The sequence below is a fragment of the Cavia porcellus genome, unplaced genomic scaffold (genome assembly GCF_034190915.1).
Source record: "Cavia porcellus strain 051 isolate PalLab524CR breed Dunkin Hartley unplaced genomic scaffold, mCavPor4.1 scaffold_16, whole genome shotgun sequence".
Taxonomy (NCBI): domain Eukaryota; kingdom Metazoa; phylum Chordata; class Mammalia; order Rodentia; family Caviidae; genus Cavia; species Cavia porcellus.
The window spans coordinates 71,674,775-71,818,953 of NW_026947499.1; the positions used below are offsets into that span (position 1 = coordinate 71,674,775).

General features: G+C 38.4%; 2 protein-coding genes across 2 annotated transcripts; one reads left to right on the forward strand and one right to left on the reverse strand.

Annotated features, from left to right (window-relative positions):
* The first annotated feature begins 19,330 nt into the window (after positions 1-19,330).
* LOC106028440 (endogenous retrovirus group K member 24 Gag polyprotein-like) lies at positions 19,331-72,701 on the forward strand. The gene is made up of 4 exons (XM_063227091.1): positions 19,331-19,418; positions 67,377-68,596; positions 68,744-68,924; positions 72,547-72,701. Exons 1-4 carry the CDS (start codon positions 19,331-19,333, stop codon positions 72,699-72,701), a joined length of 1,644 nt encoding a protein of 547 aa, XP_063083161.1.
* Positions 72,702-91,983: 19,282 nt separating this feature from the next.
* LOC134470770 (uncharacterized) lies at positions 91,984-100,853 on the reverse strand. The gene is made up of 2 exons (XM_063227051.1): positions 100,352-100,853; positions 91,984-94,962 (listed from the first exon to the last, which is right to left on the reverse strand). The coding sequence occupies exon 2, from the start codon at positions 94,893-94,895 to the stop codon at positions 93,021-93,023; it is 1,875 nt and encodes a 624-aa protein (XP_063083121.1). The 5' UTR covers positions 94,896-94,962; positions 100,352-100,853; the 3' UTR covers positions 91,984-93,020.
* Positions 100,854-144,179: the final 43,326 nt, after the last annotated feature.

The window sequence follows — 144,179 nt, forward strand, 5'->3', positions numbered from 1 at the left end:
AGTAACATCAGAAAGCCACTGCTTGCTGATCATGTATTTCTGAACATTCAAGCAGGCTTACTTGTTGGAACCGAACACTTGACCTTGGATTGATTTGGCAGGGGTTGCCTGCTCATTGCATAGGGTCTGAGTTTGTTTATCCAAAGCTTCAGCCTCACCCCGGACTTTCAGACTGCAGTCCAAGCCTTTTGTAATCTTGGAAAGGTTACTCTTTTGCCTCTCTTGAGAATTTCATGCAGGGAATCTTATGTCTGCATTTATCCTTTATCCTCTGTCTTAGAAAGCTCAGTATCCTTGGACTTTTTCACAGTGCACTTCAGCCTCAAATGGCGTTTGCTGCTTTAAACGACATGACCTGTGTCTGAGTGTCACTAGGCCTTTGATTGAGGCCAAGCATCCTCTGCATGCTGTGGCTGATCGGAAGCTCCTGCTTCTGTGGGGTCCCTCCTCACCACATCAGCGGCCTGAGAGCCACCTTTGGACTTGGGCACCTTGGCCACATTCTTTCTTCTCTTAAAGAAATGCATGGATGTATTTTCCTCCTGTCTCTTATCCTGAAGATCTCTCCTCATCCTAATTTTCTTCTTGGATTTCAGAAACTGTGGCCTTCTTTTTAACACTGCACTCTTTCATTCACAAGAAAACTATATTCTCTTTCTCCTGTGGAATTCTTAGAAAAGGTGGGAAAAAAAACATGACAACTAGGAAAATGTTTTCCAGGTTTAAAATCATTGCTTTCACCTTAATCCATTCCATTGTTTTCTGTGGTTTTTCTGGTACACAAATACTGAGTTTATCTACCGCTTTAACCTTTTCTCTTTGCCTCTTAAAAGAACAACAGAGGTCTCTGGTCAACCCTGTGCCATAGTTCTGGGTGGCTTCCTCCCCACAGGCAACTAGGAGCCACAGTAACATCCCAAATAAGGGCCTAGATTTTAAATTATATTTTAAGTAACTATTTGTGTCTCTTAGTTTGTAGTGTTGTATACATGGTTCTTTAGGTTACTGATACATTCCTTCTTTCAATAAAGTTACAATATCAGTTATTTTATAATTCACATCTCAAAGGTATTCAGAATTTTGGATAATCCATAACAAATAAATTATAAATTTTCAGGCTATCCGTTAGTTGGAAAGCCTCTTGCCATACTTCTCTGAAAATATTGGAGACATGAAAGAGTCTGAAATACCCTCCTCCCAGAGTGGACCATCTCAAATTTCCCCTTGTCTTAGCTTTTTAAAAAAATTACTTACTTAAAATGGTCAGAAATCAAATGTAATCCCCAAAACATTTCCATTGTTTTGATTGTTTTTGATCTACTCTGGATCCTCCAAGATGGGTGAGTCCAATATTGTTTCATACTATATTCCTTGATAATGCTATTTAATAGCATCATAATAATTTGAAGTGATCATTTTAGTACCATGCTAATTAACATTAATGATATGTGCAGTAGACATCCTGACTGTTTTATGGCACAGTATGGCAAATAACAGCTGCAGCACGATTCTGTACTAGAAACTCAGTTCTAGGTCAGGTAGACGGGATCCGTTAGTTACATTCATAGCCACGGCTGTGCAGCACTGCATGTAAGGTACACCAAGCCCAAAGGCTCTGTCCAGAGTGATCTTCATGTGCATGCCTGTATCTGTGTGTGTATTTTAGGTACTGGATTCCCCAAAAATTCACATTAAGACTTAATCACCATGTTGGTAGTGTTAAGAAGTAGGAATACTTAGATAGAAAGTAACTAAAGCATAGGGCTGTAATTACTCTCATTAATGGGGAAGTCCCTCATAGCGGAGCTGTAAGAAACAAACTTGGACCCTTTCCCTTCTCTTCCACTCTGTCCCCATGTGAGGACACATTCATCACTGAAGATGCAGCCACACAACAGCGACAGAGGGGAGGAGGAACCTTCACTACACACCACACATGCAGGTGCCCTAGGCTCTGTGGCCTCCAGAACTGTGAGGAATGGATTTCTGCTTTTCAAAACTAGTGATTAAATCTGATAATGGATTACCATGGCACAAACAGACTAAGAGATTATCTAAGGATAGTAGAAAACTAGACTCCTAGTGTCTACTCTTAGTAGTGACTGAAATTCTTTATATAAAATTAGCTTCTCAGTGTCTTACTAGCAATGCTTTTGTAATGACGAGACAAGTTATTTTCACTCTACATTTGTATGTAGATGAAAACTGCCCCAGCTAAGTACTAGGCATCTAGGTCATAGTGCACAGTACCTAAAAGATTATGTAAGGTATATGTGGCAATCGTTGCAATGCTTTTTAAAAAATCATTGCATATCTAGTTAACTCGACCACAAATATATTGAATAGATGATTACCTAATGCCAAATATGTAAAATGCATGTACCCAATATGACTTTTCCAAACAAGCTAGCAGATTTTCTTGTATTAATACTGACATACTCAAGCAAAAAATAATTCAATATGATTTCACTGGATCAATGCAGTTGAAATAAGAACAGTTCTAAGAAGCAGAGCAAAATGTTTTTAATTACAAGATGTTAATCGGCAAGAATAATGACAGAATTTGTTTCATGACTGGAATGCATAATTGGTAAGACTTGAGAAAGAGTCAAAATTAGATCTGTTCCCTAAATTGTGCATGCAGTTTTTTTTTTAACTGCTTCTGAATATTGAAATCCTCAAATATCTCTTTTTCATGGAATTGTAGCTCCTCCTAGTTGCTTAAGGTTTATGCTTAAAATTAAAAGCTTGTGTATAGAGCCAAGATAAGTCAAACAAGCATTAAGAAAAATACAACAAGGAGATTGTAAGGAAACAATAAAGATCTACACTTATCTAATACAGATATATCTAGAAAGTTGATAAAAACATAAAGCACACCGACTCCAATAGCATTTATCCAGCGGGAAAAAGTCAGTCAAATAGCCACAGAGTACACAGAAAACAACACCTTAATCGTGTGTGTGTGTGTGTGTGTGTGTGTGTGTGTGTGTGTGTGTGTGTGTAAATGTGAGAAAAGGAAGAGACAGGGAGAATGCACAGTAAACCATGTTGTTGCACGTGATTTACTCCATCAAATTATTTCCAAAGAAGTCAGTTTCTAAAGAAGGAAGGTACAGCTGTTTGGACTTCTCTGATTCTCGAGTACACTGTTCAGCTGCAACTCCACAGCCCGCATAAGCTGAAAAATGTAGAGAACTGGCCACTGTTTGAAGAGTTACTCTGAGGATCTTCTGATCCTGTGTCACTGAGAATGAGAAATTAATGTGGATGTGTTGGGCATCAACATTACACCTGGCTGAAGTGTGTTTACTTTCCTGTTCAGATAATTCAGTTCTCAATCTTTGAGCCTGTCAGTATGAGGTTTATTTCAGTGGGTGCTTGGACTACATACAGGAGCTGATTTCATTTTATCTTCAGCCTGCTCAGAATTGCTTTCCACTGGAACCATCAGGAGTTTAGGGTTGCTCCATTTTTCAACTGTTGCTGTGACAGTGATGTAGTAGTCACTTGAATGGCAGTCATTTAACAAACGATGTTTTAGAGATGGGATTCAAACTGCTGTATCTTAAGACCAGGGATGCATGGAATCTGAGCATTTGTGACCATGGAAAACATATTACCCAAGTCATGGTTTTCTTTCAGGTCAAACAAAGTCCAGGAATACACCTGAAACACAATGAAAGCCATGTCAGAAAAACCATGAAAATGAATTCTTAAATTTGAGTATTTCAAAGAAATATGGGCCTGGGGATTTAGCTCAGCGGCATAAGCGCCTGCCTTGCAAGCAGGCAGTTGTGAGTTCGATCCCTGGTACCAATAAAAATGAAAAAGACAAAAAAAAAAAAAAAAAAAGAAAGAAAGAAAGAAAACAAAGAAATAATTATTCTACAATAATCTTGGTGCAGTTACGGTGCATGTTGAAAACATTACTAAGCAAAATTTAGTAGTATTAGTACTATTGTTGAGACATTTAATTATTTTTCTATTTTTGAATAGCATGCTGAACACTTAAGTGACATCTGAATAGAGAAAATAAAACCTTGTTGCTCAATGCAAAGTGCTACATTGTTTATGTCTTAGTAAATTAGGTCTAAAGTTGTATCAGCATTCAGTTAATAAAGAGGTAAACAGGTGTTAGGATAGTTTCATTGTGTGACAGAAGCTCCATAAAATCATTTATTTATGCAGAATTTCTAAGATGCTCTGTATTTTGTATTTGGAACAAAGATGAACAGCTGAATTAGTTCACTTGAAGGAACTGATGAACACTGGACAGTAGAAACAGGAAGACACAAAGGGAGAAAAGAGGGGGACAAGGGAGAGAGAGAGAAAATGAAAAAGCAAATCATGGCAGACTGTCAGACACAGAGCCAGACAAACCCTAAACAAACACAAGTACCTTGAAATTGACCTCTTGAAAAACAACATTTACTGGAACGGGATCAAAGCAGTTTCAAAACATTTATAAAACATATAAAGCTATTTATAAAACATATAAAGCTAAAAAGCAAAGGAACACTAAAAAAGAAAAGAATTAATAAATATGATTTTAAAGGCCAAATAGTAAAAGTTTGATTCTTTGAAACCAAATTGGCGGACTATAAAGAACATTAGTTTTATTATTTATGTATTTATTTAATTATTGATTTATTTAGGTTGGGTGCTGGGAATTAAACACTGGGTGAATGGTCTATTACCAAGCAATGATAACAGTTCCATTCTACATTATTTTTTAATCAAAGAGGGCAAAAACATCAAAATTTACTTTCTGGCATTAGTAAACAATATATGTGCAAGACAGAAGTACAAAAATAAAAGAGAATCTAAAAGGTACAGACTGTGAGTATCAATGGCCAGAAGTAACTGTAATAGCAGTAGAATGCTATGGAATTATTAAGATACCCTTTACTTCCCTTTATAATCAGTTACATGCAGTGCACTGAATTCACACAAATTAATTTTTATTTATCAATAACATGTTCTTTAACCTCCTCAGGCCATGCATTCATTTTCAACACCATTTGAATAGCTGTCTAAAATTTCATCATGCACATACAAAATAATTAATGAATCTCAAATTTATGCGTCTATATATTTTACAGTTTGTCAGTTTGATGAAAATTCTTGAATAGCCATCTTTCTGGATAATCTTGAAGCACTGTTGTTAATTTCCTTGAGTCAAATTTATAAGCGAAACTTCATGAAAAATACATTTGTGCTTGTTTTTCTTTTACCACATTTTGAGATACTGTTTAAAAGAATTTGGCTAGATTGCCTAGTAAATGTTGTTATTTTTCTAAATCTTGGCTAGATCTTACAGCTTTCAGACCAATCAGGAGTAAAGTTGGAAAACCATTTGGTTGCATGGCCACAATGACTGGATACTGTTATTTTTAAAGTCATTTAAATAGCCAGTTTTAAAAAAAATTATGCCCTACTTTTAATATGCATGACACATGTCACTGCCAGAAAGACATGCATGTGCTAGTGAAGTTAAAAATCCCTTGGATATCATATATTTTCTTAAAGAAAGTACCTCCCTGTATAAATTATCCAAAAAATACAACAGCTTAAAGAGAATCTATGTATGGTGATTATGTATAATGATCTTCATCTATAGGTTGGATTCATTGAAATGTTGAAACAACTGACCAAGATTAAAATGTCAAGAATATCACAACAAATATTCTTCATGAAAAAATGTAACTATGCTGCCTGCATTTTGTGTGTGCCTGTATATGCATATATGTACATAGAAACTAACATACTTATTATACATATTCATGAAAAAAAATGTACATATTATGCAATGATGAAAATGACATAACTAAAGATGTCACTAATTGGAAAAATTTCTTAACATGTTACAGCTGTATAGATAATTTAGTTTTACAGTGAGAACATTGAAAAACTCAAAATTGTCATGCTTCATATGAATAAGCCCATAATGAAAGTGATGATAAAAATTTCAAGATGCTGCTTACCACTTACTGTAGGTTATGTACAGGGATGTTCTGCTATAAAAACTGGTTCAGCTTCAAGGAGTCCACTGAACACATCAGAGAGAACCATTTGGGAAAACCGAACAGACCTACTGCGGGCTCAGCCTGCACTGTGAACTGACATGCTTAGAGCACAAAGTAAATCTTCCTTATCAGAACCAAAAGGAAACTGAAAGACTTCAGCTTTGCAGAACTTTAATTAAAAAAATGAACCAACAAAATTTATAAATATGAAATCAAGCTTATTAGAAGTACCCCTTTTAGGTGAAAGGTCTAAAATTTAAATTTGTTAGATTGATAACTAATTTATTTAGTTCTTTTTATCCTTGATACAGAGCAGCATGAAAACTTGAAAAAAACTTTTAATTAATACAGTTTCCACTGGTTTTCATATGTCCAATTATATACCAACTTTAAAGACTGAGTCAATTTGTTGTATAACTAAAATTCCATAATTCAAAATACCTAATGATCCCATTGATTTCAAATATTTTTAATATTCCAGTGTCAAGAACCTCTCCTGTTTGAAATGAACATTTTAATCTTTTAATCAAGAGAGTGTTTTATTTTCATAAAACATGGACAGCTGTTAATGAGCCACACATTAAATGTTTCCATAAGGTTTAATTTTAAAATAGATTAAAAATAAAATGTTAAGAGGTAATTACAGGGTTTTTTTCCTCTACTGATGTCTATGATTTACAAATAAATTTCAAGTGTATTAACCTGACTGAGGCATTCAATGGCCTGTCAAATTGGTATCATGCACAGGAAATAGAGGAGGCAGGGAGAGAGTTGTTTTGCTGAATGACTTTGTCCAATATCATATCACCCTGACAAAAAACTTTGAATGTATGTCTTCGCATTAAACGTGAGCATGCCAATAGATATTATGTGGGATGGAAGAACTGCAAAGATGTAACGATAGAGAGGTGACTAATAAGTATTTTGCAACTGGCACTCAGAAGAAAAAAAAATAGAGAATTAAGATTTATTGTAATGTTTCCTAATCCCTTCAGTGCAAGCCTACCATCATCTTCTGTTCAACAGACCTGGACTAACTCAAGTAGCTCACAACATTTATAATCATTAATATTCAAGTTTTGTGAACAGTAAAAGCTGGTCCAGTGGTATTATCCTGTGGGTTTCCCTGACTGCTGTTTGTAGCTTGACTGGGACATTAGAGAATTGAAAACATGTGTACCTGAGGGTAGGAAAGAAAAATTCAAGTAGTAAATTGTGAAAGTAGACAGTCATAGGAGGAAATATGTGCTGTGTATGTGTGGGTGTAAGACTGTTTCTCAAAATGTTGTGGAATGGTACACTCAGTAACCTCCATAATGCAGCTTAGCATTGAAAGGCAACATTGGGCAGGATTTTAGTACCACAGTGAATACTAAAATAATAATAAAATTCTTATTGCTATTAGCACTCGTTGAATCTTTTGTACTAGCAAGGCATTGATAAAAACAAGATTCCAGGTTCAGGTATCATTTCTATACACATTTTACCGTAATAAAATTTAGTAACAGGTATAACATATAGCTCTGGTCACCAGACTATTATAAAGTGGTAGAGCTGGAAATCAACTCAAGGAATGATATAGGAAAGTATTCACTACTACATATTTAAATGATTTTGTGCATATTATATGATGTTCAAATTTGATTCTATAAAAAGTTGAAAAAACTCTATTTAATAAAGGTGACAGAGTTAAGATAATAAACAGTAAAATGGCATTATGGTTACTTCACTTGAACAAATATGGTTTATTGGTCAGATTTCTCATGGCTGGGACAAAATACCCAGAAGTTAAAGGAGGGAGGATTAATCTGGCTCATGTTTTCAGGAGGTTTAGTCCATAGTCAGTAACCCCAAGGCAGGAAAATCATGGCGGAAGGGTCTGGAAGAGCCAAGATGCTTAGTTCATGATGGCAGGGGACAGTGACAGAGAGAAAATGGTGAGTGACCACAAGCTCATGTCTCCATGGCCTGTCCATTCATAAACCCAAGTGCACTTACTAAGACCTTGGGAAACTGCCAAGATAATCAAGTTGACATAATTAAATTTAGCCATTATATATTTTGTGAATTAGTGTGAGAACTGCAATAAATTCAAGTAACACATACTGTCAATTCTTTGAACTCATTATATTCAAATGCATCTTCCAATTTTATTTTTGTAATATTATATTAAATTTTTCTCAACATTTGATGAATAAAAAGGAAAATAACTCTCTGTCATAATGTTGTATATTTTCAATATTATCTTCTAACATCTTAATTTTGCCTACATATATTTACCCATAAAAATAATGATAGAATTGCCAAAAATGATACAAATGTTCCCAAATGTCACAAATTTTGTCCATGCCTTAGTACACTGAAAACACAGCTTCAGATGTCAGGTTTCAGTTAGGATTTAATGAGACACTGCACCTTATTTTTTAATTAGCGAAGAAAGATTTGTGGTGCTTAATATGCCTCTGAGAAGAAGTGAATTTATCTAATAATGACAATTAAAGAGGGACTAATACTCACTTGGTCTAATCTGTAGGAAGTTAAAATCTAGTGAGCCTCAAAATATATAAGTAAAGGTACACTCACGGGCATGAGAAACACTTTAAAGTTGATTTGCTATATTCAACTTCAGTGGTGATAAGAAAGTTAATACTATTTGATATCTAATATGACAGTATTCCTGGCCACATACCACTCTACCTGCTGGATCTTACAGAATGCTGGACAGTCACAGGAGAGAGGGTAGAGTGCAGGAGGGACAAGTGGCTAACTTCACTACCACGCTGGCATTTTATACTAGTAATGCTATAATGAAGTCAGTTTTGCATACTGAAATGAAATTGCCCTTGCTTGAATGCTAACTGTATTGAGACATTTTATTTATTTCAATCAAAATCTTCCCACAAAACTATTTTTCTGAAAACCTGCTTTATGGCATACTATTTTATTTTAAACTGGCATAAGTATACATGTTTGTGGGGTATAGTGTGACGCCTTATACATGGGTACAGTAGGTGGTGAGCAAGTTTGAGTAATTAGCATACCCATCTCCTCAAACATTTAGCATTTCACTGTGATGAAAGGTTCAAAATTCTCTCTTCTACCTATTTGGGAATGTAGAATTCAGTTTTGTGACTCAGGTACACCCTCCTGTACAAGGTCAAGTATTATTATTCTTACTCTTTGTAATTTGTTTGTATTCCCAAGCCTCCCTGCATTCACATCACTACCTTTTCTGGTTCTTGGTACAAACATTCTTCTCACCCTCTTGCACATCAGCCTTTTCACATTCCCCAAATGAATGAGATCGTGGGGTACGTGTCTTTCTGCTCGTTTTATTTCATTATATGATGCTTCCCGAGTTCATCTGCATTCCTCAGGGCAGGATATCATTTTTCCTTTTTGATTAATGGTTGAAAGTATTCCACTGTATAAACATACCACAGTTTCTTTATCTGTACATTTGTTGATGCAACTTTAATTAACTTCGTGTCTTGGATATTGTGAGTCGTGCTTCAGTGTGGATGAAAGTGGAGCCATCTCATCACCATACTGATTTAAATTCACTGAATACATATCCAAAAAGAGATTGCTGGATCATTCAATTGTTCTTTTGTAGAGTTTTAGAAAGAATCATACACTTTTGTTCCAGGAACCTTATTATTTTATATCAGCACGGACAAAATTAAGAATTCCCTTTTTTGCAGCACCTCACAATTGTGTATTCTTTCTTCTCATTTGACAGTGTATTCATTCCCTGCTACACAACTATTGTGATTGTTCAGTCGCCCTCTGTTTCCTGCTGATGCATACAGCGTGTGTTCTTCGTTATTATCTGTGCATCGGGAGAAGCAGTCACCTCTTGGCATCACTCTCTGGGCTGTAGACAGGTGCACTAGTGCCGTCTCCATTTTTCTTCTGCAGCAGCATTAGTGATGCCTGCAGAGTGCTCCAGGTGTGCAGCTACTTCAGTTGATGAAAGTTACGTCCCCACCGAAATTGCAAGCACTTTATACTGTGGATTCACAAGGCTGCTCTTTACCAGGCAGCCCCTGCCATGCTGAGCTCATGGCTGTGCTACTGGGCGCAGACTCCAGGAAATAAGGACAGGGCTATTGCAGGCCCTTCTGTGAGCTCTGTACAGTGATGGTGCAACCTCAAGGATCAGAGCACGAAATGGTTAGGGAGCCAAAGAGCAAGGCATACTCCTGCAATTGCTGTGGTACTGGTGGGGCACAGGATAGATGCAGCCTGGGTCACTACAGGAGGAGCAGTGTGAGCTCTTGCTTTGGTGCAATGTAACTGTGTACATTTCACGTCACTCAGTGAGCTCTGCAGTATTCTTCAGAAGGAAACATTTTAGAAGGAAAACATCCACCTTTTTAAGGCAGACTTCTAGATGCCTTGCTCTTAAATCCCCCCTCTGAGAGATGTCGCAGTCAGTTCTAAGCTGTTCCCAGCAGAGGAGGCAGAGAGAGGTGGAGGAATTCTTTTCCACTTCTAGCAGCCAACCTGAAGCTCCTCAGCCACACCTCCCGCAGTCCTGCAGCGTTCCAGCGGGAGTCCTGCCATCCAGGTGGGTGCTGCTGTGGTCTTGTTTTGAGGACGGAGAGGCTGCTGTTGAGCTCCGCTGGGCAGCCGCCTTGCTCCGCCCTCAGCAAGCATGGTGGTTGTCTTTTCAGTGTCATCACATTTTAAAGATTGCTGCATATATGTAGGATGAAACAAGACGCAATGTCGAAATAAAATGTTTAATTTTGCATAATGGCAAAACAGAGTTGCCCTCAGTTTTCCTTGTGTGAAATAAGCCTTTCAGTTAGTTCTAGTCATCTCAACGCTCAGACGTGTGAGCTGGGAGGTGTGTTCTGGCAGGGGCAGGGTTTTAATCACTGCAGTGCACACTCCTGCTACACATGCGGCTGTTTTGCCCTCCCGCAGACTAGTCTAGAACAATAATTTCACAAGCATGCTCACTGGGGTAATTAAAAATCAGAAACAGCATATGGCTACATTTAATCTCATACTAGCCTATGAAACAGAAGATAGTATTTTATGTCTGGCTAATTAAAGTTTGCTTTTAGCTTCATGAGATATAATTGATGTATCAAACTTCATATCCATTAAATATAGTTTTGACATATTCATACCGTCATTGTAGTCAAGAAAATATGTCTTTCACCCCTAAAAATTTCCTTGAGTTTGGTGTATATTTATTACGTTTATAAGAATGTCTAACATTACACTTATTCCTTTTACATATTCAAAGTGTGCCATACCATGTTTTTGACTGCACTATACTACACAGATTTCTAGAACTTATTCATTCTGCAGAACAGAAATTTTATATTATTGACCAAAAACTATCAGTGTCTTAACCTGCAGGTCTGGTAACTAATATATCATTTTGCCTTTTATCAATTTGACTACTTCAAATACATCACACAAGTGGAACCAAGGAATATTTGTTTTGACTATATGTGAAGCTATTAACTTAACAGTACTTTAAATAATGAGTTATTTTATGCATTACATTAGTGAAGGGCCAAGTAAATTGATTGAAGTAAAGCCCTTTGAATTTATTAGCATTAATGTGAGGTAGCAAATTATAAACTACATGTATACATGAAGTTCTTAAACTCTGACAATATTTTAACGTGTTAGTTACAGTTCATATACTGAGTTCTTAGATCATACGTGATCACCCTCTAAAGGAAGAATTTGGTTTACCTAAATTCTATGTTTTAACAATTATTCCTATTGTCTAAAATCTTTCATTTAATCAGCCTTCATGTGTATGCTTCTTTGCCCTTGCATGTATAGTGAATGTATTTCCTTGAGTAATTTTTCATTCACTCTAGTTGCCTAATTGAGGATGTTCTTTATTTTCTACCCTTTTTTGACTCATTCATTTAGTGTAACATAAAAAAAATTCAAGCAGTATATATGAATTAGAATATTGCTTTTGCTTGTGTTAGTGATTGCATAAAGAAATTTTGAATCTCTTCTTCCAAAGATTGTTGCTGAGGTGTAAGGACTATTGTGTGTCCTCTAGTGTCAGGACACACTCTTGCTCTTGTGTTATGAAGTCTGACAGAACAGGTGTCATTTATACATGGCCTAATACTTAGGAGTTGCCTTCATCTTGTGCCTTGCAAAAAACAGAGGTACAGAAGTTGAGGAGAGACAAAACCTATCTGCTTGCTCCTCCTCCTCCTCCTTCTCCTCCTCCTCCTCCTCCTCAGCTTCCTCCTCTGCCTTCTCCTCCTCCTCTTCCTCCTCATCATCTTATCACCAGATACCCACCAGTACTGTATCTAAAGCTCAAGGGCCCAGTAATAAGTTTGGGAAACCTGTGTTCGATCTTGAGATACTTATGTACAAAAAACCACAACATCAGTAAAAGTTCTTTAAAGAAGTTTTGGAAATAAATATATATTACATTTTATAGGTTACATATTCTCCATAAAATATTTCCAAATAATTTGGATATTAGCTGAAGGATTAATCACATGTTTAAATCATGCTTGTTTAAATCAGTGTTTAAAATTTCTGGTGGTTATATAATGTCAATCGTTCTGTTAGTTATGCTTCGATAATATATATTTTATTTACTTTCAACTTTCTTTTACTGCTTCTGACCAAAAATTGAAAAGTATTCACAAAGAAAATGTGTATTTCTTGGGAAGTTTATCATATGGCAGGCTTTGTAAGAGAAAGCCTGAAATTTGTTACTATTCTGTGCATTTTCTTTTCACTTTTTTTGGTGATTTCTTTTCAAGTACAAAATCTTTTTAATAATATGAGATCCAAGTTGTTGATTCTTTGAAGTTTTTCTCATGTGGTTTTCATTTTGTTCATGAATTCTCTGTCTACACCTATGTCTCCAAGATTTCTACCTACCTTGTCTTCCAGTAGATTTAGTGTTTCTGTTTTAATATTTAGGTCCCTGATCCATTTTGACTTTAGTGCGTGGTGCTAGGCATGGGTCTAGTTTCAGTCTTTGGCATGTGGAAAGCCAATTTTTCCAACACCATTTATCAAAGAGGCTATCCTTCTTCCAGTGAAGATGTTTAGCCCCTTTGTCAAATAAAAGCTGCTAAATGTCTTTGTAGTTGTGTTTGAATCTAATAATCTGTTCTATTGATCCTCAGGTCTATTTCTTTTTCTAGTACCATGCTGATTTTATCACTGTGGCTTTGTAATATAGGTTCAAGTAAGGAATTAGATGCCTCCTATCTTGCCTTTGTTGCCCAAAATTGCCTTTGCTATTCTAGGTTTCTTCAATCTCCAAATGAATTTTAAGAATATTTTCTTTAGATCTGTGAGGTATGTTAGTGGTGTTTTGATTGGTATTGCATTAAATCTGTATAACACTTTTGGGACTATGGCCATTTTCCCAATGGCCGGTTCTTCCTAGCCAAGACCAAGGAATATTCTTCCATTTTCTAATATTCTATTCATCTCCTTTTTTAGACTAGTATAATTTTCAGCACATAGGTCCTTTATATCCTTGGTTAATTGATTCCTAAATATTTCATGTTTTGATATTCTATTTTGAAAGGTGGTGTTTTCATAATTTCTCTCTCAGTGATTTTTTTTGTGTACAGAATGCTATTGATTTTTGAGCACTGCTTTTGTATTCAGCTATGCTGCTGAATTTGTTTATTACCTCTTGTAGTCTTTAATGGAGTTTTTTGGGCCTTCTCCATAAAGTGTAATGCCATCTCCAAATAATGATAATTTCACTTCTTCTTTTCCTATCTTTATTTCTTTTATATTTTTCTCTTGTCTGATTGCTCTGACTAATATTTCCAGAACTCTATTGAATAGGTGATGGTGGACATCCTTGTCTTGTTTCTGATTTTAGAGTGAAGGCTTTCAGCTTTTGCTCAGTTAGTAAAATGTTGGCTGTTGGTTTGTCATAAGTGGCCTTTATGAGATTGAGGTACATATCATTTATTCTGAGTTTCTGTAGGGTTTTTATCATGAACATGTGTTGGATTTTATCCAAAGCTTTTTCTGCATCTATTGAGATGATCATGTGATTTTTGTTTTTGACTCTGTTGATGTGGTGTATTACATTTATTGATTTGCATATGTTAAACCATCCCTGCATTCCTGGAATAAATTCCTCTTAGTCATAATGTATAATCTTCTTGATGATTTGCTGCATTCTATTTGCCAGTATTTTACTGAGAATCTTTGCATCAGTGTTCATTAATGAGACTGACCTATGGCTCCCCTTTTGTTCCAGTCTTTCTCTGGTTTTGGTATCAATGTGATACTTTCCTTCAGGAATGAGTTAGGGAGGATTTCTTCTCTTTCAATTTCATTAAAGAGTATAAGGAGTGCTGACATCAAATCACCTCTAAATTTCTTGTAGAATCCAGCTGTGAATCTATCAGGGCCTGGGCTTTTCTTTGTTGGTAAGTTTTTAATCAGGTTTCTTATTTCAGTAGCTGATATTGAGTTATTCAAAATTGTTATATTTTATTGATTGAGCTTTGGTAGTTCATATGTTTCTAGAAATATGTTCCTTTCCTCTGTTTTCCATCCCATCTGAATACAGATTTAGCCAATAATCCATCAAAGGACTTATATCCAGAACATATAAAGAACTGAAAAGCATCAAGCCCCCCCAAATTCAAAGACCTTCTCCAAAAATGGGCATAAAATGAATGGGTATTCTGAGATGAATATATTCCTCAGATGAAGATGTACAAATGGCAAATAAATACATGAAGAGATGTTCACTATCACTGGTCATTAGAGAAATGCAAATTAAAACAATACTGAGATAATATCTCTCCCCAAAGAGAATGGCTGCCATCAAGCTATCAACTGATAATAAATGTTGGTGAGGTTGTGGGGGAAAATGAGCACTTCTCCACTGTTGGTGGGAGTGTAGACTGGTGCAAACAATGTGGAAATCAGTATGGAGATTTCTCAGCAAACTGGGATTAGAAGTTTCATTCATTCCAGCTCTTCCCCTCCTGAATATTTTTGCAGAAAATTTGAAAAGGTCACATCACAGTGATACATGTGTATCCATGTTTTATAGCAACACAATTTGTAATAGCTAAATCTTGGAAACAACCAAAATGTCCATCAATCACAGAGTGAATGAAAAAGATGTGGTACTTTTATACAATGGAATATTACTCAGCTATAAAATGATGATTTGGATGCCTTCATAGGTAACTGGAGGAAATGTAAGGCTATCCTCATAAGTGAAACAAACCAAGATTCATTAGTAAATATCACACAGTCTCTCTAGTGTAAAAAATAATAAAAACTGAAGGAGTAATAAGAGCCAAAATGTATAACAGATATTTTAAAAATGAAAGGGAAGGAAAGTGCTCTAAAGGATATGACTGCATGTATGCTTAGAGTATAAGATAGATGATCATATTACTAAGTTTTTGTTGGATCATTGAAAAGAATGGTTTGCACTGGCAATGTTTGAGTGTCTATCCACTTTTTATTCTTTGATTTTGAACTTGAACAACTATTTCTAAGAGAACAAAATGTTGTGTATCAACCAGTGATTCCTTAGTGTTAAGTTTTTGTTGACTTCTGTACTATTCTACTGTTCTTTTCTATTTTGTTTTTTTCTCTCTTTCTTTAAATAAAAAAGACAGATTCATATGCAAGTGATATATTGATGGTTTTTTTATTTGTTTTTTACAACTATGCCTGTGAAGGAAAAGGAACCAAAAGACTGGGAAAGAAGAGATTAAACTAAAATGTCATTATAGTAGAAGGGTCAGCTGATTCCCCAGGAGACTGAAGTGGGTTGGGACCCTTAAGGGAGAAGCCAAATTGAGCCTCCTCCAAACACACCACCACAGTAGGAAAGGAGGACCAGACCCCAGCCAGCTGCCGTCCTTCAGTCAAAGGCAATGGTATTTATGCGGAACAACTCGTGCTGAGCTGGTAGGACCTATCTCACATCTGGGCAAATGATTGCTGCCTCTAAATAGGGAATGGGTTTGCTGCCAGCCTCACATGCTGCCCAGCAGTCATTTGTGCAACTTGTATCCATCTGCGTCCTAAAATAAAGAGATCTCATCAGGAAACTGTTCGTCCCAATTCTAGGTTTTCCTTTCCTGGGTGAATAGATAAAAGGAAATTTATTGAAAAGGACAGTTTCTGCCACTGAAGCTGGCATACATATGATAATCACATTCTTTCTTTTCTGTGCAATGTATGTAACCCTCATCCTTGGCAAGAAAAGTCTGCTAGTCTGTTGACTATTTCCCAGTAAGGCTGGGATGTCTGGGCACTTTCGGACAATACTGTGCAAAGTATTACTAAGATATGATCCGACTGAGCACATCATTGCCATATATCCTCAGCCCTCAGCCGATCTGTAACACTTCTCTCCTCCCTGCTGATCATCAGCGTTACCTCTGCCCACATCTTCATTGGGACCTTACAACAAGATATCATAGGCTAGGTAGCTTAGGAATCATAAAACTCAATTCTTATAGTGGTGGATTCTGGAGAGTCCATAATAAAGATGGCGATAGAGATTTCATATCTGTTTAGGACTACTTTCTCATTCATAGGTGGTACCTTCCGGTTTTTGATGTCTATTCTGTTTTCCTAATTTTTGTACTTTTCTCTACCATTTTGTATTTGGGCATCTTAACATACATTGGTTCTTTTCTCTATTATAGGAAATCCTTTGACAGGATTATTAAATGAATTTTTCAAGTATAGGTATTATCTTTCTTTCATTTCCATTTAAATATTTTATAATTTTACCTCCCTTTTGATATTCCCATTGATCCATTTAACAATCTACCTTCTCTATTTTATATTCCAATCACATTTTAAGTAAGCACTTATTTTAGATTTCTTCTCTAAAATTTTCAACCTTTACATCATCTGTAGCTTTCATTAGTTTACTGTTGCTGTTATTCTCATTGTATATGTATAATCTCATAGCTTTTAAAAACCTATTTAAAGAAAAAGCTTACATATGTCTCTAGAGCATTTCTTAAACAATAATCATAGCTAGACTGCCTACCTGGAAACATTTTTTATGATTGGTGACATGTTTTCTTATAAAGTATTACAGCATAAAATATTTTGTTACAGATTCTCCTTTTTTGGATTAACAAAGCTCTTATTATTTTGTTATATATTGAAATTCAAATTGAAATTCATTCATGTCCTCATTTCTAAATATTAATATTCAAATTTATTGATTCTTAAGTATATAAATTCTGTGATAATTATATGCCTATATTAATTTAGTTAGGCAATTCACAAGAATTATCTTGTTGATTCAGTTGTAATTATATTCAAAATATTACCACAATTTGAGTGATTTAAAAAGATGAGGAACAAGCTATTTTGACTAGTGGCTGCTTTAAAATTTTTTATTTGGCATCTTTATGATTTAAAACTATGTGCTCAAATAATAATTGAGAATGAAAGATAAAATAATTCAAATACATATACTTAATATCTGATAAATGATGTTATTCTTATAATGCTACAAGTATTTAAAATAAGTTTAGAATTTCAGTGTGATTTTGAAAAAAATTGGCTTCAAAAGACAGAGGTGTGGAGGTGGTAGTCTGTACAGAGCCATGAGAACTGAACACAGATGGCTCAAAACCCAGACAGGGTTTAATTCTCATCTAGTTCATGAAAGTTCTGAGGAATAACCAAGGACCTCGGGCATGATGTTAGGTTGCTCAGGAGAGCAGCTTGTGAGCCTGTCGCATACACTGGTGGCTGAATAGGTAATTTAAAGTAATTATTAAAAGCCCAGATTAGAACATGGTTTGAATCCTGATATGCTCCTTAATTACATGAAAGCTTTACTTAAACTCGACAGTGAGTAGAGATTAATAAGACCTTCTTAGAGGTTTTCGATGAGTTTGATGAGCTCTAACTTAGACGATGAGCCCTCTGGGCAAGGTCTAATGCATCAGCAGATGTTCCATCCATGACCACTCCCATGCCTGCTCCATGGAGAGTCAATGGGAAAAAGCTTCACTCTGAACATTCTATGTCGATTCGCCTCTTTTTCTTAAGACATTCAGTAAATTCACCATGAAACATAGTCTTATATTTCATGTACAAATCTGCTTGCACAGGTCTGCTTACCTCGATTTTTCCTGTCTAGTCTTTCCTCTCTGACAGTTTTCTGTGTTTGTGGATTACCTCCCACACACACTGGGCTTGTGCTGGAGCACAGAAGTGGCAAATAGTTGGTACTAAGAAAATCAATATTCACAGTTTTGTTCTTGCAAAACTTCAGATCTTTAGCCAAATTTAGATTATTTTCAGGCAATCAATAGATTATAGATAAAAAAAAATTAGAAAACTTCAAACTCATTTCCTGAAGTTTTCAAGAATCATTTTGAAAATAGTGTGAATTATTATTCAATAAACAACTTAATATAATCCATTACTTCATTCATGTCCTCAACAAATAACTCCTCACACCGACAATAAATCTACTAAGTTTGTACTTCATTTTTTCATGATTATTAGTGGCCTGAGATTTTACAAACCTAAGCATGCTTAACCTTGAGAACTGTTTTCCTTGCTATTCCGGGTCAAATGAGCCTTTTGAGGAAAGGGTCTGGATATCTTAGGTAATACTTGCTATAATGAACAAACTTAGTTTTGCATTTAACTGTTCGTTTCTTTGTCTTATCTGTTCTTTCTGTCCTTACACAGTCATCGACTGTGAGGTAAATATAGATGCGTGCCTATCACGGCCCTGACTTCATGACTGAGCTTGTATTGATGGCATCAGTCACTGCACCTGCCACTGCAGGACTGGGCGTTTGGGTCCCATTGTGAAATAAATGCAAGAGCTTGTGTCTCAAGTCCTTACTCACAGGGAAGGTGGTTCTATGTATTTCTTCTCTATTATTAACTCTATGGAAGTATATTTACCTCCCAATATTTAAGACTTACTGTCAAGAGAAAGTTGATAAAGATAATTTTAATTATGCTCTTTCATAAAACAAGAGATTAGTACAGCAAAATGACAGATGCTGACTGTTTTTAGCTAATGTAATGTGCTAATACATTATCTTTGCCCTCTTTTATTTCTGTTCATTAGCATAAAGTAATTTTCAATAAATGTAGATTAACTAGACTTTAATATGCTTAAAGGTATCTGTTCGCAGTAACAGAGGTAGCAGATAGGATGATGGTTCATTCTATTATTTGCTCTATGGAGAGATAATGCCACATATTTAGTGTCTGAAATGTTTCTAAGTAGGCTGGTTCTTTCATCCCTATGTGTATGAAAGGCATTTCATGACGCTATGGAGCAGTATAATAACCGACCTGTGCAGGGAGAGAATATTAGTTTATACAAATCTAGATTGGGGATATTTGTGGGGGAAGCAGGTGGTAAGGAAAATCATATCACAGAGATACCATGCTGCTTCTGAAACATTATTTTATTTTTCTCATCTTGCCGCTGACTTGGCCGGGAGGATGAACCTGAGTTGCTCATTGTAATGCAGCGTGGCTGTCGTTCACTTTCCTACCTAAGCCCCAGGTGCACTTTCCATCTCTCAGAACCGTTCCTTCTTTTGCGGGCCAGGAGGGAGACAGCAAAAATGAAAATTGATCAGTGCTTTCAGCTCAGTCACCTTCAAGGATAAGACACTAAGAATAGACTCTAACTCCTCTTCCTCAGGGGAGTGAGTTGTTTTTTTTTTTTTCTTTTTCTCTGAACATGGAAAATTTTAAATGGTGAAAATTTCTTGCCAGTATCGTTTAATGTCTACTAATTCTGGTTCAGTGTTTCAGATCCACGATCTCATTAGTGAGTGTCGATGCTCAGGAGATACAGAATAGACTAGCACAAGGTCCAATTTTAACTACTAAAATTACATGAAAACATCAAATGTAAAAGTGAAACTGCTAGCTACTAGTTTCAGACTCATTTCTTGAATAGATACTGATGACTTAGCTGCTCGCTGGCCTCTCATCTGTGAAATTCCTCAGTTGCTTTAAACGCTACATATCACAGCCTTTTAAACCTCTTCTGTGTAGTTAACATAAATTTCTGCAAAATGGAACTATCTTGGTAACTACGTTTTTTTTTTTTTTTTTTTTTTTTTTTTTTTTTTTTTTTTTTTTTTTTTTTTTTAAATTTAAGAGGAAAAAGAGAAAAACACAAAACAAACCAAAGCGGTGTAAGGGTACACGTAATACAGAACTACAAAAAAACAAAACAAACAAAAAAAAAAAAACAAACAAACAAACAAAAAAAAAACATAACAGTAAGAAATCACCTGTTAGTATATTACATATTATCATCTTGAAAATAGTTCCTCAAATCACAGTATCAAAGAATACAAGGTGGACATTCAAACAGGTAGACTGCAAACAGCTGTGTTCAATGATCCAAAAACATTGATACAGTCAGCTATTTAACACCCCTAAACACACTTGCTGTTATATCCGTTAGAGCTCTTTTTCTTTTTTTTTTTTTTTTCCCCTCTCTTTTTTACAACAAAATTCACACACTTTGGATTTCGTTACTCCTTAGTGCTTATTACTTTTTTTTGTGGGGGGGGGAAGAATACAGTCAAATATGGCAAAACAAAGCTGTCAGTCAATACCAAGGATAGACATAGCACATGGTGTAGAACAGAGTACAAGTTTATCAACAATGGTTATCAACGTTGTCCCTTGTTTCCTTAAAAAGAATTGTCTATCTCATTAGATATTATAAAGTTGGACAAAACAGTAGAGAACAAGACCAATAAAACTTAGGCATTGTAAACATTACAGGACTTCCAAAGAAGACAATAGTCAAACCAGAATGGGTATCTTAGTGAATCTTATTGTCTTCAAAGTAGTTGCCTATGTCTTCAAACTTGATACTACCATATAGAATGGAACAGAGTCTGATCAGTCAAAACAAGATCGTGGGAGTACTACAGGACTCCAAAACAAGTTAATAGGAAATCAAAAAGAGTTACTATTTATATATCCTAATGTTTTGAATTTTTTCTTTAATTAAGACAAACATAAGAAATGACTACATAATTTTTTAAAACAATAAGGGGGAGATTGAGATAAATCAGGACATAACAATATAACAATAGAGGTCACAGCATGACTGTTTCAACAACCTAGTACTTCACCACCATATAACCTGACTTAATAGTAGTTACCATAGTGTCTTTTTCCTTGAAATATTTGGATAAAACTTCATATACTCTAGCTTCAAATATTTTCAAATCAAGAAGCCCAGAATAAAGCCTTTCTAATTAATGAGTGAAAACTTTATAAGGCTCCAAGGCCACCTAATGGGGAATCATGATTACCACATATTTGTATGTATTTGAATCATTACTTACATTAGGGAAACTATTCGGTATTCACACATGCGAGATTGATTTATTTCACTTATGAGTATGGTCTCAAGCTGCGCCCATTTATTGATAAATATCTCAATGTGATCCTTCTTTATAGCTGAATAATACTTCATTGTATAGAAATACCACAACTTTTTTATCCATTCCTCAGTTGATGGACACTTGGGTTGTTTCCAAGATCTGGCGATTACAAATTGTGCTGCTATAAACATAGGTGCACATATATCACTGTGGTATGATGCTTTCAGTTCTTCTGGGAATATGCCTAGAAGTGGAATAGCTGGGATAAATGGGATTTCCAGTCCCAACTTTTTGAGAAATCTCCAGACAGATCTCCACAAAGGCTGTACCAGTCTACACTCCCACCAGCAGTGCAGGAGAGTTCCTTTTTCCCCACAGCCTCTCCAGCATTTGTTGTCGGTTTTCTTGATCCTGGCCATTCTTTCAGGAGTGAGATGGTATCTCAGTGTGGTTTTAATTTGCATTTCTCTAATGATCAATGATGATGAGCATTTTTTCATGTATTTATTTGCCATTTGCATTTCTTCATCTGAGAATTGCGTATTCATCTCAGATGCCCATTTTTGGATTGGATCTTTGAATTTTGGAGGTCTGAGTTTCTTTAATTCTTTATATGTTTTAGACAAGAGGCCCTTGTCTGAGAGAGAGTTCACTAAAATCTTTTCCCAGTTTGTGGGTTTTCTTTTCACTATGCTGGAGATTTCTTTTGACATGCAGAAACTTTTTAATAAGAAGTGGTCCCAGTTATTGATTCTGGGAAGTATTTCCCGTGCGGTTTGAGTCCTGTTCATGAATTCTTTACCTACTCCTATGTCTCCAAGGTTTCTACCTATTTTGTCTTCCAATAGATTTAGTGTTTCTGTTTTAATATTCAGATCTTTGACCCATTTAGATTTTAATTTAGTACATGGTGATAGACATGGGTCTAGCTTTAGTTTTCAGCAAATGGAGAGCCAGTTTTTCCAGCACCATTTATTAAAGAGACTGTCGTTCTTCCAGTGAACCTGCTTGGCTCCTTTATCAAAGATAATGTGGTTGAGTGTGTTCGTAGTTGTGGTTGTATCTTCTAATCTATTCCACTGATCTTCAGCTCTGTTTTGATTCCAATACCATGTTGATTTTACTACTGTTGCTTTGTAGTATAATTTCAAGTCAGGGATTGTGATGCCTCCTGCTTTGTCTTTGCTGCTTAGAATTGCCTTTGCGATTCTAGGTCTCTTCTGGTTCCAGATGAAATTTAGGAGTGATTTCTCTAGATCTACAAGGTATGTTGATGGAATTTCTATTGGGATTGCATTGAATCTGTATAACAGTTTTGGGAGAATGGCCATTTTCACAATGTTTGTTCTTCCTAGCCATAAGCAAGGGATGTCTTTCCATTTTCTGAGATCATCTTCAATTTCCTTTTTCAGTGTATTATAATTTTCACTGTATAAGTCTTTCACTTCTTTCCTAAGAGTAATTCCTAAATATTTCATTTTTTTGCTTGCTAATGTGAATAGTCCAGTTTCTCTTATTTCCCTCTCTGTAATTTTGTTGTTTGTGTATAGGAATGCTATTGATTTCTGAGTATTGATTTTGTATCCAGCCACATTACTGAATTTATTTATTGTATCTAAGAGTATTTCAATGGAGTTTAGGGGGTCTTCTATGTAGAGTATCATGTCATCTGCAAACAATGATAATTTAACTTCTTCTTTTCCTATCTTTACCCATTTTATTTCTCTTTCTTGCCTAATTGCTCTGGCTAGTACTTCCAGTACTATATTAAATAGGAGTGGTGATAAAGGACATCCTTGTCTTGTGCCCGATTTTAAAGTAAAGGCTTTCAATTTTTGGCCATTTAGTATGATGCTGGCTGTTGGTTTGTCATAAATGGCCTTTATTATATTGAGGTAAAGACCATTTATTCCAATTTTCTGTAAAGTTTTTATCATGAATAAGTGTTGGACCTTATCGAAGGCTTTTTCTGCATTTATAGAGATGATCATGTGATTCTTATTTTTGGCTTTATTGATATGGTGGATTACATTTATTGATTTGCGTATGTTGAACCATCCTTGCATTCCTGGGATGAATCCCACTTGGTCATGGTGTATAATCTTCTTGATGATTTGCTGGATCCTATTTGCCAATATTTTATTGAGGATTTTTGCATCTGTGTTCATTAGGGAGATCGGTCTATAGTTCTCTTTTATAGTTGGGTCTTTCTCAGGTTTTGGTACTAGAGTAATATTTGCTTCCAGGAATGACTTAGGAAGGATTGCTTCCCTTTCAATTTCATTGAATAGTTTGAGGAGTGTCGGCATTAGGTCTTCTTTATATTTCTTGTAGAATTCTGCAGTGAATCCATCTGGGCCTGGGCTCTTCTTGGTGGGTAAGGACTTAATTACATTTTCAAGTTCATTAGCAGAGATTGGGTTATTCAACAGTTTTATATCCTCTTGATCTAGCTTTGGTACTTCATATGCTTCTAAGAATCTGTCTATTTCTGCTGTGTTATCAAACTTTTGAGAGTAGAGGTTTTCGAAATAGGTGTTGATGATCCTCTGTATTTCTATTGGGTCTGTAGTGATTTCTCCTTTTTCATTTCTTATTGCATGAATTTGAGCTTTTTCTTCCCTTTTTTTTAATAAGGTTGGCTAGGGGCTTATCGATTTTATTTATTCTTTCAAAGAACCAACTCTTTGATTCGTTGATTCTTTGGATTGTTTTCTTAGTCTCTATTGCATTGATTTCTGCTCTGATTTTTATAATTTCCTCTCTTCTTTTGGCTTTGGGCTTGACTTGCTCTTCTTTTTCTAGCTGTTTGAGGTGTAGCATCAAGTTATTTATTTGTATTCGTTCTGTTTTCCTGATGTGGGAACTCAGTGCAATAAATTTTCCTCTCAGAACGGCTTTCATTGCATCCCACAGATTCCGGTAAGTTGTATCTGCATTTTCATTTTCTTTTAGGTATTGTTTAATTTCTTCTTTAATTTCTTCTGTGACCCACTGATTACTCAAGAGTGTGTTATTTAGTTTCCATGTGTTTGTGGAATTTTTGCAGTATCTTTTGTCATTAATTTCTAATTTCAGAGCGCTATGATCCGATAATATGCAAGGGATGATTTCAACTTTTTTACATTTGCTTAAATATGTTTTGTGAGCTAATATATGGTCTATTTTAGAAAATGATCCATGTACTGCTGAGAAGAATGTGTATTCTGATGTTGTTGGGTGGAACATTCTGTATATGTCTATCAAACCCATTTGTTCACAGGTGTGATTCAGTTCTGTTATTTCTTTGCTCATTTTCTGTCTGGTTGATCTGTCCCTTGGTGTCAGTGGTGTATTAAGGTCTCCTGTTACAATTGTGTTACTGATAATTTGAGTTTTCATTTCTGTTAATAATTGTTTTATATAACTGGGTGCTCTGGAGTTTGGTGCATATATATTTAAGATAGTTATCTCTTCCTCTTGGAATTTTCCCCTTACGAGTATGTAGTGACCTTCTTTGTCCTTTATGGTCATTGTTGGTTTAAAGTTCACGTTGTCTGCAAACAGAATGGCTACTCCTGCCTTTTTTTGGATTCCTGCTGCATGGAGAATTGTTTTCCATCCTTTGACTTTCTGTGAGTATCCTTCTGGGTTAGATGGGTTTCCTGTAAACAGAATATGGTTGGATTTTGTTTCTTGATCCATTCTGCTAGTCTGTTTCTTTTGATTGTGCATTGAGACAATTTACATTAATGGTTATTACTGTTAAATGCTGGTTAATTGTAGGAATGTTATCTCTCTGCTGTTGCATCTTTATCTTTCTGTTCTGTTTAATTATTTGCTTTGCTTAGTGGTTTTTTCCTTTGTGCATCTAAACTGTCTGTCAATATTTTTTGCAGGGTTGGTTTGGTGTTCATGAAGTTCTTCAGCTGTTCTTTGTCATGGAAGTATCATATTGCACCATCTATTTTGAATGATAGTTTTGCAGGATATATCAGTCTCGGTTGGAAATCATTTTGCTTTAGGATCTGGAATACTTCACTCCATGCTCTTCTTGACTTTATCGTTTGTGCTGAGAAGTCTGCTGTGATTCTGATAGGTTTTCCTTTATAAGTGATCTGTCTCTTCTCTCTGACAGCTTTTAATAATCTATTCTTGTGTTGGATTTCTGGGATGGTGATTATTATATGTCTGGGTGTAGTTTTATTTTGGTTATGACTGTTTGGAGTTCTATATGCTTCACTGATCCTGCTGTCAGTTTCTGATCTCATGCTTGGGAAATTTTCAGCTATTACTTCTCTAAATATCCTCCTGACATCCTTCATGTTGTCTCCCTCTCTTTCATTAATCCCTATCATTCTTATGTTATTCTTCTTTGCATCGTCTTGCAGTTGTTGAATTGTTGTTTCCTGGTTCCTTGTTATTTTCAAAAGATCTTTCCTTTCCTGTTCACTAGCTGCAATCCTGTCTTCAAGGTCTGAAATTCTATCTTCACTTTCATTAAGGCAGTTTTTACAACTTTCAGTGGAGTTTTTTATTTCCTGTATATCTCTGTGCATCTGCATTATGTATTCTGTTTGTTTCTTATATTGCTCGTCTAGGGATTCTATCTTTTTGTTTAGTTCCTCCAATTTTTTATCTGTGTTTTCTTTAGATATATTTAGAATCTCTTTCATTTCTTTTATCATTTCTTCTTTTATCTGGGAGATTATTTCGAGTTTGAATTTCTTTAAAGCTTCCTGGAGTTGCTTGTCAATTTCAGTGGCTATTGTGTCCGATATATGAGGAGGATGGGATATATTTTCTTCTATATACTTCGCTCCTAGGGTTTCTTGAGATGGGCTGGAGGTTTGAGGTTGTAATTTGGTCTTTCGTTTTGTCATTTTCCTATATTTCTGTGTTTCAAGTGTTACTTGAAAGCTTCCTCAGGATCTGTTGAAAATCCCCTTCTATGTTTGGAGCTACTGAGACTCTGGCACCGCGCTACCCCAAGTCATTGGGCCTACAGAACCAGTGGCCCTCCTCTGCCTGCTCAGAACTCTGCAGTTCCAGACAAGCTGGGCCTCAGGGACACTGTGCGCCCACCTGCCCCTTGGAAGCTCCACAGTTCTTCAATCACAGCCGGGTTAGGGTACTCACCACAGGCCGCAGTGGTTCAGGAACCTGTGGACCCTCCCTGGTTGCAGAGATATCCAGAGTCCTCCAGTCACGCAGAGAGGCTGGTGAGGGCACCCAGATCTGCCCAGCTCCTCCTCTGCAGACCAATGGCCAGGCGCGGCAGCTAAACAGGCTGGGCTAGGCTGGTAGTGTGGGCCAGCCCACCTATGGGGAGCTTAGCAGGTCTCCAAATGAAGCCAGAATGGGGAGGCTGGTGTGGAAGCCTCAAACCCACCTCTCCCCTTCACTGCACCTGGAAGTCTGGGGGAACTCCAGCAGTCTGGGCGGAGATATCCAGAGTCTGGTAACTACATTTTAGATGTAGTCGTACAGTAACTATACAGTACGTGCTCAGGTGGCCTATATTTTACACCTGCCTCCTCAGTCCTGGTCTTAGGACCCTGAAGTGTCTGTGGATCTGTGGAGAGGAGACAGGATCAAGTTTATCCAGACATCTCAACAAGAAAGAAATACTGAATGAATCAGCCGATAGGTGGCAGCACTTGTAATACACTAAGGATCTGTCTTCGCATCTTCTGGAGTATAGGCGCTCTGGTAGATGCATTGGGTTTTCAGAGGAATGCTTCTTCCTATTTGGAAAAATAAGGTGCCTGAAGATTGTGACTTTTTTTTTTTTTTGAGTCAGGGTCTCGCTATTGATTGTGACTCTTCTTGAAGTGGAAAAGGATAAGTAATTAATAAATTCCCTGTTAAAGAACAGAAGCACCATATATCTTACCTACACTATTGCACATCTTGTCTGTGTGCCCCAATGCCATAATTCTTGGTGTAGGAATATCACATTCTTCACTGAGAATTAAATGCATTACTATATACACATGCATATAGTCCTGATTTACTTTTGTGATAGCCTCAAAGTGTTCCAAATAAATGTTGAAAAGCCACACTTACTTAATGAGCGTAAGACCATACCAGCTTCCCTAGATACTATTAGGGGAAGTTACCTTTTAAAAAAAACACAGGTTGGCTAATTTGATGTGAATAAAGCGCCATGTCATTATTCAAATTCCCAGGTTCCTACTTCAATTAACAACATTTCCATGTGGATATTTGTATTTCTTGGTGCTTTCTTGTCTACTCACACCTTTTGACTCATACTACTTATATTTTGGCTTAGTTGTTCTTTTTTTCTTGATTTATGCTCTTTTAAATTACAAATATGATCCCTATGGCTTGAAATCTTGCTATTCATTTTAAAACTTGGAAACTCTTGCTTTAGACAACTTGGTAATTGTGAGATTTACATGTTTCTCTTTAACTTTCCCATTGTGACTCTGTATTTTTCATCCTGTCCTTTCATAAAACAATATTTAAATATTCTCTATGTTCTCCTTGACTGAACTTTAGGATTAATCGCAACTTTAATTTTTAACTCACAATGAGTCTTTTGTTGTGATTGGAAAGGGGTAGAGACAATGTCCTAAATTAACATTTTTTGCAAAAGAATATTAAAATTTCCCAATATCTTTATCAAACATTTTTTTTTTTTAATTTCTGTTGCTCCACTTTTCATGCAAGTTTGTGATGCAAGTCTGTTTGGAGACTGTTCTGCTTCTCTGCTTTCCATATCATTGTGGACTACAGTTATCTACACTCACTAAAGTGCAACTGAGTTTTAAAAACTTGTCAATTTTCACTAATACATTAAGTGCACTTAGTGTGTAATTTTTGTAATACATTTGGCATCAGCTGGAAGTCCATTTATCTACTTACTGTCACCTGTCTATCATGTTTTTCTGTATCTATTCATCCACCCATCTCATCTATTCATCCTATATATTGGTTGACGTGTTAATTTTAAACTTCTCTTTTTTTTTTTTTTTTTTTATTTAAGAGGAAAAAGAGAAAAACACAAAACAAACCAAAGCGGCGTAAGGGTACACGCAATACAGAACTACAAAACAAAAAAAACAAAACAAAACAAAAAACCATAACAGTAAGAAATTACCTGCTAGTAGATTACACACTATTTTCTTGAAAATAGTTCCTCAAATCAGAGTATCAAAGAACACAAGGTGGACATTCAAAAAGGGAGACTGCAAACAGCTGTGTTCAATGTTCCAAAAACATTGATAAAGTCAGCTATTTAACACCCCCAAACACACTTGCTGTTATATCCATTAGAGCTCCTTTTCTTTTTTTTTTTTCCCTCTCTTTTTTACAACAAAATTTACACATCTTGGATTTTATTACTCCTTAGTGCTTATTACTTTCTTTGGGGGGGGGGGAAGAATACAGTCAAATATGGCAAAACAAAGCTGTCAGTCAATACCAAGGATAGACATAGCACATGGTGTAGAACAGAGTACAAGTTTATCAACAATGGTTATCAACGTTGTCCCTTGTTTCCTTAAAAAGAATTGTCTATCTTATTAGATATTATAAAGTTGGACAAAACAGTAGAGAACAAGACCAATAAAACTTAGGCATTGTAAACATTACAGGACTTCCAAAGAAGACAATAGTCAAACCAGAATGGGTATCTTAGTGAATCTTATTGTCTTCAAAGTAGTTGCCTATGTCTTCAAACTTGATACTATCATATAGAATGGAACAGAGTCTAATCAGTCAAAACAAGATCATGGGAGTACTACAGGACTTCAAAACAAGTTAATAGGAAATCGAAAAGAGTTACTATTTATATATCCTAATTTTTTGAATTTTTTCTTTAATTAAGACAAACATAAGAAATGACTAAATAATTTTTTTTTGAAACAATAAGGGGGAGATTGAGATAAAACAGGACATAACAATATAACAATAGAGGTCACAGCATGACTGTTTCAATAACCTAGTACTTCACCACCTTATAACCTGACTTAATAGTAGTTACCATAGTGTCTTTTTCCTTGAAATATTTGGGTAAAACTTCATATACTCTAGCTTCAAATATTTTCATATCAAGAAGCCCAGAATAAAGCCTTTCTAATTAATGAGTGACAACTTTATAAGGCTTCAAGGCCACCTAATGGGGAATCATGATTACCACATATTTTTATATATTTGAATCATTACTTACATTAGGAAAACTATTCGGTATTCACACATGCGAGATTGATTTATTTCACTTATGAGTATGGTCTCAAGCTGTGCCCATTTATTGATAAATATCTCAATGTGATCCTTCTTTATAGCTGAATAATACTCCATTGTATAGAAATACCACAACTTTTTTATCCATTCCTCAGTTGATGGGCACTTGGGTTGTTTCCAAGATCTGGCGATTACAAATTGTGCTGCTATAAACATAGGTGCACATATATCACTGTGGTATGATGCTTTCAGTTCTTCTGGGAATATGCCTAGAAGTGGAATAGCTGGAATAAATGGGATTTCCAGTCCCAACTTTTTGAGAAATCTCCAGAAAGATCTCCACAAAGGCTGTACCAGTCTACACTCCCACCAGCAGTGCAGGAGAGTTCCTTTTTCCCCACAGCCTCTCCAGCATTTGTTGTCGGTTTTCTTGATCCTGGCCATTCTTTCAGGAGTGAGATGGTATCTCAGTGTGGTTTTAATTTGCATTTCTCTAATGACCAATGATGATGAGCATTTTTTCATGTATTTATTTGCCATTTGCATTTCTTCATCTGAGAATTGCATATTCATCTCAGATGCCCATTTTTGGATTGGATCTTTGAATTTCAGAGGTCTGAGTTTCTTTAATTCTTTGTATGTTTTAGAAAAGAGGCCCTTGTCTGAGAGAGAGTTCACTAAAATCTTTTCCCAGTTTGTGGGTTTTCTTTTCACTATGCTGGAGATTTCTTTTGACATGCAGAAACTTTTTAATAAGAAGTGGTCCCAGTTATTGATTCTGGGAAGTATTTCCCGTGCGGTTTGAGTCCTGTTCATGAATTCTTTACCTACTCCTATGTCTCCAAGGTTTCTACCTATTTTGTCTTCCAATAGATTTAGTGTTTCTGTTTTAATATTCAGTTCTTTCACCCATTTACATTTTAATTTAGTACATGGTGATAGACATGGGTCTAGCTTTAGTTTTCGGCAAATGGAGAGCCAGTTTTTCCAGCACCATTTATTAAAGAGACTGTCGTTCTTCCAGTGAACCTACTTGGCTCCTTTATCAAAAATAAGGTGGTTGAGTGTGTTCGTAGTTGTGGTTGTATCTTCTAATCTATTCCACTGATCTTCAGCTCTGTTTTGATTCCAATACCATGTTGATTTTACTACTGTTGCTTTGTAGTATAACTTCAAGTCAGGGATTGTGATGCCTCCTGCTTTGTCTTTGCTGCTTAGAATTGCCTTTGCGATTCTAGGTCTCTTCTGGTTCCAGATGAAATTTAGGAGTGATTTCTCTAGATCTATAAGGTATGTTGATGGTATTTCTATTGGGATTGCATTGAATCTGTATAACAGTTTTGGGAGAATGGCCATTTTCACAATGTTTGTTCTTCCTATCCATGAGCAAGGGTTGTCTTTCCATTTTCTGAGATCATCTTCAATTTCCTTTTTCAGTGTATTATAATTTTCACTGTATAAGTCTTTCACTTCTTTCGTAAGAGTAATTCCTAAATATTTCATTTTTTTGCTTGCTAATGTGAATAGTCCAGTTTCTCTTATTTCCCTCTCTGTAATTTTGTTGTTCGTGTATAGGAATGCTATTGATTTCTGAGTATTGATTTTGTGTCCAGCTACATTACTGAATTTATTTATTGTATCTAAGAGTATTTCAATGGAGTTTAGGGGGTCTTCTATGTAGAGTATCATGTCATCTGCAAACAATGATAATTTAACTTCTTCTTTTCCTATCTTTACCCCTTTTATTTTTCTTTCTTGCCTAATTGCTCTGGCTAGTACTTCCAGTACTATGTTAAATAGGAGTGGTGATAAAGGACATCCTTGTCTTGTGCCCGATTTTAAAGTAAAGGCTTTCAATTTTTGGCCATTTAGTATGATGCTGACTGTTGGTTTGTCATAAGTGGCCTTTATTATATTGAGGTAAAGACCATTTATTCCAATTTTCTGTAAAGTTCTTATCATGAATAAGTGTTGGACCTTATCGAAGGCTTTTTCTGCATCTATAGAGATGATCATGTGATTCTTATTTTTGGCTTTATTGATATGGTGGATTACATTTATTGATTTGCGTATGTTGAACCATCTTTGCATTCCTGGGATGAATCCCACCTGGTCATGGTGTATAATCTTCTTGATGATTTGCTGGATCCTATTTGCCAATATTTTATTGAGGATTTTTGCATCTGTGTTCATTAGGGAGATCGGTCTATAGTTCTCTTTTATAGTTGGGTCTTTCTCAGGTTTTGGTACTAGAGTAATATTTGCTTCCAGGAATGACTTAGGAAGGATTGCTTCCCTTTCAATTTCATTGAATAGTTTGAGGAGTGTCGGCATTAGGTCTTCTTTATATTTCTTGTAGAATTCTGCAGTGAATCCATCTGGGCCTGGGCTCTTCTTGGTGGGCAAGGACCCAATTACATTCTCAATTTCATTAGCAGAGATTGGGTTATTCAACAGTTTTATATCCTCTTGATCTAGCTGTGGTACTTCATATGCTTCTAAGAATCTGTCTATTTCTTCTGTGTTATCAAACTTTTGAGAGTAGAGGTTTTCGAAATAGGTGTTGATGATCCTCTGTATTTCTATTGGGTCTGTAGTGATTTCTCCTTTTTCATTTCTTATTGCATGAATTTGAGCTTTTTCTTTCCTTTTTTTAATAAGGTTGGCTAGGGGCTTATCGATTTTATTTATTCTTTCAAAGAACCAACTCTTTGATTCGTTGATTCTTTGGATTGTTTTCTTAGTCTCTATTGCATTGATTTCTGCTCTGATTTTTATAATTTCCTCTCTTCTTTTGGCTTTGGGCTTGACTTGCTCTTCTTTTTCTAGCTGTTTGAGGTGTAGCATCAAGTTATTTATTTGTATTCGTTCTGTTTTCCTGATGTGGGAACTCAGTGCAATAAATTTTCCTCTCAGAACGGCTTTCATTGCATCCCACAGATTCCGGTAAGTTGTATCTGCATTTTCATTTTCTTTTAGGTATTGTTTAATTTCTTCTTTAATTTCTTCTGTGACCCACTGATTACTCAAGAGTGTGTTATTTAGTTTCCATGTGTTTGTGGAATTTTTGCAGTATCTTTTGTCATTAATTTCTAATTTCAGAGCGCTATGATCCGATAATATGCAAGGGATGATTTCAACTTTTTTACATTTGCTTAAATATGTTTTGTGAGCTAATATATGGTCTATTTTAGAAAATGATCCATGTACTGCTGAGAAGAATGTGTATTCTGATGTTGTTGGGTGGAACATTCTGTATATGTCTATCAAACCCATTTGTTCACAGGTGTGATTCAGTTCTGTTATTTCTTTGCTCATTTTCTGTCTGGTTGATCTGTCCCTTGGTGTCAGTGGTGTATTAAGGTCTCCTGTTACAATTGTGTTACTGATAATTTGAGTTTTCATTTCTGTTAATAATTGTTTTATATAACTGGGTGCTCTGGAGTTTGGTGCGTATATATTTAAGATAGTTATCTCTTCCTCTTGGAGTTTTCCCATTACGAGTATGTAGTGACCTTCTTTGTCCTTTATGGTCATTGTTGGTTTAAAGTTCACATTGTCTGCAAACAGAATGGCTACTCCTGCCTTTTTTTGGATTCCTGCTGCATGAAGAATTGTTTTCCATCCTTTGACTTTCAGTCTGTGAGTATCTTTCTGGGTTAGATGGGTTTCCTGTAAACAGCATATGGTTGGATTTTGTTTCTTGATCCATTCTGCTAGTCTGTTTCTTTTGATTGGTGCATTGAGACCATTTACATTAATGGTTATTACTGTTAAATGCTGGTTAATTGTAGGAATGTTATCTCTCTGCTGTTGCATCTTTATCTTTCGGTTCTGTTTAATTATTTGCTTTGCTTAGTGGTTTTTTCCTTTTTGTATCTAAACTGTCTTTCAATATTTTTTGCAGGGTTGGTTTGGTGTTCATGAAGTTCTTCAGCTGTTCTTTGTCATGGAAGTATCGTATTGCACCATCTATTTTGAATGATAGTTTTGCAGGATATATCAGTCTTGGTTGGAAATCATTTTGCTTTAGGATCTGGAATACTTCACTCCATGCTCTTCTTGACTTTATCGTTTGTGCTGAGAAGTCTGCTGTGATTCTGATAGGTTTTCCTTTATAAGTGATTTGTCTTTTCTCTCTGACAGCTTTTAATAATCTATTCTTGTGTTGGATTGCTGGGATGGTGACTATTATATGTCTGGGTGTAGTTTTATTTTGGTTATGACTGTTTGGAGTTCTATATGCTTCACTGATCCTGCTGTCAGTTTCTGATCTCATGCTTGGGAAATTTTCAGCTATTACTTCTCTAAATATCCTCCTGACATCCTTCATGTTGTCTCCCTCTCTTTCATTAATCCCTATCATTCTTATGTTATTCTTCTTTGCATCGTCTTGCAGTTGTTGAATTGTTGTTTCCTGGTTCCTTGTTATTTTCAAAAGATCTTTCCTTTCCTGTTCACTAGCTGCAATCCTGTCTTCAAGGTCTGAAATTCTATCTTCACTTTCATTAAGGCGGTTTTTACAACTTTCAGTGGAGTTTTTTATTTCCTGTATATCTCTGTGCATCTGCATTATGTATTGTTTGTTTCTTATATTGCTCGTCTAGGGATTCTATCTTTTTGTTTAGTTCCTCCAATTTTTTATCTGTGTTTTCTTTAGATATATTTAGAATCTCTTTCATTTCTTTTATCATTTCTTCTTTTATCTGGGAGATTATTTCGAGTTTGAATTTCTTTAAAGCTTCCTGGAGTTGCTTGTCAATTTCAGTGGCTATTGTGTCCGATATACGAGGTGGATGGGATATATTTTCTTCTATATACATCGCTCCTAGGGTTTCTTGTGATGGGCTGGAGGTTTGAGGTTGTAATTTGGTCTTTCGTTTTGTCATTTTCCTATATTTCTGTGTTTCAAGTGTTACTTGAAAGCTTCCTCAGGATCTGTTGAAAATCCCCTTCTATGTTTGGAGCTACTGGGACTCTGGCGCCACGCTACTCCAAGCCATTGGGCCTACAGAACCAGTGGTCCTCCTCTGCCTGCTCAGAACTCCGCAGTTCCAGACAAGCTGGGCCTCAGGGACACTGTGCACCCACCTGCCCCTTGGAAGCTCCACAGTTCTTCAATCGCAGCTGGGTTAGGGTACTCACCACAGGCCGCAGTGCTTCAGGAACCTGTGGACCCTCCCTGGTTGCAGAGATATCCACAGTCCTACAGACACGCAGAGAGGCCAGTGAGGGCACCCCAGATCTGCCCAGGTCCTCCTCTGCAGACCAATGGCCAGGCGCGGCAGCTAAACAGGCTGGGCTAGGCTGGTAGTGTGGGCCAGCCCACCTATTGGGAGCTCAGCATGTCTCCAAATGAAGCCGGGAATGGGGGGGCTGATGTGGAAGCCTTAAACCCACCTCTCTCCTTCACTGCACCTGGAAGCCTGAGGGAACTCCAGCAGTCTGGGCGCAGAAATCCAGAGTCCTCCAGACACACAGAGAGGCCAGTGATGGCACCCCAGATCTGCCCAGCTCCTCCTCTGCAGACCTATGGCCAGGCGTGGCTGCTAAACAGGCTGCGCTAGGCTGGTTGTGTGGGCCAGCCCACCTATGGGGAGCTCAGCAGGTCTCCAAATGAAGCCTGGAATGGGGAGGCTGATGTGGAAGCCTTAAACCCACCTCTCTCCTTCACTGCACCTGGAAGCCTGAGGGAACTCCAGCAGTCTGGGCGCAGAAATCCAGAGTCCTCCAGTCACGCAGAGAGGCCAGTGAGGGCACCCCAGGTCTGCCCAGCTCCTCCTCTGCAGACCTGTGGCCAGGCGCGGCAGCTAAACAGGCTGGGCTAGGCTGGTAGTGTGGGCCAGCCCACCTATTGGGAGCTCAGCAGGTCTCCAAATGAAGCCGGGAATGGGGAGGCTGATGTGGAAGCCTTAAACCCACCTCTCTCCTTCACTGCACCTGGAAGCCTGAGGGAACTCCAGCAGTCTGGGCGCAGAAATCCAGAGTCCTCCAGTCACGCAGAGAGGCCAGTGAGGGCACCCCAGATCTGCCCAGCTCCTCCTCTGCAGACCTGTGGCCAGGCGCGGCAGCTAAACAGGCTGGGCTAGGCTGGTAGTGTGGGCCAGCCCACCTATGGGGAGCTCAGCAGGTCTCCAAATGAAGCCTGGAATGGGGAGGCTGATGTGGAAGCCTCAAACCCACCTCTCGCCTTCACTGCACCTGGAAGCCTGAGGGAACTCCAGCAGTCTGGGCGCAGAAATCCAGAGTCCTCCAGACACGCAGAGAGGCCAGTTAGCAATTTTAAACTTCTCCATTCTCTACTCGGAGACAAGAGATCCTGTTTAATGCAACAATGGATTTATGTCTGAGTCTGTCTTTCTAGGCAAAATAGACAAAAGTCTTGGAGAAGTATAGGTGACACTGATTGAAAATAGTCCTCAGATCAACAAAGGGAAGGTTGTTACATATATAGATCATTGTAAAGCAGAAAGGCCAGGAGAAGGCATACAAAGATGGGGATAGATTCTTCTGGCTTTTTGTTGAGTAAATAATTTACGGTGAGTTATAAAAATCGGAACTAATGCTGATGAAAAGAAACCATATGACTGAGTATAGAATGGACATCATGTTTAGTAAAAAGGCACAATTAATATTTGGATATATTTTTATGAACTCACAAACAAACAGGATATACAGAAGAAAATGGGAAGCATAGAAAGGAGATATGTTTGCTTTCATTTTGATGGACCAGAGAAAGATGGCATGTGTCATTCTCTCTGTGATATTTTTGATATCAAATTATAAATATATAAATGCATACAATAGAAGACACTATGATGTGAGAATAAAAGAAGATATTGAAACATTCTTGGGTGAAGGAAAACTAGATAATTTATCAGCTGACTTTATATATAAGAAAGTGCAAAGGGATTCCTCTCCAAATACTCTCAGATAAATAGTCTAGTGGTACACTATAAGATCCTACAAAGACAGAAATAATCCAAATCCATATCGGGAAGAAGGAAAAAAGTCAGTGAAATTGAGAACAATGACAAAAATACGAGTCAATAAATTGAACAGTTGATTCTTTGACAATCTAATAATAAAATCTCAATAGCCACTATTGCAACCAAAATCATTAACAACAACTTTACAAACCTTCATATCAAAAATTGAAGAATTCAAATATAATGTATCAATTCCTAGATATACATAAATTACCAAAAATGAACAAAGAAAGACTTTAAAACTCTGAATATTCAATAGTAGGCAATGAAATTGAAGCTTTAATTAAAAAACCTGCAAACTAAGATAATCCCTGAAATGAATGGATTCACAAAGATTTAGGAAAATATGTAACACCAATACTCCTCGAGCTCTTTAATGAATTTGAAAAGGAAAGAGTACTCCCAAAGTCATTTCTGAAAACTACCCTTACACTGATTCCAAGACCATACAAAGATCCACTGAAAAAAGAAAATTGTAGCCTGAACTCGAATGAACACAAAAATCATCAGCGAGATACTGGCAGACAGAATGCAGGGAATCACACATCACGACCTTCTTCCCAGGGATACAAGGATGGCTCAACTTACACAAATCCATCAATGTAATATATCACATAAATAGATGCAATCACACAATCATCTAAAAAGCACAAAAAAGATATTGGACAAAATTTAACTTGCTTTCAAGATAAAAACACTTAAGAAGATAGATTTTGAATGCATGTTTTTGTACTAATCCATCGAGTTAACACACTAAATAAACCATCACAGATTTCTTCTGCAGCATATTTTAATTTATTGGAGAAAATAGGATCATGTATAAAGTGTGAGTTTCTTTAACAATGCAGTTGAAATTCTATTTTGGCTTTCAAAAAAATCTTGAAGCTTGGATCATGAATTTGACATTGTAGCATTATTCCTGATGTACCATGATTTCCTGTATTGTAATTGTACATTTCAAGATGTTTCTAGGACAGTTATTGTATTTTATATTTCAATAGCTTTTCTTAGAAATGCAGACACATTTTCTGTAAAGAAATCAAAATTAAATCTCTCCAGCAAAAATTCTAAATTTAATAGATAGAATCTTGCTGTATTTGTTGGAAAAGCAAAAGGGGGCTGCATTTTGTTTCCATCGTGTACCAAGCACCAGATCCAACTGGCATCAAACAAAGTCTTCCTTTCTGCTACTTCAGTTCCAACTACAAACAGGTTAAGTCTTGAGGAAAATAAAAGCAGCCAAAGAAAATTATACTGGAAATAAACTTCGCATGCTTTAGATCTTTACTATACGCATTATCGTAAGTACAATTCCATAACTGAAGCACTTCTGTAAAAGTCATCCGTTTTTTGTTCGATGAGTTCTAAATTGAACATTTAGTGGCTGTGGTTTTACTCTGGATTTTTCTATATTGCATTGGTGAGGTTATCCCAATATGCCTCAGATCTTCCCCACGTTTGTCAATCAAATACAACTGTTTACCCTGTTCTAACTACCCAATGCCTGGTCCAGGGTCGTATAGCAGAATCAACAAGGAGTTTGGTAGAAATGGAGAGGCTCAGGTCCTTGACTTACTCCGTTTTACTCTATAAGCTCAGCAAGCTGCCCACAACCAATGGTATTCATAAGTAAATTGAAATCACTGGGCTACACTAGTAGGTTTTGTTAAAAGCTGGAAAAAGTTTGGAAAAATTTGTGAAGCTTAACAGACAATTTCAAAGAAGAGTGAACGTTTAATGGGTATTAAGTGTTGTTCCAATATTCAAATACAGGTTGCATGTGTATCCGGCAATATATTGTTTCTATGAGATCTTATTGAAGAAAATAATTCACTACTCAAATATATCAGTGCTTAATTAAAGTAAAACAGAAGCTGTGAATAGAAAGTTTTATGATAAAAATTGTTTAGGGAAAAAACTTTCTAAGGGCTGAGGAGATAGCTCCGGGGAACAGTGCTAGCTGTGCAAGCACCGGGTCCTGAGTTTAAACCCTGAGCTTTCTATTCCGGAGTGTTCAGAGAGACAGGACATAGTTTAGGATCTAAACCATGTCTTTCAGAGAACACAATCCTGTGAGTCATCAGGGTGGTCGCCGCACTCACTGAAGAGCTTGCACTTTCCTTCCCTGAGGGTCCCCAGTGAGCTCAGGACTGTCCTAGCTCTCATAACCACAAACTGCTACATTTGCTGGCACTGGTTTTCAAGTCCAGGCTGAACGAAGGCAGTGCTGGGCACCAGCTCCACTGCCCACAGTACTCTGGTCTGGAGCTTTCCTTCCCACTCCTATCCTTCCCTCCACACACCCAGGCTTTTGATTTTTGCATTTCCTAAAATTACATTAGTTAATTCTTCTTGAGAATCACTTTATTATCTTAGAATACAACAAAGTAATATAAATAATCATGAACAAAAGGAAAGATAACTTTCTTAATTTATGAACCAAGGAAGATCAAGAATTTTAAATGATGATTTAATTTTCTCTAAAGAAGAAATTGTTTTTGTATTCTCCATTAAGCCTTTTAATTGATTTAGTAAAAGATTGTTTTAAACCCTAGAGACAGAACGCTTGGCAATCTCAAAACAATCCCTTTCCTCCCATGGGAGATACAATTCAATTAGTTTATGTAGTGCTTTCTAATAAATCATTCTATATATATGCAGCCATAGAGCTAAGGGAGAAACAAGTTTCCATATCACTCCCAGTGGAATTCTGCATTTACATTTTATAAAAATAACTGCAACACCTTCAGGAAGTCTGCTAAGTGCCCTTAGTTACCCTTAAAGAATTCTCATTGTCATCAATGGTGAATAAAGATGAGAACAACATTTCTGTATAACAGACACTTGGCCCCATCACTGGGGTGAGTGGAAAAGATCATGCTCTGGGCTCCACGTAACTCTAGTTTTATACCCAAGAGCACAGTCTATTTCCCATCAAAACTATACTAAACTCTTATTAATTTTGACAAATATTTAGTTTTCCGCTTAGGCGCATGATATGAATGTGATACATATTCATTGTTACACAGTTCTTTATTAGTTCTAGATTAGTTCTGTACTATTAACACTCACACTCTGCAAGTCATTTTTTACCATTGGCATCAATTAGTTATAGTTCTAAAAGGTTATATCTTTTCCGGTAAGATGCTAAAAAAAAAAAAATACAACTCTTTTTAATGTTTATACAAGCAATTATCTTTGAGCATGTAATAATTTGGGAACCCATAATGCAAACAGTGCAAATTTGCATGCATTTATTTTGTGCACATAACACATGACAACACATTTTAAAACAACTTTAGTAATCATGTCACAACTTTCTATGAATTATTTATAATAATTACAGATGAAATCTTTTCAGTTAACATTATATTTTCTTGTTATGTTGTTTGTGGTATTTTAATACATTTTTCAAAAAGTGAATATATAAACCTACAATATTAACTAAAGTAGTAAGTAGTATGATATGGTTGAGAGTAAATACATAGAAAAGCACATTTTCTATTTAAGGCAAATTAAAATGATTGAAGTGAATGCTGACATGGATCACCTTTCACGTAAAAGGAGGAGGAGAATGACATTTCCAGAACAAGTCCCAATGATAGTTCCAGTAACAAGTGGCTTTTATTCATTATTTAACTTTCATAGCAACGTGTATATGAGGTTGGTGACATTTCTGGCATTGTACGAATGATGTAGTTAAAATCAGTAAACTGCCCCTTCTGGATAAATGAGTAAACTCAAGAAATATTTAAAATAGTTTAAATATAAGAAATAAAAAATAGATATTATCCAATTTCCTTGCTACTGCAAAACTCTTCAGCTTCTCAGATAATACATATCAGAAATGCTTGATATGTGCTCAGCCGAATGCAATAGAAAACTAAAAGATTATGACTGGATTTGGAACACAGGTATTACAGAGTTTCAGGTTCATTAGAAAGATGCAAGATGATTGTGAGATGTATATCTTATGTGATCTGAGAGTGAACAGAAGCGATGCTAACCATCATCACAGCAGAGCCAGCCCTATGCTTTCAGATGACGTCTCTAAACATTTCTAAACTCTTCCCACAAGCCATTCCCAAAGGTTCATGAACCACAGAGTCAGGTTTAGTCACAGCAACAACCGCACTTTCCTTGCACCAAATTCTGTCTTTGTTATTTTCTCTCATTTCTGGGACAAAATATCTGACACCCAAAATCATGGAAGGGAGAGTTTATTTAGCTCACAGTTTGTGGAAGTTTCAGTTCATAATCAGCTGGTTCCAAGGCAAGGCAGCATGGCCCAGGGCAACACTTCAAGGCAGGAGTCAGCAGAAGCAACGAGAACAAAAAATGAGGAGAGTACTCATTTTGTACACAGGCCGGGTGCCTCCTACCAGGCAGGAGTACTGCTCACAACCTCTGTTTGCCCTCCTCTTGCACAGGATGGGGATTGTTTACAAACAAGGATCCTGGCTTCCAGCTAAGTCTCCTAGTTAAACTTCTAAACATCTCAGTTAACACTATGTGTCAAGCATAACAAGTAATTAACAATAAATGTGTCATACTAACAAATGCAGTCTGCATGCATGAAAAGTTTACAGTTGAGTTTATGTGAGACTGACTTTTACCTGCTCTTTACTAGAGTCATACAACCTCCTCCCCACAAAATGGCTCTACACTGGATCAAAATAAGTAAGTGGGCAAGCATGCCCTAGATTAAGAAAAAAGGTGGGAACAGTATTAAATTTAAGGCACAATACATTGTCTTATAAAGAAATATATGATCAACTATAAAATAATATATATATACTTTACGAGTGACTACTAATATCCTGAAATACACATAGTAAGCTTATCAGTAATTTAAGATATTTTAATAGACACAATTATTCACAGATTTTAACCTAACATCAGTCTATCATAAATCACACTAAAGTAGATAAAAAGGGAAATATAATAGGCAATTTTATACTTGTGTTCAACTCGTATTTTTAAAACTGAACACATAGTAGAAAAGTCTTAAGTGACTTATTAATTATATTTAATATGCTCATTCTTCCGGGAGAACATGGCGGACAGATAACAGCAACTACCGGAGGCTCTCTGAAAGACTCGGCTCAGAAGCCAGGAATGGTGCGGACTAAGGAGACATAAGTCGGTGGAGATATGCTCTGCTGACTCAGGAACGAACTGGGCTGAGAGAAGCCAACTTGGAATGCAGTCCTGGTGCTAAAACAGGAACAGAAAAGACTTGGTGTGGAGGCTGGAACCGCGCCATTGTAAGCCGCGATTTGGGTTTCCCGCCGCGCAGCGGCTGGCTGCCTCTACAGTGGCCTGGCAAGGAGAGAGACGCGCAGAAGCTCTGAGAACGGCAATCTGCGAACGGCAGGGAGCCGTGCACTGACTTGTGGTGAGGTGAGTGAGAGAAACTGACACTCTACCACAGTTTGACTCCAGCAGAGGACTTTCTGGGCCCGAGCAGTCCTGCGGGAGCAGGGCGCGGTGGCGACTCCAGTCACACATCCCCCTCTCGGGTGGGATTGGTGAAAAGTGCCTGGCCTGCGTGATGCTGCCAGCGGACCTGGTAGACTGTCCCAACCCAGATCCCAGAGCCTGACGGTGGCCGGGAGGGGAGACGCATAGGCTGCCTGGTCCGTAACTCCCTGGTGCACAGCAGTGAGCGGGAACAACTAACTGGCGCAATTCGATCAGGCTGTGACTGACTGGGAGAGAAGCTGGGCCTCTTATATAAGCTTGCATATATAAGGAACAGAGAAGAAGAGGCAGCATGGGAAGAGGCAGCAACAAGAAAGGCTCCTCGGCCCCCAATTCTGAGAAACAGGCAATAGCAGACACCACACCAATACACATAAGGCACCATATAGAGAGCCTCGTAGACCAATTCAGGAATGAAGTTATCAATGACCTGAAGCTAGAAGTATGCAGAATAGTTAGAGAAATGCTAAGTACCACCCAAGAAAAAACAGGTGGTAGAATGGAAGAACAGAAAAAAAGGGGAGAATTGTTTGATGGAGAAAACAGAGAAAGCATAGAATACGTGAAACAGGTTCAAAGGGACTACCAAGATACTAAGAAGTCTATAGAAGACTGGCATAACAGCTTGAAAGAAACTAAGGACAGATTATCTGAACTGGAGGGCAGACTTGTAATATGGGAGAATGAAATGAAAAACTTCTTAAAAATAACAAAGAAACAAACAGCAATAATACAAAGACAAGAAGATGATAAGAGGATCCATAACTTAAGGATTAAGAACATAAAAGAAGAAGTAGGGACACAAACAAGTGAACTACAAAAGCTACTCACAGAAATAATCCAGGAGAATTTTCCTAATTTAGCAAAAGGTAAAGATACTCAGATGTATGAGGCATACAGGACCCCAGCTACTTACAACCCAAACAGAGCAACACCCAGGCATATAATAATAAAAATTCTAGAAATTCAATACAAGAACAGAATATTAAAAGCTGTAAGAGACAAGAAACAGACCACTTACAAGGGAACACCCATCAGAATTACAGCAGATTTCTCTGCACAAACCATCAAATCACGAAGAGCGTGGGGGGAAATAATTCAAGCATTGAAAGATAATAATCTCCAGCCAAGATTGAGATATCCTGCACAACTGTCCCTGGAAATTGATGGAAAAACAAGGTGCTTCCAGGATAAAGAGGAACTGGGGGAATTTGCAACCACCAATTCAACTCTACAGAGAGTATTGCAGGATATTCTAAAAAAAGAAAAATACAAAGAATCCAGAAATAATGGCAGAGAGGCCACAATGAATGGAGCAGAGAACAAAATGAAGAAGACAAACTGACAGCTATGGACAGAAAAAGAGCTTAACAGAAATGAGGCAGAGAAGATTGGATGATAGGAACAGCTATTTTGGAGAAAATGACATCTTAATAGGTAATACAGATTTAGTATCATCTTGTTTTGAAGTCTCATCTAGCTTTTGTCCTTCTGTCTCCAATGGTCTAAACAGGTTGTATCTTATTGGATTTTATTATGTACAATAGTATAAGCAAAAACCTTTTAAAGACAAGGAGATTATACAGAAACCATTGTTCATTTTGTTAGTCGATTCTAAATACTCCGTAATGCTGTCATTCTCTTGAATGGTTTTACATTGTTTTGATATACTTAATGCTACAGTATATGAAGTTGTACTCAAGGATTTCAAAGAAAGAAACAATATGGTAACTACTTTTAGGTTAGGATTATCTGGTGGTGAAACACTATTCTGCTTAAATGGTTATGTTTTGATCTGCGCTGTTTCGTTGTTATGCCCTCTTTTATCTCAATCTCCACTCCATTATTTACTTTTTTATCTTTATCCTTTTAATTAAAGGAAAAAAATAGCAGGATATATTATAGCAACCCACTTTGACTTTTCATTACCTTTATTTAAAGCCCTGTATTTCTCTCACCATCTGGTTTTTAACTGATGTTCCCCTATTCTGTTTTGCTGGATAGTATCAGGTTCGAAAGTTTAGGCATCAGCTGTGAAGATAATGAGATTCATTATGACGCCCATTCTTGTTGACTTTTATCTACTTTTGAAGACCTACAATGTCTCCAATGTTTTGGTTTTGTCGGTTTTATTCTTTACTGTTTTGTTCAATTGTATTTTAACTAATGATATAGGCAATTCTATTAGAGATAGCGGGAGGCATTATGGTAACCATTGTTGATCACCTTGTATTATGTTTTTACATTATCTATTATGTCCACCCTTTTGACTTGACCGATTCTGTTCTGTTATGTCACATTTGGTTTTACTCTCTTCCAAAAAAGTAATAAGAACCGTGGGAGCAATGAAACCCAAAATGTGTAATAGTCATGGTACAAAAGAGAGGAAAAGAAAGTGCTCCAAACTATATAACTGCAGGTATATTTAAGTGTATAAGATAGAAAATGATATCACAGAGTTTTACTGGATCAATGAACAGAACTGTTTGCAGTATCATTGATGGAATGTCCACTTTACAAGCTTTAATTTTGTGACTTGAACAATTATTTCTAAGATGACAATATGTAATCCATTAACTAGTGATTTCCTACTGTTCATTTTTTTTCTGTAAATCTGTATAACTTGTACCCTTTCCCTGCTTTTTTTTCTTTTCTCCTTAAATAAAATTAAAAAAAATATGCATAATATACTCATAAAAACAAAGGAAATGAAATTCTTCTAAAAGTTAAAAACTATAATAATTTGTTCAAATATATAGTGATAGATTAATGTATTTCTACAATAAGTAAAAGACATTATCTTCTTAAGTCTTAGTATATGACTATTACAAAAGCAGAAATAAATCTCTGGTTAAAAATCATGCTATAGTTTTGAAATATTTTTTCATTATTTAGTAGTATAATATTTGAGAGAAAATTCACACTTCCAGCTAAAATAGGAAATATGAAAATATTGAAGTGGAATTAAACTAGGTAATCAAAACTTTGGATTCATGTGAATACATGGCATTTGGAAATAATAATGTTTTTCTTGCAAATGTTGATTTCTAAATTGAGGTTAAACCTTGTTAGATGCAAACCTGCAAATTAATCATCTCCATTTCACAGCACAATCCTCAATACTACACAAAGGATATTGGCATCTGTCAGGCAAATCTGCCCCCTAAGACAGAGAATCACTTTTGGCCATTTCTGTCTGTATCACGGTACAAGCCTGAGGGTCCTCACCTCTGGCACCTGCAAGTCAATCCATGTGCCACCCGCCGCGAACCCTCCTTTAGACAAGGGACTGAGCACATATAACTTAATCACTAGCAGCGATAAAAATTACGCTGCTAATCTATGTTCACTTAGAAATATCTTTGAAAAATTAATGTTACTTTATAAAAATACATACTTATTGTTATAAAGGCAAAATTCAATCAAATGTTTCACTGCTGACTTTTCAGAAAATAAAACATTAGGATTCACCAAAATATGTATCATCTCCTTCAAAAATATCACTGAAACAGTTTTCGTCAGAGATTCACTGATGTTTACCCTAGTGTCTGCGATATGTCCAGTGTGTTCTGCCTGGAGATCCTGGTAAGAGCTCAGAAGACTGATAGAAATCCTGCCAGTAAAGACCAGACTTGGGAGATTTGTGCTGGAAAGAACTGCATTAGGAGCTGGACACCAAGTGATGTATGCCATGGCTTAGAAAAAAGTTGTCTGTATTTTCCTATGTCCAGAGTCTTTGAGACTAAGATTAAGGGAGGTGGACTACTTAGTCTGGCAGAAGAAATTTGAAGGCAGTCAAATGTTCAATCTGTGGATGGCTATTGTTCAGGGGGCTTTTACCCAGACTTGTGTTGTGAATCAAGAGCAAAGAGCCCAGCAGGAGTTTGTGAGTTTGCCCAGAATGGAATCTCCACTAAAGCTATGAACTGCAAAGATACAGCTGAGGAAATCTTGATTGCTGAAAAGGAACAGGAAAATAGAAAAGTTGGCCTAAAGGCATCCCAAAAAAGCAGCAAGTCTCAAACTCTTGCAGCACAAAACTGCAAGCATGAAAGCCTTCGCTTTTGATGTGAAAGCCACAGAGCACTGTGTTCCCGAATGGCAGCAGCATAGAAAATTTGTTTCTCCTCATTGGATTCAGAGTGCCCAGCAATCCAGGTACTCGACCTCTACAGTCAAGAGACAAGAAAGACTGGCTACTGCTCCAGGTGGTGGCAGATCTTGGCATTACACGTGTGGTGCTGTTTTTAAGTGCATATGAAATTCAAGAGTGCTGAGGTTAAAAATCTTCCAATTTTAGAAGGCCTAACAGGCCAGGCAGTGGGCCCTGAGAGAAGATATTAGTGTGAAGCCCTAGCAGTTTGGAAAAGCCAGGAACATGGATCCTGTCGTAAGCTGCAAGGAGGGAGCAAAGCAGGCCTAAGAGAGAATAGAATCTGTGGGAGCTACAACCACCGGAAGTGTCGTCAGTGTGGAGTCACACAAGCCTGTGGAGCTCACAGTTTACCACAGACTGGTTCAGATGCTAGATGGACAAATACGGGACTTAATGTTTCCCCTGCTTGATTTTGGACATGCCTTTGCCCAATCCTTTGTATCATGGTGCTCCTAACTTTTGGAATGTATATATTTGTCTTGACATTGAGTGTTGGAAGTGTTTAAACTTTTCATTCGTACAGGGTCTTGCAGCTAAGATTTGCCTTAAATCTCAGAAGAGAATTGGGACTTGGACTTTTCAGCAATGCTGAAACTATTAGGCCTTTGGCAGCTTTTGCAAGTCGACTAAATGCCTTTTGCATAAACAGATGTGCATGAGTATGGGGGGTATACAGAGATGAATGTTATAGTTCTAATGTAATATAATCTTGATAGATATAATACTGGTTCTTAAAGATTGTTAAACCTGTGTTAGAATGTTCAAGTTGGGAAATGTTAAGAATAAGTACATCTTGTATCTGAAAACTGGCTTAAAGAAATGTGTCTGGTTGCCAAGTTGACAAAAGATGGGTTGTCATGGTCGATACATGGTGTCAACTTGAGAAGCTTATAAATTTAACTGGGAGACTCAGCAGGGAGCCGGATTCTTACTTGGTAAATATCCTCATCATACAAGAGGAAGACAGGGAGATCTTGTGAGCCCTACTCCTGCTGTGGAAGCAGAGCGGCTAGAGTACAATACAAGGAGGAAAAAGGGGCTTGCTCTTCCCCCGTTCTGCTCTTGTGCTTTTGCTGGCTGTGTTGAAGCACTGTTGCTGTGTCCTGCCACCCTGCCTTGGAATCAGCTGATTAGGGACTGAAATTTCCACAGATTCTGAGCTAAATGAATCTTTCCTTCCTTTATTTTGGGTGTCAGGTATTAAGTCCCAACAAAAGGAGAAAAGTAACCAAGACATTACCGTTTGCCTAATGTGCCATTTTTATTTAAAATACACACACACGACTGTCACCTGTATTGCGTATGTGCTGGGATTGGTCTACATTAACAAACATGTTGTCTCTCAAGTAACTTATTATTTTTTAGCATAGGTTTGTTTATTATATACCAGTGGTTAGATAAAATATAATAAACCTGTTTCTAACCACGGATGCCAGTAAGTGACGCAGGATAATAGGAATGATCACAGTAAGACCTCCAGAGATATAACCTAGCAAGTGTCTGAATTAAGTTGGCAACAGTAAAAGAACATTCATTGCCAGTGGATGCAATGCTACAAATTGGTTTCTATTCATAGAAACCTATTTTGTTTAACTAAAAAACTACTTTCTGAAAAATGAACAGAAAAGCAAAGTGCCTATATGCACCATTTATACAAATGGTTTGTATTTGTTTAACTAGGCACTTAAAGAGATCCTTTGTGAATTTTCCCCTTAAAGGAAGATTGCTCATAGGTGTCCTAGCTTGACCTAGGGAAAAGCCCATGGGATTGACCAAGAGAAAGCTTACTTTTCCTGGCATATCTCTGGGGACAAGCGCAGGCCTTCATTATTCTACAAGATTCAGCAAATTGCGTTTAAATTTGTCTCGAGATTTCTCAAAGTGAATTGTGACTGAACACTCTAAAGGATTGAAGGGTGATTTTCGAACGTTCAGTTTCTGCAGGGACGACTTGTAATCTATAAAAAATAACTATTTCATTTGCTATAGCTTAAGCGCCACTTTGACTGTTTTATAAAGCGGCAACTTTGCTAAACCTTGTTGACCTGTAACTGAACCCTTGTGGTTAAAATTTCCCAGGATTGTTTGTACAACCGTGGACAGGATATAACCTCAAAACTTCCCCCAGAGTTGTAAATAACCTCGAAACTTGCCCCCAGAGCTGTTTTTCCCTGTGGTCTCAGCTGTGTAACTATTACCTGAGGTCCCTCAAGATAAGATGTAACAAAGCAAATTCCTGTGGCTTTAGGCCCTAAGTTACTCCCCAAACCTTCCCAGTCAGGGCGCTAGTCTCCTAGTTGCTACTAGGGACTATGTCGCTGGCTAGCTAAAATAAACGCGCATTTTTTTTTCCTTAAGTTTTCTGGCGTCTTTTTGATTTTTTGGACCCAATTTGGATTGCTTTTGGCAGCTAGGCTGCCTCAGGATTTCCCCACTGTACTTTGAAGAGTCTACAGAGTTGGTTCCAATGAAGACAGACCTTAGCTTATTACTAGGAAAAAGCTTCATTGTGGGTGTCAGGACTTTGAAATTTAAATCACTGGATTCAGGTATGTGTTAAGGGTTAATATATGCTACATGAATATAATTGTAATAATGTTTTTCTTTACTTGAAAATTATACTCACCACCCAAGAGCCTTGTGTTGCAGTTTTCATGTTCTGTCAAAAGGAAAGATCTAATTCTTAAAACAATAAAATATTTTGTTATTGTCTGCTTTTTGCTATTTTTGTTTCAAAATTTATACAAACTATAGTTAAAGTTGATATTCCTATTTTCATTAATTTATTTATCAGTTTTCTAGCATTTGTTTGAATTCAATTGCAAAAACAACCCTACAACATTATGTATTTACCCCATGGACATTTATTCTAACTCTTAGTTTGATGAAAGTTCCTTTATTAAATATTTCAGCTCTTGGTGATCTGTATAGTGTTCTATCAGTGGTTTCTTGAGGGTTTTAGAATGTCTTTTCTTTGAATAGGAAACTGAATGTTGAATCACTTGACTGTAGACTGTACCCACTACCCTTCAGAATTTTCAGGCAAATTTGAAACTGACAATATAAAATATTGTACTGTGTTATTTTGCTTATTAATTACAATTTGAAAATTCAAATTTCTTAAAGCTTATCTTTGAGCATTATATTGTACATGCTGTTATGTTGCTTTATGCTCCATCACTGCAGAAAATAAAGTCAGTTCTATTTTCTCCAATACCTAATGTTATTCATTCATCCATTTTACTAAGGGAAATTGCCATGGCATTTAATTTCTTTCATTAAAAACGTGTGAAATGATTTCAGTGAATGCGTTAAAAATACTTCTTTGTGGAAAATTTACACTTGAAGTTAAATTCCTTTTGTTTAATGTTTGAAATTTTAAGGGTTTAACATGTGATACTATACAGTTCTTTCCTTTTATGTATCTTTTCAAGTCTAAAGTTTTGTTTTTTTAAACATTGTTCCATTTTTCTTTTATGCATTGGTATTTACTCACCCACTTTGTTTTTTATAGTGGGCACTACAATTGTTTACATTGCATGCACACACATCTATCCCTCGTGCCTTTGTGCATCTGTCGGTTTTTGTCTTTTTTTTTTTCTTTTCAACTCTTTTTTACTCCTCAAACTGTTCAATTTCTGCACATTTTTAAAAGTATCATTCATTCTTTACTTTTCAATGAATATCGGCCTTCAATTAATTCCCTTCTACTGGAAAGTTAATGCCAACTTAACACAACATTAACTTATGAGAGTATATTTTCTCTGAGTTCTTACGGGCGGCTAATCTATTTGTTGCAGAATTATTTCTGTTGACATCAAGTCTCACCTGGTGCCAGTTTCCATATTTCTTCTGGGACATGTTTGCATTACATAATGTTTATATTCTTCATGTGATTTTTTGGTCATTTTTTGTTTGTTTGTTTTTATCAGTACCGGGGATCGAACTCACGACTGCCTGCTTCCAAGGCAGGCGCTTATGCCGCTGAGCTAAATTCCCAGCCCCCCTCATGTGAATTTGGTACATGTACATAACATATGTTAATTCCTTTTTGCCTCTCTTTTATCTCCCCTCCAGTCCTCCTACATTTGTCCTTTGAACCCTTTCCCATTTGCAAAAGATCTAGCTGCATATTTCCTATTATCTATCTTTGATTTTGTCCTTCATTTATACGTTGGGCTTTTTATATAAGGGAAACCAGATGATATTTAAGCCTGTGTGTCTGATTTTTTTCACTTACATTTATGGTCTCAAGGGGCATTCATTTTGCTACAAAGGACTCATGTTTTTCTTTCTTTTTGGCAGAAGAGTATTTCATTGTATGTAAATGTTGCATTGTCTTTATCCATTCTCCTGTTGGTGGACTTATAAACCATTTCCAAGGTGTAACTATTATGTATTGCGCTGCTATCAGCATAGGTACAGACATATCTCTGTGGTTTGATGTCTTTATCTCTTTTTCAAAGATATCTACAAAGGTAATAACTGGGACAAATGGAATTTCTGTTTTAGCTTTGTAAGCATTCTTCCTACTGATTTCCATAGTAGTAGTGCTCATTTACATTGCATCCAGCCATGTATACAATACTTACTTTCCCCACAACCTTGTCAGCATTTTTTATTATTTGATTTTTTGACTATGATAGTTCTCCTTGGGATAAGATGAAATCTCAGTGTTACTTAATTTCACTTCTCTAACGGCCGATGGTAATGAGCATTTTCTCAACTATTCATTGGCCATTTTTAGTCCTTACTCCGTGACATGTCTATTTATTTTACTTGCCTATATTTTGATTGTGTCTTTTATATTGCTGACAGTCTGATTTTTTGGGTTTTTTTATGTATTCTTGATATTACTTCTCTGTCTACAGAATGGGTAATATTTGCCCTTTTTTGGTAGGCTTTCCTCTTACTCTTAGTTGTCTTTTGCTTTGCAGGAGAGTTTTAATTTGATGTGCTTCCATTTGTTGACTCTCACTACTATTTCATGTGCATTAGGAGTTATGTTCAAAAAATCTTTGTCTATCCCTATGATTTAGAAAGCTTTACCTATTTTATCTGCTAGCAGATTAGGTGTTTCTGCTTTAACACTTAGTTCTCTGATCCATTTGACTCAACTTAAGTGTACCCTGAGAGATATCACTCTAGACTCAGTAGTCTGCATGTTAGATAGGCAGTTCACCCAACAATTTAAGGGCATCTTTCCTGTACTATGTGATTCTGACTCATATTTTAATGATCAAGTAGTTGAATGTGATTGAGGTTATTTCTGCATCCTCTGTTTTGCCGTTTTGCTCTTTATGTCTTTTTATTTATTTATTTATTTATTTATTTGGCCCGGGCATTCATTTTCTGTCTCTGTCGCTTTGTAGAATAACTCCAGCACATGATTCTGAGGCCTCCCAGTTTGCACCTTGTTACCTATGATTGCTTTTACTCTTCTGATTCCATATAAATTGTTGGATAGTATTTTTTCAGTTCTATGAAGGATGCTGTTGTTGTTTTGGCCAGGATTGTGTCACACCTTTCTATAAATCTTGAAAATATTGACGTTTTAAGTATGTTGGTTCTGTCTATCCAGGAACAGGATATATCTTTCTACCTTTTAAATTTCCTCTTCAAGTACTTTTTTTCAGAGTATAGTGGTTTTCATGGCAGAGATCTTTTACTTCCTTAATTCTTAAATATTTATTTTTTTCTCCATGCTGTTGTGAATGACATTTTTCTCTTAATTTCTTTCTCAGTTGGTTCATTGTTACAAGACTTCTATTGATTTTTGTGTGTTTATTTTGTCAGCTGGTAGCATTACTGAATTTTAGTTGTTGATTCTAAGGGTCTTTGGGGCATTTCTTATTGTCTTCTATTTAGAGGATCACTTATCTGCAAATAACATTAACTTGACTTCACCCTTTCCTAAGCATACCCTTTAATTACCCGATTGCTCTTGCTAATATTTCGAGTGCTGTGTTAAAGTAGCAGTGATAGTGGGCATCTTTATCTTGACCCTGAGTCTTCACACGTGCTTTGTTGATTTTCATTGCTGTTGATCAGCTGTCTCATAAAGCTGCATTTATATCCTAGATGGCTGGACTCTTTTTCACTGAGTTATCTCTGTGTCTCCAGGACAATTTTAAATGATACGCCTGACTTATTAAGTGGCTTACGTGGAAGCACTTATTAATACACAAATATGCCCAAGAAAAGCCAGTTTTGCCACATGGGTAGCCAAGGTGAAATTGTTTAGCAAATATTTTTTTCATTTAAACATCATCTACTTCTTTAGTTATGAATATTGGGCTTCTTAGATTAGTGAAATATCAGACTTACACTGTGCTCATTTCTGACTTTCCTCATAAAATACTTTATTAACATTATAGTACATTGTATAATAATGGTATATATTGCTAGTGTTCATCTTTTGATATTCTTAAAATAGTTGCTAAATTTTGAAAGTAATCAGTGGTTTCTATAAATTAAAAAGAAAAGAAAGAACCAATGAATGAATGAACAAAGAACAAATTTAAGCTTGGATGGTCTTGTTTGGGGGGGTTATGGGCATATAAGCCAAGGATCTTCATGCTGAGTTACAAGCTCCCCCACCCCCGAGAAAGAGCCTTGCTATGAACTTGTGATCTGTGTGCTTCACTCTCCCTGGGTGCTGGGATCATGGGCATGTGCCACCAGTCCTGACAGGTGATGATTTCGAATACGATTCTCAAAGATGGTAAAATGAATGAACTTCTCACAAAGAGCTAGTTTCCTCACTGAGGTGGCCAAACAGAAAGCAGTATTGCTCGGAATATTGAAAAATATGTAAATTATTTCAATTATTGTAACATAATTAGTTTAAATAAATAAACACAGAGCTGTTAGGCATATCACATAGTGCTCAAATAATTTTATGAGCATATTTTGGAAGATCTCTGAAGAACCACAAGACTGTTTTTAACAATAAAAGTACATCTTACTAACCTATATTTCAGGGAAGCCAAATTCTTAGTGATGCTATAGTCTAATGAAAAAATATCCACTTATCAATATGCTTGCTTAAAAGCTAGGAAAGAGCTTACTTGACATTAAATGAAAATTTTAGTCTGCCATTCACTGATTTTATTTAAAATAATTTAAAGTATCATTTTTATTTAGAAAACACAATGTCTGATAATTGTTTTCCTAGTGCAAACTAAATGTATTTTTTCTATTGATTTAATGTTAAGACTGAAGGAAGAAAATGTACGTGTCATGACTCTGCTATTTCATAAATATGAAAGGAAAGATCTCAAGATGTTTGTACCCTGTCAGTCAACAAAACAGAAGCCAGAATTAATGGAAAAATCAATGCTTATTTATTTTTATTTTCACTTTACATTACTTTTATTTTTCTTTTAATCTAAAAAACAATATGTGTGTGTGTGTGTGTGTGTGTGTGTGTGTATGCTATATATAACAGTAAATAAGTGATACATACAATCAGACGCCACCTTGTAGATGCAGTTATAATCTATTTGTACTTTATATCCTGGTGTGAAGTTTAAAGACATTAATGACTTGCTCAGTTTAATAATAGCTGCTTTCAGAAGTCTGTATTATTAACCATGTGTAACACTTTAATGGTACTTTAATGTGTGCAAGTTTTATTAAACCATAAAAACTATGTTGAAATTACATTAGAATCCAAATGAGACTTACATGGAAAAGGGCTATAAAATATAAAAATACAAAAAGCATTCCCTGTAACCTCCTTCTGCAGCAGCATGCCTGTTATAAAGGATATAGCGAACAATTTATTAAGCGAGGCCCAGAGACACAGAGCTATTTGTCTTTGCGTTTAATGTATGCAGTGCTGTTCCCTGGTGTTTCTTGCCCTTCATAGTCTTTTCCGTCTCCCAGGATTGCTCCTGTTCGGGTTGGAAAGCAGCATCGCTGTCTTCCACATCTCACCGTTCTACACTCCTGAAGTGTTCCAGTCTCTGGTCTTTCACATCCGTCTGAGCTCCTGTGCTCTTTCTGCTCTGACTGGGTGCCAGTAGTTTATGCTGTTCATACATTGTGTTGAAGGAATAGTCACTTTCATGTCCCATTTCTGCCACTGTAGTATTTCCTTTTTAAAAGATTTCAAGATATTCACTAGTATAAATATTTTAGTTTTTGGATCTTACCTACCGTATGGTATAAAAAACAAAACAAACAAACAAACAAACAAAACAGTTGAGGTAACTAAGCCTTTCTGAACACCCTCATAGGCTGGGAGAAGAAGAAAGGTTATTTTCTTATATTCTTGGGTAGCAAAATCGGGACTCGGAGGAGTTAGGTAACTTAGGATAATTACAGAAGAGTGAAGGTATTAACTCTATAAATCATTTTCTTTCGCTAAAAACTAATTGGTTTTATAATTTGGAATAAGATATCAGTATTTAACTAGTCAGAGTGAAATGAGTTTCCATTATATAGATGTGTTTTCAAGACGTAAGCTGGAAAATACAGTACTGAGAATTTATAATTTTTACTCCTTATGATGCATTATTTTTTATCTTATACAATATTGCAAGCATCAAGCTAATAAGCATGTTTTAATCATTAAATCAATAAATAAACATTTTACTATAGTCAAATGTGGGGTTATGTTACCTTATCATTTATTTTCAAATTCATTTCATAATAATGAAGGCTGCTTCTGATGATCTGCAAAACTATCACAACAATTACAACTAATTCCTGAATGTTTTGCTTTCTTTATGCTTTAAGAAACATTGGTAGAATTTATAAATTTTCAGGATTTAAAATATTATATATATCCAAACTTTATCTCTCCAAATTATATGAGTCAACCAGTGGGATTTTAATACTGGTTTATAAATTTTCTGAAATACATTCATATATTAAATTATAAAATTTACTGTATAGACATGATAATGAAACAGTAAGCGAGAGTTACATTAAAATTTAATAATTTCAGTCTTCATGTAAACTGGAAATGACTTTATACACAATACCTTATTCTTCTCTGTTTAGTGATTTATGATGTCTATTTTTCTTTGTCACTTCATAAATTAGAAAAAAATATAAATGTTGTATTGAGAATTTGCAATGTATTAACTTTTCAAAATAAAAAATTCAACTAACTCAGTCTTGCTTCTTGGTTTAACCTCTGAGTAATAAGAAAATAATTTGACTAAAAATAATGAGTCATATTGTCTATTCTCTAAGCTACTTTTTGTAATCTTTTAATCTTTGATACAATTCTGAAACATCTACTAGTTTTTTTAAAATGTTTAATTAGTATGTTCTTGTAATGTATGCATTTTACAGTAATCTTGGGGATGTACTTATACAACCTGCTCCCTGTTTTAAAATCTCCTTACCCCTCCTCTAATTTACCTTTCCCTATTTTTATTACCATTCATATGATTAATCTTACCTCATGATTATGGCAAGCAGTGCTCACATTCATTGCAGTTGTTGGGATCCTGCACGTGGCTTGAATTGCTCCACCTCTTTCCACCTCCCCTGCCCTCTCCCCCTTCTCCTGTGACCTCTGGGAGTCCTTTGTATTTGCAAGAGATACATGCTTTTGTCTCCTTCTACCCTTCTCTTTGTACGTCGCCTTACTCAAACAACAGATAACGTACGATATTTGAGCCTACGTCCAGTTTATGTTATTTAACGTTGTATTTTCCAGGTGAATTCTATTTTCCTACAAATGTCTCATTTATCCATTATAGCTGAGTAGTAGTCCATTATATATAGCTACCACCTTGTCTTTGTCCAGCTATCTTTTGACGGATATACAAGCTGCTTCTAGGATTTAGTCATGAATTATACTACTATAAAGATTGATGTGCATGAATAAACATCATTATGCTTGTATTTTGTGTGAAGCTATGAGTGATCACTGAATCATACAGAATTTCTAATAATGTACTCTGAGAAATCTTCATACTGATTTCCATAATGATTGTACTAATTTATATTCTCTCCAGTAATATAGGAGTATACATTTTTCCCTGCAGGCTTGTCATAATTTTATAATTTTTTTAAATTTCTTGATGATTGTCATTCTTTTGACATCTTAGAATTATTTTAATTTGCATTTCCCTGATGGCCAGAGATAAATAGTGTCTCATGTATTAGCTGACCATTTGAACTTCTTCCTCTGTAAAGTGTCCATTTCACCTGCCTGTTCCTTATCTCAGTCTTTAATTTTAGGTGGTCTATGATTTTTGTTCTTTATATATTGTATAGATTAGTCCTCTGTCTGAGGAGCATCTAGAACAAAATACTTTCCCATTCTGGAGTTTGTTTCTTCACTAAACTAGCTCATTCCCCAATTGTACAGAGACTTTTCAACGTGATGTAATCTCATTTGTTGATTCTCACTGCTATTTCTTGGACAATTGCAATGCAACTCTTTAGAAAAACCCTTTCCTACACCCATGCTATTCCTATTGTACCTATTTTATCTTCCTGTAGGCTCAGTGTTTCTCTTTTAAAAGTGATACCTTTTATCCATTTTTATTTTAATTCAGTACATGGTGAGAGATATAGGTGTAGTTTCAATCTTCTGCAGTTACTCAGTTTTGGCAGCACCACTTGTTGAATAGACTCTCTTTCCTCCAAGGTATGCTTTGGCTCCTTTGTCAAAGATTAAATAGCTGAATATGTCTGGGATGTTTCTGTATCCTCCATTCTATTTTGCTGGCCCATGTATCTGTTTGTTTGTTTGATTGTTTGTTTTGTTTCATTTCAGTGCTATGCTGTTTATATCACTGTTGCTTTGTAGTGTAGTTTGAAATCAGGCATCGCAATTCCTCTTGCTCTGCTCTTTTGGTCCGAAATTTCTTTTACTACTCTGAGTTTCCTCTGACTACAAATGAATTTTAAGGTTGTCCTCTTAAGATCTGTAAATTATTGTGTTACTATTTGGATTTAGATTGCTTTAACTCTTATAGTAGGGTCTGGGATTATAACTCAGTGGCATAAGTACCTGCCTGGAAGGTCCTGCATTTAATATCTGGCATCAAAAATAAATAATTATATGAATAAACAAATCTTACTACAGTTTTGGAAGTATGGACTCTTGTTGGTATTGGTCCTGCCTATCCAGGAGCAGGGTAAATCTTTCCTTCCATTGTCGGATGTACTCTTCAGTCTCCTTTATCAGAGTATTTCAGTAATCTTTGTCAAGGTCTTTTACTTCCTTGCTTAGGTTAATTGCTAGGCATTTCATTTCTTTTGAAGCTACTTTGAAGCTACTTATCCTTTTTGTAATTTCCTTTTCATCAAGTTCATTTTGGTGTAAAAATTACTAAGGATTTTTGTGCATCTATCTTGTATCCTGCTATATTACTAAGTTAATTACTAATGCTAAGAGTTTTTTGGTGGAGTTCTTTGGGTCTTCTATGTAGAATAACCTGCCATTTGCAAATAATTACAATTTGACATTTTCCTTTACCATATATATTTCTTTTATTTTTTTTCTCTTACCTGATTCCTGTGGTTAATGTTTCAAAAACTGTTGAATAAAATTTGTGATGATTTTAAGGAATTGTTCCTGATTTTAGTGTGTTTGTTCCCATGTAATATAGTGTTTACTGATGTTTTGACATAAGTAGCTTCTATCAAATTCAGGAATGGTTCTTCTATACCTGTTTTCTTCAGGGATTTTATCATGACAATTAGAGTACATTGTCTGAAGCCTCTCTTTCATCTGTTGATATGGTCATATGATTTTTGACTTCATTTTTGTGAATGTGATATATTACATTTATGACTTATACATGATGAACCACCCTTGCAACTCTGGGATGGAACCTACTTTATCATACTATATGATACTTTTGTTAATATGCTGAATTTTATTCATTAATATCTTCTTAAGAATTTTTGCATCTATGTTTATTAGGGAGATTGGCCTGTAATTCACTTTATACTTTGGTCTTTATCCAGGTTTGGGGTCAGGATGATACAGGCTTTCATAAGCAAATTTGGGAACACTCCATTCCTTTCATTTTCTTTGAAAAGCATGCGAAGTTTTGGTCGTATATCATCCTCAGATGTTTTATAGAATTCTACAGTGAATCTATCATGTCCTGGGTTTCTTTATTACTTTATTACTATATTGATTCTATTGTTATTGAGTTATTCAGTATATTTAGATCTTCTTGGGTTAGCTTTGATAATTTGTATAGTCTAGGGAGACATCAATGTTTTAAAATTTGTCAAATTTTGCAATACATTTTTTCAAAGTAGTTACTATCTTCTGGGTTTCAACAGTGTCTGTTATAATTTTGCTTTTTCCATCTTGTTTATTTATTTTTTGCTTTTTTCATTTCTTATGCATTGATGAAATTCTTTTCTCTTTTTCTCTTGGTAAGTCTGGCTGAAGGCTTAACTATTTTATTTATGGATTCAAAGATCTAGTTCTTTAATTTATTGATTTCTTTTGTATTATCATCATTCCAGTGATTTCTGCTCTAATCTTTTAATTTCCGCCTTAATTTATGTTTGGGCCTGCACTGTGATTGGTTCTTAAGTATCTCAAGATTTCTCATAAGTTTATTTATTTGAGTTTTCTCAGCTTTCCTAATGTTAGTATTGATTATGTTGAATTATCGTGGTGTCCCACATGTTACAGTGATTTCTATTAGGTTTCTCATTAACTTCAAGAAATTTTAAAAATGTCTTCATTAATTTCTTTTTTGACCCAGTGGTTCTTTAGGAGTGTATTGTGAATTTTCTGGGTTCTCACAATTTTTTGCTAATTTCTTCCATCATTGATTTCTACTTTCACTGTTAAAGTAGTACATATGAGATAATTTCAGTTCTTTTATATTTACCTAAACAGACTTTGTGGACTCGTGTGAGTTACCTTGGAAAAATTACCATGTGCTGCAAGAATCTATATTCTGTTGTAACGGAAAGGATTACTCTGTAAGGTAACAACAATTAAACCTATATCTTCAAGGGTGTGGTCGTTTCTGAAATTTTTTTATTGATTTTTTCTTTGATCAGTCTCTTTATGAATGTGAGGTGTCAAGATAGCCCACTATAATTGTATTAATACTGATTTGATCTTTTACATTCACCAGTGTTTGTTTCATGAAGATTAAAGGTACAGTAAATTGGTGCATATGTATTTATCAATATAATCTCTTCTTGTTCGATTGCTCCCTTTTGTGGATTGTAATGATCTATGTGTCTCGTCTAGTCTGTTTTAGCTTGAAGTTTACCTTGTTTGAGGTTAAAAATGCTACCCCTGCTTGTCTTTGGGGTCCTGTTGAGTGAAATGTTGGTTTTCATCTTTTCATTTTTAATTTATGAATTTCTTTGTGGATTAGGTGAGTTTCTTCAATACACCAGACTGTTGCATTTTTTTTTGATCCAGTCTACCAATCTGTGTCCTTTAATTAAAGAATTGAAGCTACTAATGTTGAGAGATATTACTGAGATGTATTGATTAGTTACTACTATGGCATTCTTTGTGTTGGTGAGTCCTTTGTTTTTTCTTTTTCTGTCAGTTTTTTTTTTCCAGTTACTCTAACTGGTGTTTCATTTATTCTAGCTGCATTTGTTTCATTAACTAGGATATTGGTAGTTATTGCCCAGAGTGCTGTTTTGTAGTAATAAATGTCTTGAGATGGCCTTCCTCACAAAAACATCCTTATTTCACATCTATTGGAAAGCTTTGCTGACAAGGTTAGTCTGGTTGGAAGTTATCTGCTCTTTAGGCTAGAAAAGCTTAAAGGGTTTGCATTGGGAATTCTGCTGTAATTCTAATTGTTCTAGATTTATATATTTATATTTTTTCATTTTTTCCTTTGAGTGTTTTTTAGTTTTTTTCTTCTCTTTGATATTTGAGAATTTCATAGAGATACATCTTGGTGAGCCTCTTGTTATCAGTGTTGTTTGGTGTTCTGTATTCTTTGCTCCTTTTTATGTTGAACTCCTTTCTCGTATTTTTGCTACAATTTTCTGTGAACATGTTAATAATACCATCTGTGTTATCTTCTAGCTTTTCTCTAACTGCAAGTAACATTATTTTGGTCTTCTTAGTGTCATTTATTAGCTGTTGAATGGCATTTTCCTGCATTTCTAATGACTTCTTTTAATGTTTTTAAATAGCATTTTTCCTGAATTTCTGACATTCAGTCTTTACCCTATCTCTGTGATTTATAAATTATGTATAAATTTATAAATCTCAGAAATTTCCATCTGTCATATTTTCAAGGATTCTATAATCCTATTGAATCTCTCACTTATGTTTTGAGCAGCTTTGGTCAGGTTGCCCAGTTTTTTATTAATTTCTTCTGCATTCACCTGGGCATATTGAGTGATGATGCCATAAAGTTCTCATTTATTTCTCTTTGAAATTGTATAGTTTTCATCTGTTCTGTAAACCTTTCATGGAACTCTGCTCCCTGGTTGTTTGTTTTCCTTTCTATTCGGGCTCCCTGGCTCCATTTTAGGGCTCTGCTGCCCTGTTTCACACGATCCTGTATGTCACTATAAACCTTTATTATTGAATAACATGCCGTGAACTCTGGATATGGACACTGAGAGAAAACTTGTTGTTTTTTACTATTACATTGTCTTTCCTGTACTTGTAAGTTTAGTGATATCGCTAGTGTCGAACGACAACTGGACGTGTCAAAGCCACTCCTGCACTTTCCTTAGCCTGAACTAAGAAGGTTATGGCTTTGATCCAGACAAACTGTACGCTGGCCATAATACTTTAAACTGTGGGATTCCACTGAGTGCAGGTGGCTGTGCCAGGGGTCGAAGACACCACCACACTGCTTCTTCAGGGCCACGCTGTCTTATACTTTCTCCTCCAAGCTTGGCCTCCTTCAATAGACTACAAGCCCTGTGAATTCAGGCCTCCTCCGAGGGACCCAAGGAGACACATACCTAGTGCTTCCTCTCTGCACACCTATGATCCAAGGATTCTCTCACCCGGGCTCTGCGGTGGGGTAACTCTTTTCTGGAGCAAAACTCCCCTCTTCTTCAGTCGAGGGGATAGATGGTCGTCTCCATTGCCCGGTGCTGAGCAGATAGCAGGAACAGTGCCCAGTCTGTGCTTGTTCCATCAGCGCCTGGATTCCTCCCTGACTCAGCCACACAGTACAGGCTCTGGCAGGCGTTTCAGGTTTGGGGTGGGATGTTTATCCATAGATTTTCGATTCTAAACAAACAACAAAAAATCCATACAAATAAAGGATTAAACAAACAACATATTATGCTTGAATGCCAGAATATTTGATTAATCATCAAGGACAAATTCAGTCATTCACAGCTTAGAACATTTTGCAATTTCAGATGCTCGTTTTTATTTTCTCTTTAATTTTTCAAGCATACAAAAGAATACATTAAAATATATGTAACTGATCTTGGGTTTGATGGTTTACAATCCTCTTATGACCTGTATGGGATAGAAGTTGAATGAGGTGATCAAAATGTGTATTTCAGTACACATAATTTAGCAATCTTTCTTAGTATCATGTAGCTTTTTAATTTGTCTTTGAATTGTTAACTGAAGGACGTTTCTTTTTATCCAAAATTAGATAATTCTATTTAGTGTTTAATGTGTATCTTATATTAAATACAACTGTATTTGAATTTGAAGATCACAATTTTTAAAGAATGTGTCATTATAGCCTCTTGAAATACTAACTAGTCTTAAAATCTTGGTTATGTAAAAAATCTGATATTTTCTGAGAATGAGTGTTCTTGTGAACACAAGGTTACATTTCCTAGTGTGTTAAAGTGGTAGAAATTGAGGTAAATTTGTTTCTTTTGATAAGATAAGCATTCCATTATTTTAACAATATAGTTTATTCAGATAGTAATGGGGAAATAGAAATAGTGATTTTTCAACATTGTAATATTTAGAGATCAATGCATCTCTAATCATTCCAATTATAAAAAAATAATTCAAAATTCAGATCATTTTCATTATTTTTTCCAAAATCATAGCCCAGTCTTGCAGCTTGATTTATGAATTTATGTATATTATTAACAAGCTTTAATAGTAACTGAAAAAATCACATTTAGATCATTGCCTATTTTATGAAATATAAGAAGAAATGTCAATGTAAATATTTACATAATATTATTTTCAGTTATTGATGCAGAAAATCTATAGGTTAATTTAACAATGAGCTAGTATTAATACAAATAATTGATCAGAAATCTGATTCAGGGAGAAATGTTAAATCTTAAAATGAAAAGGTCTACCCTAAAGATTAACTGCATATTAAACCATATGATTGAACTAGAATTTACAGAGGTACACAGATATTCCAACACATAAAAATTGGAGCTGCTAATGCTTCATTTTTGCTTCAGTGGTTTAAAAGGGTATTCAGAAAGTTCTAACCATGCCACCCACCCATCCCCCCAACACACACAAACACACACATACACACACACACACACACACACACACACACACACACACACACGAGTGTTAGAATTTGCTGTATGGCTGTGACAGATTGAGTTTTAACACTGCATTCTACAGTCTAGGTTGATGGTACATTTTTATCAATTTTTATCAAAGACATTGGGTAGTAACTAAAGAAAAAACTTGTTTTTGCTTCTTATTCTCCATGGAATTGCTGTAACTACAGGTCAGGGCATCAGTGCCATCGCTGCCTGCTTTTATTCTTTTCCAATTCTTTCTTCAGACCAACTTATATAGCTGTAAATTCTTCTTGCCTTCCAATTTTTGAAGCATAATTTTGATTGCTGTTTATTCATAAAAGTATTCCAAATTACTTTCAAATATTTTTCAGGTGGCAGAACTCTAAACCTGTTAGTGAGACTTTTGAAGAGAAATGGCTTTTTATAAGTCATTTACAATGAAACATCAGCGCATTTGTTACTTGCTGTACATGCACATGTGAGATAAAGAATATCAAAACAAAGCAGACAGACGATATTAAGAATATCTCATTGTTCTTTACACTTTCAAAGGAAAACAGTTTTCTCATACACATAAAGCAGATCCTCTTTTTCCATAGATTCCGTGTACATGCACTTCGTCTGCCTCACATTAAAAAATATTTCAAAGTTAGTTGCATGTGCACTGAACATATGCACTTTCTCATGCCGTCATTTCCTACGTATCACAACATACCAGCTATTTATATTGCATTGACATTGTGTGAGCTATATGTAATCTTGAGATGATTTAAGTACAGAGGATAATGTATAGATTATATGCAAATACTACACCTGTTTTATATAATAGGCATAATATCCACAGATTTTGGTATTTAAGCAGTGCTCTTGGAGATAGATATGCGTGGTATATGTAAGTGAGTGTATAGAGTCTGCACACACACTAATATGTATATCTATTTATCTCATATATCAATCTCCCACTCTGAATAGCACAAATTTAATTTGGGTCACATATATTCATATTACATAAATAGTTTTCTTAAATTATTTATTTTGAGAAAATTATTATATGCTTTCAACTCAGCATATGTGAAAGTCATAGAAATAAGTTTAATAAATCCCCTAAATTAAGAAGCTTACAATCTATTGAGGAAACTCATAAAGCAATATAAAGGTGTCTAAAAATATTACAAATATGTAGCACTTTGGGAAAGGAATAAAGTAGTAGTGACCTGCTCTATTTTGTGAGCTCTCCAACAAGGGGAATTTTGTCTTCCATGTTCAAACAGTAGGGCATTACATTGATATAATTGACATGAAAGCCAAAAGATAAAGTGGAGGAATGAAATTCTTGATGAATTATAGGCGTGAATTTTCATGAAAACTAAACATAGCATTGTGTTGTAAAATAGATTGCAGCCAGATGTTGGAAAGACAAATGAAAGGTACTTTGTCGACTGATAAACTTAGTGCTACAGGCAAAGAGAAAAGTCTTTTGCATGAACTGCAAATAAGGAAACTAAATGATTACTTGTGTATTTTATCAAAATAACTATCTGCAGTATTTATCTAGGTAATTCAGTAATCAGTATGACTCCAAATTATGCAGTCATCAGTATGACCAGCAGAAACTGGGAGACGTGGAAGATAGAAAAATCATTTTTAATTGATTAAATACAGAAGCAGAATGAATAATGAAGAGTAATTGGACTTTGTTTGCTTGTTTGGTTTTACCAATCTGGGCTGATTACACAGAGCTGAACTCAAAAGTGTCCTTTGGGAAGAGCCTTCTGCCTTATACTGTATAACTTGACGATTCAGTTTGAATGTGTCGGTGGCTCAAATCCATTTAGCTTAAATGATGAGAAGGACCAATCAAAATGGAACCTCACAGGTGTGCTGATGTGTATAATTAGATGCATAATGCAGCTTCTCTCACCAATGGTTTGTTTGATTTCTTATATTTATATTTTGATTGATCTTTTCACATGCTAAGAAATAGAACTTCATGAAACTTAAAATATATGGACAGGCATCTATATATCCACAAATTGTATGCTTTTAAACACTTTAAAACATATTTTTGATAACTATTAAGCTTCTCCTGTCTCTACTGATTAAAATATTCTTATCATTAATTATGTTTTAACATATCTATGAGTAAGGATGTGAGGATGCTTAAAATTTTTAGGGAAGCATGAGTAGAATTTCAAAATTCATGACAATCAGTAATGGAGTAATTGATGAGTGAAAGACTTTTGTCATACTCTGCGTTCAATACTGCATATTACTATGCAGGCAGGCATCTGTAAGCATGAAAGATTTTGCTTCCTTTAAAGAAATTAACCTAGAAAGTGATCATCCAAGCTCAGAGTATCCAATATTTCTTACATGTTGTTTAATGGTAACATACTTAATAAATAATATAATAAATGAAACAGTAATCTAGACAATACAAAGAAACATATTTGGTTCATTATAAATATCATTATAAATACATAATTATAAATATCATTCTGTATGTAATCTAGCTCTTGGACATCTGACAATTGGAGCAAACAAGTGTTCTATGGATATTGCAAATGCTCTCCTTATTCTGAAAGTTTGAATGCCATCTGGCTCTTTGGCAACATCAATAGACACGTGCAGTTTGTGAATTTGGAGATCTCGTGAGTCTTTTGCTGTTGAAGACCTCCATGTAGGATTAGAGGATTCCTGAACTTTCCTACAGTCACTCTAATCAAACCTGCTTAAAATTTCTCCTCAGAATTCTTCCTAGAAAATACAATTATATTTTTATAGTCATCTCTAACTTTATAAGCGTAAACAAAACTCAGAAAAAGCTGTATCACCAATGGCTGCTCAGCCAGAAGACATGTGAACATATAAAATATTAAGTGTACTATTTTAATCAATTATTTTGGAAGTCTAATATTAGCACCCTTTGGGCAAATGACAATATTGCAAACAGGCAAGAGTTTTTTAAAGAATAATTTATCAAACTTCAACCTCATAGGTCCATGAAAATGTATTTTCATAACAGACTTGTTGGCACATAAAATGTTAATAAATATTGATTTGGGGTTTTTAAACTTGAAATCATTCGTGGAAGTTATTATTTTGCTAATTTTTGCTATAAATTTAATTTATTTTTAAAATATTTAATCACACTACCATACACACTTGATTATGGCTCCTCTTATCAGAATCATTTTGTTGTATTTTTCATCTCCAATCTCAGCACTTCAGTTTTGTATGTTCCCAGGTCTTACATCGCATGTGTCATGATGTTTGGTATTTGGAATGGAGAAATAGCTGATACTGATTGGCCTGTTTTAAATCGACTAAGTAGGAGCTCAATTACATTAAACTTTTCATCTGATTTGAAATATCAGTATTTTGGAGGAGTAAATCTGTTTATGACTTTCACAGTGCATATTGACAATAAAAGTACAACAGAGATGAATTTCCCTCAACACACCTGCTCCCCTGAGGAAAGAAATAATATGCTAAATACAACTAAGCCAAAGTCCTAAAGATGAAATGGTGCTGAAATGTACTGAGAAGTTTTGGTATCTTGAGTCATACAAAAGTACCTGGTACCTGACTATATTATGGGTATGCAGATGATTTCATTTTATTACTGATTTTTATTTTCAACAGTAATTTGAGAGGAAGCAGTTGTATTCTTCCTGGTTCCCTCAGCTACACAGCAGTTGACCAGGGTTAGGAGTTTGGTCACCTCAGAGCATGCGTCTCTGACCATTATTTCTGAGCGCCTGCCATTTCTGCAGGAAAACGAAATAGCCTGGGGTGGGATCTCGCTAAATCTCTTTCAATGACTAATGCTCTAACAAATTTCAGGTTTCTATCTCTTTATTATTCCAAGAATGCCTGTATTGATCCTCCTCAGTTAGTTTTTTGAAATGCGCTCCCTCCTGCAAGGAACAGTAGGAAGGCAACATGTTGGGGGCCCTGGCCGGGTGATATGAGGCCTGTAGGAAAGAGTGAAGCCTGAGCTAGATTACCCCTCCCATCGAGTGTGCCAAGATGGCGCTTATATCCTGCTTCCTGCTTAGTAAACAACACACCCTGTAAGACAGTCCGCCCAGCAACAACTGCCGTTGGCCAATCAGCTTGCCTTGCCTACTTTAATATGATTGGACACTGTATCCGTATATATACTGGTGCCACCCTTGGAGAGAGGCAGAATAGGAAGGAGATATAGGAGAGAATAGAGTAAGAGAGAAGAAGCGCAGAGAGAAGCACGCAAGGAGCCGCGGAGGGCGGACCAGAGGAGGCTTCCCTCGGGCGGGATCGGGGATCCCGGAGCAGGCTGTACGGAGAGAGAGAGAGAATAAACGGAAAGGTTGTCCGCCAACAACTCTTGTCGTGTGCTTTTCCTGCCGGCCGGGACCGACACCGACAATTGGTGGCCCGTACGGGGACCTGATCACCCCCGAGACGAGGCGGACAACGCTCCAGTACTGCACTGCAGGACAGGTGAGTAGGGGATAAACCTGGGCTCTGGGTGGCGCGCACCTACAGGGCTTTTTAGACTCCCCTCAGGCTCACGTGTACGTGGCAGACTAGCCTCACACGGTGAGAACAAACTTCTCAGTGACAGGCATGGGCAACTTACCCACTAAGAGTTCCAAGTCACTGGTAAGAGCAGTGAAAGACCTGCTCAAGATTTCAGGCATATCAATAAGTTCCAAGACACTTGCAGAATTCCTCCAACAAATAGATGAGGCGGCACCCTGGTTCCTGCCGACGGGACATTTGTCCCTGCCTTGTTGGGAGAAATTGGGTAAAGATTTAGAACGAGCAGAAGCGGAGTGCCGGCTTCCACTTTCGGTTCGGCCGCTCTGGGAGATGATTCATTCCTGCCTCAAAGGGGAGAGGAACGGGGCTAAAGATAGCGCGGACGGGCTCTCTCGGGCCCGCCGAGCTTTTGAGGGGGCCCGCTCGGAGTCCTCCCGGGAGGGGTCCATCGCAGGGAGCGTGCGAGGGCGCTCGCGAGAGCGAGGCAAGAGAGAGGCGCCCCCTGCCTCGGATTCCTCAGACTCAGATACCTCGGAGGGCGAGGACAATGAGGTAAGTGACTCCCCTAATCCCTTCGCAGCTTTACGTAGAGATCTAGTCAAGATGCAGACAGACCTAAAAAAGGGAAAAGAACTCTTGAGCACTCCCCAACGGAAGGTCATAGAGCCTTCCGCGCCACCCTGGGGGGTCCCAAACGCCAGTTCCTATGGGGAGATGGCAGCCTGGGGCCCACCTCTGTTGCCACCCCCATGGAGGGAGTGGCCTGGACCGTTGTCACATGCAGAGCCACCATCTTATTTGCCTGGCGACCCGCCATCTTGTGCCCCAAAGGCTGGTCGGCCATGTTGTAAAGAGGCGCCATTTTGTGATAGGGAGAGACAGTCATCTCACAAGGAGACACCATCTTGTGAGAGAATACCAAGGTCCCAAGAAAAGTACTTTCGTAGATGGACATTTAAGATGGAACAAATCCCCCATGGGGCAAATGAGTACGAACAATGTGGGTTCTATCCGGTACACCTGGCGCAAGGCCAGGGACCCAATTACTGGGAACCACTGGAGATTAAGCAAATTAAGGAGCTCAAAACTGCGGTTGCCACGTTTGGCCCTACTGCTCCTTACACTATAACAATGTTGGAAAATCTGTCCGCCGGTGGTTTCCTGACACCCAGTGATTGGACCCAGTTGGCTAAAGCCTGCCTGGCCCCCGGGGCTTTTCTGGACTGGCGCGCCTGGTACACTGAGTTTGCTGCCGAGCAGGCCGAGAGAAATGCGGCTAGGGGCCATAGGGGACAAAATGAGGACATGCTTATGGGTAAGGGTCAATATGCCCAAGATCAAACCAGATTCCCTCCAGGTGTATATGAACAAATACACAACATAGGTATTCGTGCCTGGAAGCAGGTAAACAACACAGGAGCGGCCTCACAATGCCTCTCTAAAATTGTTCAGGGCAACGCAGAACCTTTTGTGGATTTTGTGGCCAGAATGCAAGAGGCAGCCGATAGACTCTTTTCAGATCCGATTGCTGCTGCTCCTCTTGTTAAACAGTTGATCTTTGAGCAGTGCACCAAGGACTGCAGGGCAGCCATAGCGCCCCACAAGGGTAAAGACATAGAAGCTTGGATCAAGATTTGCAGAGAAATAGGAGGGCCACTGTCCAACTCAGGCGTGGCTGCCCTTTTAGCTGCCGCTTTACGACAGACAAGGCCTCAGAAGGCTAATGACCCTGGTAAGCCCAGGGGATGCTTCCAGTGTGGGGATCCTAACCACATAAGAAAAAACTGCCCCAAGACTGGACGGGGGGAATTTATACCCAGAAGACAGGAATCAGACAAACAAACGGGGACCTGCGAAAGGTGCGGTAAAGGTTCTCACAAAGCAAAAGATTGCAGATCAGTTTTTGATGCCCAGGGAAACCGTATTAGTGGCAGGGAGATTCCGGAGCCAAAAAACGGCCAGAGGGGGCCCTCCCTACGGATGGGCCCCCACCCCCTAGACAGGACAGCACAAGGTGGCAGCCCCCCACAAGGGCTACCCCTGGGTCAGCAGGCGTGGACCTCTGTGTCGCCTCCAGACTCCTATTAACACCCGATATGGGCGTTCAGGTGGTCGGGACCACCTTCAAAGGACCGCTACCTGAAAAGTCAGTTGGTTTAGTGATTGGACGGTCCTCCACAGCCCTCCGGGGCCTTACCGTGATCCCTGGAGTTATAGACTCAGACTACACAGGAAACATTAAGGTTATGGTACAATCTCATGTAGGGACCATGGTGATTAATGAGGGGGATAAGATAGCACAACTTTTATTGCTCCCCAGTCTCCATGAGAGATTCCAGTCTAGACAACGGGTTAGAGGGGATCAGGGTTTTGGCTCCTCTGGAGAAATTTTTGAAGGACTTCATATGACTCTTGATAAAAGACCCATGCTCTCGCTCAGGGTTAATGGTAAAAAAATAACAGGACTCCTGGATACAGGGGCGGACCGCTCCATTGTCTCCAAGAAAGACTGGCCTTCTAGCTGGCCCACCAATACAGCTGATAACACACTCCAAGGGTTGGGGATGGTGGCTGCCCCCCAGGTTAGTGCCGTGACCCTGCCTTGGTGTGATGAGGAAGGTCACCAAGGACATTTTCAACCTTTTGTTCTACAGCTGCCGATATCCTTGTGGGGGAGAGACATCCTCACTCAGATGGATGTCACTCTTACATCCACCTGTTCTCCCCAAGCTAAAGGCATACTTAGAAATCAGGGATATGTCCCTGGCAAGGGCTTGGGCTCTGCCCTGCAGGGCCGGACATCTCCCGTATCTGTAGAAAAAAGGAAAGATAGACATGGGCTGGGTTTTTCCTAGGGGCCACTGAGAAAGTTCTCCTGCCCACTCCAATTAAGATCACTTGGAAATCCCAAAATCCGGTTTGGGTACCTCAGTGGCCCCTACCCAGGGAGAAGCTTTTAGCATTAACCGAGATAGTCAAAACCCAGTTTCAGGCAGGGCACATAAAGCCATCAACCTCCCCTTGGAATACCCCTGTTTTTGTTATTAGAAAGAAATCAGGTAAGTGGAGGCTGCTCCATGATCTAAGGGCAGTCAACGCGCAGATGCAACCCCTGGGGGCGATCCAGAGGGGGCTGCCAGCTCTCTCGGCCATCCCTCAGTCCTGGCCAGTTTATGTTATAGATCTTAGAGACTGTTTCTTCTCAATCCCCCTGCATCCAGAGGACACCCATAGATTCGCCTTTACCCTACCCACCATTAACCAAGAAAGTCCTGATCAGAGGTACGAGTGGGTCACATTACCCCAGGGTATGGCCAACAGTCCCACCATGTGTCAGATTTACCTTGATTCTCTACTGGCCCCCCTACGCGAGGCCTTCCCCAGAGTTAGGTGTATTCATTACATGGATGATCTGCTGATCAGTGCAAAAGATGTAAATAGGTTAGAGGATATGCTAGGCCAACTGGTCAAGGCCCTGAGAAAGGCCAATTTACATATTGCCCCTGACAAGATTCAGGGAGGAGACATAGTAACCTACTTGGGTACCAAAGTCTCCCCTACATCGATTTCTCCACAGAAGGTAACCATCAGAACAGATAATCTTACAACCCTAAATGACATGCAAAAGTTATTGGGAGATATAAATTGGATCAGACCTTACTTGCACATCCCCAATTCGGACTTAAAGCCCCTGTTTGATCTCCTGAGAGGAGATCCGGATATTGCCTCCCCTAGAGAGTTCACCCCAGAAGCCAGAGTTGCTCTAAAAAAGATAGAAGAGGCCCTAAGCAAAGCTACATTACAGAGAATTGACCCAGAACAGCCTTTTGAGGTCTGCTTGTTGCAGACCAGTTCTCAGCCCACGGCAGTGATTTGGCAGAAAGGACCACTTCTGTGGGTGCACCCTAAGGTTTCACCTGCCAAGATTATTGAACATTACCCGGAAACAGTTGCTTCCCTGGCTCTGGAGGCACATGGTAGAGCCATCCAGCACTTTGGCTCCACGCCTCACGCTATTCGGGTGCCTTATACCGCTTCTCAAATAAAAATTCTGACTGCTTGCATAGATACTTGGGCCATCCTGAGATGTGTTTTTCTTGGGGAGATAGACAATCAGTTCCCTAAGGACCCTATACTACAGTTTATTACTCAACATCCGGTGATATTTCCAAAAATCACCGCCCCTGCACCCCTTACTCCTGCAACAACAGTCTATACTGATGGGTCAAAAACCGGGATAGGGTCCTATGTGGTCTCAGGCATGCCTCCAGTTAACATACAGTTTGAACCAGATCAACCACAGGTGGTAGAGTTACAAATTGTACAAACCGTCCTCGAGAAGTTCCCAGGGGCCCTTAATATTGTTTCTGATTCAAAATATGTTGTCAATGCCATGCAGGTCCTTGAGACTGCAGGCCCAATTAAGCCAACCTCCAAAGTGACTAATTTGTTTTTGTCTATCCAGACATTGCTCATAAATAGACACAACAAAATATACATCACTCACATAAGAGCACATACACGCCTACCAGGGCCCATGGTACAAGGCAATGCGGCTGCTGACGCGGCCACTCGCCCGTTGTGGATTTTCAATATGTTATCTCCAATAGAGCAAGCCCGTCAGTTCCATGACAAATTCCATGTCAACGCCAGGACGCTAGCCAAACAGTACCACATCTCCAGGGCTGACGCGCGGGACATCGTGCGACTGTGCGGCTCATGCACCACATACACGCCTGCCGTATCAACGGGGGTTAACCCCAGGGGGTTGATCCCTGGCGATACTTGGCAAATGGATGTCACACACATGACAGAATTTGGATCTCTTAAATATGTCCATGTCTCCACGGACACCTGTTCTCATATTATATTCGCGACTGCGGAGACAGGCGAAAAGGTGTCTAATGTGATAAACCATTGCTTGGCGGCCTGGGCCGCATGGGACAAACCAAAAATATTAAAAACTGATAATGGACCAGCCTATATAGGCAAAGCCTTTAATGAGTTCTGCAAAAAAATGGGGGTTCAATTAAAACATGGTATTCCATACAATCCCCAAGGCCAAGGAATCATTGAAAGGGCTCATAGAAGCCTTAAAGAAATTTTACAAAAACAAAAAGGGGGAGTAAGCCAGGGCCTGCCCCCAAAGGCACGGCTCTCCATGGCACTATTCACATACAATTTTTTGAACCTGAACAACAACAACCACTCCCCGGTTATGGAACATTGTAATCCATCTCCTAGCAATAGGGGATGGGTGAAATGGAAAGATGTCCTGACGGGACAATGGATGGGCCCGGATCCAGTAGTCAGCTGGAACCGAGGTGCGGTTTGTGTTTTCCCACAGGAACCAGGAAGAGAACCATTGTGGGTTCCAGAACGGCTGACGCGCGTAGCGAATCCAACGGAGCGCAATGCAGGGGACACTCCAAAACTTAACGGCAACGAACAGCCCGGTCAAGATCGGTCCGACCAGGATACTGCTGCTCGACCGAGCGATACCGTATGACTTCTGGAGCACAATAATGATTATGCTCTCTATAGTAATTGGTTCTCTTTTAGGGTACGGCGCAGCCAGAATGGCTAGGCCACGCCGCCTCCCGGCAACCCCTTTCCTCCTGGCTCTGATGCTCACCACCACCACTGAAATAGGAGCAGACCTGGTATGGGCGGCAATACACCATCCGCCAGCGCTAGCCATGATTTCTACTACAGCCCCCTCTCTCCCAAAGCTGTACGCAAAAAACTGCTCCGCCAGATTGCCCTGCATACCAGATATACCGCTAACCATCAAACCCATACGTTTTGACCTCCCCATCACTAATGATGTGGTCATCTTTTCCACTGTTAGCTACCCCTCATGTCATCTGGGATCATGCATAGGCTTCCTGCCCTTTTTTATAAAATGGCACGACACCTCCCTGACGGTAAAGTTGTCCGCCCCATTTCTGTATCCGCCTGAATGTTCGGGTAAACATGCTAGCCAACTAGCCTGTAGACCCCGAGCAGCCATGCACACCCGTCCCGATTTTCCCACATGCCCGTACCGTGTATCCCCAAGCCGTAAAAGACAGATGGTGGATCTGTCACAACTTTCGTGGCAGCCCTGCACTGTCGATGGCGTGGGAGTTACTTATCTAAACATGTCTTGGTGGTCCCGGTTCTCTCTTCCACGCAGTACAGACATACTCACTGTGACTGGGTGGGAGTCACAGCGACACCAATATTTTGATGGCGCTGTGACTTGGTGGGAGCCCTACAAGGAAATAAGCAACAATTTGGCAACAAGTTTCCCCTTCCCCCTTAATGAAAATTGGTTATGCCTCTCCACGGGAGCCTGCATGGACTTAAGACCTGTGCTTGCTATTAACGCCTCTGCCTCTAATGGAACCACCAATGTCACCCTTAACTCTGAGGCCGCATGTGTAAAACCGCCCTACTTATGGGTGTTCTCTGTTGACATCACCTTCAAGTGCAGTAACCAATCTTGTTTTACAGGGAACTGCTGGAATGGGTCTTTCCCGTATGCTATGCTGGCTCTTCGACCCCCACTGATGTGGGTTCCCTTTAACGAATCTGTTTGGGTTCATCCCGTCTACCAACAGGACCAGCTACCCATGCTCAGGCATAAGAGGGATTTTGGGATCACAGCGGCCTTGGCAGCACTGTTCGTGACTCTGACTGCAACGGCTGTGACGGCTGCCGTTGCTCTGACTCAGTCCACGCTGACGGCGCAGGCCTTTGCCAATCTTACAGACACCACCTCCTTGGCGCTGAGGGAACAACAAGAAGTTAACCTCCTCCAGCACAACGCCATAATGGCACTACAGCAACAGATCGACCTAATTGCCCAAGAAGTCCAAGGACTTTGGGAGGTGGCTAACAATTTGTGTGACGCCAGATGGGCATTCACCCAGTTATGCGTTACCCCCATTCAGGTTAACCGTTCGGCCTACAAGCAATTTCAGGATTATGTTCTCACCACCTACAATTCCTCCTTTTGGAATGCTAGCGTGCGCCTAGATATGACCATCCGGCAGCTAGATCAGATAGAAGTACCTATACTTACAGCCTCCTTTTTTGATGATGTCCTAGGCCAGATAGGCTCTTTCTTCAAACCCTCATCACTTCTTGTGTATGGGATCATTCTTGTTCTCATGGTTGTCGCTCTCGTGACCCTCAGGTGCCTGCGGTCGATAAGGACGACCCAAAAGACACATATGGCACTGATGATATTGCTGGCCCAGAGTCAAGGGGATTCCACTCCTAGTGCTTTCTGGGCTCAGGCCAGGAAGGCACGACTCCAATGGTGATTACTTAGTTCCTCAGTGTCACTCGGCGGACCCCTTCGTATCTCCCCCAAACATCAGCTCTAAGAGTTGAGTGGACAAGCCAATGACGGGTAAGACGGGAGAAGTTCTCCTGATCAACCTAAGACAGGCTCCACTCCGATATACTTGGCCTGTAAGGCCGAGGGTCCCTCCGGGAGTAAAGTTAATGGCATTGAGATGCGAGACCAAGGGTACTGCACTGCCATCCGCCTCAAAGGTTGGGGGGAAGACAGGAATGAATGTCTATATGCATCCAGGTTCGGTTCACAAAAGCCTGGCCCTGCAAAAAAATGAACCACTCACCTTGAGCATGGTCCTGGGCCAAGGATATGCACAAAACAAGGTGATGCACAGCAGGGTATAGACCTCTACATTCTCTCATGCCTCGGCCTACAAAGTAGGCCCACTCCTAGACACCTTAAATGGACCCACAGACCACTCTATCTTAATAAATAAAGAAGGGGGAGATGTTGGGGGCCCTGGCCGGGTGATATGAGGCCTGTAGGAAAGAGTGAAGCCTGAGCTAGATTACCCCTCCCATCGAGTGTGCCAAGATGGCGCTTATATCCTGCTTCCTGCTTAGTAAACAACACACCCTGTAAGACAGTCCGCCCAGCAACAACTGCCGTTGGCCAATCAGCTTGCCTTGCCTACTTTAATATGATTGGACACTGTATCCGTATATATACTGGTGCCACCCTTGGAGAGAGGCAGAATAGGAAGGAGATATAGGAGAGAATAGAGTAAGAGAGAAGAAGCGCAGAGAGAAGCACGCAAGGAGCCGCGGAGGGCGGACCAGAGGAGGCTTCCCTCGGGCGGGATCGGGGATCCCGGAGCAGGCTGTACGGAGAGAGAGAGAGAATAAACGGAAAGGTTGTCTGCCAACAACTCTTGTCGTGTGCTTTTCCTGCCGGCCGGGACCGACACCGACAGCAACAGTCAGGTGTTTCTTTTCTTTCTTTCGGTTCATACAACAGCATAAACAAAATTTTAATACATTATGCTAAATGGCACATGTCTCTGAAAGACAAACATTTTATGATTAAGTAAATATGAAGTATCGAAATTATTAAAAATAGGAAGCGGAAGGTTGGTTCCAGAGGCAGATTGATTTTAAAATGGTATGGAGTTTTATTTTGGTAGGTTCACTGAGTTATAGATGCTTTGCTGTATTGACTGCTTAAAAATATATGGAGGTAGTGGATCTCAGTTTAACAATTTTACCAAAAGATAAAAATAACTAAATAAAATGGTGGAACAAAAAGTTTTCATGAATATAGTTATAAAACTGTTTACATTCTCAATTACATAAACAGGTGATAGAAAGGAAATGAATCATACTGTAGTAGTTGGACACTATAAATTAATGCTAAATCTAAAAATTAGGTCAGCACATTTAGATGAGGTTAGCATCAGGTAATATCTTACTCTCAGCAGGTCTACCCTGGGTAATGTTTTTCAAACCATGGGCCATGAATTGTTTTTCTTTTTTGATCCTCTACAGTAACAGTCTTAATTTCATGTTAATATTTATGAATAAATTTTAAAAGTCACATGAAAAATGAGGTCAAATACACACAAAATATTTTACATGTACATTTCTTTCATGATCACATAGCACTCTAATCATGTTATGTTCATCAGAAGTTAATAGAAAGTATTTTGAACACCGTATATATAATTTAGTATAGAAGGCAAGTTGTAATCACTTGAGATCATCTACAACAAAATGAAGAACACATCACAGAAGTTTGATTTTTAGGTATCTATCTATTTTTGCAACTGGGTCTTGATAGGTTGACCTCACTGGTTCTGAATTTTTGAACTCAAGTAACTCACCTCGGCAGCCACATATCTGGGGCTACAAGCCTGTGCCACCACACCTGACTGATAGATCTGAAATACACAAAACTATGAAAGAATAGTCATCATAAACCCAGAAGAAGTACAACTAGGCTGAGAGAACAAAACCTGTATTTTAGATGAGGTGGACGGAGTATCCTAGCCTTGTTGTAAATAGTGATTGCAATTCAACTATGTCACTGACCACGTAAAATTATCATTACTTTAAACTTCAGAGTTTTTTTGGTAGTTCGATGAGCCATATATTAAAATTTCCTATTTTATAAAAACTATAATATACAGACTTACTACTAATTTTGTTTACAGTATTTCTCCTTTATCCACATTTTTGCTTTCTGTGGTTGTCATTGTCCATAGTCAGCAGCATAGAGAAAAATGGAAATTCCAGAAACAAACCATTGATAAGCTTTGAATCTCACACTTCTTAGAAGAGCATGGTGAAACCATGCATTGCCCAGCTCCATCCTCGCTTGGCCATGGTCCGGCCCTTCCTCCTGTGTTGGTGGGTGATCCATATCACCTGCTCAATGGTCACTCCATAACTACCTCAGTTACCAGATTTGGTTTTGTTTTTTGTTTATTTTTGGTATCGAGAATTGAACTCAAGGTCTCTCACTTGCCAGGCAAGCATGGTGCCACTCAGCTACATCCCCAGCCCTCAGTTACCAGATTTGACTGTCCAAGTGTTACAGCATTTCATTCAAATAAATTTTAGTTTAGGACTACAAAGCACAACAGTGATGATGCTAGCAACTTGGATATGCCACAGAGAAACCATGCAGAAGGCTTTTTTTTTTTTTTTTTTAAAGCCGCAAAGCGTAATTGTTTGAGGAAAGGAAAGAAAGCAATGTACGCTGCAGTCGCTAAGATCTACAGTAAACAAACAAACAAACCCTTGCGTGACATTGTGAAAAAGTCAGAAGGGCTTCCTGCTAGTTTTGCTGTCACATTTCATATGTTTACTAAGCTTGTGATGTGTGTGAATGTCATGAATTAAAATTGAATATAGAAAAAGATACCAAGATCCACTAAAAGCTTAGAGGAAACAGCATAGAGAGGAGAAAACAGAACTCAGTACACTATATTGTGTAATCAAGTACTAGCTTTACCTGAGTTGTTGCTAAATTGTGATGTAAAATATGAAGGAAGAGATGATAGAAAATTAGAGATAGTACAGTATGAAAAAACTATATATTTATTTAAATGAAAATAACTTAATACTGATGGTGCATGTGAATATGCACGTGTGTGAGAGAGACAAAGACTGAGACAGAGAGACAGAGAAAGAGAGACATAGAGAAGGTGAGAAGTGCCAGTTCATACCTTTCGGGTGAGGTGTGGCATACAGGTTGGTTACAGAATAACACAGGTACACAGGGAGGAGCCTGAGGTTCATCAGATCAAGGGTATTTGTGCATCACTAAGCACTTTAGCGATGGATTTTAAAATCGTAACAATTCTGACAATGCAAAAGTAACTTCCAGTATGGCACGTATAGCTCACTGTTAAGAGCAGAGGACAGAGACCATAAGACATCGGGATAAATCACTTAGTGTAAAAGGGTTTGCGCAAAACCTTTGAAGGAGCACTCAGAGGAGTCATAGAAAGTGAAGGGAGTAAGATGAAAGCTTCCGAAATACAGCATATCCTGAGAGGAACCAGCAACACATTTATTTATTCAAAAAAGTATAAAAGAGCTAAATATAAAAAGGAAGCTAAAAGAAAACCCTGTAAATTAAATATGTATGGTAAATTTTATGTACGAAGCTGAAATTTGAAGAGTGGCAATCAAAGGCAGTTGCCGAAAAAATAATCTCCTCAGACATGCATAGGCTATGTAGGTATAGGTATAACTTACATAGGTATAAAATTATATAGGTATAAAACAAAACAAAGAGATGAGACAATAATAAAAGATCCACTTACTAAAGTCTGATTCGTAGTACCCTCTGTAAGATATCACAAAGAGAAGGAGGTTGGTAAAAGAATGAATAATTCACACAGACTGGAGGTGAATGCATTTGTATATTATCAAGGACCAAAGAGCTTGAAAAAGAAATTATAAAAGCTTTATTTTTAAGAAAATTAGATCTCAAAGAAAATGTGGAATATTTCAAGCAAGAGAAAACAAAATACTCCCTAAAACATTTTTCCTCAAAGGCCGTGTAATAATTAAAGTTCAGAATAATTAAAGTTATTACATCAGGAGAACAATGATTTTAAAATTTGGGGAAAATAAACAATTGAAAAATTGTGTAACGGCAAAGCTACCAGTGACACATTAGAATAAAAAACGCAACTCAAAAGTGAATGGTCTGTCTCAAGCGTTTTGTGCGAATGTAGTAATAAAATGGGTTTTGATCTAATCACTAGCTCCTGTGTAACCATGAGGACCACGACCTTGAGGGTCGGACTACAGCGCGTGGAGGAAGAAAATCTGAAACCACTTAGTGTTTACTGCTGTGAATCAGGCTGATGTATCAGGGAATGCGGGACCACCCTGATTCAGTGTGGAAAAGCATCAGAGAAATGGGAAATTAAGGATCAGTTGGATTTTTGTTATTGCTTAATTACATTTACTTCTAGAAAAAGCATAGCAAAAGTCATATCGAGAAATTAAAAGTCAGGACAACATTTGGCAGCAGACAAAAAGTCCCCAGTCCCTTCAGCTGTGCAGCACAGAACCTGGAAGCTTCTTCAGGATTTATCACGGTGTTACAGGAAAGCGCAGCCTGCGAGCCGTGCGCTGTCAGATATGTTAGCGTCAGGGCCGTAACAAAAGGTACAGTTTTAAAGGAACCATGTTGAGAAAAATATTTACAATTTTGAAGGATATTCTCCAGACTTAAGAAAAACAAAGAACAAAGCTCAGCCGAAGTGCTGAGGATGATAACTGTGATAACTGATAATCAGCTGAACCAGCGATGGTCAGCTAAGACAGCAGGGCGCGGTCCGCACCACACTGCCAAGAGACAGAGTGACACGGTAGCAAGGAGGACCAGTAACACGCTGGGCAGCGCAGGTGGACAGCAGTTCAGCGTGCAGGTGCGCTCGTTGGCTTTATCTAATATGGCTGGTGATAGACACAACACCAGATCCCACGTCTTGGCTGTGAGCGTGGGGTGCGGCCCGCCCTTGGCATGCTGGCTTCACTTGCCGGGCACCAGCCAGGCGGGCATGGACGCGTCACACCGTACTTCTAGTTTTAATATTTTGAGGAACCTGCACATAGTATTCTGTGTGTTTGTACACAGTAACATTTCCCCGGACAGAGCACAGGAGTTTTCCTTTCTCCATCTCCGCAAGCGCATTTGCTGCTATTATTATTTGCTTTTCTGTTAACAGCTGCTCTAACTGAAATAAGGTGTCATCTTCTGTGGTTGGAGTTTTATTTATTTAATGATTAGTAATACTGAAGATTTTTACATGTGCTTATTGGCCGTTTGCATGTCTTACGAAATGTTTAAATTTTTACCAATTTTTTAACGAGGTTATTTTTTGTTGTTACATTTTGCATTATTTGCTTAAGTTATTTGAGTTCCTTGTATGTTTTGATATAATCCCTTTGTCAGCTAATAGTTCAGCCATATTTTCTCTCATTTCGTAGATTGGTTCTTACTCTGCTTTTTTCATTTGATTTGTAGCTTAATGTACTCCCATTTGCCTATTTCTACTTTCATTGTCTACACTTTTGAAAATATATTTGCTCAGACTAATGTCCTAGAGCATTTCCCCTAAGTTTTCTTCAAATATTTTTTGTGTCTCTACATTTCAGTTTTAAAATCATTTTGAATCAGTCTTTATACACAGCAAGAGAGAGAAAGCAGCCTAGTGCTCTCCTCTCTGCATATAGACATCCAATGTTTTACACCATTTCTTAAAAGACTGTTATTTCTTCATTTTCTGTTGCTGGGATCTTTGCTAAGTGCCTGCAAATGTACGGACTACTTCAGTCAAAGCTACTAAAATGGTTAGTGGTCAGTGATGATCACAGACACATACGTTAATGATGACAGGCACCAAAAATAGTGAAAGACACCTGCAATGAATAACTGGTCCATTCTCATAGCTTTACAACTCTTTCTTTACCTACGGTATGTAAAGTCACATTTATTTCATCTTAGAATATATTTGGTTGCTTTTGATAAAGATGATATATAAGTATAAGATAGATCCAGGAACTTTGAAATTATAAAAAGTATTCATCACCTTGCACATAAAAGTTCAAAACAAGAAATATTTAAATAATGTGAAATGAAGTCATCCTAACATAAACTGGTAATAAAAATGCTTTTTACTCTCCTAAATACACTCAGCAGAGGAGTCTCACATTATTCAATAAACAGTACAAGTCCCTGAAAGATGGGCAGTGTTTGATAGTTGTTTCTGTGTCCACTGAAATTTTAATTAAAATTCATGAACTTTTTCTGTTACAACTTCTTGACTCTAAATAAGCTATTGATTGTTTCAGCAAGTGGGTTATAAGCAAGGTATATTTATTTCCTCTAAAACTGAGTTTTCGATTCCAAAAAGATTACAGTCTTAGTATTAATGGTAGACTGCCATCTCGTAGTCTACATTTAATTCTTTAAAGAATCTTATAAATATAATCCAGAGAGCATAATTATCGATAGCAATCCATTCCCAGAACATTTTATTTATAGAAGCACTTGTGTGAACACATGTATATATATAATAGCAGTCAGAGCACATTAAACATCCAATACTTATGAGCATTAATCTTAGGTTTTCCAAGAGATGTTATAAACAAAATCTCATGGATTTATCAGTTTCCAGTAGAAGAAGTTCAGTCTCAACACTACCAAGTTAAGGACATAACGAGGAGCTGACTGGACTTCTCGATGCAATCAGTGTCTGATCTACTTTACCAAGTTTACCATCCTCAAGTATCTCGTACGTCGATGACAGAAGCATGGGACTCACTATGTTGGAAAGTCAGTTTTCACATAGTGGTTCAAGTTTTATAACACTCACTAATTTTATTTCTACACACATTCCCTGATAAAATCTAGCAGGAGAAAATGAATGGGGTACCAGGCTTATAACTTACTCTGCAATGTGAGGAAAAGGAAACAGAATGGAGACCAGGGTAATCCTGAAAAGTTGGTGGCAACCACCCACCAGCAAATACCATCACCGTTGAGTAGGTGTGCAAGGTGGAGGCTCATCCATGTCTTGGTTTGTTTGGTGGTTGAGGCACAGTAATTTGTTTATATAACTTACCTAAAGTATGATTAGTAGATACTCATTAATCAGGATGACTATATACCTTGGCCAGGGATACAGGTCAGCAGCACAGCACTTGCCTGGCAAGTTTAAGGTTCTAGTTTTATTCCTGGTTAAAAAAAAAATATTGTACATGCCTTTAGTCCCATTAGGAGAAATTCAGATTCAGTATATCTAGAACAGGGGGAGCACATCAGTATGAAAAGTGCATACATATCTGTGAAGCACCCATGTTAAAATTGCTCACTAATTACCTGAAATTTACATTGAACTAGGCATTCTGTATTTGCTAGACCCAGTCACTCCGCCTACCCTGGCTGTGAGACCTCCTCACTCTGTGACAGATAATCACTCTTCCATCTTGAGACATTAACTCCACTTTCATTAGAGAATAAACTACTTAGATGAATATAAAGTGTATTTTACAAATCCTTTGTAGTTTAAAGAAAACTAACTTTAAAAATATTTCCCCTTCTTTGTGCTTACTTGATCTTCTGACTTCAACTTTGAGAAGTACTTGTTCATTTTCTTGTCTGTGAATTCATTCTTGAAAAATACCTCCAAAATAATGAAAATAAGAAATTTTATTTTAAAAAATAACTCTATTTGTCTCATTTACTGTTTTCAACCTAAAGTTTTCACAAGACTAAATTTTTATAAACATCATAGTCCGCACTTGGGGAAAACAAGTTCAAATTATGTGTTGATTGATCTTGTAATGTAAAGCCACAGTAAATATACAATTTGACATTTGGTTTGGTTCTTCTTATTTTTTAGTGCACTGGAACTATTAGTTTAATGCTAATTTTATTTCTACTAATTTTCTAAGTATTACAGATGTAAATGACTTTAAGTAGAACATTTATTTTTTTAGTTTTGATAGAAGAGATGGTCCTAATTTGTGAATATTGTTTTCCAAAATTTTGTCCAGTGCAATCTTAATTTCAATAAAAAAGATGATTTCGTGACCAGTGCAAACTATTATTTTAAGCACATGTGCAATAGGAAAAAATCTTCCATAAACTTATTCCCTTATCATATCTGTAACCCCTATTGTACTCAGGGGTTGTGTGTAGTCAGAGAACAATTAAAATCAAGATGTGGAATTTAAAATATTATTTTATGATGGTAACCAAGGGATAATACAAGAAAATGCCGGAAATCTATTCACAACACCAAAGACACAGAATATTCAGTCAAGGCCTGAATCCCACAACAATGTCCTACATGAGTCCAGATGAAGACCAAGAGTTCATGACAGTGCCTTCCATGAGTCCAGCTGGAGGTCTAGAGCACACAGGAAGGACTCACGCCAGTCTCATTTAGGGATCCATGCTGGAAAAGCCCAAAGGTCAGCAGTGGAAGCTAGAAAGTCTAGGCCAGCAGGGTGAAGGAGCTGTGCTGTGGGTTGTGGCTCTACACTGGAGCGGAGAAGTCATACTCAAACCAAAGCACCACAGCCATCCACAGCAACATGGAGGTCCCAAGCTCCTGTGACAATAAGCACAGTTAAGTACATTCCAGGAAGCCAGTGGGAGGAGTTTATCCTGGAGATTAAGCAGCTCAGGTCTCCTCTTCCAAAGCCAGAAAGCAATGCTCCATATGAGGACCAGAGCTTCTCCAGGAGAAACAATAGCTCAATCAGCAGCACATAGGAGAACCCACAGTGCCTCAAAGCTTGAACACTTTTGCACCTTTCTTCTCCTTCTCCAAGTCTCTATTTATGCTGGCTTCTTTTCTCGGGGGGACCATCTACACTCGGCACCATGGTGACTCAGCTGGCCTTAAGTTGACCACCGGATTTTAAACCATACCACATATACTAGTATTTTACCACCTAGTATTCTTTAAATGTTTTTCTCTGCAACTTTAACACATTTTGGGATACTTTATTTTATTCTCCATTTAAAATTCTATTTTTCATGAAACAATTTTTCGTGTTTTTATTTTTCATTTAATAAAGTTATTAAGTCAAATTAATTTGACTTTTCATTTCTTCCTTTATTCACTACATTGCCTATCATAGCACATTCTATTAAAACTTATCAAGTTTTCCTTTTTGAAGTTTCAGTGTCCTGACAAATTCCCCCTAACACACCCATGTTTACAGTACTTCCTGTGTCAGCCACCATCCTTATGTACAGGATCTGCAGATCTCTTTGCTTCTTTTATGACTGTATTTTCTTTGTAGAATTACTGAATAGTAACCTAATTAACCTTAATCTTCTAGCTACATACTTTTCTTTCACAGTTTTCCATATTTATATTTACAGAAAGAAAACAAATCAGATGTGACAGAGCCCTGTGCTGAATTTCCACCACCACTACCAACATAAAGAAAGCGGACCAGGAAGGCCTATTCACTAAATTCATCATTTGAAACTCTTCACTAGGTCCTAGTTTCCTGTGGAGTGAGTCCCAATTCTTATTTTGGTCTGTTTCAGCTTTCCTTTCCTTACATTAGCTGCTGACTACCCATGCACTGCATCTTCAGTCAGATCTGTGATCACAGGTTCTTGGATATTCTTGGAATTTCTTTATCTTTGCACTTTTTTTCTGATTTATGCCAGACAAGTGTGCCCAAAGCTTGGGAAATTGTGCTTTTTCTCTGTGTGTTTCCATTAATGTAGAGGCAGTCAAGATCATGCTCCTGTTAAACACAGCAATATTGACTCCAAGATTTTGACTCCATTAACTGCATCCTTTATAACACAGGTCTTGGTATTTTACCTTTCCCATTGCTTGTATTAATCCAAATTAGTAAGCCGTAAGTCTCACCAATTTACATGTTTGCAAAAATCTGAAAACATTTTAGTGCTGATATTTCTTTTCATAGAAGATTGATAATGAAAATTACTCAAGAAATAAGTAATGATAAATAATATATATATATATATATCACTTCTCTAGATTTCCACAGTACATATTTATTTCTCCTAAAACATGCTGATAACTTGTTTTCACTGTTAATTATGTATATTAACCCTGATAAAACATTTTGAGAGTGAAGAATATTTTTGACTTATTTTAAATTTTAACAATTTTTACAAAGGAAGTAGTCAGCAAAATTTGAATAATCAAATACGATTTGAAATAAGAACATTTCTTAAGATGATCTTGGCATACTTAACCTTTTCTATACAAAATTCACTTGATATTGTCACAATATCATTGTTAAAAACTATTATTCTAACATGCAAAGAATGTTAGTAACTATTATTTGTCAATATATGGAGTATCTTTTTAAAAGAGTCAACTTGTCTAATAATCTTGAAACCAATATAATAGAGTGCTTACAATTTTTTACTGCTGTCTGTTAACTAAAGCATGTATCACTTCTGTAGTGTAACTCTAAATTGAGGGGTGAAATAATATCCAACATGGAAATCACTGTCATAACTTGTCACGGTGGGAGTGTGGTGTAAAGGTGAGTGTACCTGCCCCAAATCCTAGAATTGCACAGAACCAACCCCAAAAGTAGGGTTTGATGCAGACTTGACTCCAATTATGTTTTTGTAATCTAAACAACACAAGGTGTATATATATTCCTCATTCTGTGGAAATCCGTAGAGCGGTCTACAAAGAGTAGGAATACTTGAAGTAGAATTACTCCTTGAAAATCTGGTATTGAGAGTTCACTGAATGCATTCTCCAGGAAATTCTACTGTATAAAAGTTAGGTAAACTTCTATAGTTTTTTTTTTTTCTCTAATAAGTGTAGCTATGTTTATAAAATTAAAACTTACATAAATGCCTGTTGCTTTAGAGGAAATTTTCAAACCTGTTTAAATGCTGGCTTCAGGTGACTTAAATCCTGACACTATCAGATTCTAAATTTGAGGAATTTTACTTGATTTCTTCTGAATAAGTTACTTGTAGGTTATTTTATGCATCTTTATAGTCATACTTAGTAGTAAAATGTCTATCGCATTTATTACTGTCTTCAGAGCTCTTTGTAATTTCACTTCTAATTTTCAAGGCTTTTGTAAATAAACGTTTTACAAGCATGATACTTACATTGATTTTAATAGACATTTGGAAAGCAATGTCACTCAGGTCATGAAGTTCTCCCAAATATGTGGAAATATGATTCCAAAGAGACGCTTGCTGTTGAATGACACTATAACTGAAAAGCCCTTGAAATGCTGCGGGGAGCACTGGGTAACACAGTGCACTTCTCTGTCACATTTGTGCCCTGAAGGCATTGCTTATTTTGCACTATAAAACTGTATCATGTAATTTTGAATTGGTATCTCAAGTTCTAATTATCTTCTCCGAATCACCCGTTAAATAAGACTTTTTTTTTCTTTCATTGAAATTCAGCTTCTGGCCTTGGAAAGGCAGGGCAGAGACGTGGAGTCTATGTAAGGGAAAATGTGCAGTGTGACAATGGGGTGAGGTGACCAAAGCCAATGCCACGGCTCCGTGCGTGTTCACCAAAGTTCAGAATCACTTTGTCTTGCTGTATGGCGTTCTCTGTTGTTAGAGCAGGAAGAGATCTGAGAGTACACTGTTTGTTTTGTCTTTGCTTGTAAAAATACAACATTAAAAATCACTGTTAAATCATGTGCACACAGTTATGATCCCCAAAGTTATCCTGAGTTTATAGCCCTAGGCCAGACTACTGATGATCAGTTCGAATAAAATATATTCCTCAAACTAAATTTATCTTCATTTGAACTAAACTAATTTGGGGGGAGGCACTGGTTAATTAATATTCTTTCTTTCATCTCTTTCCCACTGTATTGGACATATACATTGAAAATTAAAATCAGAATTATTTTTCTTATTTCAGAATAAACAAAAAATTTTCCGACATTCCTTAAAGTATCCAAAAAACGAGACTCCTTATAGAAAGTATTTCTAGTCCACCTCGGTTCGTTGGTGTAAATGCTGAATCTCCCTCGGCTGGTAAGAAGATGTCCAGGAAGCACTGTATTCACCCCGCCTGTTCTGTAAAGTAAGTGCTGGAGGAGAAGGTTATGGAGAGGACAGGAGAAGGGAGGAGAGAAAGCGGTGAAACGCACCGAAAGGTCAAACACGGCGTCTGCTGTCATTTATGACTTAGACTGCTGGTTGGGAAATTATAAAACATTCATGGATACAAGACACAATGTTGTTTAGTTTTATTTAAACTTAAAAGATAGGCAAATTATCTCTCTGCCTGTCTCTGTCTCTGTCTCTCTCTGTCTCTGTCTCACTCTTTCTCTCACTCTCTCTGATACAATCTCTTAACTGAGAGGAGATAAGGCCTTTTGTAAAGCCTAAAATTTCTTTTCCAAGTTGTATAAATTTATAATATCTAAATACTCATTCGACATTAATAGAGAAAACTCCTTATGCTCTTTGTACTCATTTTCTGGAAAGCACAGTTTACTAAATCAATTGATTTTTAAAATTCTGAACTGATAAAGCTAATGTTTATTTTTTAAAAGATACATTTTGAATTCTCAAAGTAACTTGTGAGACAATTAGGATTTTATAGATCATACATAATGATTGGTACTTATAATACTTTTAAAGAAAAAATGTCTGATATTGATAAGCGTGCTTAACAAAGTTTACTTTAGTATGTATGAAGACTTATGGGATAAGCTCATGTTCTTTTAGAAGCAGTTTCTTATTTCAGTATTATTATGTACTACTATGTAAAATGTAATATTCTACTATAATATTTCACAGTAATGTGACTTACAATGTAGAGCACCCTGGGGGTGGGAGGGTGTTTATTTGTTTTGTTTGAAAACCATCAAACTTAAGCACTCAAGTAACTTGCTATAATTTACAAAAATCAAATCAGGACACACAGTGCACTCCACGGTTTTCATGTTTCACGGAAGCAGTTCTGTGGATGACCGCTTGCTCGGTGAGTGGTCAGGGAGGAGAGGCACGGCGTGGACTGCCCAGCACTACCTAGAACTGAGCCTCTGGCGGGGTGATTCCTTCTTCAGCAGGGTGCACCCCGCCGAGGCGCGGGAGGAGCTCCTGGCCGCTGATGTTCTTTCGCTGATTTTTCCTCAGACTACAATGTGTAATTGTTTGGAAATCTTACAGTTTTGCATGAACTGCAAAGATCCTCCATAATTGTTGGGGCTTTTTGTTTGGTTGGATTTTGTTTTTTGTTGGTCTATTTGAGAGGATTATTTGGAAGGAAATGTCTGAGTAGCCAACCCGACAACCTCTTTCCAGCGGTCCTTGATGCTTATTTCGCAGGTGCAGCGGCCTCCTCCTATCTTAGCCCTCGCTGCACTGAACATGCTGTCTCCAGGATTCCGGGTTGTGCTCCTGGTTAAGTCCTGAGATCCCTGAGATGCCACCTGTAACGCCTGTAAGTAATAAGACACTCCAGGAGAAGGCTGAACTACTAGAGGTGATCAACTGTGTTATGCTGCAGTCACATTAGACACCTTTATAGACATTTTTTGACCATCTGAAAGTCGCAGCTGTTCACAATTTGTGCTATGGGAAGCTGACACAGGAGAATCTCAATTTCAGCCATGCAAGGGTTAAAACACAGCACACTCTCCGTTACAAAAATTCCATTCACAATCTTTTGCAAAAATAATCTCTATAGTCCATGAATCTACTTTCAAATGAGGGCATACTTGTTACTAACACATATTTTATTAAGTATATATAATATGATTATTTCTTTATACTTATTTACAAGTCTGTTGCATTTAATGTAGTCATTTTTATTTTGTAGTATTTGTGTTTGCCTGGTGTCTACCCAAAACAGCATGCCATGTTTCAGTACCATGTTCCCCACCAAACGTGGCATTGTATTCCTTCCTAAATAGATTTAAGTAGAAAACATGAATACCTTGTCTAGCCCTTTTGTAGAAATATCTGTGGTACATATTTTGAGTGTCTTTCATTTTACCCCACTGGAAGTTTGGAGTCTAATTTGTAACAAACATTTGTTTTTTGCTATTTTACTTTCCTGGATTCAGCCTTTCAGTACCAGGTTCCCAACCAAACGTGGCTATTGCTTGTCGTCAAAGGCCTCAGTGTTCGAAGAGATACAGAAGAATGGCTAAAATCACGTTATGGTCTGGAACCCAGCGTTCCACTTACTATAGCTGTCTCCTTCATCCACCATACGTCACAATCTTCTCTATACTGAGAAACATTTAAAATGCAGCATGGGTACTGCAGATGGGACTGTCCTTGGCAGACTTGTCTAGCTAATGAACCACAGAAGGAAATTCTTGTCAAGAGTCGACTATTTCAGCTCACAATAGCATCTTGAGACTGTCAAGAATGGCATTCACTGACTACACACCAAAAAGAAATATTATAACAAATATATATTTTTATTTGGAAAAAAAATTTAAAAAGGTGGTATGTGGGGTGATATCTTAGAGCAAACAGTAGTATTTTTAAAGTGCTGCATATAGACCGCCTTAGTATTACGGATCATTTTATGGAATCACACAGAAACAGCTATAATCAGCAAAACTGTGAATGTAATTTCTCCACAAGAGAGTGACAGTCTTCATACAGATACAGGACACATTCAAATCTAATATAAGCGGCCCCTTCCCTGTGTGTGTTGAAGAAGTGGCTCCTCCCATTAGCAGCATCATCCTGAAGGAAGCTGTGTGTAGTGGCATAGCTGCCAAAATCTGCCTGGTTCTGACTCTACATCTTTTACGATGTAAATAGGGTGCCCCATAGCCATTTCCAGAATAATTTAAACTCCTCTCATGAAACTTTATAAGCCAAGGAAATGGGAAAAGCCAATTAAGCAAACGTGCAAGGACAGTGTGGTCTGTACTGGCATCCTGAGCAGGAAGTTTGGGGCACCTACAGAATTTGGTACATCAGCTTCCAATTTCCTTGCAATAGACTACATGTTGGACCCCAAAATTCTAACCACTAATGAAATGGGATTTGGAGGTGGGATACTGAGAAATGATCCAGTTGTAGAGTGGAGTCTTCATGAATAGTATAACTGTCCTTAGAAATAGAGAGTTCCTTTGTTTTAAAACATTAGCACTGCTTCTCTCAGAGAATAATAACCTGAAAGGACAAGCAATTCTTTGTCATCGTTTTCATTTTTAAAAATGTAAATATATTCCCTTTCTACTTAATGCCTTTCTACATGCTTGTAACATCTAGACTTCTAAGAGGAATTCATCGAGGTATTTTCATATAGAGACACTGATGCTGTACTGGGATATTTTACACTAGATAATAATGTTTCCATAAATATTCTGGTCCTGAATTCTGACTGCTAAGAACAAGACTTATGAAGTCTTCATGACCCAGAGAATGCCAACATGTGGACTGCATGTGTCAGAGAATTGAGAGGGTTAACAAAATATTTATTCTTGTGACCTTTCTTAGGTTATCCCTAATGTTTCCAACAAGAATCTCATTTATAAATCTCAGAGAAGGTAACATTCACCCTGGAAGGTTTAGCTGCTATGTAGAAGGGCTAAACCACAGACTATACTCATCCTATTACTACAGAATAATTTTATGGAGATACCACCTATCAAAAGTGAGCCATGTGAGCAACCCCAATGGAAGGAAGTAACAATGCTACCTAGTGATTGCATGTGGCCTTGTGGTAAGAGCGTACATACATTAGTATTAGAGCAACTATAGGTCCATTTGAGCCACTATAGAAGAATATGAGAAAGTAGGATGCTTATAACAAAACAGAAAAACTGAAAGTCAAAGATGAAGACATCATCATTTGAAGACTTGCCTCTTGGTTCATACATGGCCATCTTCTTGTTACATCTTCACACAGCAGAAGGGGCAAAAGAACTCTCTATTTCTAAGGACAGTTATACTATTAATGCTTAATTGGGATTTTACACATTTAAGAAATAATTATGCTTTGAGTGTCTTTAGCCACTCCTGTGGTTTCAGCACTTAGAACTGCCTATATCCCACCCAGGAGAATGTTAGGTACTTGGATTATCTGTCTTCCACACCTCAGCCACTTACCCATCTGCTATGGCTAGAAAAGCCTTTCCCTAGTGACAGAAGCCAGTTTGCAAAACTAAAAAATAAACAAGCAAAAATTTACAGCACTTCGATTTCCTGCCATTCTACGAACTGAAGGCTAAGAAGATTTGGTGTCAGATAAGGGGCGTGCGTGGAGTAAGGCATAATCAATTTAGCAAACGGTACAGATGGAAAGAGATGGAATCAAACTCTAGTCTGAGGAGAGCAGATTTTATGGTGCAGAGTTTTAAAACAAGATTAAAAGTTCAGTCTACTGATAGAAGAAGCCTGACTGAGATTTAAGGGGTGTGCACACACTATCAGGAGCTTCAGATTTAGAAACTATAAATTTATAAAGGACAAGCAAAATTTCAGTACACAGAATGAAGCACTTAAGTCAAAAGTCAGAATAGGACACAGTTATTGTGAAATTGGAATCTGAAGGTAAATGGTAAATGAATGCTAAGTTTTAACTCCTTGCCAAGCTGATATTGAACAAAAATATCAAGTACCTTTATGCTGGGTGTAATGTCAGATTGAGGGAAGCTACATCTGGAAGCTAATTTTAAATACCCACCAATCATAAACTTTTGCGTTTCCCATCCTGTGCACCATTAATGTTTCCAACTAACTACTTGCTCTCCTCTTTTTTTTTTTTTTTTTTTACAAAGAAATGAAATATCACAAAGAAGTCTAGGAGTAGAAAACTTGACAAGTGATCTTTGGTTTTCTCAAGGTCTCTCCCAGAATCAAACCCAGAAAACCTCAGTTTCTATAAACAGGATCCTATGGGTGAAATTCCAGAGTTTTTGTTTAGTTTCTTTGTATTCTCTATTTTTATAAAATAAAGTGTATAATTATATAGAAAAAATAAAGATAATTTAAGAGGAAGTTAATGAAAATGGTATCAAAATCAAACTGGATGTGTTGGAAAAGGACAGGCATTTGCAAGCTTACCTAAATTCAATTATCTGAATATTACAAACTTTTAAAAGGATACATTAAAATAAAGAATAAAGCTTTTACAATGCTAGAAAGTAGAAATCAGTGTATTAATGCTCAAGACAGATTCCTCGAATTTATGTTCATAATTTTCAAAGAAACAAACATGAAATAACTTGCAGCAGAAGAACACAAAGGAGAAAATAAGTTACGGAGCAATTGCATTGTCAGTAAAAATCAAAGGAAGGTGCGCGCACAATGACAGCAGGAACAGGACGTAGGCCGGGGAAGGGGAACCTTTCCAGGGTTTCAGTGATAACAAACCGCCTGCCATAGGTTTGCCGCCAGTGGCCCAGGCCCATGGGATCCCAACAATTGCAAGATGGCACTGGAACAGTGTCGGTGTCGATCCCGGCCGGCAGGAAAAAACACACGACACGAGTAGTCGGCGGATAGCCTCTGGTTTATTTTCTCTCTCCGTACGCCCTGTTCCGGGATCTCGGATCCCGCCTGAGGGAAGCCTCCTCTGGTCCGTTCCCTACGGCTCCTTGTGTGCTTCTCTCAGCAGTCCCTCTTCTTGGTGTGTGTGTTCCCCCCAGGGGTGGTGTCAGCATATATATGGACACATCGACCAATCACATCAAAGTAGGCAAGACGAGCTGATTGGCCAGCGTCATCTGTTGCTGGGCAGACTAGCTTACAGGGCGTGTTGTTTACTAGCTAGGGAGCAGGAAATGGGCGCCATCTTGGCATACTCGATGGGAGGGGTAATCTAGCTCAGGCTTCACTCCTCACCACAGGCCTCATATCACTCGGCCAGGCTCCCAACATCTCCCCCTTCTTTATTTATTAAGATAGTGTGGTCTGTGGGTCCATGTGAGGTGTCTGGGAGTGGGCCTATTTCGCAGGCCGAGGCATGAGAGAATGTAGAGGTCTATACCCTGCTGTGCATCACCTTGTCTCGTACATATCCTTGCGCCAGGACCATGCTCAAGGTGAGTGGTTCATTTTTTCGCAGGGCCAGGCTTTTGTGAACCGAACCTGGATGCATATAGACATTCATTCCTGCCTTCCCCTCAACCCTTGAGGCGGATGGCACTGCAGTACCCTTGGTCTCGCATCTCAATGCCATAACTCTTACTCCCTAGAGGACCCTCGGAGTAGAGCCTGTCTTAGGTTGACCAGGAGAACTTCTCCTGTCTTACCCGTCGTTGGCTTGCCCACTCAACTCTTAAAGCTTATATCTTGGGGGAGACACGGAGGGGTCTGCCGAGTGACATTTGAGGAACCGCGTAATCACTAATTACCAACCATAATCCCCGTTCACTACAATCACTAATTACTATTTTCTAATTATCAATGGGAACACGCCTTAAGCGTGGGGTCCTTCTAGTCTAAGTTCGCAGCCGCGACGGGGAAGGAGACGTACGTAATAATACTAGAACATCCGTAAGAATAATGGCGAGGGCAGCCACGTACTGGTTAAAGGAGCCGTGCCTTTCTAGCCTGAGCCCAGAAAACGCTAGGTGTGGAATCCCCTTGACTCTGGGCCAGCAACATCATCAATGTCATATGTGTCTTTTGGGTCGCCCTTATCGACCGCAGGCACCTAAGAGTCACGAGAGTGACAGCCACAAGAGCAAGAATGATCCCATACGCAAGAAGTGACGAAGGTTTGAAGAAAGAGCCTATCTGGCTTAGGACATCATCAAAAAAGGAGGCTGTAAGTATAGGCACCTCTATCTGATCTAGCTGTCGGATAGTCATATCCAGGCGCACGCTACCGTTCCAAAAGGAAGAATTATAGGTGGTGAGAACATAATCCTGAAATTGCCTGTAAGCCGAACGGTTGACCTGGATGGGGGTAACGCACAACTGGGTGAATGCCCATCTGGCGTCACATAAATTGTTAGCCACCTCCCAGAGTCCCTGGACTTCCTGAGCGATTAGGTCGATCTGCTGCTGTAACGCCATTATGGCGTTGTGCTGGAGGAGGTTGACTTCTTGTTGCTCCCTCAGCGCCAGGGAGGTGGTGTCCGTAAGATTGGTAAAGGCCTGAGCCGTCAGCGTAGACTGGGTCAGAGCAACGGCAGCCGTCACAGCCGTCGCAGTCAGAGTCACGAACAGTGCTGTCAGGGCCGCTGTGATCCCAAAATCTCTCTTACGTCTGAGCATGGGTAGTTGGTCCTGCTGATAGACGGGATGAACCCAAACAGATTCGTTAAAGGGAACCCACATCAGTGGGGGTCGAAGAGCCAACATAGCATACGGGAAAGACCCATTCCAGCAGTTCCCTGTGAAGCATGGCTGGTTACTGCACTTAAAGGAGATGTCAGCAGAGAATACCCATAAGTAGGGCGGTTTTACGCATGCAGCCTCAGAATTAAGGGTGACATTGGTGGTTCCATTAGAGGCAGAAGCGTTAATAGCGAGCATGGGTCTTAAGTCCATGCAGGCTCCGGTGGAGAGGCACAACCAATTTTCATTAAGGGGGAAGGGGAAGCTTATTGCCCACTTGTTGTTCACTCTCAGGTAGGACTCCCACCAGGTCAACGCGAATATGTTGTTACTACCGGATGGAGGAGAGAACCGGGACCACCAAGACATGTTTAGATGAGTCACTCCCACGCCGTCGACAGTACAGGGCTGCCATGAAAGTTGTGACAGGTCCGCCATCTGTCTTTTTCGGCTTGGGGACACACGGTATGGGCATGTGGGGAAATCGGGACGGGTGTGCATGGCTGCTCGGGGTTTGCAGGTTGAGTTAAAAGTGATGACTCCGCCGCTAAGTGTGCCAGCTTTAAAACATCCAGGCGAATGCAGGGATGGGACAGACAACCTCACCGTCAGGGAGGTATTATACCATTTTACAAGGAGGGGCAGGAAGCTAACGCAGGATCCCCGGTGACACGAGGGGTTACTATTAGTGGAAAAAATGACCACATCATTGGTGATGGGAAGGTCAAAACGTATGGGTCTGATGGTTAACGGTATATCTGGTATGCAAGGCAATCTGGCGGAGCAGTTTTTTGCATACAACTTTGGGAGAGAGGGGGCTGTGGTGGAGATAGCGGCTAGCGCTGGCGGATGATGTATTGCTGCCCACACCAAGTCTGCTCCTATTTCAGTAGTGGTGGTGAGCATCAAAACCAGAAGGAAGGGGGCTGCCGGAAGGCGGCGTGGCCTAGCCACTCTGGCTGCACCGTACCCTAAAAGAGAGCCAATTACTATCGAGAGCATAATCATTACTGTGTCCCATAAGTCATACGGTATTCCTCGGTCGAGCAGCAATATCCTGGTCGGACTGATCTTGATTAGGCTGTCCGCTGCCGTTGAGTTTTGGAGTGTCTCCTGCATTATGTTTCGTTGGATTCGCCACGCGCGTCAGCCGTTCTGGGACCCACAATGGTTCTCGTCCTGGTTCCTGTGGGAAAACACAAACCGCACCTCGGTTCCAGCTAACTACTGGATCCGGGCCCATCCATTGTCCCGTCAGGACATCTTTCCATTTCACCCATCCCCTATTGCCAGGAGATGGATTACAATGTTCCATGGCCGGGGAGTGATTGTTGTTATTCAGGTTCAGAAAATTGTATGTGAACAGTGCCATGGAGAGCCGTGCCTTTGGGGGCAGGCCCTGACTTATTCCCCCTTTTTGTTTTTGTAGAATATCTTTAAGGCTCCTATGAGCCCTTTCAATAATTCCTTGACCTTGGGGATTGTATGGGATGCCATGTTTTAACTGTACCCCCATTTTTTCACAGAACTCATTAAAGGCTCTGCTTGTATAAGCTGGTCCATTATCAGTTTTTAATATTTTTGGTTTGTCCCATGCGGCCCAGGCTGTCAGGCAGTGATTGATTACATGAGACACCTTTTCGCCAGTTTCAGCAGTCGCAAATATAATATGAGAGCAGGTGTCCGTAGAGACATGAACATATTTAAGAGATCCGAATTCTATCATATGTGTGACATCCATTTGCCAAGTGTCGCCAGGAATCAATCCCCTGGGGTTAACTCCCGTTGATACGACGGGTGTGTATGTGGCGCAAGAGCCGCATAACCGTACGATGTCCCGCGCGTCAGCCCTGGAAATGTGGTACTGGTTGGCTAACGTCCTGGCGTTGACATGAAATCTGTCATGAAACAGACGGGCTTGTTCTATTGAAGATAACATATTGAGTATCCACAACGGGCGAGTGGCCACGTCAGCTGCCGCATTGCCCTGTACCATGGGCCCTGGCAGGCGCGTATGTGCTCTTATGTGAGTGATGTATATTTTGTTGTGTCTATTTATCAGCAGAGTCTGGATAGACAAAAACAAATTAGTCACTTTGGAGGTTGGCTTAATCGGGCCCGCAGTCTCAAGGACCTGCATGGCATTAACAACGTATTTTGAATCAGAAACAATATTAAGGGCCCCTGGGAACTTCTCGAGGACGGTTTGTACAATTTGTAACTCTACCACCTGTGGTTGATCTGGTTCAAATTGTATGCTGATCGGAGGCATACCTGAGACCACATAGGCCCCTATCCCGGTTTTTGACCCGTCCGTATAGATCGTTGTTGCAGGAGTAAGTGGTGTGGACGCGGTGATTTTTGGAAATATCACCGGATGTTGAGTAACAAACTGTAGCATGGGGTCCCTGGGGAACTGGTTGTCTATCTCCCCAAGAAAAACACATCTCAGGATGGCCCACGTATCTATACAAGCAGTCAGGATTTTTATTTGAGAAGCGGTATAAGGTACCCGGATAGCATGGGGTGCAGAGCCAAAATGTTGGATAGCCCTGCCATGTGCCTCCAAGGCCAGGGAAGCGACCGTTTCCGGATAATGTTCGATAATCTTGGCAGGTGAGACCTTAGGGTGCACCCACAAAAGTGGTCCCTTTTGCCAAATCACTGCCGTAGGTTGAGAAACGGTCTGCAACAAGCAGACCTCAAAAGGCTGTTCTGAGTCAATTCTCCGCAATGCAGCTGTACTTAGGGCTTCCTCTATCTTTCTCAGAGCAACTCTGGCTTCCGGGGTGAACTCCCTGGGGGAGGCAATATCCGGGTCTCCTTTCAGGAGGTTGAACAGGGGCTTTAAGTCCGAGTTAGGGATGTGTAAATAAGGTCTGATCCAGTTTATATCTCCCAGTAGCTTTTGCATGTCATTCAAGGTCCTTAGGCTATCTGTTCTGATGGTTACCTTTTGTGGAGAAATCGATGTGGGGGAGACTTTGGTGCCCAGGTAGGTCACTATGTCTCCTCCCTGAATCTTGTCAGGGGCAATATGTAAATTTGCCTTTCTCAGGGCCCTGACCAATTGGCCAAGCATATCCTCCAACTCAGTCACATCTTTTGCACTGATTAGCAAATCATCCATGTAATGAATACATCTAATTCTGGGGAAGGCTTCACGCAAGGGGGCCAGTAGAAAATCAAGATACATCTGACACATGGTGGGACTGTTGGCCATACCCTGGGGTAATGTAACCCACTCGTACCTCTGATCAGGACTCTCTTGGTTAATGGTGGGTAGGGTAAAGGCGAATCTGTGGGTGTCCTCTGGATGCAGGGGGATTGAGAAAAAACAGTCTCTAAGATCTATGGCATAGACTGACCAGGACCGAGGGATGGCTGAGAGGGCTGGTAGTCCCCTCTGGATCGCCCCCAGGGGCTGCATCTGTGAGTTGACAGCCCTCAGATCATGGAGCAGCCTCCACTTGCCTGATTTCTTCCTGATAACAAAGACAGGGGTATTCCAGGGGGAGGTTGACGGCTTTACGTGTCCCGCCTGAAACTGGGTTTTGACTATCTCAGTTAATGCTAAAAGCTTCTCCTTGGGTAAGGGCCACTGAGGCACCCAAACTGGATTTTGAGATTTCCAGGTAATCTTAATTGGAGCGGGCAGGAGAAGTTTCTCAGTGACCCCTAGGAAAAACCCAACCCGTGTCTACCTTCCCTTTTTTCTACAGGTACGGGGGATGTCCGGCCCTGCAGGGCTGCGCCCAGGCCCTTGCCGGGGACATATCCCTGATTTTTGAGTATCCCTTTGGCTTGGGGAGAGCAGGTGGATGTAAGAGTGACATCCATCTGGGTGAGAACGTCTCTTCCCCACAAGGATACTGGCAGCTGCAAAACAAAAGGTTGAAAATGTCCTCGGTGACCTTCCTCATCACCCCAAGGCAGGGTCACGGCACTAACCTGGGGGGCAGCCACTATCCCCAATCCTTGGAGCGTGTTGTCAGCTGTGTTGGTAGGCCAACTAGGAGGCCAGTCTTTCTTGGAGACGATGGAACGGTCTGCCCCTGTATCTAGGAGTCCTGTTATCTTTTTTCCGTTAATCCTGAGCGATAGCATGGGTCTTTTATCAAGAGTCATATGAAGTCCTTCAAAAATTTCCTTAGAGGAGCCAGGTCCCTGACCCCCTCTAACCCGTTGACCGGACCGGGGTCTCTCATGGAGACTGGGGAACAGTAAAAGTTGTGCTATCTTATCCCCTTCATTAATTACTATGGTCCCTATATGAGATTGTACCATGATTTTGATGTTTCCTAAATAATCTGGGTCTACAACTCCAGGGATCACGGTAAGGCCCCGGAGGGCTGTGGAGGACTGTCCAATCACTAACCCAACTAGCTTGTCGGGTAGTGGTCCTTTGGAGGTGGTTTCAACCACCTGAACGCCCATATCGGGTGTTAATAGGAGTCTGGAGGCGACACAGAGGTCCACGCCTGCTGGCCCGGGGGTGGCCCCTGTGGGGGGGTGCCATCTTGTGTTGTCCTGTCTAGGGAGTGGGGGCCCGTCCGTAAGGAGGGCCCCCTCTGGCCGTTTTTTGGCTCCGTAGTCTCCCTGCCACTAATACGGTTCCCCTGGGCATCAAAAATAGATCTGCAATCTTTTGCTTTGTGAGAACCTTTACCGCACCTTTCGCAGGTTCCCGTTCGTCTGTCTGATTCCTGTCTCTTGGATATAAACTCCCCCTGTCCGGTCTTGGGGCAGTTTTTCCTTATATGGCTGGGATCCCCACACTGGAAACATCCCCTGGGCTTACCAGGGTGATTGGTCTTCTGAGGCCCTGTCTGTTGTAAGGCGGCGGCTAAAAGGGCAGCCACGCCTGAGTTGGATAATGGCCCCCCTATTTCTCTACAAATTTTAATCCAAGCCTCTATGTTTTTACCTTTATGGGGTGCTATGGCTGCCCTGCAGTCCTTGGTGCACTGTTCGAAGATTAACTGTTTAATAAGAGGAGCAGCAGCACTCGGATCTGAAAAGAGTCTGTCAGCTGCCTCCTGCATTCTGGCCACAAAATCCACAAAAGGTTCTGTGTTGCCCTGAACAATTTTAGAGAGGCATTGTGAGGCCACCCCTGTGTTGTTTACCTGCTTCCAGGCGCGGATGCCTATGTTATGTATCTGTTCATACACATTTGGAGGGAATCTAGTTTGATCTTGAGCGTACTGACCCTTACCCATAAGCATATCCTCATTTTGCCCCCTATGGCCCCTAGCCGCATTTTTTTCAGCCTGTTCGGCGGCAAACTCAGTATACCAGGCGCGCCAATCCAGAAAAGCCCCGGGGGCCAGGCAGGCTTTAGCCAGTTGGGTCCAATCACTGGGCGTCAGAAAGCCACCGGCAGACAAATTCTCCAACATAGTTATAGTGTAAGGAGCAGTAGGGCCAAATGTGGCAACCGCATTTTTAAGCTCCTTAATTTGCTTGATCTCCAGTGGTTCCCAGTAATTGGGTCCTTGGCCTTGCGCCAGGAGCACCGGATAAAGCCCACATTGTTCATACTCATTCGCCCCTTGAGGAATCTGTTCCATTCTAAATGTCCATCTACGAAAATACCTTCCCTGGGACCTTGGCATTTTTTCACAGGGTGGTGCCTCCCCATGAGATGTCTGTCCCTCCCTATCACAAAATTGTATCTCTTTGTAACATGGCCGACCAGTCTTTGGGGCACAAGATGGCGGGTCGCCAGGCAGACAAGATGGTGGCCCTACATGTGACAACGGTCCAGGCCACTCCCTCCATGGGGGGGGTGACGGAGGAAGGCCCCAGGCCGCCATCTCACCACAGGAACCGGTGTTTGGGACCTCCCAGGGTGGCGCAGAAGGCTCTACGGCTTTCCGTTGGGGAGTGCTCAGGAGTTTCCTTCCCTTCTCTAGGTCTGTCTGCATCTTGACTAGGTCTCTACGTAAAGCTGCAAAGGGATTAGGGGGGTCACTTGCCTCATTGTCCTCGCCTTCCGAGGTATCTGAGCCCGAGGAATCCGAGGCAGGGGGTACCTCTCTCTTGCCTCGCTCTCGCGAGCGCCTCCGCACGCTCCCTGCGACGGACCCCTCTCGGGAGGACTCCGAACGGGCCCCTTCAAAAGCTCGGCGGGCCTGAGAGAGCCCATCTGCGCTATCCTTAGCCCCATTCCTCTCCCCTTTGAGGCATGAATGAATCATCTCCCAGAGCGGCCGAACCGAAAGTGGGAGTCGGCGCTCCTCTTCTGCTCTTTCTAAATCCTTACCTAATTTCTCCCAGCAAGGTAGGGACAAGTGCCCCGTCGGCAGGAACCAGGGTGCCGCCTCATCTACTTGTTGGAGAAACTCCGTAAGTGTCTTGGAGCTCATTGATATACCTGAAATCTTGAGCAGGTCTTTCACCGCTCTTACCAGTGACTTGGAACTCTTAGTGGGTAAGTTGCCCATGCCTGTCACTGAGGAGTCCGTTCTCACCGTGTGAGGCTAACCTGCCACATACACGTGAGCTTGAGGGGAGTCTAAAAAGCCCTGTAGGTGCGCGCCACCCAGAGCCCAGGTTTATCCCCTACTCACCTGTCCTGCAGAGCAATACTGGAGCGTCGTCCGCCTCGTCTCGGGGGTGATCAGTTCCCCGTACGGGCCACCAAATGTCGGTGTCGATCCCGGCCGGCAGGAAAAAACACACGACACGAGTAGTCGGCGGATAGCCTCTGGTTTATTTTCTCTCTCCGTACGCCCTGTTCCGGGATCTCGGATCCCGCCTGAGGGAAGCCTCCTCTGGTCCGTTCCCTACGGCTCCTTGTGTGCTTCTCTCAGCAGTCCCTCTTCTTGGTGTGTGTGTTCCCCCCAGGGGTGGTGTCAGCATATATATGGACACATCGACCAATCACATCAAAGTAGGCAAGACGAGCTGATTGGCCAGCGTCATCTGTTGCTGGGCAGACTAGCTTACAGGGCGTGTTGTTTACTAGCTAGGGAGCAGGAAATGGGCGCCATCTTGGCATACTCGATGGGAGGGGTAATCTAGCTCAGGCTTCACTCCTCACCACAGGCCTCATATCACTCGGCCAGGCTCCCAACAGAACAGGCGGTGCAGGCCCCCGCTGTTCCCAGGGGTGTCAGGCTGATCTAGTCAGGACAGCTCTGAGTCAGCGTGGGACCTGCAAGCTAGATCCTCTCAAGCAAGTCTGATCTCCAGAGCAACCATGAGAGAAAAGGCAGGCAGAGAGAATAATAATAATAATGTTAAAAGTAATGCTCCAGTCTTACAGAAAAGCCCTCACAATTTTAAAAGTTGGGAAAGAATATGTTACCTTGACTCTTTTAGTGTCCATAAGACACTGGTGAAGTCAACACATCGGAGTCCCACGAGGTGGAGGGAGTCTCCTATTCAGGCCCTTTGGGAAGAAGTCTGGGCCCATTGCGTAGTGGGCCATAGCCAGTCAAAGGCCTTCTTGCAAACAATAAAATGGACAATGTTTCATAACCAATCACAGGCTTTCATACAACCAATGAACCTGACATTCACAAATCTGAGAAAAACTGTCCTCATGAAGAGAAAGATACTTTACAGCTCAGATAGTCTTCTACATAAAAAGTATATAAAATCTGTATCAAAATACCTCCTTTGAAATGAAATTCATATATTCATAGGAGAGGAAGAGAGTAGTTAAGTTGCCATATAAAATGAAAGCACATACTTGTTCTTAATAATCATAAGTAAAAAAAAGACATTGGAGTAAAATAAATTTTTGGTCAAGGAGTAACAAAATGCTAAAAACATAAAAGTTACACTTCTTGAAAAACTATTTTACATGGTTTTCTCATGTCATACTAACACTGAAAAATAATGCAGTATCTATGTGAGAAATTATTTCTAAAATGCAATATTATAAAATATTCTGTCAGAATATAATATGTAAATTAATGCAGAACAGGATATATGGTAATTACAAACTGCAACAAGATACTTTATTCTTATATGTAAAGCACTGTACAAAGTAAATACAAAATAAGTCTTTTAAGATGTTCATGAACTTGAAAATAACCATACTTGAAAAGGCAAAAAATCTTAATAATTTCTGTAAAATAGAAACCTTTTGGAATCATAATAACTGGTTACAGTAGAATAAAAGTCAAATTAGCAATAACCTAAATGATAACAGCTAAGATAAAAATAAAATCAAAACAGAAATTATGAGCTATTTAGGAATGAATATCAGTGAAGCACCCACCACAAACTATGATGCAGACAGAGCAGTAAAAAACAAAATGAACAGCTTTAAATATACGTAACAGAACTTGTATAGAGGGATGAAGCAAAGTAAGTCAAAGACTAAAAAGAACACCAGAATATTCCCAGAATAACTAAGAAGGAAACTTTAAGTAGGAAAGCAATCAAAATCAACATTATCATGCTGCAGTAGTAACAGATATAAAAGTATACATTCGAGGCAGAAAAAAGCAATATTGTTCTTGAAAAATCTCATAGAATTGGCAAATATTTGGGAAAGCAGAAGAAAGATAATCATAAATAATTACGAGTGGAAAAATGAAGCCAACTATACATACAGAATGACTTTTTAAAATTAAATCCTTTATGTAAGTGCAGATCAAAAGCTGGAGCAATTTTGTGCAAATACTAAAAGGGGCAAAATAAGGAAGCATGAGGGGAATGCACATGCATGAGAGACGATGTCCTGGAATCAAAAGAGGAGTTAAAGGAAAGGAGAGAGAGTGTTCTTTAGCATTAGATGTTCAGGAATTTCCAAACATACAAGGGCGTAAATAAAATGACTAAATTCAGTGTTTTGGAGTTGTTTGAACTGCAATTTATCTTTCCTGTTCAGAGAAGTAGTATTGCTAGTGATTAAGAGTCTCTGAGGATGTACATACTCTCGCCTAGGTGAATGCTTGCTGCACCTTACGACTACCACAAAGCAAGTGGTCTTCATCTATTACTGGGATTGCTGGACTCTAATGTCACTGACTCCAACTTTAAATGTTTTATACATGACAAAAGTTCTGTAAATGCAAATAATTATGGGAAGATTTCTTCTTTGGCTGTTGCCATGAACAGTAATCATTTTAAGATAGAATGTGTGTGAAGTAATATTTAGACTGCCCATTACCATGTATACTTTTAAATTTTCCCATAAGTCCTCATGCAGGTGAGAAGATTGACCTTCTCTGACATACTGAAACAAAGGCTGTAAGAAGCATAGGGTTTTGTTACGGGTCAGTGCAATCACAATTTCTGTTCTACTGCACTAGTGGGTGAATTTGTTGATTTTTTTTCTATTGGATGGATCTTTTGGGATTTTTTTTTTCCCTCTGTAGAAACCAATATTACAAAAACAACTAGGGATAAACCAACTACCATGCGAATTGCTTATCGAATCATTCAGAATGCAATTTGAAAGAGATAAATGTTGTATGTACCTTTCAGCGTGCATTTTTTTCTCAGTGGATAGCAATAAGTAGATTTTTGAAATCTCTGTAGAACAGTAATCTTTATTGTGTAGACCACCTGCATATAATTTGTATTCCCATGTTCAGCACTTGATTTTCTTTTTATACAATGCTGACATTTGAACCAAATCCCACTGAGCTACAGTCCCTGACACGCACATGGATCTTTTTGATCACTAGTTTTTTTTATTTTCTTTCTTTTTTTTTTTTTTCCTGAGATAGGATCTCAATAAATTCACCAGGTAGGACTTTGAAATACTCCTTCCTCAGCTTCCAAGAATTCTGTGATTACAAACATCAACAACAGTTTTTAAACAATTATTTTATGTGGTGACCAAAAGAAAATATCCTTATGGGTCTGATTTCTAATAATCCTTCAAATTCTAATCTCAGTCCTTACTGTTGATAAATTACTCACAGGCCTGTAAGGCAGTCAAAGACTGAGTTACAAGCATTTTCTCTTGTTGGCAAAGTCATGGTCAAACATATAGGAAGGAATGTAAGGAAAAAGTAAATTTTTTCTTTCCAATGATGCATAAAGAACCTTATATTTCAAACATGGGTGTAGTTCCAAGAAAATCATTCAGTTCTTCTTTAACACTCATATTCTGTGTTCTCCTTGACCTTCCTGGATGGACACACTTCCACTTTCAGCTGAATACCTTTTATCCATTAGACACCTAGGTTTGTGTTGCTCTCAGCCAAGAAGAGTTATATGATAAAAATTTTAAAAAAAAACAACTCAATTTCTTGAGTTGGAAATTGTCTGACATTCAACTTCCAGTGTCTGTGAGTGAACATTTATGGATCACAGCTGTGTGCACCTCCAGCACCTTCACTCCACACCTCCAGCGGCTGCTTCCGAGCTGAGCTGAGGCTGCAGATCCCAGCGGCTGCACCAGGACCACCCAGCCTGCCCGACTCAGGGCAGAAGGGCTTTGCTAATGCCTGTGTACAATGCCAACCAGCAATGATGGATGTCGCCAAACACCTATCTGTAATGCTGCACTGCCACTGGCAGTTCAGTCTCCCCTGGGTGGAGAAGACACTCCCCTCTCCCCGTCCTGTGGGAGGGTAGGACTCCTACTGTTGTATTCAGTGCTGAAGGCTCCCGAATCTCTACCTGCTCCAAATGAGTATTGCTGTGATCAATGCAGTTGACACCTCCCGAGGAGAGAGTGTGCACACCACCACGTGAGTGCTGAAGTTGTTAGACTTGGGAAGCTCTGACAGATCTTTTGGTATCCGTGGCCCTCTGTGCCTCTCCTGCTACCAAAGGGTGGAAATATTTTGGGGAATCAGAATATATCCACTTTCAATCATGTTTTCTGCAGTGAAAGTATCTGAGATGCAAATATCACAACTCTTAGTGGTCTAATGTTTTATAACCCTACTCTTTGGCATCCCATAATAATAGTGGGACTGGGCTAAGGAAAAAGATAATAGAATTATCTATAATCTGTATTTATCACCTGATTGACTATGGGGGCCTAGTTTTAATATAAACAATATGTTCTTTTATACTGTTTACTTCATAGTAGAGGATTTTCTTCAAGAAGAGCTTCCTATATGAAGATACCATTATTAATTTCTGATTTTTTAGAATTTCAAACCTCAAAAGTAAAATAAAAGCCCACATTTTCCCCCTCGAGTGGCTTTGTTGTTCCTGTCTTTCTTACACACCAGATGATGTACATGTGGTACATTCCCCACTCAGCACTGCCCAGTCCTTAAATGTCAATTGCTGTGTTAGGAATACAAACACAGAACTGTTTTCACTGCTGATTAAGCAATTTGCACCAACCTAACTATTACCTACATTTTTACTTTCATTTCAGTAAATCATAAAATAAAAATGAAGGACTTTAAGTGTGATCAATGTCTGCTCAGGCAAATGTGCTCTTGTTTCCTGTAGTTACGTATTCTCTGAACAGAGCAACTGTGTATTTTAACAGACATGGTTGGATTCTAGTAGATGTGGTAGCGCAGAGAAGGTTCTTACCTGAGTTAGTGCATGATTAAATAATCAAATAGAAGTCTAGTTCATTTGGCTTAAATTACAGTAAACAACTCTAGGGTTTCATTTTCCTTTATTTTGAACATAGGATGAAACTTGGAGCAGTCACATCTAAGGAAAATAAGATCTTTACTCAATACTTGGCATTAGCTCTGTGTTGTCCTGTGCATGGTATGAGGAGTATAAGCAGGCAGGGATAAGAGTGATGACTTGTTAGGGCCGATGCCGCAGGGAAAGAGACCCCAAGGACTCAACTCTTGGTGAGGGAAAAAAGTTTATTTCCATGCGCATGGGGTCCTCCAGGCAAACAAGTGTGGAGGGCCCCGAAGGGGAATTGTGTAGTGTTTTTAAGGGCGCAAACGGGAGGCAAGCGAGTTTACAGAAGCAGATTGCATTGGTTAATTTTGAGCAGCATAGGATTTGGCAGAAATTGATTGGAGGGGTTTGGGGTTGAGTAACCATGGAGACTGGGGGTCCTAGCCCAGTCACTATGTGCCCAGAACAGAACAGTTACTTGTCTTACTTATCTCGTTGAGACAGAACAACCTTGCAGGTGCATTCTTTCTTTTTTTTTTTTTTTTTTTTTCTCTGCTCTGATAGCTCTGGGGAGTTAGGCATTTCTTTCTGCTCTGCTCTGATAGCTCTGGGGAGTTAGGGAGTTAACCCTTTTATTCCCCCGCTCTGGGGAGTTAGGGAGTTAACCCTTTCATTCCCCGCTCTGGGGAGTTAGGGAGTTAACCCTTTCATTCCCCACTCTGGGGAGTTAGGGAGTTAACCCTTTTATTCCCCGCTCTGGGGAGTTAGGGAGTGAAACATTCTTTGCTGCTTTTTATAACTCAGGGAGGGGGTTATAGCAGGGGGTCAACTCTCACATTCCCCCCCCTTTTTTTTTCGATGACTTTTAATCTTAAAGGTCCTGTATGGGTAAGGGATCATATTGTTGACGTAACACCATAACTTTTACTTGAGAAATCTGGGCCCTCACAAACCGGGTTACTCGGTTAATGAGGCAAGGGGCTATAGTTATGACTATAATGAATCTGGCCAGGGGTCCCAATAAAGGGAGAATATAGGGCAGGATTGATTCCTGGAAAGAGAACATTTTGGCTTTATTTGAAGGGGGCTCTTGAGATCTGATTTTTTTTTCTCAACTTTTTTATTGTATCTTTTACAATCTCAGTATGATCAGTGTAAAAACAACATTTTTTTTTTAAGTGCGGCGCAGAGACCCCCTTTTTTTAAAAACAAAAGATCTTTAACAATTGGTTTTTTTTTTTTTTTTTTTTTTTTTTTTTTTTGTTTACAGGGGGACCAAAGCCGCCATGTAAGGTCAGCATCAATGTTATTAAAATCAAAACAAGCAAGCTAAAACAGTTCATGACCAGCATAATCTAACTATGTTTTAGTCAATTTTTAACTTTAAGGGTTACCAGTCTGTTGTGTAGTCCACTGAGTATGTCCCTCGTTGTCTGTTGTTTTCCGTGGCTTTACATGAGTGTAGTGAATCCGCGCAGTTTTTCCTGTTACCTTGATGGCAGTGGGGGTACTGAGCACCACGGTGAAAGGTCCTTCCCAGCAGGATTTGAGGGAGTCATGGTGGTGACATCGAACCAAGACTGGAGTCCCTGGGGCCTTGGTCTCTGAAGGTGGGTCTAAGTGTTTTTGTCTAAACAGCTGGTGGATCCAGGCCAACACAGGTTGGAGTGTCTGCAGGGACTTAAGATCTCGATTAGTAATGTTAGCTAATTTGTCTTTTGACAATCTTGGAACCAATGGTGGGGGCCTCCCAAACATGGCTTTAAAGGGGGAAATTCTAGAAACATATGGGGTATATCTAGCTCTTAACAGTGCAAAGGGAAGAAGGCTCATCCAATTATCGCCAGTTTTTGAAAACAGCTTAGCTAAAATGTCTTTGAGACTTTGGTTTATACGTTTTACTTGCCCTGAGCTATGTGGCTGATAGGCACAGTGGAGTTTTAATTAATCTTTAATGCCTGGGCTAACTTTTGGGTGACTCGGGCTATGAAAGCCAGGCCATTATCGGACCCCATTGATAGTGGGAGGCCAAATTAAGGTATGATCTCATGCGATAGCCTTTTAACTACCACTAAGGCTGACTCAGACTTAGTAGGGAAAGCTTCTACCCAGCCAGTAAAAATGTTTATTAATACCAAGAGATAGCAGTGTCCCTGTAAATTAAGTTTTACCATGTCCATGAAGTCTATTTTTTAATGTTCTCCTGGAACAATTTCTTGATGTCGGGTGGTCTCTAACGCAGAGCTCTTGGCTGAGTTGACTAACAAGCACTGTGGGCATCTGGAGCTCGAAGAGGTGGTCAGTTTGTAGAGTTTTGGAATAAAATACTGAGTTCTGGACAAATCCACAAGTTTAGTTTTTTCTAAACGAGTAGTCTGGCGAGCCCGATATAATAGCTCCTGCCCTAGTGTCTCCAGTAACCGTACTTGTATATCAGGTAACTGGTATTAGCCCCTTGGGGTGGGAGACTTTACTCCAAGTTGAGATGCCAACTGTAGGTCTTTCTTTGTGTAGACCGGTTCTGACAAGGTCGGAGGACTAGTATCAGAGCAGTTACTTTCTTGGTTGACCCCTCTGATGTGGTTGCTATTTTTCATCTCCGGTTGGGTGAGCCTTGTAAGGAATAGCAACCCATTGAGGCAGCCAGACAGCTGCCAGCAAATCTAGAATCTGTGGAGCATTTTTAGATGGCTTCCACGTATATGTACAGTAGCAAAGGGACATCTTCAGTAAAAAATGTTTACCCTCTTTTTCGTGGCTAGTTTTAGCCTCTCAGTCGAAGCAACAAGCTACGCCTTTTGGGCAGAAGTGCCAGGCTCTACCCGCTTAACCCAGAGTACCTCCTTTTTGGTGGTCACTGCTGCCCCGGCCACTCGTTTGTCGTTTTGGATGAAGCTGTTTTCATCGAACAGTTGTCGGCATTTTCCAAAAGCTGGTCAGTAAGATCAGCCTGTAGGTTTTGCTGCAGTTCGAGGATGTCAGCGCACTCATGGAGAGAGGTGTCCTTTGTTTCTCCGGGTCATCATCAGGCATAAGGGTGGCTGGGTTTAAAGCTGAAGAAGTCTTGAATATCATTGACTCTGGGTCTAGAAGCAGGGCTTGACAGTAGAATTCTGGTGTTTGAGAGCCTTTTTTTTTTAGGAGGGGTTTTAATAAGAGTCTCTAAACTGTGAGAAGTTACCACAGAAATCACTTGCCCAAAGCATGTTTCTTCGCTTCCTCAAGTAGCATTGTCACAGTAGCTAGTATTTTAAGGCAGGGGGCCATACTCCTGTTACTAGATCAAGTCTTTTGGAGAGGTAGGCTATAGGCCTCTTTCAAGGGCCAATGTCCTGAGTTAGGACTCTTTTGGCAATGTCCCTGAGTTTATCTATGAACAAGATGAAAGGCTTGGTAACGTCAGGGAGTCCCAGGGCTGGGGCCTCTGTCAAGGCCCGCTTGAGCTGTTGGAAGGCCTGTTTACATTTATCAGTCCAGTTCAGCGAATTTTGGGTTTCTCCCTTATGGGAGTCATATAGAGGCAAGCTTTCCAGTAAAATTTAGCCTACAGTACCCAATTGCCCCCAGAAACTCTCGTCTGGTTTTTAAAAGTTTTTTTTTTTTCATAGAGCAATTTTAACATCTTGGCTATCTTTTTGTAAATTGTTAGTTCTCAAAGACCTTTTTGTGTTATCTCTATTAACTGGCTGAGGGGCATTTTTTTAAACCTCTCAAACCTTTGTAATTTTTGTCTAACATGTGGGGCCGACTGAGTTACAAAGAGAACAACTGGCAATATTGGGAAACCTTCTTACCTCTGGATGTTTAGTCAGGGTGGCACAAAAGGAGAACATGGTTTTGGCATTCCGGATCAGAGAGCCGGCTTCATCTGGATGGCACACTGTTTTTTGTCCAAGGGTGTCACGTGACAGGCCATCATTTTACTAAAATTATATTTTTAACAAAAAGGGCTTTTTTATAAGTAACAAAATTGTGCTGTATAATCTCCCAGATGTTCACAGTACATGCAAGAACTTGTATCTTATTTTTAGTATCACCTATAATCTCATTTTAATGGAAACATTTTGCAGCAAAGTACAATCTTATGTATACTTTTACCAAAACTGATCTAATACTGTCAAATTTTAAATACATTTACTTCTTGTCAAACCTGTTATTTGCAGTACTATAAATCAAGACAAGTAAAATTCACATCCTCTTGAGCCTTCTACAACTTACAATAATATCTCTCAAACTAAGCTTTAATCTTTTTTTTTACACTTTGGCATAGCCAGACACCTTTACTTGAAGACCACTCTCTTTGTCCCTCTTTTTACTATTACCAGTCAATTAACTTTTTTTTTTTACTTCTCAGACAACATCAAAGCTCTTAACAAAACCCTTGAAGTCACCTTTTAGTAGTCTAAAACATGTTTAAAGTTGATATGATTTTTAATAACCATAGATATACATATATATGTGTACATGTTTACATTTTTACCAGAGAGGAAAAAATACTCCTTTTAAAATGTATGTTGAGGTTGCAAGCAATCAATTGAAGTCTTACATATTAAACAAGGCACCACAACATTAAAGACACAAACAAAGGGAGCTTCTTGTACAGTTTGGTCAGCTAAAGGAAATAATTTTTTTTTTTTATCATGAACCTTTAATCTAATAAGCCATATGGATCCTACAACAGAAATGGGCAACAAGCCCCTAAGTTAGTAACAAGTTTAAACAGGCACCCAAGGAGAAGGCGGAGGAAGGAAGGGTTTTACCCACGGTGGGGGCTCCTCCCTGAGGTCCTGCCATACCAAGATGTAGGTGACCTGCCCTCTCATCTGGGGCAGAAGATGATGTTCTTAACTGCTAAGATGAGGGGAAGGTGGAAAGTCCCCTCTGGTGCCCATCCCACAGAAAAAGTAGGCCACTCAGTCGAGCAGAAATCCTGTTATTTACCTTTTTTAACCTGTAAGGAGAGATTGTGAGCCCTCTCTCGAACCTCCGACCAATGGTTGAGGCTGAGGGACAATGGGGACGATGTCGTCTGGCCCATGATGTTCTGAAGACAAAGAGTGGTTAGCGTACACGCGACACAACAAATAACTGTTCACAACAGTCACAACACACAGGACAAACAGGCCGGCCACCTCACTCTCACGCATTAGTTTCACACCAAACGAGTCACCTTAGGGGGTGCCTCCAGATTGGCCCGGATGGACCACAGATTGGGAATGAAATTCCCCAGATTGGCCCAGAAGGACCACAGATTGGGAATGAAATTCCCCAGATTGGCCCAGACGGACCACAGATTGGGAATGAAATTCCCCGAACGAGTCACCTCAGACGGTGTCTCCGAATTGGCCCGGACGGACCACAGATTGGGAATGAAATTCCCCAGATTGGCCCAGAAGGACCACAGATTGGGAATGAAATTCCCCAGACCGATAGGAAAATCCTATCGCAGACGGTGAGTCACAGAAAACCATGTGGGGCGTCCCCCGGTCACCAGAGAACAGAGAACAGATAACAAAAACAGGTAACAAAAATTGCCTGGTTGGCTCCGGGCGTAAAATACCGGTAGATTGATCCTCAGAGTAAAAATAAGAAGCGACCGGTCGTACTCACCCACCGCAGAGCCGTTGAGGTCACCTCCCGTGAGACGTGCTATCTCGCTGGGGCCTCCAAGATGTTAGGGCCGATGCCGCAGGGAAAGAGACCCCAAGGACTCAACTCTTGGTGAGGGAAAAAAGTTTATTTCCATGCGCATGGGGTCCTCCAGGCAAACAAGTGTGGAGGGCCCCGAGGGGGAATTGTGTAGGGTTTTTAAGGGCGCAAACGGGAGGCAAGCGAGTTTACAGAAGCAGATTGCATTGGTTAATTTTGAGCAGCATAGGATTTGGCAGAAGTTGATTAGAGGGGTTTGGGGTTGAGTAACCATGGAGACTGGGGGTCCTAGCCCAGTCACTATGTGCCCAGAACAGAACAGTTACTTGTCTTACTTATCTCGTTGAGACAGAACAACCTTGCAGGTGCATTCTTTCTTTTTTTTTTTTTTTTTTTTCTCTGCTCTGATAGCTCTGGGGAGTTAGGCATTTCTTTCTGCTCTGCTCTGATAGCTCTGGGGAGTTAGGGAGTTAACCCTTTTATTCCCCCCGCTCTGGGGAGTTAGGGAGTGAAACATTCTTTGCTGCTTTTTATAACTCAGGGAGGGGGTTATAGCAGGGGGGTCAACTCTCACAGACTTACTCTCTTTGATATTTAACATCAGCCCAAAAATCCATATGAGTGAGATTTGTCTGTTAAACTACTTGATATATTTGCATGAAAGTCTCCACTTTGTGAAGCTTCCTAATAATGTTTATAGATCACACATTAACCTCCATGCATTAATTTGTGGTTGCACATTTAATTTTGACTGTGACAAATAATATATTTATTTTACTAATGTCAGCCAGTTTTGCATATAAACGTACATGGTCCTTGATAAAGGGAGCTGGATTCTAATCAGAACCTACGAGCATTCATGATTCCACATTGATGCAGCTCAGTGGTTGATGGCTGCAAAGAATGAGATTCTTGGATTTATGATACAGCAAAGTGTCATGGTTTATGTCTGTGGTTCCCAGGCCTCAAGAGTTTACATTGTGTATTTGTGACAGTTCATTGTCTAGTGTTGGGTTGATGGTGTCAGTGCCAAACCCACATAGGGGTGGAGCCATGATGTGATGTAATGGCAGGAAGAAGATATGTCTCACTCTCTTTTGCTGGTTTTTGCCTTGCTGTTTTGCAGCCTCCATAAACGGTGGCTCTGCCATGGCACCCTATCTTGGAGCCAACAGAGTGTGGACTAAAACCTCCAAAAACTGTAAGAAATATACTTTTCCTATCCCAGCTTTGGGCTTCAGGTATTTTGTCTCAATGATGAGTAAAAAGTAACTAAGACAAAATTTACCAGGAGTGGGGTCATTTGCTGTGACTATACCTGACTGTGATTTTTCAGAGGCTTTAAAAATAGCTTGTGGGCAGAGTTTGAAAACATTCATACATGTTGCCTGGAAGCATAGAGCTAAAGCAGCTGAGGCTGTTTTATAAAGGAGATTCTGGTCAGAGCACAGGAGATGAAAAGATTGATAAAAAGCCTCATGGTAAAGACCAGGCATGGGAGCTTTCTGCTGAAAATAAGGACTGCATTGGTTGTTGGACTCCCTATGATGTGTATTGTGGCTTGGCAGAAAGTTTGTCTGCATTTTGCTCATGCCCAGAGACTTTGCCTGAGACTGAGACAAAGGGCAATGGACTGATTAATCTTAAAAAGGAAATTAAAAAGCAATCAAATGTTCAGGCTGTGGCATAGCTATTGTTGGGGCTTTTAGCCACCTTTATGTTGCAAATCAAAAACAAAGAGCTCAGCAGGATAATTTGCAATACTGTGAGTTTGGCCAGAAAAAAAAAAATGCCCAAAAGACTGGGGATTGTAAAGACAGAGTTGAGATTCTGACTGCTGAGGAGAAACAGAGAGATAAAAAAGATGGCCCCAGTGCATCCTGCCTCACTGCAAAGGTGAAAAAAATTGCTCAAGAAAAAAAAGCTACAGAGCACCATGCTCCAGAATGGTGACAGAGGTCACATGAAGTTCCAAAATGGTGCCAACATAAAAAAGCTTTTGGTCACAATCAGATAAATAGAGCCCTGTAATCCAGGCACCTGAGCCCTACAACTGAGAGAAAAAAAGCCTGGCTACTGCTTTAGCTGGCAGCCAACCTTGGAGGTATCCACAAGGTGGTGATTTTAGGTGCAAAAAAAAAAATGCCCAAATTCTGAGGGTAAGACATCTTCCACCTCGATTGCAAAGGGCCTGGGAGGCCAAGCAGTGTGCCCCTGAAAGGGCAGTTTATAAAGATACAAGGGTAAAGCAAAGGTTCATTGGAGACCGCAAAGGTTTTAAAAAGGCAAAAATGTGGATGATCCCAAAAAAAGCTGTAAAAAGCAAGCAGAGAGGTTTTTTTTTTTTTTTTTTTTTTTTTTTTTTTTTTTTTTTTTTTTTTTTTTTTTAAGCTACAAGAGCTAAAATCCCTAAAAATGCCATAGGGGTAAAATCACCCAAGCCTTTTGGAGCTTGTAACCAGATTGCTTCAGATGCTGAGCATGGAACTCTAGGACTTAACCTTCATCCTGCTGGATTTTAGACTTGCTTTGTTTCCAATGCTTTATATTCCCCCATTTGTAACTTTTGGAATGGTAATGATTATCTTGTGCTTTTGCACTTCAGAACTGTTTACCCTTGTTGCATGTGTACAGAGGGTTACAGTTAAGGGTTTGCCATACATCTTAGAGGAGACTTGAGACTTAGATTCTTCAACAATGCTGAAACTGTTAAGACTTGGGCAACTCTTAGAGGTGAACTAAATGACTTGTGTATAAAGGATGTACGCGAGTCCTGAGGGCCAGGAGTAGAATGTCATGGTTTATGTCTGTGGCCCCCAGGCCTCAAGAGTTTGCATTGTGGATTTGTGACAGTTCATTGTCTAGTGTTGGATTGATGGTGTCAGTGCTCCACCCACCTAGGGGTGGAACCAGGATGTGATGTAGTGGCAGGAAGAAGGTGTGTCTCACTCCCTTTGCTGGTTCCTGCTTGCTGTTTTGCAGCCGCCATAAACATGTTCTGCCTTGCCACCCTGTCTTGGAGCCAACTGAGTGTGGACTAAAACCTCCAAAAACTATAAAAAGTAAACCCTTCCTTTCCCAATTTTGGGCTTCAGGTATTTTGTGTCAGGGACAAGTAAAAAATAACTAAGACATAATTAGAATGCAAAAGGTACCAAGAGAGAGGGGTGCTGACTGCTGGAGGTCTCAAAGGACACTGGAAAACAGCCCTCTTTTATTATGTTACTCTGTCAGTTTCTTTAGATCATGAGAAAGTTGCAGGTGTCTTCTCAAATAATCAGAGAAAAAGCCACCCTTAAAGAGGTAAAACACTACATGAGGGTGCCCCTTGGTGGCTGAAAGAAAAACACAGGACAAAAGGTTACCTGGGATTAGTTATTCTCAGTAATTAATTAGTTACCAGAGACCACTGTGCAACTTTTGAGCTCATACAGCATTGTTTACAGATAGTAGCCACAATGCCTTTGATGCTGATATAATTCATTCATTGACAAAAACTGATTGAGATGGGCTGGTAGAGCACTTGCCCAGCAGACATGAAATCCTGGGCTCCTCCCTGAACCCTAAATAAATGACCAAGTATAAGGTTCAAATCCTAGCTCCAGCACCGGCCAGCAGTGTGAGCTTACAATTTGCAGGTTACATGGATTCTGGTCCTTGTCTTCTCCACATTTGTGAAATGGAGATAACCTTGGTAACCTTGCATATCTTTCATATATTTAGAAATGAATACGACATTCAAATACTGACAGGAAAAATGTTACTCTAGAGCAAAATGTATTTTCTTTTCATCATTTAAGGAGACATTTTAGCCTTTTTTTTTTCTCTTTTTTTCTAACTGCATAAAAAAATTCTAAGGAAAAAAATGTCAGGAGGGGGGTTCTGTCTTAATGTGCTGCTGGTCTTGCAATATCCACACCATTTTCAGCTCCTAAGAATCAATCTTTGTCCCCTTGGCTGTGATACGAGGCCTATTAAGAATGCATACTTTTGAATAATAGCAATTAACCATTATGCCGCAAACTCTCAATTTATCTCCTAGCTGCAAAACATTTACAGACACAAAAAGAAATCACTCAGCCCTGACATAGTATAATGAAGCATGCCTTGTTTCGTAACTCTCCCATTAACCTACACAGTTTTCACATAAGGCTAACAAGAATGGAGCTTAAGTTCTTATTTTCTGCTTGCAGAATCAACTCTACGTTGTGCCAACACCAAAGTGACCACAGTCAGTGGGTTGGGGAGCAATAATAAAGCCATTAGGTGCTTAAGAAAGCAACTGGAGAAACTGAGTCAGGCTCATATACAGCTGGCAGCAATCTCCTTGTAAAAGCAGTGACCTCTTCCTTATGGTGTCCCTAAAAAAGACTTTCCTGCTGCCTTCTGTGCTATTTTAATCAGAGTCCATGAGCGTGAATGACAGAAGATGGGGTTGAGAACATCAAGCCTTTGATGACAAGGGAGTCCCAGCTCTAGAGGTCACATGTGAGGTGACGCACGGCAACGAGCTGCTTGGGGTAGTCTTCAAACTCCAAACTACCTCACAGAGAAAGTTGTGCTTCTGAAACTTTGTTACCAAGGAGCTTGTATAATGTTCACAAATTCATTTTAAAGATCCCCTTATCACTTTATCAAGGTAGATACCTTGAGGTTATAATAAAACTTTCTCCTATGACCATGGACATGTTTAAGGAAAATAGTTCACACTGGTGATCTGTACAGAAAGAATTTCTTGCCAATGATTTTTTAAAAAGATCAAAGAGATAATTGCCCTTTTAGAGGAACTGAAGTTCTGCCTCAACCGTTTTTAAGTAGCTCATGAAGTAGAATTCTATTTCTACAGCCCTATTATATATTGTATATATGGTATCACTTTTGCTACAATATACATGAAAATATTATTAATATTATCATAGTTTTCTTGTCTTCTTCTACAAAAAGCCAGATATGTTTCTATTTTATTTTTAGAAATTAGAAATACTTTGCTAAATTTAAAGTGAACTGAAACAAAGTAATATTGATAATATTCATATTCTGTCTATTCTGGTATCTATATTTGAAACATATAAAGCAAATATGATGGTAAAATAAATTAATCCAGATATTTTCATCTTTCTATGGTACTTTAAACTTAATTTTTTGTTAATAATAGGGATTTTAGACTAGTTCAATTGAGTTACTTGTCAGAGAATCAATTTTACCATTATATGGCTCTCAGGAAAAATTATTTGAGGCTCATTAGGACCCAAAGTGTGATTCTGATTACACCAATGACATCATCGCTTTTATACTCAGAGCTCCAAGCTATTGATTGATTTCAAAAATACTTTGTCTTCTTTTAGTTTTCTTTATGTAACTGAACATAATTCTTCCTTTGACTCATTCAGTCATTTTTAAATTGAATCAATTAGTTACAAAATTTTAAAAAAACAGCAAATTTGTTCAAAGTGTTAAGCATAGACCATGCATGTAGAAAAATAATATGTATATTTGACTTTCAGTGAGATTTATTTTTCAGTAGAAATTGCAGTTTAAAGTGGTTACAGAATAGGTGCAAAATATAGCTTCCTGGGTCTGACTCCAGGAAAAAATTGGCTGGATGGAAGAGGAGATGATAGGGGTTTTACTTCATGTATGTCACCTTTTTAAAATGCTTAACTTCGTGTCAGTCTATATTCATACCCTAAAAGTGGTGACACAAACATATATTACAAGTAATTTTTTTCTTCTTTACCTTAACTAATATTTTCTGACAATAATTATTTACAAATACTATCAAAGCTCTATAAGTCAAAACTAAAAATATAATGCTAAGTATTTTCAGAATATATTAAATCTAAAACATATCAATGAAATGTATTTTACACCCCAGTTCATTGATTTCAAATTTATTACTGTGGTAATTTGTAACATTGGATCAAATATATTTTTCCTCAAAATAAAACAAGCAATGAAGGTTTATTCAAGAATTACCTATGGCAAGTAATCCAATGTTCTGCTTTATACTGTAGTCAAATTGCCAGTTACAGAGTTGACTTTCACTGCAATTTATTTACAATGACTTCATTAATACACTCCTATGGGGAGTTTATTCCTTTCTTATGTGATGCCCTGTAAATATTTTTATGAAAAAAAAAATTAGTTTCTAGGCTAGAACAGCCAAACCTAAAGTAGGTTAGAGATCTATTTAAAAACTCAATGCATTCTAAATGTATGTTTTCCTGGAAGATGGTAAAGCAGTGGCATATAAACAGTATAATCACTCTTCCAAAGAGAAGAACTTGAGAAAACTAATAAATATATTTCTGTCCATAGAAAGGGGAGTTTGTGTGTGTGTGTGTGTGTGTATGTGTGTGTGTGTGCGCGTGCGCGTGCGCGCGCGCGCACGTGCATGCTTACCTGCTTGCACTCTCAAACATAAAGATACGTACACATTTAAGATTACAATCACGTGTTCATGGTCACATCTGTGTTGCAAAAAGGAAAAAAAAAACACAGCAAAAGCAGAGTGGATGAATGTCTTGGAAAAGTTAATCACCCTAACTCTCAGCAGAGAGTGCAAAGAATCTCTACTCTAATGCATCCTTCTCAAGCTGCCCTTCCGAGAATCATTGCAGGCCATGGATGAATGCAGCAACTGGAAGGCTTTCAAACTGCCCTGATTTAGCTCGTAACTCAGCAGATGGCTGTGCAGGAAACCAGTGAGCAGATCTACATTGTGCAGATAGCAGAGAAGTAACTGAGCCTCTGCCTTTGGGAACTTGCTGGGTGAGACAGTGTGAATTTCTTTAATTTTCAGCTTATTCATCAAAACAATCACTGACATAATCAGAGATTGCCTTACAGACAAAGGACAATAAAACCTCCTGGATCCTTTACCTATTACTCATTAAAAGCACAGTTTGTGTTTTCTTCTGAAACATTCAAGAACTGAAAAAATATTATTTGTTAAAATGGTGACTCTTTGAATTGTGCCTATACATATCCAATAGGTAACCAAACTGTACCAAAACTTGGCTTTAATTTTGTAAAACTCTGGGATGAATTATTCTCAGCTCTATATACATGTATGTGAGTCATCTAGGGAGCATGTATTTAATAGATAACAATACAAAGTCGATCAGCCCTAAATTGACTGTCTTTTCCATTCCCTGCCAAGATGGAAGACACCTAGATAGGAGACACTAATTTAAAATCAAGAGACATCTACTTACCACTTACAACATCCTTTTCCAAACCCCAACTCCTTTGAATTCGATGTTTAGATAGTTTAGAAATTTACCTAAAACCCATGATCATCTGGATTCCTCAAAACCAGAGCTTCCCAGGACAGGAGCCTCCTCAAACAAAGACAATCAATTCCTGAGAATGGGGAGCCCACCCTCAGCTGCAAGTGTCTCCCAACATTTAATATGAGTAACACCCTAACGTACAAGACTGTTTCCAACTATAATTAGAGACCACTTGGGGAACATAATTGATCATACCAACAACAACTGTTCTTTTAAAACTAAAGCATATTATTATAAGCAAACATTGTAAATCTACTGACAAATCCAATATATCTTAAATTTAAGGATGATATTAGATCAAAGGTATCTTTTTAACAGGCTACTTGCTAAAATTCCACCATGGTTTTGTTTCCATGCATATTTTATATACTTCTAATTGCGAAAAAGTGACATTTCTATTAAAAGTTTCATGTTGAAAATTAGGCAGCGCCAACAAGCATAATCACTAAGAGGAAAGTGAATGTTTCCTCTGTGTTTTGGTGTTGCTTCAGGCTTAAATGATGTTATAAAACAGATCCGAAGTCCAAGAGAATTTGGGACAACTGCAGCTTAATTCTAAAACAAAAATTGGAATGATATTGTCAGACTACATGACAAATATTTGATGCTCGATAACTAAAGAAGTTTTACGTTAATTTTGTGATAATACTATAGCTGTTTTGGTTAGGAAATAACTTTCCCTGAGTAACTTACTAAACAAGAATTTCAAATAGAGCTGGGATATAGCTCAGTGACACAGCATCTGCCTGGCAAGCGCAAGGTCCTTAGTGAGATTCCTGGCACACACACACACACACACACACACACACACACACACACAAATAATTCAAATAGAATAAGTCTTCAGGGGGTGGGAATTTAGCTCAGCAGCATAAGCGCCTGCCTTGCAAGCCCGTGGTCATGAGTTCAATCCCTGGTACCAGTAAAAAAAAAAAAAAAAAAAAAAAAAAAAAAAAAAAAAAAAAAAAAAATCTTCAGAGTAAATGATTATTCTGACCCAGGTCTGAAAGAAAGTGTTGCATAACATTACTATGCATAAGTGCTAAAAGTTACATATACTTAACTTTAAATAACCTGAAAGATTCTTTTGTTGCATGTTTCTTCCAAATTTTCTAAAACCAGGCAATGCCATCCATTAGTCACATGACCTTGCCTAACTCAATCAGTGAACCTCTTCCAGTCTCAATTTCATCATGTGTACAATCTATTTTTTCAGTGTTATCCGTCCCAGACAATAAAGACCTGATGTGCTGTAAGCAGTAACAAATCATGCACAGTGGGGACACCTCAGGCTAGGGAGGAAATGTAGGGCCTCCCACAGCAGAACGTGTCCCCCAGGAGATGCACAATGCCTGCTTTGGGTTTTACCGTGAATTCTTCAAATGCACATTCCAGTGCTTGATAGTACATCTGTGTAACATAATATGCAACCTGAGGTCTGATTTAAAAAATAAAAAGCTTGTATTTTCTTAAAAGAGAGACTCTTGACTTATCAAAGCTATAATGGAAGCAGAACAACTTCATAGGATTTATGAGTTTTAACAACCCAGGAATGTGCCTACACTGCATGGTGTCTGTACTGCAGTAAACTTTCAGATGTTAACAGTTAGCAGATTTTCACTAGCTATGCCTTAAATAATTGGACCCTAATTAAATGCTTAAAATATACAGTGCCTTTAAACTGCATGTTGCTTCATATTAAGAAATAGCAGAGTTGCCAATAAATTCAGTGCTGTTACAGGATCCTAAATAGAGAAAGTTTAAGTTTATAGGTGGCAAATTAGGGAAAAGCAAATAAGTAGTAAGTAAAGAAAAAAAAATATTTAGTAAATCTTGTTAGTACAAAGCTCTCTGGTATCATTTCCAGGCTGCAGATGGTCTAAAGTTTCCTTTGGTTGTTTATCTTTTTCTCCCTGATAAACAAGGAGAAAGATGTCATTGTCACTCTAAATCTAAGTCTTGCTTTTAGGCAATAGAAGTGCAGAAAGTTTTCCTGTATATGCTTTTTCTTAACAAGCAATTGTTTATATTTCATGAAAGTGTATTCTAGTCTTGCACTATATTAAGCATAATTTCCTATAGGTGTAATTTCCTTCTACAAAACAGATAAATATTGAAGATATTCAAGATAACCAGCATATTTTACATTACTCTCGAATTCCTGGGTGCTGTAATTTTCTTATTTGGAGCACCTGGAATATCAATACTTATGAGGCATACTGATGTGTGTTCATAATTATTTTTATTGTATTTCCTACTCATGTATATGTCTTTTCATATACAGCCGAAGAACAAATGTTACCCTGAATATATTACTTTACTATGTGATTATCACACAATATAATTTAATTACAAATAAAATGATATTCTATGTTCTAAGTACTTTCAGCAATTCTTTCTTCTTGATTACATTTATTTGGAACTCCTGTAGTTAATACAAATGGTAGATATGTGAAAATGGATATTAGATGAAAAAAATCAAAGAAAAATAACCAATAGCTGACAAAGAACATGTTTGTCACTAGATATAGAAAGCAGAATTCAAGTCTCTGTTGCATATCCAATTACTCCTCTTGCAATCACATGTTCTGCTTTGGGCAGACTTAGTAAGAGATGAGGAGAAGAGATTTTAAATTCTCTTCACAAATCCTCACTACTGGATAAAGAAACAGGTCACTCAAAGTGTGGTGACAACCAGTGGGAGTCTCTTGATGCAGTGCATTTTCCACTGTACACAGTAATGATTCTAATCATTCAGAATGTAGAGGTCGTTACATCATCCTGTGCGTAAGAACTGCAAGGTTACAATAAAAGACAATGAGAAATCGGGAGCTCGATCTTTTCCTATAGGGTAGGGGATCAAGAGATGGCGGGACCTGAGAGCTATGCACATGTACCAATTTTGTTACATACAGAAAAAGATTTGAGATTAGTGTTAGAATAACTGCAGAAAAACATTTTGTAGAAGTTACACACAGTCACATGTAGCCCAAAACTTGTCTACTTCAGGACCTTTTGAATATGAGATCATAATAATAACTTTTCTGGCAATCATGAACACTACATTAAATCATGTAATTTTTACTATGTTTTTTCCAGAAAAGTTACCAATTGGTGGCCTACAGAGCAGTTAGGCAATAGAAAAATTATGTTCCTGAGCTGTGATTTGAGCAAGACACTCCCAAAAAGGAAAACTCAGCAGCTCCAAGTCTGCTGAGAATTCCCATTTCAGTATCAGACATAGAGACCACAGCTGAATGAATCAGCCATAAAAACTGGAAAATATCTGACCTATTATAATCAGTAAAAGTTCAGGAGAGTCGTATTGCTATATCAAAAGGCATCAGACAAGCTTGAGGAAAACTTAGGGAATCAAGGGGATTGGTAAGGGGTAACCTGACGCATTTAACAGCCATAGAGAAGGTACAACAGCTTAAATACTGTCCATACAGACGATGTGTAAGAATAGAGTTTAGGGTAGAGCTAACTCTAAACACTTGATAGGGATCCAACAAGTGACAGAAATAGCACCATGCATACTGGAAATCTTGTATTTCCTAAGTTCCTAAATCATGTCCTCCCAAAAGTTGTTTAAAAAAAAACACAAAGATATGCTGTTGTCCTATTATATCATAATTGTTTTCTTTAAAAAAATTTCCTCAAATAAATAGTTTAAAGTATGAAAAAGGTTATGTTCTCTTCTCATACTCCAGGATGGTGGGGGCAAACTTACTGCAAGCTTATTGGTTTTTGATAGAATTGTAGCGTGGCTGAAAAGATAAGAAGTATGAAATATAAATGACCTTTATTTTAAGAACGCGGGGAGAGACCCCCTCTCCTCCCCCTGACCCCGGCATTCTCTCCATGGTCTGGCAGTCTCTCCCTGGGATCTCTCCCTGGGGGTGGTGATCTCTCCCCAGGGTTGGCAGTCTCTCTGGTGGACACGTGGAGTGGGGGCATACATACAGCTCAGGTTTGTGGTGGAGCCTAAGGGGCATTAGTGGTGCACAGTAGCTCATTGGTATTCATTTCGAGCCACAGGTAAGTTCCTAGGTACGGGGAGGTTGGAGCCCCTTGGTTCTGCCTCCAAGGCTTTACTGGCTACAGTGTCCAGCCCAGAGCAAGATTCTTTCAGTTTTCTTGTGAGACAAATGATGTTTATGTATGAGCTGTTTATTCCAAACAAAAACATCATCATTCGGTGTAACTGCGTGTTGGTCCTTGGGATACATGGCTCTGGGGTTGGTTTGAGTGCTCCTCCCTGAACAGTTCGCCATCACTGCTCTAGCGGCTCCCATTCTGTGTTTCCGAGGTCTTCTCACCCTTGGGAAGCCTCTGCGGGGAAGATTTTCCAAGCCTGTGTGTGATGCCAGCAAGTGAGATGGAAGGAGAGCACCAAATGTGTACTCCTGTGCTGTCGGTAGGGATTCATATTTGGCTGTTTTGCACATATGGTTGTTTTCAAATTTAATGCAAGTGAAGACATCAGTGTATTCACTACACACACAAATGGATAATAATGTGAGTAGAAGAATTTTGAAACTAAAGATCCTCATAGTATTCCAAAAATACGTGGAATTTCTCTCTCTCAATATTGTACATATTGGTACCATTTCTCTATATCCTGGTGGCCGACAAGTTTAAGAATGCTAATTCTGATGTGATTCCTTAATGTGTAGAATATTCTTTGGTCATAATGAATTTTTTTCGAATATGATAAATATAGTAACTTCACAACATTTTCAATGAACTAAACTCACCTTAATTGTAATTCTCCTAAATTCAAAATGGCTAATTGTATAACATATGTATTTCACCTCAATAAAAAATAATGTAAAGTCATCATTGTTTAAGACAATAAAGTATATTTCCTATTTTTGCAATATTTAAATCTTTAGGTCTCTGCTAAGTTCATAAATTACTGCTGCTGTATAATATTGATGCATATTTGCCACCTTTTAAAATCCTAATTTTCCAGTTATTTTATTATTGCTATGCATTTTAATATGTGTCCTACAGAACAGTCATAATAAGAGTTAACAGCAAGTTTTTCCTGATACTTTTAAAAAGTAAACTTTTGGCAAGCTGAATTTAACTTTCTTTTAGGAATGTTTCAAAGCAAAGAAGGAAACATTGTTTTAAATCACTTGACTCTTCTATAAAAATAGGTGAATACATATTGTTTTCTCATGAGAACAGGAAATGGTCATTGGTGCAATTTCCTGAATCTTACATGTTTTTTTGTTTTTGTTTTTGTTTTTTTTTTTTTGTTTGTTTGTTTTGTTTTTTTTTAACAGAAGTAAGAAGGTGTAAGCAGAAGTTCATTTATATCTGTTCCATATTTTCTTTCTTTCTTTCTTTTTTTTTTTTTTTTCTTTTTCCTTTTTATCGGTACCGGGGATCGAACTCACAACTGCCTGCTTGCAAGGCAGGCGCTTATGCCGCTGAGCTAAATCCCCAGCCCTGTTCCATATTTTCGTAACAGTCTTCTCCCAAGCATACTAAAGTCCTGTCATCTTCCCACTGTCTAGAAACATTGTTTAAAGAAAATGCCACGTGAGACATAAGAGTCCAAGGTAAATTTTTACCAGTTCAGATGACTAAAGGGACTGTCTGTCCTTTTTTAATTGTATTTAACTTTAAAATAAGCATTTGTGGGAAATAAAGTTTTCTTGGTCAAATTTTATGCATTCTTCAAAAAGCAGAAAAACTACTTTCTGCTAAGCATGTTCTAAAGCCAACATTGTTTTAAAAGTATGTATCTCCGATCTATGAAGTTTTGTGCACACATTGACTTCACGTTTGTTTGAACTACTTTAAATATTGATCGCATTCGCGTGGCTGTTGTGCCATTTACCTTGCCATCCACTCCGCTGAGCTCAGACAGTGCTGCAGGCAGGCAGCGATGCTGTAGGTCTTGCCGCTTTTAACCCCGGAGCTAAAGCAACCGTTGCTCTGTGTCGGACCAGTGACGCGAAGCTCTGACTGTGTTGCTTGCATGCATTTCTGGAAGCCCTGTCTGCTAAGAAGGACAAAACAAGCAACATCTGCTCCCCACATTTAAACTAATTTGGGATTTACATCTCTTTTAACTGGAAAATTCAATTTATAGATTAGCGGTAGCGACTCCAGGTGATTTCACCTCATTTTCTGATTTCTTTGCCAAGTGGAAATGATTTAGCGGTGTTACTTGATGATTTACTTTACAGTTTTATTGTTTGTAAAACTCATTGATAGAAATTTTTTTCAAAAACTCACGGAATCACAGATATCTGCTTATTAACATACCAGAAATTATTTTGAATTTTTCATAATTGTTGAATTTGTTCAATGATTCTCAAAAAGCAACATTGTTAACCAGTGTTTTAGTGTCACAGAAACACATGAACATATGTCAAAACTATTGAGTCTTGTAATTCTTATACAAAATCATCATATGATTAAGACATTATGGGTTTATATGTTATCTACAGTAGAACAATAGTTTGATAACATTTCCTTTTTCTTCAATTTGGGTTGGGCTTTGATTTTGTTATCTTTTTTAAAAAGCTATAAAGTTAACTCATTTTTTTCCTTTTGTAGTAATTCTGAACATTCCAATTGTTTTGTAATGCACATAGCCTTTTCAGATCAAATTCTAAAAATAACTTCTCTGAAATTTATTTGATATTTAGTCAATGAATGGTTTTCATATTTCTGAAAATATTTTCATATTTCTGAAAAAATATTTTCATATTTCTGAAAAAATTTTCATATTTCTGAATATTTCTGAAAGCTGTGTGCATTCCATGTAATCTCATAAGATGAAAATATTCTGTTATTGGAAAATCACTGTAATTCCTCTGAAAGGCCAAACAGTGATGACATCCTGTCTGTTGATGTGAACTTTGCAAGACATCTATAGTTAAGAAAAAAGTAAAAGATTATATTATATATAATAAATAATTATACTACTAATCTTTGTACATCAAAAATAACATTTTATATTTTCATTGATCATTTCTAACATCTGTATCTTGTACTTTGAGGTACTTTGATATAATGATATGTAATATATTAACCATGTTAATCTATTATTTTGTTTTTCAATTCTGTATCATCATTTTTATTCTTTTTTCATTAAAAAAAAAAGAATGACTTAGACCACTAGAAGCAAATTTGAAGACTGAAAGTTAGTCTTAACATATTTCACATATAACCAAGGAAAATGACTTGGCAGCTTGACAAAAAGAGACCTCCATTCGTGTGATTGTAACAGTTGTGGAGTCTGGCCAGCTGTAGTGAAAATGGATTCATTTCAATTTCAGCCTCATGCTCTTAATCATGCCATATTTATAAAATATGCCATATTTACTCCATAGTTTTGTAGGCACCAATAAGGAAGTTTATTACAGTGTAAAAAAAAAAGTTTGAAACAAACTTTTATAGGAGGTAAACTCAGGTACTCTGTGCTTCTATTCTCAGCTTCTGCCTGAATCTCTGTCTTATTTGGCTGGAAGAAAATTCAGCTGAGATTTTTTTAGATTCTCTCTCCTATCCCTAGGAAAACAAGCAAATCATTGAAGACACCCAGAGCTGGAAGAAAAGGAGAAACCCGCTAATGTCCAGGCTTCCATATGCACTACAGAATTGTATTCTTGTCCAGCCTGCCCGATTCACCTCTCCCCAGTGCTTCTCTGGCTTTTATATCTGATTTGAATATGCAAAGCTCAGGTGTGGCTGGAAAACTGACTGCACAATTAGCCTCCCCGGGTGCATTTTGAAGCCATCCTGGAAAAACGATTTCTGCCTATAAAATAATAGAATATGATTTTATCTCACGCTGTACCTGAAAAAACAGTTAAAAATGAGTGAAGACTTAAACGTAAGACCTGAAACTTTAAAAATTATAAAATAAAAGATGAGAACGGCTCCTTGACACTCGTCTTTCATTAAACTATGATTTGACAACAAAATCGTGGACGAAGGAGCAAAAATAAGCAAGTGAGATTACACCAAGCTACACAGCTACCACACAGCAATAAAGGAAAAGGCGATTATAAAATGGAAATATGTAATTACAAACTGTATCCCTAATAAGAAGTTAATAGCAAAATACGTGAAGAAATCATTCAATACAATAGCAATAAACAAACAAACAAACAAAACCTGGGCACTAGAAAGAAGTAAGCATATTAAAGTTATACATGGAGTTTGTTGATTTCTTTTCTTAGTAATTGAGTCCGATTGTAGTTTCATACCTTTGAGTCACAAGGAGAAAGAATTTATTATCATCTCATCCTGGTCCCTGGCACAAACTCTTCAAATAAATGTCAACATTAACAGAATAGGGGGCCGGATGGTTGTGTTTAGCAGACCCCACTTTCAGCTCTGAAGCTCTAAATTATAAAGAATCCTTGACTCTGTCTCCTGTAACAGGTGATCTCAGCACATCCCAAATCATCAAATCACATTTAAGGCTTGCTCAGTTTGCACATCTGCTCAAAAAAGTTACGCCATTTTCAAACAGTGTCACAGACCAGAATTGCATTTATTGGCATGTTGTTCTGAAAATAAGAGATACTTGGGGAGCTCATCAGTTACTCTCCTCTCTTGAACTTATGCTGGAATTGGACATTTCCAATGAACAGAGCAGGTCTCTCAGAACAGTCAATAATGAAAGACTAATTCCATGAAGAGGCGCCAGCCAAAGGAGAGGCATCACCCTGCTGTGACCCTGGTGGTCTTGGGTCTCTCTTCTGCTTAATTATTCTAGAATATGGGTTTGGGTGCATTCCCAAATAAATAAACTAAAACAGAGATTAGCTTTAAAAGCAGGAGACACAGAAATGCCTTCTGAGCAATAAATGACTAAGACATAACTGGCCTACCAAGAGCAGGCCATTGTTGTGATTGTGACTTACCTCTAGGGTCAGGACCTTTTGGAAATGGCTGAGGAAGAGTTCCGGAAGATTTGGAGGTGCTGGTTGAAAAGGCAGCCCTGGAATGCCTGAGGCTGTATGTGATGGGAGACGCTGGTCACAGTTTAGAAGACCAGAAAGCTGATGGAAATGCTGTCTGTAAAGCCACGCTCAGGAGGGTTCTGCTGGGAAGCTGGACTCCAGATGATGTGTGTTATGCCTGAAACCTCTATAAATCATGAGCTGAAATAACTCTTTCCTACTTTCACTTTGGGTATTGCATATTTTGTTTCAGCAATGAGAAAAATAACTAAGATAACAGTGAAAGTGTTTTGTTATAGACAGTGTTTTAAGTCTGATTGAGTAGAGAGAAGCAATTAGTGGATGAATGGAATGAATGGAATGGAAGCATCTGACAAAGAACACTAGGTACAGAAGGAAATGAAGGCTTTGAGTACTTTAGTCACTCTACTACTGTCCAGTACAGAGGTAAGATCCCTACCCAATCTTGCTGCACAATACTGATGATAACACATCCTGATATAAACACCATAGAAACTCTTTTATATGTGATCATGATGATTAATGCTAAATTTTACATCATTAGAAGATTCTCTAAGAAACGGTGTCACTCAACATGGTTTAATGTACAGTGTACATTACACTGTGTAAATGTGTAGTGTACATTTACACTAGTGTAAATGTACAGTTTTGCTATTTAAAATTTAAATATTAATTATAAATTTATTGAAATGTCATTCCATTGATTGCTGCATAAATGGCTTCTTGAACAATGAAAAAGACTATTGAAACATAGTAAGGTAATAAGGAATAATAAATTCTATTCCATTTTTCCCCAAAACGGCGAGTCCCTCAGATAATCATGTTTCCTTTTACTGAAGATATCACAAATGATAACATTACACATTTTTGATCATATAACTCTTTTTCTCCTATAATTACTAAGATTCTCCTCCATGATTTTAGTCATACCCTATTGCATACTCTGAGGCTTAGGACCCTAAGAGTACAGCACAAAGTTAACAAATACTGTCAATGAGAAAATAGGCAAGCACCCAATAAAGGACTCCTTTAACAATTTAGATGTAATTAAATACAGTTAGAAAGGAAAATGTTTGGTCTAAGCAGAAAAGCTTTACAGAAAAGATGAAATGGTAGCAATTATAATAATGAGCCAAAGGGAAAGTTTAGGAAAAGACTTACAAATCAATATTCCTTACGATTTCTAAGAAACATGCTTTACAGTAGGTTCATTGTTAAGGAGTCAGCAAATACCACTACCAGAATGAAGATGTGTTAGGAAATGAACATTTTTGCTATTTCTTCAACTACTGTTTAGAAAGTATTTGAAATCTAACTAAAATGTTCTGGGATGTCATTAGTTCCTTCAGTTTTATTCAGTGCCATACAAATAGAATTTCATGTTTAAGTACATCCTTCTTATTTTCATGTAATTTATTAAGTATTTCATTTTACAAAAGATAAAATGCATCCAAGTTTCTTCAAACACATAACAGAAAATAAATAATTTGTGTTTCAACATTTGAAAATTATTAAGATTTGAAGTAGTGTACTTTCATAGGCATTCATCGTAACGTTTCATTAGTCCATAGTATAAACTACCAGAGAATAGTCTGGAAAGGCTTCGGACATTCATTAGCCTCCCATTGAAAATATTAAATTTAATTCATTTTTCATAGAACTTCAAAAATCAAGTTAGTAATTTGACCAAAATTCCAAATAAAATTCTGAAAAAACACTTTTATCTAAGTTAATTTAGTTACAACACATGTTTCCATTTTAACATTTCTAGAGAGAAATCATGACTGTTTCACAGTTTTTCTGTTTTCCATCCTAACTGGTGATATGAATATGTCTCGGTTTCTTGACTTTCAGCATAAATTGGTACATGATTCACTTAGTAGTTATGTAAGAGTCAGCAAGATAATTTTTTAAAGTATTGAAAAATAATTTTTCGCAGTTATACATATCTCTATTATTACATTTCCCTAACATTAGGCTTTCAATATTATGTGAAATAATTAAAATGTGGTCAGTCATTTTCCTTTCAAATGAAAACCTAAGTTTAATAAGTTGGTATTTGTATAATGAAATATGTCAGTGAAGCAACTGTAATGCGTTTATCACAGTGTACTTGTAAAATGCCCTCACAAGTCCAGAGATAGACCTTTCAGAAGGTGCCTACGTCATGAGGGCACTGTACTTACCACAGATTTGTCTGTTGATGACTTCTTAGCTGAACACACTGCTAGGAAGTGGGGCGGCCTGAGGTGAATCCCTGAGATGTGATGTGTAAGAACGTACACCTGTCCCCAGCTTCTCCCCCTCTCTCTGCTTCCTGTCTGCCATGGGAACAGCCCTGCTTCACCCATGTCTTCACCAGCTTATTTCTGTCTGGAAGCCAGAAACCATGGACTGAACTCTTTGTAATGTGGGTCAAGTTTTAGAAATTACTAAGCACTAATGTCCAACATCCACAACTCTACAGAGAAGAGGTTTAATTTGATTTACGGTTTGTAGAGGTTCCAGTCTATCATCTGCTGCCTTCAAGGCAGTGCAGCACAAACAGCTCATAGCCGGCAGGCATGAAGCAGAGGGAGGTCATGGAGGAGAGGAAAATGGGTCCTTCCCGACCACACCCCCAGTGACTCCTGCTGCATCCTTCAAATCGCAACTAGCTACAAGATCATTAGTGAGTCAATCCACTGGTGAATATCCATACCCCCAAGGCCTGATCACCCCAAAGCCTCACCTATGAGTCTGTGAGTCTGATGGACCACCCAGATATAAACCATAACACAAACCTCTCCTCCTTTAATTAGTAGGTGTTGAGCATTTTGTTCCAGTGATGGTACAATCAGTAATACAATGTTTTGTCCGTTTTTAATTAAGTCATTTGACTTTTCTTCTCATTTCGTTACATTACTATTTGTAAAATTGTACTCTTGCAATTTTATTTTATCTTATTTTTTAAAAAGAATAAAAAGTATGATACATAATTTCAAAAAAAAATACTAATAAGAATTTAGCACTGGTTAAGATTTGTGTAACATTATCTTCAAAGTAGATAGTCAGATTACAAGATATAGGCACAAAAATGATCAATCAAACAATGAAAGCACAAACTGCTTTTTTTTTTTTGATGAACTAACAGGTCAGTAATACAGTTATCTATCATATATATATATATATGTATATGGGGTGTGTGTGTATTAATCTAAACACTGTAACTGTAAAATCTGCAGTATATATTGTGACTTATTTACCCCATGCTACATGAAGGTTCATATAAGCAATACTTCTCTACCATATCATTCATACATTACAAAAAAATAGAGGAAGAGTAGATCAATGAGAGAAGAATGATACATGACTCTTATTCATCACTTTCCTTTGTTGTATGTTCTGCAGCTTCCTAGAGTTGATTCTGAATTTGAACTCACTCTGCAGGCCAGGCTCGCCGCAGACTCTCTGCAGTCCCCCTGCCTCCGCCCCCCAAGTGCTGGAAGTACAGGTGTCTTTCAAAACCCCCATTTTCAACATCACCTAAGGAAAAGCTGGGGGTTTTGAAACACACTTGAAAATATGTTGAAATTAAGAAAACTGTGTTATTCTGCTCTTTATTTTTAAATATTCTTCTTCCAACTCTGGACACATGCCCCTTCCTCTCACAAACCTTCCTTCCTTCTGTAGCTAATTTTATGTATAAATTTAAAGATTTTTTTTCTTTGAGAGATAATGAACCAGCATGGCTCCAACTTCTACAAAAATTTATAAACAGATGTTAACAATACTTAAAAACAAAGGGCCGACAGACCACCTATGTAGATCCTCAGATTTTGAGGATGCAGATGATTAATTTAACATACTCTTACTATGATATATAGTATCTGTGCCATCAAACTATTTCCAGAAAGAACTTACAGTAAAAGCAAGAAAACTAAAAATTATGTGTGATGTGTACCTGATCTTTGCTTTTTCTTTTGAAACAAAAACTGATCAGAAATATATCAAATAAAACTTCAAAAGAAAAAAATGCCAAGAACACTCTTTTCTCCTATAGATAATTTCCAGCTACTTTAAAAAAAATATTTTGAAGAGAAGGGAAGTGAAGGCCAGAACGTGTTCAGTTGCTTCAGTCCCAAGAAAGATCTTCCTATTTATGTTAGTTTTGTGAAGTGCAACTTTTTATTTGACCAGCAGCATTTCTAATTTTTATTTTGTTTGTTGGATACTTTTCCCTCAGACATATCTGCAGCATGGACAAAAGCTGATACTGACTAATAACCAAGCTATGAAACTTCTCCGAGTGCTTGTAATTATTATTTAAGGATTGTGCTAATTCATATTATGTATTTTAAAATATTTGGTCATTTCTTTTTCAAATTAGGCTGCTGTAAGTCACAACTTATATACTTATTTCTATTCCTCGTTGTTTTGAAAGACAGATGTTTTCTCCTTCTTGTGAAAAATAAGATTGAATAGCTTTCATTTTTTTTTCTTTCCAAAGTGAAATTCCATTTCCTTTACACTGAAAGTGTGTTCAACCACTGAACCATGGTTCAATTAGTCAAGGATGTATTCTTATTTTTATCATGGAAAATATTTTCTACGAGGGCGTTTACAACTTGGATGTCTTCTTTTTCTATGTGAACATGTAGGGAGAAGTATAGCATGGCAGATCTAAAATAATATAGTTATATAATACTTATCTATAATTAACTATTAATGTGTAAGCAGTGTTTATTTCTGTAAGATAGATAGGCTCTGCTCACATATTAAAAGATTAGAGAATTTTATTTGATTCCATAAATATGTCTGAATGCCAGGACTAGGCGATATGTGAAATACTGGGAATGGAAGAGGAATTAGACCTTCTCTGCCCTGTGGAAGCTCATTACAAGCAGGCATGTAAATTGTTAATAGACATTTGGGATACATCATAATACCCAAATAATTTGAATGGCTAGAAAAATAAACGCATGCAGCAAGGTTTACCAAAGAGAATGTGAAATGGGCCTGAGATGGCCAACTGCATATTGTCTGGCAGAGAAGCAAGAAGTCACCCTCAACAGAGGAACAGAGTCGGGGTGTCTTAGAAATCACCGGATCATCACACACACAGGAAGAGTCAGAAGTTCTTTAGACTGTAACGTAACCTTGATCACAAAAAATTATGTCAAAGTCCTTTGGTTTACACTGGCTACTAGTAAAGATTGAGATTAAAAGCATAGGCAGGCACTGGAGGGCCACCTAGACAAATCAACGGATTAATTTTATATTCATGAGGTTAGCTCTCAGGAAGTTGTACAGGATGAAACAAAGGGAAAGGAGGTTGGGTAAAGCAGTCACTTGGGGTGAAATGAATAAAACATGAATCTGAGGTGGATGTGGCGGCAGTTAGGATCACTGAGGACTGTGGCAGCCTCCGCAGGGCTGGAGGTGGTGTAGATGGTGGCCATCTGTTGTGAAGTGGGACTCGGCAGACTTTGATTTTTTAAAATGATGGACGTTTGTTGAATATTCATTAGCGGTACTAAGAATAAAGTTGAAATACCTTCAGTGATTATTAGTTTGAACACAATTTGTAGAAATGATCAGAAATAGGTTATAACGATGGCAAGTGCAGAAATACAAGTGAGAAGGAGGACCTGAGGTAAAATAGATAGAAACAGCACACAGAGCGAGGGAGAAGGTCAGTGTTGTACTCAGCCAAGGCAAAGAGAGTATCAAGAAATAGCCATTATCAAATATAATTTTAAAGACAGTATTCATATTTGACAGGTTAAACATGCTTACTGGACGGCTGAGTCTTAAGTGCTGCTAAGTGAGGCCCATCAGGTAGCTGGGAGCCCGCTTATGCAGAGTGAGGAACAGCAGCAGAGACAGAGATTTAGCCCCCAAACCACTCTGCACAGAGCTGAGAGAGAAGTACTTGAGAATGAAGGGCACTGCAGGATGCAGACTCTAAGGAAGAAGAGAGGAAAAAGGGTCTTACAAACAGTCATTTAAGGTTCTAACATGGCAAAAGCTCCTTGTGAAAAAGACACAACAGGTCAAAGGAAAGACAGTGCTCTGCGGTGAAAGTTAAGTAGAAAAAAGCCTTAGAAGCCAAAAGATTGCAGTGGCTTGGAACTAAAATAAAAGGAGAGGGTTTTTTTAAAAAGGAAAAATATGATTAATGTTGCAATCAAATGCATTGCCAGTATCAAATAAATTTAGTGAACAAGTGAATGCAAAATTCAGGATGTATGCAGTAAGGTTGTGTGTGTGTGTGTGTGTGTGTGTGTGTGTGTGTGTGTGTGAGTGTGTGTATGTCCCCTCATCTGCACGCACATGGGAACTGGCATGAACATTATACAAAATAAAGAGGGCAAAAGGAAGTTGCTTTTCCATGATTTCCATGTAACCATCTTAAAAGTGAAAATCCGTTTCCTAATCCATCAGTGGGAAGGAACAGTTAGTGCTGAGAAACAGCCAGGAGTGGGAAACAGCTCCTGCTGAAATCCAGGAAGAGCCATAGAAGTGGCTCGGAGAGGCCAAGCAAAAGGGTTTCTAAAGTTCATTTGTGAAAACCTGGCAAGGGAATCAGTCAGGTATGAAAAATAGAAGCGGGAATTTTATAAATAAGAAACCATGTGTTTATTATTCTGCTCAGTTTTATAAGAAAGTGATGTCAGCATGATTTTTTTCAAATTGAGAAAAGAGTAAGAAGTCAATGACTGTGTTATTTTTAGACATTTGCCTGTTTTTGAACTGTTGTTTTTCTATACTCATAATATGATTAAGGCATAAGGCAATAAATGTGGGTTCTTATTTTAGGTGTGCTTTGTTTCTCTAGGAAGAAAAACAATTGGTCTAACAGGATTGAAATCACTGTTTTAATGAGTCTGAGGAGAAAATACAAAGGACTTTGAAATTTTGAAAGATCAAGCCCTGTTTTGAGGAATGAGAAGATGACATTAGAACACGGTAAGAAAATGCCACAATGCCTACAACTTCCCTGTGGTGGCTGTAATGAGTGCGTGGCCTCGCTTCCTCATTCCAATATCAATAGGCTGCCTGTCCCTGCCACAGTGACTTTCAACTTAGGTAAAAGCAACTGTTGACAAGGATTTACTGTCCATTAAGGTCTCTGGTCGCAAGGGACTGTTCATATCTCAAGGTATGGCATGTTCATCTCAAAGGGAGTCTTAAATGCCAGATCTTCCCACCCTGCCAGCAGGGATGAGAAATGGGACAGAAGGGGCATTTCATTCTACTGTATTCTCCTGCTTTTTAAATTCATTTTGTCTAGTAAATACACTCTTTTGCACATGGGGGCTTTTTCATTTTTATTTGTGTGGAGGTTTTTCCCCCTTTTTATTCATGGTGTTACGTTACTTAATTATTTAAGCACTTTAGATGGTATTTTGTGCGTATTATTCTCACAACAATTTCTCTAGCAAAAGTTAAACCTATTTCTCACAAATTATTTTACCTAAAAGTGAGCCATTATTTGAATTGTTAATATGTAATCTGCTTTTGATCTGAAATCTTTATTATTCAGAAATAATATCTATTTAACCTTTATAAAGTGGTTTCATATGAAAACATACATCAAATAGCATACAAAAGCATACACAATACTAATTTTGTCATTTTGTTATGTTGCTAAAATTTTTGTATTTACTGCATTCATCATTGGTGCTTCGTGTTACTTCAAAATAAGTCAAATTTTAAGATTAAAGCTCTTTTGTTAAAAATAAGAATATGCATTTTACAAGTGAGAACAACACATGGGATTTGATTTAAATAATTTTCATGTCAAACACGTCAGACTGAGAATCTCTAAATTATGAAGGTTGACCTACAGCCATTCACATCAGGGACTTTTTGCATGAAAAGAAAAGTCTACACTGGCAATCGACAGTTGAATGTTGTGGCAGTTGTTTTTTCCACAGCAATAGACTGTCACCTCTCTGCCTGCGCTGGCAGGAAAAGCACTAGAGACGGCACATCTTCTGAGAGGCTGGCAGGTAAAAGAACCAGCACAAACAGCAGGCAGGTTTCCCTGAGAGTTCCCACCTGGATGGCGCAGGAGCTTGTACGCACCTGAGTGCACCTTCGGCTTCTTCAACCAACTCTTCCTGTCGGCTGTCAAATCTGTCCCCGAACATTCATCCTGCAGTAGATTCCTCGTGGGAAGCCCTTTGAAAAGAGCCCAAATAACAATAATGAAGTCACTAGTAAGAGTGCTAAATAAATCCTTCCACGATGGACTGGTTAGCAAAACGGAGAGAAGTGGCTGTAGGAAAGAGAAGCTCAAGTAGAAGGGCGGATCTGTAGTTGATGACCAGCACAGACACAAGACGACAGGCACAGCACAGTGACAAGCCTTCACTGGGCCACAGAGAGTACAGAGTGATGCCTAAATAACAAAACCGCATAGGCTCCCGCCCTCATCTGTGGGTGTCCTCGCAGGATTGAGGGGATGGCAGCCCCTGCTGTGCACCCATCCTCTCAGTGTCCTCTGTCAAGCGTGGAACCTCCCCCTCTGCTGTGCTGTCTTCAAAGAAGGGATGCTGATTCACAGAAAACGATGTCAGACATAAAGAATAATGATATATAGATCACAGATGCTGCATCAACGTATGGAAGAGTTCTTGCATCAGCAAATAAAAGGGGTCAATAATGTGAAGAGAATGAGTGTGAGATTTATTAGGAGGCTTTATTGCTCTGTGATTTATGGATTGCTACAGATGGCAATGATGAAGTATAATTCACAAATATGATGCAATAAAGATTATTAAGGAATCTAGCAGTGTCATTTTTAGTTTCAGCTATAAACAAAAAGTACCTTGAGGAGGTGATACACAGAAAAGGCTTAGTATTTTTTAACAGACTCCATAATGGTTATTTTCTCTACAGTGGGGTATATCAGGAAGTGATTTCCTTTTATTATTTTTATGTGAATACATATTGCTATGGCTTAGACCAATGCATACAGCAGTGGGGCCTTTGAAAGGTGAAGCTTCACAGTACTCCCCAACCCCATCAAGAATTTATAGAGGAATGTGCTGTGACATGACCTGGAAACCTGCATTCTTGACGCCAGCTCCTCTCTTCTCTCCACCTCTTGGCTGACGTGGGTGGATGTGGCTTGCTCCATTACAGTTCTACTCTGGAGACAACCAACCATAAACTGAGTCTTAGAAAACTAGAGGCAAAACAAACCTCTTCTTGTTTAAAGGTGGTAGAGTTGGATATTTTTTTTTTCCAGTGACCGGAAAATGACCAAGAACTGACTACTGTAGTGGGATAATGACCATGACTCTATCTGACCATGTGGTTCAAAAACCTTAGAAACTGGTTTGTAGATATTTAGAGAAGTTAGGAGATGCCAATTAAAGATGCCCGGAAAGTAGAGCTGGATGGGCAGTTCTGGGGGGAGCTCAGAAGACCAAAGTGCGCTAAGTCTGCTGACAGTAAAGGTCATTTCCTGGAAGTTCAGATGCTATTGGGAGATGGAGGTTGTGTAAGTTTCATTCTGGTAAGGAATTTTCCTCATTTTGTCCATGTAGTAAAACTTTAATCTTGGCATTTTCAGTTGTGCTGGAGCCAGTAAAGACTTTGGCAGCTGACACATATGGACTCAATGGGTTTTGCACAATGAAATGTACACCAGCCTTTTGAATCTAGAGACAGATTTTCAGGGTTTGAAATTCAAATGCCCCTCAAATGTTTGTGTGTTCAGAGGTGGGGCTTTTGAAAAGGGACTGCATTCTGAGGGCTTTGAACTCACTAGTGGATTAGTCCGTGGGTGAGTTTGTAGCTAGGTGTGCTTTTAGGAGGCAGGGCCTGGTTGGAAGTGGGCCACTGCAGCCTGATCTGGGAGGGTGTATTCTTGTCCTCATTTGCTCCTCTCTGTCTCTGTTTTCTGGCTACCCCTGGCTGCGTGGCCTTCTTCCTTAGCGTACTCCTGCCGTGCAGTTCCTACCTTGAAGCCAGCCTACTGTAGACTAAAACCTTGAACCAAATTCATGTTTTCCTCAGTTTTCAGATATCCAGTGTACTGTACCATGGACACAAAGTTTACTAATGTAATGCAGGGAAAGTTTCATGGGCTCACGAATCAGAGTGGCAAAGTCATGGAAAGCATGGACTGCATGCACCCAGCGGCCAACTCCATGTCTTCTCTGGGTTCTCTAAATCGGAGGCCTGACTTTCAGGATCTCTCTTTACTCTCCTGAAATATTCATCCACAGAGCTATTATGTTTTCCTCTTGCTGTATTTTAGTGTAAGAACTTGCTATACACATACAGTGACCCAGATTGAAGAACATGTGTATTTTCAAAATAGAATTGATGTCCCTGTAATAACAGTGCAGAAATCCCATATTTCCCCATATAGAGCACCAAGTGGATAATGTCACTTTTTAAAGGAAAAGGGAGAGACCTTTCTAAAATTATGCACATCCTAAAGAAATCTATCACTTGAAAATTTGCACATATACAACTAATAGAATATACAATAATAAAAGAAATTACAATTCATACAAACAGTCAATAAAAGAATGCTTCTGATTCTTGTATCAAAAAAGTGAGTTAATTCTACTTGAGATACCATATTTTCTAGGTCTATTTTGTTTTATTTTTTATTTTATTTTTATTTTTTTTGTCTTTTTCATCTTTATCTGTACCAGGGATCGAACACACGACTGCCTGCTTGCAAGGCAGGTGCTTATGCCTCTGAGCTAAATCCCCAGCCCCCTCTAGGTCTATTTTAGAAAACAAAGGTAATGAAATGTGCTTCCCTTCTGGCTATAATAAAACTTTGTGTAACTTTAAGGTAGCATTTTTTTTCAGATAAAGCATAATAGCATTAAAAACAAGCCCTGTATTGCCCAAAACAATAGCTCTGCCTTTAGAACTGTTAGTTTTAATGTGTTTTCACTAATAGGCTGTTGAAAGTACCCTTCTCTTGGTGTGGCATTTGCTTCCTGTTTTTATTCCTAGACTCTCTCACTGGCCTCCTTGATCAAACCTGTGAATACTATGGTCTGTCTCCTGCTCCCCATTGCCTTGAGCTGTGAAGAATTAGCTATGCATCAGCTTAGCATATTTTGAATTATATTTTCTTATTTGTGCAGCCCAGGGTTCTGATTTGTGAATTGTCAGATCCGTCCTCTTTCTTGTTAAGCTATCTTTTGACTTTATTACATACAGCCCAATCATCTGTCACACTGACAGTCCTAATATAGGCCATTCCTTTTAGACCATTTCTGCTATTGAAATTGAACACAATGCTGTTTTCTTTGCTATCTAAATCAGATCCTCTTCCCTTTGATCACCAACTGCAATCTTCAACTATGGAGCCATTTCTATTCCACATACTGTTTTTTATGTTGAAACATTTACAACCCAGCTGACAGCACTTTAGCTTCTCCCTAAATCCATGATTTATTTTATTTGTGCAGCATACGTTACTGGGGAAACGGTAATGTTTGAATAAACTGACTACATTTACTACTGTTAGATTCTGGGAAGTAATCTTCATAAAATCAGTTTTGGTCCCAATGTCATTCTCATTCCAACTGAGGAGACTTACAATTGTAAGTCCTGGTGTAAAGTAAGTGAAATGTGACAGAAAGCAAACTAAAGTGGGATTTTAACGTGACCATGCAGCTGTCACATTTTCCTGTAAAAATCGTGCTTATGACTTTATCATGTATGACTGTTGAAGATTAAAAAGGCATTTTTTGTTTCGTAAATAGGAAAGAATTATTTTCCTTTATTTTTAGAGAGGAGACTAGTGGAGAACGGACTAATTGGATTGTACATTTCCCAGAGAACAAGGGCTATTATTGTTGTTCTGATTGTTTTCTCCCATATTTCCGGCTTCCATAAGGGGAGGCTGTCATTACACATCAGTTAGAAATAGGATAAATCCATGAACACCTTCAAAGAATAAGTGTCCCTTGCTGCCCTGGCACTTGGCCCTTCCTCCATAAGCCCTCCATCTGTAGTGATCTTGAACTATGCTTTCAGCTTGGTCCTCTTTTTGTTGCTGTTTAGCTATTTCACCAAGTTACCTAACCACTTAGAGGCGTAGCACCTTCAGGAATCCACCCGTTTCCATCACATTTCTTGCCTTACACCCAGGAGAACTGTCTTTATCCGGAATATTGCATTGATCAGTCAGGTAATGTTTTCCACCCACCCTGCTCATAACTGACTGGAGAGAGAGAACAATGTCTTTGAACAGTGTTTTCTTAATGTTGTGTGCTTTCATTTTCTCGCTCTGTCTCTCTTTCCCTTCTTTGTTTCTCCAAGATCCTTTTTTTTTTTTTAATCAAATTCATCTCCCAAATACCACCAGATTTAGCTTGCTATTATAAAATCCTGCAATAAATGAACACTGCTGCAAGCCCGCTGGAAACAGATTGCTTTGTGAATTCTCAAAGAGTGAAGTTAAAAGAGAGTCTTACATTGGGCACCTTAATGCCTACAGTAATGCATTTTTATGCACATTTCCCAAGGCTGTTAGTCCATGGAGGTTTGCCAGGGCAAGGTAGTCCCTTTCCAGGAATTCAACGGAGTAAGAAGTCCAGTAAAATTCTTAATATATGCGGAATTTGCACAGAAAACATGCATTATATAGCTTATAGAGTCACTGAGAAATCCCAAGAGAATCCATTTGAGTTCCACAAACTCACCAGAAAAATGAACAAGGCTTGCCATTCTATAAATATGTGTTTGAGAGTTTTAGATTCAGGATTTTTTCTTTAAGTTCCCTGTGCTCTGCAGGGTGCCTGCCATAGCTGCTGCAGTAGCTGCCTTCAGGAATGTATTAGTGGAATATTTAATTAACATCTACATTTTTGTAAAGCTGCATAGGAAATGCCACCTTTTGAATAGATGAAGAGAATAATAATAAATGTGTTCAAAACTAAAGCCATTGAAAGAGCCAGCTTGGGACACAATTGAGTTTTCCTGCTGACAATGTCTTGAAAGGAATTAGGAAGCAGTCCCATTTCCTGCACAAACCACAGGCGACCGTTGTTCCAGGGCAGACACCTCACTTTGGACTTGCAGAGGAGTAGAGACCAAAGGGTGGCTCCTTTCCTGCTGCAGATTTTGGAAAGTACCTTCTGGTACCCTTGGAGAGCCGCTGTTGAAAATTTCAGTGTGTTTGAAGGAATATTTACTGTTTTGATTTTATATTTATTATCCGTAATACTGGTGCTTTAGAACATAAAGGTACTTTCCAAAGTCATCTGAGATGCACTCATTTAAAGAATGAATTTCCCTTAGATGTTTTGCATTTTAAAAGGCACAGAGGGACCTGAACTGTGTTTAGTTTGGTTTATGAATAATTTCAGGGAGTCAGTGTTGTTGCAGGTGCTTCAGAATGCCTAATTCTAATCAAGTTCTTTTTTTTTTTTTTTTTTTTTTTTTATCTGTAGCTCTATGAAATTTATCTTCTGAAAACAATTGTATTTCCGACACTGCCTGGGAGAGTTTGGCTCCACTGTGCTACGTGGCAGTCTTCTCCTTAACCTCACAGCATTTCATTTTCCTTTGCAGAGCATTGGTCCTCAAAAGCCCAGGCCTTTTCATAAGTTGATACAAACTGAAAATAAACAAGCAAATTGTTCAGAGAATTACCTCAAAGGCAGTAAGAAGCTTTAACAACAAAGTTGCTCTCTGTTGTCCTTTGCAGGTTTTTGGGGTAGAAACGCTTGTGTAGTTGGTCTATTTTCTGGCAAAGACACACAAGCTTCAGAATTCTCACCTTGCTCATTCATTATTTTCAGAAAACAAACTCTTGAATCTTTCTAGTTTTTGTTTATATTGACCATTAATCAGTTATTGTACCAGATTTTAATTCATGACCCAACATAACGTTCTCATCATGAATGAATCCCTGACTGCCACCGACTCCTACACAATCACCATGACCAAATCAGTGAACCATTTTTCACCAGAACTGCTGATATCTTTTAAATTAGGTTCATCATACTTCTGCCAATCCTTCTTTTCTTAAGCAAGTTGCTCTATTATATACTTAAGCATCAATTGGGCTCATATTTAAACCGAATGAAAGTTATTTTTTGAATTTATAGTCACACATGCTTTTTTCACACATTTTTTTTTATTCAAAGAAAAAAACAGTATAAGGGTACAAGTAATACAGAATTACAAAAAAAAAGATAAGAAATTACTAGTTAATAGATTACATATTGTCATCTTAGAAATAGTTTTTCAAGTTATAGGATTAAAGCATACAAAGTGGACACTCAAACAGTGAGACTGCAAACAGTTGTGTTCAATGATCCTACAAAACTCAATAATATGGTTATCTATCTTAACATACCTAAACACACTTGCAGTTCTATCCTTTAGAGCACTTTCTTTCCTCTCTTTTTTTCCAACAAAATTTACACATTTTGGGTTTTATTACTCCCATAGTTCTTATTACTTTTTTTTGTAAGAGAATTAAACCAAATATGACAAAACAGAGCAGTCAGTCAAAACAAAGTATAGACATAGCACATGATGTAAAAACAGAATACAGGGTAATCAACAATGGATACAATAATGCCTCTTGCTTCCTTAAAAAGAATTGCCTATATCATTAGGTATAATAAAATTGAACAAAACAGTACAAAACAAGACCAATAAAATCTAAACATTGGAAACATTACAGGACTTCAAAAGAAGATAATAGTCAAATCAGAATGGGCATCATAGTGAATTTTATTGCCTTCAAAGTAGTTGCCTATACCCTCAAATTTGACACTATCAAACAGAACGGAACAGAGTCTAATCAGTCAAAACATGATAGTGGGGATAATACAGGGCTTCAGATCAAGTTAATAGGAAATCAAAAAAGTTACTATAATACACTCTGCTAATTTTTTTGATTTTTTCCCTTAAAAATAATAAAAAATAATCTTTTTAATGAATAAGGGGAAGATTGAGATAAAAGAAGACATAACAACATAACAATACAGGTCAAAGCATGACAATTTCACCAACCTAGTGCATATTTATACGCGGATCACTTAATGCTATTGGAAAGAAAATGCACAATAATGTTTACATTTTTTACCTAGCTAGTCAGCTTGAATTAATCTTTTAAAAGTTACTATATTTATTGTTCAACACAGTATTTATTGGATTCCAATAATGTCTAGATGCTATCCTCCAAATTGTTATAAAATTCTATTTGAAATACAATATTATTTTGAGACAGAGTCTCATTTTGTAGTATAGACTGATCTTGAACAAACTGTGTAGTCTAAGCTGCCCTCAAACTTGCAGTCTTCTTGCCTCAGTCTCCTGAGTGCTTGCATTGCAGGGATGTACCACTATCTCCAGAAGAATAAAGGTCTCCAAAGCAACTACCAAGGTATCTTACGATACCCTCTTTGCCCTGTTCCATCTGCTCATGGATACCAAAGAAAGCATTCAGAACAGTCCTGCCTCTTTTTCTAACTCACTTTGTTACTTCTCTACTATTTCACATACTGCAGCATGTCTTTGCCTGAAAGTCTTTCTCTTTAAATTTTATACTTTTAGATGAATAATTGTTTTTATCATATTTGTGGGAAATAAAAATGAGCAGAAAAATGAACAGTTGTGCTACATTGTTTATATTTTCCATTGGTTTCCAGAACTTGCCCCAAATAGGTTGATTTGTTAATGATCATGGTCAAAGTGGTTATTCAATAAAACATCAAGGATTTACACACACACACACACACACACACACACACACACACATACACACACACTCAAATTGCACTTTATTATAATTCTCTTGGACTTTGTTTCCTTCTTATTAAGGAAATTAAGTGAGAAAATTTAATTCTGTCCAGATGATGGTGGGAACATACATATTTACTAAAATATGTAGAACTGACAGTTAAAGCAGAATGCTATTTTAAAAAAACTGTCAATCATCTTGCAAAAATATTCTATTTTTTCAAAAAATAGAAGCTCCTAAGTTTATTAAAATAAAATACTGCTTTTCTGATTGGAGCAGTTATCTTAAGGTTTATAGTTTCATATGAATAAAACATTGGTACAATTTCTTGTTAAATATCCTGTGTCTGTTTAATTATTGATACTGAGATATATAACTGCAGAAATAACATCTTGTTCATGTTTGCCAGTAGGAGACGCTCTTGTAGGAAAATTACATTTTTACAAGCATCTCTACGGCTACATTTTGCAATTCACTACTTTCCAAAGCAATATTTTTTTTCTCTGTCCTTGGACATCAGGTCCTCAAAAGTCCTGTGTTACTTTCAGGGTTATTAGAGATGGCAGCAACTATATTATTTCATAAAATAAAAACCAGGCTTCTGCTTTTGAACTATAAACTAAATTGTCTTGACTGTAAGTGAAGCTCTCCTGTGGCCCTGTGGGAGCACCTGCACTTTCCACAGAAAATGGGCAACAACAAGGAAGTGGTCACTGCTTCCTCCATTAACTTGAAAGAAGTATGTGATCAACTGAGATTATATTTCACGATGCATCAACAGCCTTTCATAACCTGTCAGTTCCTCTCTTTCTACGGGCTATGACTGATGCTAGATGACAGCTTTTTCATTTTACATGCAAAACTCCTATCACTCTTATTTTACTACTAAAATGCAGGTTATTAGTATATCATTAATATTTTGAATGTTTTGATTCTTACCGTTATTGTTAATTATTGTTTCCAAATAAAGCTGAGCTGCCTCTGTGACCTATGACAGCAAGGTTTATCTAGTAAACCGTATGTAGTTCACAAACAATGTTACAAGTCATGCAGATCTTTACAATTGACTTTCTAGATGAGGTCAAACAGAGGAATCACTCCTGAAATCTCCATTTTACCAATTTCTTCTTTTATATTCTGAGGTCTGATATAGTACATTTGTTTGAATTCACCTCTTTTCTTTCCGCTCAGATTCTTCAAAGCTTGCATTTGCCTGCCTGAGTCTCAAACCCTTGTT

Bases quoted from the DNA above. Each gene is read 5' to 3' on its own strand.
- LOC106028440 (XM_063227091.1), top strand. From the start codon at position 19,331: ATGGAGCAGTATAATAACCGACCTGTGCAGGGAGAGAATATTAGTTTA. The intron at 19,419-67,376 runs GTAAGGAAAATC...AGACACTTGCAG, and splicing joins ATTTGTGGGGGAAGCAGGTG to AATTCCTCCAACAAATAGAT. The intron at 68,925-72,546 runs GTAAGCCCAGGG...CACAGGAACCAG, and splicing joins TCAGAAGGCTAATGACCCTG to GAAGAGAACCATTGTGGGTT.
- LOC134470770 (XM_063227051.1), bottom strand. From the start codon at position 94,895: ATGCAGGAGACACTCCAAAACTCAACGGCAGCGGACAGCCTAATCAAG.